A 144,179-nucleotide genomic window follows, 5' to 3' on the forward strand; every position below is an offset into this window, starting at 1 on the left:
AGTTTAGCACTGTTTACAAGGCACACCGTAACGGTCCCAGGAGTTGGGGCGTTACAAGAATGCTGCGGAGACAATGGCATTGCAACAAAGAGAAATAGAACGCCAGTGCCAGGAGCTGAGTGAGCAGCAGGCGAAAATGGATCGTCGGTAGAGGGATGCCATGGCCGCACTTGAAGCAGCCATCCAACTGGCTAGAAGTCAGGTTGTGCCAACCTCCCAGCCAGATCAGCCATCGAATGCGCCACCTCAAAGAGGTCCCAATCCAAGCCCTCCGCTCTAGCCAGCAAGTCCTCAAAGGTCAAAGCAGCCGCCTGTGGCTCATGATGATGTCGCACCTAGGGATCCTGAGCAGTAGCCTCCGTCCCAGGCTGGTCGAGGCAATCCTCAGCGCCCGAAGCATAATAGGGTCGGGCAACCGCCCCGCAACCCTAGACGCCCAAGGGATGAAGAGCCGAATCTACCGAGCAGGGGGCAACGTCCTTCTGCCAACAGAAGGAACACTGAGTCAGGTTCTGCGGTCAGGGGCCCCCCACGGCATAAAAATGCACGGGGACCCAACGACCAGCGCATGCCTCCCCCTGACACTCGAGAAATGCCAGCCCGAGGAGGAAATAGCGTGAACAGCCAGTCACGCCATAGTCAACCACAATTTAGAGATGGCCATGACTATAATGAAGCCAATTCTGGCAGAAGAAATGCGGGTCGGAGAAACGAGGAAAAAGGTGGTGGCAGAAGCCCCCCACCTAGAGAAAACAGGCCAGCTAGCCACAACGCTGGGGGGCAACCCAAGCAACAGAACGTCTTTAGTCGGCTAGGAGCTAGCGAGCAGAGACGATGATTTAAGGGACGTACTTAACGACCGCCGTGAGAGGCACGACGAGTATGCTCCCCCGGCACCGGTGGCCCCAGCAGTCCCAGAAGCTGTTCAGGCTCAAATTGATGCTCTGAACCAGGCGGTACAACAACTAGTCGGGGACGAACGTCCTATATTGAGTACAATAGGAGGAGGGGCACCCCCTTTGTACAGAGGATTGCTGCGGCTGAAACCCCCAGTAAGTTCAAGATGCCAACATTGTCGAACTTTGACGGGTACGGAGACCCGGTATCCCACGTTAATAAGTTTGCGATACAAATGGATATACAAAAAGTGTCAAAAGATGCCCGCTGTCGGATCTTCCCCGCGACACTGTCTGGCACTGCCCAGGAGTGGTTCTTCAAGTTCCCTCCTACTAGTATAGTATCTTGGGAGATGTTCGTAAAAGAATTTTATGGACAATTCTACGCGGGTCGCGTACACCCCACAGAGGCCAACTAGCTGGTCGAGATACGCCAGAAGGAGGGAGAGCCCTTAAAGGAATATGTCCAACGCTTCATGCGAGCAGCAGCTGGAGCCAAGACAGTGGGCGATGAAGGTAAGATGATGGCTCTAACTACTGGGGTTAGGCCCCATTCACCCCTCTGGAGTAGCCTCAGAAAGAATGGAGTAAGAAGTACCCATGAGTTTTTGGATCGGGCTGATCAATATATCAAGCTCGAAGATGTAATGACCCAACTTATTCTAGACTTTGGACCATTAATAACTACTAATCATAAATACTATCTTAAGAAAACTTACATACAAAACAATCGTAACTTTATTAAAAACTGTAAAACCAAAGTTAAAATACATAAAAATTCATAAGTAGGATATGGGATCCCATTGTTTTGAAAATAAAATAAAACATGATCTAAATCTTAAAATTCGTTACAACTCAGATGCGGAAAAATATACAGAAAATATGATTTAAAGACTTAAACAACTTCATCCTCGAATCGTTCGCGCAGTCCACCGATTTCCATTCTCCCTCAATACACATTCCCAAGTTGCCAAGAACCTTTCCGCCGCCATACTATTTTCCTGCACATATAAAGCATAAAGGAATGAGCCTAATTCCCAGCAAGGAAAATCTACTACAAGCATGAACATAATCATACACATTATGAACATATATCATATACTATAACACATATATCACAATTCTAACTGTTGACTGTGTTTTTAGCCAACGACGTGAGAACGTCAAAAACGATGAACCTTCAAGAGAAGTTAAACGACACAGACAGTTTAATCAAGAAAAGTAAAAAACACAAGAGATTTTATAGTGGTTCAGCCCCGATCATTCGGTAATAGCCTAATCCACTTAGAGATTTTATTATTTTATCCACACTCAAGATCATATGAACCAATGTCAACTGAGTTTCTTCAGTGTAAATAGGAATACAAAAAGGGTTCTCTCTCAAGAAAAACGCACTTTCTCTCTCTAGAATTCAGACCAAATCTCAATTTGCCAAAAGTCCTTCTTTGATCCCATTAACCCTTTATTTATAGGCTTGGGATCCTAAACTGATATCCCTCTAGAATCGGGATATTCGATTATTTATATTATATTTAAATTACACAAAATATTCAAAATACAACAGATTCCTCAATTTGAGTGAGGAATGAGAGATTCCTGCGGTGCCCAGACCGATTCTTGCTGAAGTCATTTATGGGAATTTGACGTAGTCTGGTCCATTTGTTTGATGAATATCTTCTTCTGGTCGAACACATGCATGCAGGACACACACAAGTGCTGGTCGGACATATGCATGCTGGACACATGCATATGGGCCATACTCCTTGGACTTCTCCTCGGACCAAGGTCCGAGCCACATGCCTTGGGGCTCCTCGGACAAGGGTCTGAGCCATGCTCTCCCTTGGCCTCCTCGGATCGAGGTCCGAGCCATGCTCTCCCTTGTCCTCCTTGGATCAAGGTCCGAGCCATGCACTCCCTTGGCCTCCTCGGATCAAGATCTGAGCCATGCACTCCCTTGGCCTCCTCGGATCAAGGTCCGAGCCATGCATGGGGCCTCTCCTCGGGCTTGGGTCCGAGCCAATGACTTGGCCTCTCCTCGGTCCATGGTCCCGACCCAATGACTCGTGGCCTCTCCTCGGACTAGGGTCCGAGCCAATTACTTGGGCATCACCTCGGACTAGGGTCCGAGCCAAGGACTTGGGCATCACCTCGGACTAGGGTCCGAGCCTATGACTTGGGCATCACCTCGGACTAGGGTCCGAGCCTATGACTTGGGCATCACCTCGGACTAGGGTCCGAGCCAAGAACTTGGGCTCCTCCTCGGACTAGGGTCCGAGCCAAGCACACCTTAGCCCAAGTATTCTCCTCGGGTGCATTTGGCTTGATTATGACATCTCTCAAGCAGTCCAAACTCTTCACTGATGCATTGGGCTATTGCTAAGCCAGATCACCCAACTAATCCATGCCACATGTCAATTTTATTGCCACATCATCATTTTCAAATTTTTGGGATAACATTTGCCCCCCAAGTTTATTATATTATACATTCACATAATAAACTTTTTCTCCACAGTTGACGGCATTATACAAAAAATAACTGTTCATCTTCCTGCCATGCAGCACAACTTACAAGTCACGATCACTGCGAAAAACTGTCCATGATCGTGGGGAGAAAAAATAGCCCCGGAATGCCAAAGGTCCAAAAATAAACAATGAACCCCACTTTTTTCCCTTTAAATAACCCCACTTTTACACATTTTTCTTCACACAAGAAAATCATATTTTAAAAAAAAACCTTTCTTCTTCTTTCGTCTTTCTTGGCCGAAAACCCCAAAGTTCCTCTTCTCTTTGCCGAATCTTCAAGGACTTCAAGGGAAGCTCTCCATCTTCAAGCAATCTCCAAGCAAGCCAAAGGTTCTCCATGCTTGTTTTTTTTTTCAAAAATTTCCATTAAAACCCATGCCATGGCCGAAACCCAATGATAGTTTTTTTTGTTGAGTTTGTTCTTGAATCTCATATGAATGCTTGTATAATGTGTTGGTTTATTGGGTTTTGAGGATGTTTGTGATATGGGTAACCCAAAATTACCTTTAATTTCATAGGAATTTCAAGAAAAATGGGTTAATTTGACATAAATCATGAGTATGGGTTTTGGGTTTTTGATAGTATATTGGGTTTTCAAGAACATGAAAAAACTTTCCCACTCCCATGTTTTGATCTTGTTTTTGCATGTATGGATGAAGAATTGTGTTTATGTTTGGGAATATAAAACTTTGCCTTTGGGTTTTACATTCGGTTCAAAGGGAATAGGGGAATTTTTTGGTGAGGCTTTGAGTATGAAAAATGGTGAGTTAAGGAAAGTGGCCAATCGGCCACTGAATTTTCTGGGCAAGCATGTGGTCCGATCTGACCACATTTACCCTCCTCGGATGCCCATGTCCGATCGGACATTTTGGAATGCCAGGTGCTAGGCTCCTCGATGGTGCAAGGCGTGCAAGCCGCTCGGACGCTCGGACGCCACTCGCTCGGACCGTGGGGCGTGCTTCTCCTCGGATGTCACTCGCTCGGACCGTGGGGCGTGCTTCTCCTCGGATGTCACCCGCTCGGACCAACACATTCTAGGCACTTAGGTGCACCACACCCACTTTAAGCATCCCTTGGCCTTTCCTTGGGCCTTTGTTGTCCGATCGGACATACACACCTGTTTTTCGCACTTAGGCTCAATTATGGCATTCTTCATGCTATATTTTTCAAATATTTCTTAGGCACCTTTAAGCATTAAAATCTTTTTTCCATGCATTCTATACTTTTCCCACTTAGATAAATTTTTCTAAGTGTGAAAATAAATTTTATTCTTGTTGAATTTTCTCTGTATGGTTACTCACCTCCCCATTTTTTATTTATTTTTGTAGATGAATCGCTCTGATTATAGGGGAGGTGACAACCATACGGACTCCGACACATCCATCCCGCAGTCAATCGAGACTCCTCTAAACAACGATTCCTCATCAAAATCGTCCACCAGTTGCACTCCCGAGGACCGCCTTCGTCGATTCAAGCAGATCCTTCCTCGCTTAGCCTTGTATCTTCTCCATGAGGAACAGTTTCTTCAACAAGTTTCTCAGTCGACGATGAGGGTGAAGAAATCCAACAGACTTCCCCAGGAACAAGATCCACAAGTTGCCCGCAGAGCGGTGCAAAAGGTGGTGAAAAGCAGTGATGCCCGCACTGCAACTCCTCCAGGATCACCTTCTCAGGAGTTCTCCACCGTGATCCAGAACTTGGCCGTTCAAAAGCCACGGAAGGGGGGAGGAGAAGAACCTTCCTGGTTCATTGCCGAAGCTTCAAAGCTTAATCCCGCATCGTTCCACAAACACATCAAGGCTTTGGGTTTGAGCGGGGCGAACGTGATATGCCCGGGCTCTCACCAGAGAGCAATAGGCCTGGTAGAGCATACTGCGCCTGGTCCAGGCATCATGTCCACGCCGGAGTGACACTTCCATTACATCCCTACTTTCGATCTGTAGCGGACTATTTCAATGTCTCCCCATTCCAGATTTCACCGAATGGGATCCAGGCATTGTCTACATTATACATTCTCTACTTCCTGCATGGTTGGGACGAGCCTACCCCTCACGAGGTGCATTACTTATTTGACTTCAGGACCAATCCCACCCACAACTACACGGGCTTCTTCCACCTCTACCACAGGAAAAGGGGGACTACATACCTTAATGGTATCTCTCACAAATCGAACCCCGGGAAGTATTACCAAGAATATTTCCTTACATTGGACATTAAGGCCAACAACTTGGCTTTTACACATGCGGGTCCATTTCAGTGACCCTTGCCTACTGAGGGGATGTTTGATCGAGCAGAGAAGTTGGCTAGCATGAGTCCTGCGGAGAAAGATGTGAAAAAATTGGTCACTGTGGACCTCCTTCAGATGGTGGGCCTGGTACCATGTGACCAAGATATGGCGATGGAAAGTACCACCGGGGAGAACAATACAACTGATCAGTCCAATGCGGGCACAGAGATAGTGACTGACCAGTTTTCTCCTGGACCCTCTTCGCTTTCTCATAGGCCCGGTGACCTTGTCATTAGGGAGCCTCAGCCTCAGCCTCAGCGCAGATCTGCTATTTCTGCTCAGTCTGGGAAAGGAAAGGCCATCTAGATTGAGAGAGAACTCAGCTTGTCTTCGGACGATGAGGATGGGTTCATTAACCAGATGCTCAACTCAGGTCCAGTAACCATAGGAATATGTTTAATAACTTGGTGATTTGAGACTAACAAAATTGTAGTAGTAATATACTCATCTACATTTTATTATGTTTATATTTCTAACAACTTTGTGTTTTCCTCTATTACAGATCGAGATATGTTTAGGCAGTGCATTGCTTCTGTTCCAAAGAGGAAAGCTGGCGATGGAAGTGGCTCCATGCCCCCGAGGAAGATTCCAAAGGAAGTGCCGCCCAGCCGAGGGAGACAACCCGAGGGGTCGACTACACTCCCACCGTTAACTCCTTCGTCACTTCCTCTATCAGCGAGCCTAACTCCTCCAGGCCCGCCTGGCCCGAGCGAGGCACTCCGGGCTGCTGATACCAAGCTCAGGGGGTCAGCTGATCAGACCCTCCGCGATGCATCAACGATTCAAAGCTTTGAATCTCTTCCTTGGCTTAGTGTCGATGCGGTCCTAGATAGTGGGATTGCTCAGCTGACACACGTAAGTACTCCACCATAAGATAGATTATTACTTACGTTATTGCTTTGTAGTAACTTTTTGTTTTTCATGCAGATGCTTATGACCTTCTGTCACACCCAGCAGCGGTCAGTTGATTACAAGGAGTTGATCAAGGTGCTGAATGATCAACTGGTGGAGGCCCAAGCTAAAGTAGAGACTCTAATTGCCTCAGAAAAAGACTCCAAATCCAAGTTGGAGCAGGCGGAGAAGACCGTGGCTGAACGGGATGAGTCTTTTAGGAGACTATCTGATGAGAATCAGCAGCAAGCTCAAACCAACCAATCCTTGACCGCTCAATTGGAGAAACCGACCCTTGAGAATAAGGAGTTAGCTCGTGAGAATGAAGGACTAATCAGCGAGAATGAAGAGTTGAAACAAGAGAAGGAGTTTGATTTAACTCGCTTCGAGGAGGCTAGCTTCGACTGCTTTTACCAAGTCTGGAAACTGAATAAACCTCTCAAGCTCGATTTTTTCACCAAGGAGGTCCAGGCAGAGGAACTTGCTAGATGTGAAGCAAGGGCTGCTGAGGAAGCTGCCAATCCTCATGGCCCTACACCAACCTTCTCTACATTATCATTCCGAGCAAGAGGAGCAGCTGAGGCCGAGGAGGGGGTTGATCAACCCACCAGAGAAGCACGCCAGTGACTCCCCAACCTGCTAGAGCACACCTGCTTGACTAGTTGTAGTCTTACTAGTTTTTATCATAGTTTGTTTTATTTTGTAAACTTTTGCTCGGATGATTGAGCTATTTTGACACTTAGCACTTTACTTTTTTTTTTCTTGACTTAGCTATAAACTTTTAAGTCTTTATTGTGAATAGTAAAGTTCCTACATGCCTTAAATTTCACATGAGTACTTAGTTTTCTAACTTAGAAATTCTAAACATTTCATAAGTCCATACCAAATATACTTCCTCATGCTCTTATTGCTCTAACTTTTTATGAGCATAACTTATATTATTACACGAATATCTATTTCTAACTTAATTTTTTTTTAAAAATTCTAAGTTACTTAAGCTTTGTCAAACAAGTTAGCTTAATGGCCTTTTTAGACTTCCAAATTTACAAGTCAGCCCAAAAATAGATATCTTTGCTCGTGCTCTTATTTCCTGTGTTGAAGTACAAACCAGTATACCCTATGTGCCCCCCAAGTGATTGAGGGTTGAAAAATCCTTGATCACTTGATACTTGACCGAATTTTTCCAAGCAGTAACTACTCGTGAAACACATAAAATATACAAACATATTTCAGTAGTTGACCACTACAAAAACATTATTTAAACATTGGTCATTCATATCATGATACCGACCAGTTGAACACTGTCCGGTACATATTTACACTTAGTTTTTAGAAGACCTGTTTTGTTCAAATCATAATGACAGTTGAACACTGCCAAGCAAGAATAATCAACACATATGCAAAATTTGTAGCAAGATTCGACCACGTTGCACGTGATCTCTTTTATTACTCGTAATAATAAATGACAAAACATGTCTAACAACGAGTTCCAAACAAAATAACATTGTTCAAAATAATGTGACTGGGTAGCAAATAACCAGTTCACAAACAAAAAACTTAAATAACAAGTTAAGCACTTGATACAAAGCTACTACTCTGCAAGTAGTATTTATTGATAATATTTTCTCAAGTGCTCGCCATTCCAGTAGTTCCTGATCAGCTCTCCATTTAACTGAGCAAGCTTGTAGGTGCCGGGTGGCAAGACTTGCTCAACTTGATATGGTCCTTCCCAGTTTGGTCCTAGCACACCAGCTGCTGGGTCTCTAACAAACACCTTTCTTAGGACCAAATCTCCGACCTGGAACTTTCGATCTCGCACTTTGGAATTGAAGTAGCGCGCCACTTTTTGTTGGTGAGCATCAACTCTAAGGTTTGCCTCATCTCTCTCCTCGAGGAAGTCCAATGATTCTGCTAACAACTGATGATTCTCCTCTTGATCGTACATAGTCCTTCTGTGAGATGGTGGGTCTATCTCCACAGGTAACATGGCCTCATACCCATATGCCAAAGAAAATGGGGTATGTCCAGTTGCTGTCCGAGCAGTAGTCCTATATGACCAAAAGACTTCTGGTAATTCCTCCGCCCAAGCACCCTTAGCTCGCTCCAGACACTTTTTCAGAGTGTTCTTCAGTGTCTTGTTTACCACTTCAACCTGCCCATTAGCTTGAGGATGGGCTACCGAGGAGAAACTTTTTGTGATGCCATGCCGAGAGCAAAAATCGGTAAATATGTCGCTGTTAAATTGGGTGCCATTGTCAGACACTATCTTCTTAGGCAGACCATAGCGACATATTATGTTCTTAACCACAAAGTCCAATACTTTCTTCGATGTGATTGTGGTTAATGGTTCGGCCTCAGTCCACTTAGTAAAATAATCTATCGCGACCACTGCAAACTGCACTCCTCCTTTTCCTTTGGGAAACTTCCCAATCAGATCAATACCCCACACTGCAAAAGGCCATGGGCTTTGCATTTGCTTCAAGATATTTGGGGGCGCTCTGGGCACTTTAGAAAATCTTTGGCATTTGTCACACCTCCTCATGTATTCCATAGAGTCCTCGTTCATGGTAGGCCAGAAAAATCCTTGCCTCAAGATCTTTTTAGATAGACTCTGCCCCCCAGCATGATCTCCACAAAACCCTTCATGCACCTTAACTAATAAACTTTTTGACTGGTCGGGCGTTATGCACCTGAGTAGAGGTAAGGAATACCCTCTTCTATACAACACCCCATCCACCATGGTGTACCTAGCAGCTTGCCTCATAATCTTCCTTGCTTCATTACGTTCCACTGGGAGGGTCCCTTGCTCAAGGTAAGCAATGATGGGAGTCATCCAGGTGTCGGCTATCGTGATCGGCATGGCCTCTTGTTTATCAATGCTCGACTCTGCCAAGTATTCTACCGGTACTATATTCAGAGTTTCGACATCTTTTGCACTAGCAAGCTTTGCTAGAGCATCTGCATTAGAGTTCTGCTCCCGTGGTACTAGCTTGATGGTATACTCCTCGAACTGTGCTAGTAGATCTTTGGTCTTGTTTAAGTATGCCACCTTGCGTAGGCCTCTTGCCTGGTATTCCCCCAATACTTGGTAGACCACCAACTGGGAATCGCTATTTATTTCCACCGGCCGGGCACGTACATCTCTAGCCAGTCGCAAGCCTGCTTTGAGGGCCTCATACTCTGCCTCATTGTTAGAAGTATTAAATCTGAATCTCAGGGCACAATGAATTCGGTGCTTCTCTGGTGTGACTAATATAATCCCAGCTCCTGAATGATGCTCATTTGACGACCCATCAACAAACAGTTGCCACGTAGGAATTTCTTCTTTCTACCCAGTTACACTCTCTTGCCGGTCGGGAACATCAGCGATTCCGGTACACTCAGCGATGAAATCTTCCAAAGCTTGGCCTTTAATAGCAGTCCTCGGCTGGTACTTGATTTCAAATTGGCCTAGCTCAACCGCCCATTTAAGTAGCCGACCAGACGACTCCGGCTTCTGTAGGACTTGGCGTAGAGGCTGGTCAGTAAGGACCTTAATGGGGTGTGCTTGGAAGTATGGCCGCAATTTTCGTGATGCAAGTACCAAGCAGTAAGCCAACTTCTCGATCACGGGATACCGGGACTCCGCTCCTATCAACCGTTTGCTAACATAATACACTGGGTGCTGCACTTTATCTTCCTCTCGTACTAAGGCAACACTAACAACGTGCTCCGTGACTGCTAGGTACAGAAATAGGTCTTCTCCATCAACTGGCTTGGAAAGAACAGGAGGTTGGGCCAAATGCTCCTTTATGGCCTGGAAAGCTTGTTCACACTCTGCGGTCCACTCAAACTTCTTGCCTCCTCTAAGCAGGTTAAAAAACGGGACGCACTTGTCCGTTGATTTCGAAACGAACCTGCTTAGAGCTGCAATCTGCCCAGTCAAGCTTTGCACATCCTTTATTTTAGCTGGAGACTTCATTTCAACGAGGGCCTTGATATTTTCTGGGTTTGCCTCTATTCCTCGGGAGTTTACAATAAACCCAAGGAATTTTCTAGAACCCACTCCAAATGAACACTTGAGGGGGTTTAACTTCATGCTATTCCTCCTCAGTATTGCGAAGCATTCCTCTAAGTCTCGCACGTGCCCTTCAGCTTCCTTTGACTTCACCAGCATATCGTCTACGTACACCTCCATGCTCTTGCCGATTAAGTAACGAAACATACCATTCACCAAGCGTTGGTAGGTAGCTCCTGCATTCTTAAATCCGAAGGGCATAACCTTATAGCAGTATAGCCCTATATCTGTTCGGAAGCTGGTATGCTCTTCATCAGGAGGATGCATGCTAATCTGGTTGTACCCCGAATATGCATCCATGAAGGACAATGTTTCATGACCAGAGGTTGCATCTACCAGCTGGTCTATTCTTGGTAAAGGAAAGCAATCCTTCGGGCATGCCTTATTTAGATCAGTAAAATCTACACAAGTCCTCCACTTTCCATTGGGTTTGGGCACCAACACTGGGTTTGAAACCCAAGCTGGGTAGTATGCCTCTCTGATAAACCCATTCTCCTTCAATCGTTCTACCTCCTCCTTAAGAGCTTTTGCTCGATCCTTGTCAAGCAATCTCCTCTTCTGCTGCATTGTTGGATAGCTTTCATCCACGTTGAGCACGTGGATGATCACAGTTGGTGAGATACCCACCATATCCTTGTGAGACCAAGTGAAGACATCTTGATTCCTTCGCAAGAATTCTATTAGCTGTGCTCTCACCTCAGCCTTCAACTTTTTTCCAATCTTGACCCCTCTCGTCGGGTCATTCTTATCTATAAGGACCTCCTCTAACTCCTCGGACGGTCCCACATCACACTCATAATTCCCAAAGTGAGGATCAAAATCCCTTCACTCGCTTTGGGCAACGCCCTATTTGGTGACTTCATCACCGGATGGGGTCTGCTGCTCTTTCAAACTAAGAGTGCTCTCCTGGCCACACTTCTCTAACATCTCTTCATCGGTCACTACTGCAAGACTCTGGTCTACATCCATCTTGTCCACCTCCTCTCTCTCAACACATACAATCATGTTGTTCTCCTTGGCCCCTTTCTTCGCCTTGGTTTCCGAGGCATTATAGCACTCCCTAGCCTCCCTTTGATCTCCTTGGACACAACCTATGCTAGAACTGGTCGGGAATTTCATGGAAAGGTGCCAGATTGAAACTACTACATGCAAGTTGGTGAGTAGTGGCCGACCAATAACCACATTGTAGGCGGCCGGGCAGTCAACAATCAAAAACTCCGTCATTAAGGTTTCATGCTTGGGAGCCTCCCCCGTCGTGACTGGTAACTTGATTGTCCCAGCTGGTGACAATCCTTCTCCAGTAAAACCATAAATGACTTGAGAGCACGACTTCAAGTCATTGATAGATAGCTTCATTTTCTCGAAGGAGGACTTATAGATAATGTTTACAGAGTTTCCCGTATCAACCAGACACCTATTCACCTTCATATTAGCAATTTGGACTGTCACAGCAAGAGGGTCATTGTGAGGATACCTCACGTGTTTAGCATCTTCTTCGGTGAAAGTGAGGGACTCACTTTCATTTCTTGGGTTCTTTGCTGGTCGTTCCTCCACCGTCATAACTTCGGAGGTGGATGCCGCACCCAACTCATGACGAAGGGTGCGAGCATACCTCTCCCTCTCCTTGTTGCTGTCTCTAGCAAGATGTGGTCCTCCACATATAGTATCTAGTGTGAAGTCCATAGGTTCGGGTTGCAAAGGTGGGGACCGTTGCCGCTTGAACCCAGGATTATTGTTGCTCCCCTCTCCTTGGGGCTTCTCTGCTCGATACTTTTTTAGCTTCCCCGACCGGAGGAGAAACTCTATCTCATCTTTAAGGTGATTACACTCATTCGTGTCGTGACCATAGTCTCCATGGAAATGACAGAACTTGTTCATATCCTTCTTACTCATCTCCTTCTTGATTGGTGGGGGTTTCCGGTAAGGGACCTCCTGATGACTGGCTAAATAGATCTCCGCCCGGGTTGCCGAAAGAGTGGTGTAGTTGGTGAATCAAGGTTCATACTTCGTTGGCTTGTCGTTTGATCCCGACTTAGCTTTTTTCTCATTGCGGCGGTCAGACCCGTTATTCCCGCTATCATTTCTTACCACCACCTTGATCATTTCCACTATCCTTGGGAGTATCACCTGATCCACTTGGATTGTTCAATCCATTTTCTCCCTTCTCAATTGCATCGTCCAACTTCATATACTTATCTGCCCGGTCCAAAAACTGCTGTAAAGTTGAAATTGGATGGCGATGGATGCTGTCCCACAAAGGACTTCGGTAGATAATACCGGAAGAGATTGCCACCATCTTCCCCTCATCTCCAACCGCAGTAGCTCGGTTAGCTTCTCTCATGAACCTTTGAATGTAGTTCTTGAGGGACTCATCTTTACCCTGTCTAATATCCACCAAGTGGTTGGCATAAACAGGAGGGGTTCGGGCAGTACTAAACTTCCTACAAAACTCCTTCCTAAAACTCTCCCAAGAGGTGATGGAGTCTGGTTTGAACTTCCAGTACCATTCCTGGGCAGTGTCTGATAACGTGGTGGGGAAGACTCTGCAGCGGTAGTCATCACTCACCCCGAGTAGCTCCATTTAATCTTCAAACTTCCCAACGTGTCTTACCAGATCTGCCTTTTTTGTATAAACTGGCAGTACCGGTGCTTTATATTTCTTTGGTGGTTAAGCTGCTCTAATTCGAGCACAAAAAGGGCTACCACTCCTGTGGTCTACCGGATCAATCGCAGCTGGTTGTTTTGACAAACTCTGGACTGCTGTTGCTAAAGCATCAAGTTGGGCTTGGATGCCTGGGGCCACCGCTGGGGACTCACTTTCAGGACCGCCTGGTCGGGCACTCCTATCCGGCAAACCATCATCGAGTATTTCTACTCGACTGGTAGGACGGATTGGCTCTTGCCCTTCGACCGGGCCGGTCCTCCTCCTATCATCAATGACGTCCCTCAGGTCCTTCTGAGCAGTGTTCTTTCCCAACCGGTCGAACACCGTACTCCTAGTCTTCTCGGAAGGTCTGCTGGGTGGAGCGTGCTCCTTGCCATTGCGCTGGTTGGGATGCCGTGGTGGCTTTCCTGTTTGAGCTGGTCGATCCTCTCCTCCTCGTTGGTTATTATTCTTCTCCTTCGACTGGTTGGTGTGATGACTGTCAGCCTCATCACGTCCATGCCCATCTTTGAAGTGGGAAGTCTCATTGCCACGAGGAGCTCTATTGTGCTCCTGCTCAGAAGGTATTTTCTTACTGCCTGACTTATGACTCCCTAACCTGGAAGTCTCTGATCGGTGACTCTTTGAGGGGGTTTTGGAATTCCCCCTTTGAGTTGAGGCAGTGCGTGATTGGACTCCATCCTCCTCATGACCAGCTGGGTTATTACCACCCCTGCCTGGTCTATCAGTTTTCTTATGACCAGCTTCTGTGGTCCTTGCCTCTGGGGTGGCTGCCACCCCAGGCGCAGCCTGAGCATTGGCTCGGGTCAGTTGCGTAGCTGCCTCCAGAGCGAGTGCAGCTTCGCGATGTCGCCTGTCGGCCTCCTCCTGCTGTCGATGGATCTCCTCACCCCTAGCGTCCATCTCCCGTTTCTGCTGCTCAAATGCGGCATCTTGCCTAGCCATTTCCTCAGGAAACGCCTCTTGCCTGGCGTTGAACTGAGCCATCTCCTCCTGGAATGCGCTCATGGCCTCCTGGAGCTCTTCAACTTCTGGAGCTACGTCCTCGAGCACAACTCTAGGCTCAGTTTCACGATCTTGAACGCTAGGACCCTCTGATCTAGCATGCTCCTTAAAGGTGCTAGTCTTCTTGGAGGCTGCATTGGTGTTCTTAGGCACCATATTGCTTCATGACTGTCTGTTCTTCTCTTCAGGCTCTCAATGAAAGCACCAAAATGTTGACTGTGTTTTTAGCCAACGACGTGAGAACGTCAAAAACGATGAACCTTCAAGAGAAGTTAAACGACACAGACAGTTTAATCAAGAAAAGTAAATAACACAAGAGATTTTATAGTGGTTCAGCCCCGATCAGTCGGTAATAGCCTAATCCACTTAGAGATTTTATTATTTTATCCACACTCAAGATCAGATGAACCAGTGTTAACTGAGTTTCTTCAGTGTAAATAGGAATACAAAAAGGGTTCTCTCTCAAGAAAAACGCACTTTCTCTCTCTAGAATTCAGACCAAATCTCAATTTGCCAAAAGTCCTTCTTTGATCCCATTAACCCTTTATTTATAGGCTTGGGATCCTAAACTGATATCCCTCTAGAATCGGGATATTCGATTATTTATATTATATTTAAATTACACAAAATATTCAAAATACAACAGATTCCTCAATTTGAGTGAGGAATGAGAGATTCCTGCGGTGCCTAGACCGATTCTTGCTGAAGTCGTTTATGGGAATTTGACGTAGTCTCTAGTCTGGTCCATTTGTTTGATGAATATCTTCTTCTGGTCGAACACATGCATGCAGGACACACACAAGTGCTGGTCGGACATATGCATGCTGGACACATGCATATGGGCCATACTCCTTGGACTTCTCCTCGGACCAAGGTCCGAGCCACATGCCTTGGGGCTCCTCGGACTAGGGTCTGAGCCATGCTCTCCCTTGGCCTCCTCGAATCAAGGTCCGAACCATGCTCTCCCTTGGCCTCCTTGGATCAAGGTCCGAGCCATGCACTCCCTTGGCCTCCTCAGATCAAGATCCGAGCCATGCACTCCCTTGGCCTCCTCGGATCAAGGTCCGAGCCATGCATGGGGCCTCTCCTCGGACTTGGGTCCGAGCCAATGACTTGGCCTCTCCTTGGTCCATGGTCCGACCCAATGACTCGTGGCCTCTCCTCGAACTAGGGTCCGAGCCAATGACTTGAGCATCACCTCGGACTAGGGTCCGAGCCAATGACTTGGGCATCACCTCGGACTAGGGTCCGAGCCAAGGACTTGGGCATCACCTCGGACTAGGGTCCAAGCCTATGACTTGGGCATCACCTCGGACTAGGGTCCGAGCCAAGCACTTGGGCTCCTCCTCGGACTAGGGTCCGAGCCAAGCACACCTTAGCCCAAGTATTCTCCTCGGGTGCATTTGGCTTGATTATGACATCTCTCAAGCAGTCCAAACTCTTCACTGATGCATTGGGCTATTGCTAAGCCAGATCACCCAACTAATCCATGCCACATGTCAATTTTATTGCCACATCATCATTTTCAAATTTTTGGGATAACACTAACCCATGTACATGGTGACTATTGGGGTTTGCTAACTAAGCAACTATAAGCCTCGAACTATAATGAGGTTTGCTAGTTAAGCAACTATAAGCCCCAAAATATAACTATTGGGGTTTGCTATATAGCAAATATAAGCCCCAAAACATAAATGTGATAGGGTTTGCTATATAACAACTATAAGCCCCAAGCATACATATATCATAACACATAGAAACATACTATAGCATAATCATAACATATATCACGTAAGAACTACCATATTTTCCTTACCAAAAAAATACCGGGATGAAGAGAACAAGGTCGAGATTTTGGAACACTCCTAAAACCATAATTGAGAAAGGTGAGTATTCTAAAAGAAAAAGATGAAAAGAATGAACTACACCATCGAAAAGATACTTACCAATAAGAAATCTCAAGTTTGAAGAACTTAGATGCCTAACCAAGAATAGAGAAGATGAGTTAGGAATTGAGTAGAGAAAACTATAAGAACTTAATGAAACAATACTGAAAGGAACTAAGAATAGGAATACCTTGAATGCTTCTATGACCGAACTACACCTCGAAACCAAAATATACTATAAACCTTACTTCCCAAGTGTTTAGTAAGCTTATAATGAAAAAGCTTATAACCCCAACCCAAATGTTTAACACTCTAAAGTAATCCTAGCAGCTTGTAGGCTCTGAACTCAGCTTGATGAATGAAGAAATGGCTGGGTACTAGGTCCTATTTATAGAGTTCAAGAATGAAAAGATCTTCATTTAGCTTGAATAAAATAATGGCTTTTTAATTGAAAAACATTTGAATAATCGTTTAGCAGAGGCTGAAGACTCGGTTAAAAAGATTCTGGACTTATCAAGAGGTTAAGGATTAAAATGAGCTTGGTTTCAAAATCATTCCAAAACCATACAGCACAGCCGATATATCGCCCATACTAGGCAATATATCACCTGGACTGATGCTCCCGAGGCTCGTTGAGGTTGTCGTGCGAAGCTACGTGTTTTTCGTATCCCTGTATGGCGATATATCGCCCCCTAGAGCTGCGATATATCGACATACGCTGAAAATTTATACACATAATTACACTTTTTCAGCCTATTTTGAATTGAGTAAACAGCCTTGACTAAGTCCTTTAACGATTTCAAAGCTGCTGGCAGACTCTGGGATTTTCAAATATTACTCTTAATAAACTAATCCTAAAAAATACTTAATTTCTCATTAAACATACACATGACAAGTGTTAATATCTTATTGGGTCTATCTAAACCTTATAGTATAATAATTATCATCTTCATAATTAGTCGTATTAATCAAACCTTAGGTTATAATTAATATTCTTAAACTATAGGTTAAACTTATAAAATCTACAAGTGTTACTACGAGTGTCCAACTAAGTCCCGGCTTGAACCAAAATCCACAGTAATAAACATACTACAACTACTACTAGCTATTACTATTACTACTACTATCTAATTAGCTAAGTAAAATTCTTGGACTTTACAGAAGATGCGATTGCCAATGAAGGGAAATCACCAACAAAAGACAAGGGGCCCAAGGAAGAACCCGCCAAAGCTGCCAACGGGTTGGAAAAGCCCAATGGCAACGACAAGGGAAACGGGAATGGCAATGGTAGGAACGGTGGAAAACGGACGAACAACGAACCCTCAGTTTCTGAGAGTAAATGCCCCAAAGGAAATCGATACGAGCCGAGATTCACCAACTACACGACCCTTGTCGAAAGCCGAACTGAAGTCTACCAGGCGACCAGCTCAAGCGTGCCTTACAAACGACCCCCAACTATAAGGAAATATATCTCCAAGAGAGATACGACGAATTTCTGTCATTTTCACAACGACTACGGGCACGACACCAATGAATGTAACCAGTTGAAAGACGAGATTGAGTTCCTGATCAGGCAGGGACATTTAAGAAGATATGTACGCGCTGTAGGAGGGTCTTAGCGAGAGGCTCAAGGTGGCAACGAGCAGGCGCCTGCATGCCAACGCTCGCCACCTCTACAGCCAAATCCTGTGGCAGTCACTTTACTCACCATCTGCGGAGGCCCACATCTTGCAGGAGACAGTGGGAAGGCAAGGGAACGATACACTTGAACCCTACGCCACGACCAGGACATCGAGATGATGAGTGTGGAGGATCGAGCGCCAAAAAAGGCTCGAACAGAGGAGGAATTGATTACCTTCTCTGAAGACGATGCCCAGCATGTGCGATTCCCACACTCTGATCCGCTGGTCATAGATGTACAAATTGCCAACATGATGGTGAAGAGGGTGTTGGTCGACACAGGAAGTTCGGTCAACATCCTGTACAAGTCTTCGCTAGAAGGAATGAAGCTGTCCGTCAAGGACCTGGAGCCATGCAACCAAACCATCTATGGTTTTTTCGGTGAAGGGCTCACCCCAACAGGGTCGATTAGGCTTCCAGTTACAGCAGGTAATGCACCTGCTTATAGGACATTACTCACTACTTTCATAGTAGTTGATTGTCCTTCAGCATACAATGCTGTAATTGGGAGACCAATTCTGGTCGACCTACGGGCCGTCACTTCAATATGGCACCTTGCCATGAAATTCCCAAAAGACGCAGGGGTAGGATGCATATTGGGAAATCAGCAGGAAGCAAGGGAGTGCTACAACGCCTCGATCTCCAAGGCAAAGAAGGGGGTATCGAGAGATGTTCCCGGAAAGGAGTTGCAAGTGGCAATTGATGCTCAGGCCCACTCAGGTGATAATGTCACCAAATAGGGCATTGCCCAATGTGAGGATAAAGACTTGGATCCTCGCTTTGGGGATTTTGAGGAAGAAATAGGACCCATCGAGGACCTTGAAGAGGTCCAACTCGATGAAGAAAATCCGACTAGGGTTGTGAAAGTCGGTAAAAACTTAGCGACAACAACAAAACAAGCACTGGTGGAGTCAAAGGAGGAACCAGGAAGTCTTCGCCTGGTCCCACAAAGACATGGTTGGGATAGACCCTGTAGTCATCAGCCATGTCTTGAACATCTACAAGAGTTATCCACTGATGCAACAGAAAAGAAGGCTGCTCGACAAAGATAGATCAAAGGCCTTAAAAGAGGAAGTCGAAAAGCTGAAGGAGAATGGGTTCATCAGGGTGGTGTTTTATCCATCGTGGGTCTCTAATCCCGTGCTAGTTCCCAAGCCAAATGGAAAATGGCGAACATGCGTGGATTTTACAGACCTCATTAAAGCCTGCCCCAAAGATTGTTTCCCACTCCCTAGGATCGACCAACTGGTCGATGCCACTGCAGGGCATGGGATTCTCTCATTCATGGATGCATACTCTGGGTATAATCAGATTAGTATGCATCCCCCTGATGAGGATCACACTAGCTTTCAGACTGATACAGGGTTTTACTGTTACAAAGTAATGCCCTTCGGTTTGAAAAACGATGGTGCAACTTACCAGCAACTAGTCAACCACATGTTTAAGGAAATGATTGGCACCAACATGGAGGTCTACGTTGACGACATGCTGGTCAAGTCGAAGAAGGCAGAAGGGCATATAAAGGATTTGCAGGAGTGCTTCAACGTCTTGAACAAATATCAAATGAAGCTGAATCCCCTAAAATGCTCCTTTGGAGTAGGATCAGGGAAGTTCTTGGGATTTATAGTTAACTCGAGAGGAATTGAAGCCAATCCCAAGAAAATCAGAGCCCTGATCGTTATGAAATCGCCAGCGAAGATTAAGGATGTTCAAAGTTTAACCGAAAGAATTGCTGCTCTTAGTAGATTTATTTCAAAATCAACAGACAAGTGCGTCCCATTTTTTAATCTACTTAGAGGGAACCAGAAATTTGAATGGACGGAGGAGTGCGAGCAGGCTTTTCAAGCATTGAAGACTCACATGGCGCAACCACCCATTCTGTCAAAGCCGGTCGATAAGGAAACTTTGTTCATCTACCTGGCGATCACGGAATATGTTGCTAGTGTCGTTTTAGTAAGGGAGGAAGAAGGCGTGCAGAAGGCTGTTTACTATGTAAGCAAAAGGCTAATTGGAGCAGAGCAGCGGTACCCGCCCATTGAGAAGCTAGCCTATTAGGGGTGTACACAGTTTGGTTTGGTGCAGTTTAGAAGAATTTTGAAACCAAACAGCTCATGCGATTTTTTCAAAATGAAAAACCAAACCAAACCATTAAAATTAAAAAACCAAACCATAAATAAATGGTTTGGTGCGGTTTGGTTTGGTTTTAACCATATAACCAAATTATTAAAGTTTTAAACTTTTTTTATTATAAAATAATTAAGTAAATAATTGTATTTAAATAATAATAATAATAATTTTAGCTTTACTTTTAAGACCATAAAAGTCTACAAGAAGCTTATTGCCATTGTTGTTGTAAGTGTAAGTATTTTGAATCATTTTATAGTAGTGAGAAAAAGAAATGTTTACTTTCTAAACAATGTGGGACTTTACATTTCTCTTTTTTTAGTTTTGGAAACTTGTGCATGTATTAAATACTACTAAAAACATACCCTAAACAATTAAATTGTTTGGCTTGGATGGTTTGGTATATTTTATATTAACTTAAGTGTAAGGGTTCAAACCTTTGAACCATCATTTCTAAAAGCTATTTTTTTAGAAAAATTCACGGTCCGGCCTGGTTTAATTGGTTTTAAAAAATTAAAAACCGTGACCAAACCATTAAAGTTGAGCGGTCCGGTTAAACTGAACCATCGAAAATGGTTTCACCGGTTACAGTTTTTGGCGGTTTGGTGCAGTGTGGTTTGGTTCCAAACCATGGTTTGCAGTTTATATGAACACCCCTATAGCCTATTGCTTAATTTTGGCCTCAAGGAAACTGCAGCCTTACTTTCAAGCACACCCAATCACCGTTTTGACCGACCAGCCTCTACGGCAAGTTTTGCAAAAACCAGAGGCTGCGGGTAGATTGTTAAAATGGGCAGTCGAACTTGGGCTGTTCGATATCTTTTACTTGCCGAGAGCAGTGATAAAAGGGAAAGCCCTGGCTGACTTCATTACAGAGTTCACCAAACTTACAGATGGCGAGCAGAACGAAGAGCCGGAGTCGCAAAACCAACCTCCCTCATGGAAGTTATTTACAGATGGCTCTTCCAATGAGCATCATGCAGGGGCAGGGGTGATCCTGATTACGCCTGAAGGGCATCGTTTTCATTGTGCAATCAGGTTTGACTTCACTGCTTCCAATAATGAGGCTAAGTATGAAGCATTACTCGCTGGATTACGATTAGCCAGGGATATGAATATAAAGGTGCTCGACATCTACAGTGATTCTCAGCTGGTGGTAAATCAAGTCATGGGAGAGTACCATGCACGAGGTTTAAAGATGGTTGCCTATTTAAACAAAACAAAAGATCTACTGGCTCAGTTCGACAAGTACACTCTGCAAGTACCTCGCAACTAGAATTCCAACGCTGATGCTTTGGCCAAGTTAGCAAGTGCGAAAGATGTTGATACTCTGAACATAGTACCAGTTGAACGGCTATCTGTGCCAAGCATCCAAGCAGAGGAGACCACTTTGGTGATCCAGGTGGCGGATACATGGATGGCACCATACGTAGAGTATCTGACGCAAGGTGTGTTGCCGACGGACAGAAACAGAGCTAGGACCCTTCAGCGACAAGCTGCTAGGTATGTCCTGGTAGATGGAGTCTTGTACCGGAGGGGATACTCAATTCCACTCCTTAGATGTGTTTCGAAAGAGAAAGCCAAAGAATTGATGAAAGAGGTACACGAAGGCTTTTGTGGGACCACGCTCGAGGCAAAGTTTGTCGAAAAAGATCCTAAGGCAAGGATACTTCTGGCCCACGATGAATGAAGACTCGATGGAGTTCGTACAGAGGTGCAACAAGTGCCAGAGGTTCTCTAAAATCCCACGAGCAGCCCTTAATGAGCTTAAATAGATGCAAAGTCCGTGGTCGTTTGCAGTTTGGGGTATAGATGTAATCGGATCTTTGCCCACAGGAAAGGGCGACGTCAAGTATGCTGTGGTTGCCGTCGATTACTTCACTAAATGGGCCGAAGGCAAGCCACTCGCAACCATAACGACCAAAAAGGTGCTGGATTTTGTGATAAAAAACATCGTTTGTCGCTATGGATTGCCAAGGAAAATCGTCTCGGATAACAACACCCAGTTTGATAGTGATTTATTCACAGACTTTTGCGAACGGCTTGGAATTATCTAAAGATTTTCTTTAGTTTCTCATCCCCAAGCAAATGGACAAGTAGAAGCAGTCAATAAAATGCTAAAGGATACTCTAAAGAAAAGACTGGAAGAAGCTAAGAGGGCATGTCCAGAGCAATTGCCTGAAGTCCTTTGGTCGTACATAACTTCTCATTGAACAACAACATGCCATACTCCATTCTCTTTGGCTTATGGATATGAGGCTATGTGGCCCATGGAGTTAGATCCGCCTTCACATCGCAGAATAACGTACGATCAAGGCTCGAACTTCCAGTTATTGATGGAATCCTTGGACTTGATCGATGAGAAACGTGAACAAGCCCAACTCCGAGTAGCTGCGTACCAGCAAAAAGTCGCCCGGTATTTCAACTCTAAAGTACGCGAGAGAAAATTCAGCGTTGGGGATTTAGTACTTCGAAGAGTTTTCCTAAACACCTGCAACTAGGCTGCTGGAGTGCTCGGACCTAATTGGGAAGGGCCTTACTAGATTGAAGAAGTCCTTCATCCAGGCACCTATAAAATTGCCCTCTTAAACGGAGATCTCATTCCTCGCTATTGGAATGGAGAACACCTGCGCAAGTACTATCAATGAACAATTCTTCCTAAAGGATTGGCTTGTATTAATTTTACTTTTTACAAGTTATGAAAAAGGGTTGGTCATTTTATGTGACTAATCGCTTATAAGTGTAAGATCTTATTGATCACTCGTACAGACACGTTTTGTCCATTTATTACGAGAAATATAAAGGCATCTGCGCAGCCAGTCATTCTTGCCAATTATTGTATTTATTACAAGTATTTGCTCATTATGTGTGTTGATTTGCTATATTATTATGTTAATTCTTTTGCTCCGAGCAGTAATGTTCGAACAGGTTTTGGTCAAGGCAAGTGACCAAGGACCTAGAGCTCCTCGATCACTTGGGGGCATATAAGGTATCCAGTAGGCAAAGCATATCGAAAGGTATGTAAACACATGAGCAAAATAAGTGAAAGCATGCTAGGGTACTTAGAGTATTTTTCAAAATTTTGTATTTTGTTAAATCAAACCAAAGTACTATGCTAAGTTCGGTCATGCGAACAAATATTATAATAAAAGGCAAATATTATAATATCAAAAGGAATCTTTTTACACTACGAGCAATCACTGCTCGGATGTAATTGTTCAATTAAAAGTAAAAGCTGCTCGCGCAGCAATAATAATTATATAGTCTTTACAACACGGCCGTAGGCCGTGTACTTAAAAGATTAAAGAGTAAAAGAAAAAAAAAAGCAGACTACAAGGCTGGAGGATCTTGAGGGGTGTCCTGGTCGACAACAGTTGTATCGTCATTGTCCACCCCTTCTACGCCAGTAGCCAAGGAGATTTCGGGCGAGGCAGGTACCCTTGCTCTCTCTTCTTCTGCCAAGCGAGCAACGCAACGGGCTATCTCAGCATGCCTTGTGCGCTCGGGAAGATAGCTAAAATTAGCCTCCTGGTTGTGTTTCCAGAAGTCATAGAAACACTTAACCGTGGCGTTCTTGTTCCTTTCCAAATTGCTGGCGTTAGCTTTTTCAAGCTTCTTAATCCGGCCCTCTAATGTTGTAGTCTCTTGTCTGCTCGCAACCAAGTCCTCCTCGAGCTTTTTAGCCTCGCGGTAGTTGATGCGGTTGGACTCCTTGAACTGGTCTCTTTGCTCGACGGCCTTGTCCAGCGCAGTCTGCTTCTCCCTTAACTCCTCAGCCAACTTGCTCTTCTCCTCGAACAGCGCTGCATTTGTCTTCTAGGCCACCTCATGCTACTCAGCGTATTTCACTTCGACAGCTTTGAGTTCTTCAACGTGCCATTGCTCGGAGGTCCTAGACTGCTCGGTGATAGCACCCGAGCGGAGCTGGCCGGCAGTAACAGTCAGCATTGCCTGCGATCAGAGCGAAAGTTAAACTGACTGTAATGTATAAAAGGGCTATCTCCACTTTTAAAAGATGACTTACACTGGCAAGCTCGTTTAGTGCGCGGGTTAATATTTGGTCGACGTCCATCATCTCTGTCCCCGCCATCGCTTCTTAGAAACGTTCGTGCTTCAAAATCTTTGCCATCCTGTCCTTGGCTGATCTTAAGGCATGGCTCGATATGTCGCCCCCTGTGGAAGCAGGAGCAGCCTGCTGAGTCTGGTCGGTTGGAGCCGGTGGAGAAGGTGTCGACCCGATCGGAGCAGGAGGAGTTTGTTTCTCGAGAGGAGAATAAGGTGGTGTTGCATTTGTTGACGGTCTGTCTGCCGGATGGTCTGTAGTTCAGGATTTCTTGGCCGGAGGCACTTTACTGCTTTCCCCTTGATGCTGCCTGCTCGCTATTTTCTTGCTCGCAGGAGCTTCAGGAACCTCAGGAGCACAGTACATGTCGAACACATTCTCGGAGTCCATGTCTGTAAGAAAAGCAAATATACGAACAGTGAGATAATACAAATGATTGAGTATGTTATGTCAGGAAAAGAAACAAAGAAAATTGTAAGTAAAATACCCGAGCTATCATTACTGGTCGGTACATTATATAATCTACTAGTGTTACACTCACTCTCTGGCATGAAGAAATCTGAATTTAAAGCAGGAGGATATTTAAAATTGCCATCCCCGTCGAAGAGGTGACAGGGAATAGGCAGGCTATCTAAGAGCGAAAAATCAGTACCATTCTTGTCCGATGACTCAAGAATAGGCTCTGTGGCCTTCTTCTTTCCCTTCCCTGGAGAGGCCGGTGCGGCAGCAGGTCGGGGGGCACCAGTTGGCTCATTGATGGTCACCTCAGTTGCCCTCCTTGGAGGAGGTTGTGACACATCTGGCTGCTGTTTAGGGATTTCGGTGTCGGTAGCACTCCCCGCAGCAGATTCCCTCACATCCTGGTGAGGAGCCAAAAGGCCGACCAGTCTCAGATTGGCCTCTGTGACCAGGTGTTTGACACTTTTCTCTATGTCGTTCATGCTGGCCAGAAGGGCTGATCGGATCACCATGTCTGGAGTAGTCTCTGGTCGCAACCATGGGCCTGAAACGCACTAAATTTCTAAGGGAAATGCAGCAAAAAATTAAAGAAAAATAAACGACCAGCAGTGCAAAGACTTTACCTCCTTGTGTGAAGGCCAAGTTGTTTGCGACCATGTCAGTCGTTAGAAAGTACTCCAGATGGTACCTCCCCATGTTCGAGATAAAAGTGGTGTCAGTTAGGAAAATGTGGCCTATTTCCTAGTGACAGAAGTGGGAAAACCCCGTGTTTTCGTGGTTGGGGTTGGATTTTAGGTCAAACAAGTAGTTGACCTCATGTGGTGTGGGGACAGGCCATTTTTTACGGCTATAGAGGATATAGAGTGCAGAGAACATTCTATATCTGTTGGGGGTTATTTGAAAATGCGTGACCTCAAAATAATTGGCCACCCCCTGGAAAAAAGGATGAAGAGGCAGGATGCTCCTGCCTTGATGTGATACCTCGACCAGGCGCTGAAAGCGCCTCCAGGCAAGTTCGCTCGTTGGTCTTGGGTGGGTTGGACTAGAGTCACCCCAGGAAGTCCATATTTTTTAATGTAATTAGCAATCATCTGGTTGAACGACGTTTTGAAGCTGAGCACGAGTTTGAATGTTAGGGTCAGGGATATTTCTTTCCCAACCATTGGTCGAGGGAATTCCAGCTTGAGGAGCAGGCTGATTTGAAGGGTTAGAAGGTTTCTTTTTCTGGGCAGTGGATTTTACTCTACCCATGGCTGGAAGGTTTGACTGAGGTCTATTGGGTGGGGTTCGAGAAAAAGGAATTTCGGGGGAGATGAGAACGTAAAGCCTAAAAATCTGTGTTGAGAGTTAGAATAACGTTGCTCGCGTATAAAAGTTAAGCTTTTATACGGCTAGCATCATTCTAGCAAAAACACTAAGTTTTATACGAGCAGTTTGAAAAATAGATTGAAAAGCGGAAGTAAAATTTTTTTCAGAAAAAAGCTTTTTCGACTCCGAAGGGGCGAAAAAAACCCAGTTTTTCAACTAGCCTAAAAATCAAATTATTACTTCGATTTTACGCCCTTAAATCTACAATCTCGACTACCAAACTGGCTCCTAACTCCTACGAAATGTTACTTCACTACCCTATCAAGCATCTATTGATATACACACAATCCCCATAACAGTTTCAGCCAAGAACGTTCAAAGGTTCAGAGATAAAAATAAGCATAAAAAACTATTTTGCATGGTATCTCAAACGTCAAAGGGGTTAGCAAAACTTACTTGAATGAAAAGAGAAGTCTGAATATGAAGTCTGAACACGAAAGCTTTTGAATGTCCGGATGTGAGTTCCTGGGATTTCTGGGCTCTGAAGATAGAATTTCTTCACAGTTCTTGGAGAGGAGATGGCAAGTGAAAAGTAAAAGGTAAAAATGAAGATTTGAGATATTGTTTATAGTGACTACGACACGATAAAAGAGTTAATCATGAATTAATTTTTCTGAGCATGGGGAAATGTGATAGCCGTCAGACAAGTTTTTGGGAAACCAAAAAGGCTTGATTATATATTATTGCTTGCTTTTTCCTAGAGGGCATGGGCAGTTCTGACAGGTTTGGTGGAGTAAGCGAAGGGTCAGTTTCCTAAGTTTACTTATTGCTGGTCACAATAAATAAACTTGGGGGGGCAAATGTTTACCCAAAAAACGGCTGCTGATGACGTGGCAATGATTTCTCACACGTGATTGACACGTGGCGGAAGTGTTGTTTGATTATCGACCAGAGGCACATCGCTTTGTCAGGGCCTAACTTTTAGATATGACCAGGCTGGTCGTATAATTTGATTTATTTATGTAATGCCCTGGTTACCCCATAATAGTTATGGTGAACGGTGAACTGGAAATTTAACTCGCTACCCGAGTCCTTTGATTAAAAACGTGCTTCTAGTGTTATTAATAGACTAAGGTGGAAAACCAATCAAAAGGAAAGGATATATTTTATTTAACGCATAAAACTATTTATGGGCCCATAAAAAATATTTACAAGTTATTTACAACTCAAAATGGTCATTATTGTTTCAAATTTACAACCCGCCGACCTAAGCGGCAAAAATAGGGTAAACCCCCTAGTTCCTCTGAGAACTCCTTGGCCGTGGTGGTCAAGCGACCGCATATGTACACATCACCACCTAAGTTCTCCACTCAAGGCTAGGTGAGCTTTTCTTTCCCTTTACCTACACCACATAGCACCCATGAGCCAAAGCCCAGCAATAAAACACAATATAGCAAAAATATAATATCAAATGATGATCATAATAATCATACAGAACTTATAGCTCTGAGCAGATGAGTGAATATCACTTTGTGGTTACGTGAACCATGAAGGAGCTTATAGCTCTAATCAGAGCAGATGAGTGATTTAACACTTGAGGTTCTGGTAAACCATAATGAGTAACTGACGAGCAAGTCACTAGTTTAAACAAATGAGAGACTGATGGGTAAGTCTCTAACTTAACAGATGAGTGACTGATGAGTAAGTCACTAGCTTAACAAATGAGAGACTAATGGATAAGTCTCATGGGCTCAACACCCATAGCCATGTGACTAAATAGTCACTCTGGCTCTAAGTGACTAAATAGTCACTCTGTCTCTAAGTGACTAGCCTTTGGCTAGACAAGCGCTTATAGTATTTATCAAACTTGAGGTTGGTTCAGCATTAATGCTCTTTTGAGTCATTCAATGTAGCTATCGATCAGATCTAATCTTTATTGGCTTGCGTTGAACACGCTAAGGCCGCTCTTGACTTATGATTTAGCATTGTGTGACCAGTGCCCAGTACCACTGCCGAACTTGACTAATGAGTCACAACTTCACAGTTGATACTGACACCTTTGCTGATTCTGACTAATTAGTCAGTACCATGCACAAGTGAGCAAGATTTGCTAAGCATTCAATAGTCAATCCATGTCCACATACATGCCTCATGAATAACCATTCATGTCACATATGGGGTGCAATTTTCTTACCTCTGGTTCGAGCGAGAAATAAAACAAGAACGACTCCTGAGAACGATCAACCTTTTGATTCCTTAGCGGTTACCTAATCATAACTGTAACGCCCTAAACTCCAGGGACTGTTACGGTGCACATTGCAAACAGTGCTAAACTCGCTAATCGAGTTATTTGGCCATAAGCATGTAACTAAGTATGATTAGCGGTTTAGGGATTAAAAATTTCGGTTAAGATACAACGTTTCACTAAAACGTTTACCGTATACATTGGGATCCCAAAAATATAATTTAAAGGTTTATTACAACAAAATATTTACAACCAGCCGATCTAAGCGGCAAAACAGGGTTTAACCCTAGTTCCTCTCCTTCAAACCGTGGCGGTCGAGCAGCTGCATATGTACACATCGTCACCTAAGCTGTAACGACCCAAAATCACTAATATGGCTTAAGGGCCTTGATTAGTGTGCTGGGAAGGCATAATTGGTTTATGTGTGAATTTATTGATTTAATGCATGATTATATGATAAGCATGCTTGTGTGATTATATGAATTTAAATGTGGTTAAATGTTATATCTGTGAGAACCACATTATTATGTGGGTAGATCTGCAGCATGCAACTTGAGGCAACCCTAGGGAGCCAGTTAGCGGGAAGTCACAACGAGGCTTACTATTTGACTTTGGACAAGTCAAGGGTAATTCAAGTATCAGGTGGTTATTTAGACTATCGGGTTATGGAAATAAATATATATATTTGAGGTCAGGAAGCTTAGGCAGGAATATTGAGGAAATTTACCATTTTGCCATCGGGGACGCTTCCGTTACCCCGAGCCTCGGGATTGATCTAATTAGCTAAGATTAGACTAAGTAATCAGAAATTAGTAGAGCAAAAGACCCAAACTGACCCATGTTCTCCCTTCTCCTCTTCTCACTCTTTTCTCTCTTAAGGAAACTATAAAAAACCTAAGGAAAACTCAATTGGGAATTCTGTGTTTGAGCTGAATTTATGAAGGATTAGCCTAGTTCTGACTAAGGGACACTCAATCAAGATCAAGGTCAGAATTGAGTTTTGTTTTTGGGTGTTAGAACTCTGAGTTTTTGGCTGAATATTAAGGTGCTTATGGTTTTGATGTTTAAGGGCTGAATTGAAGCTGAGAGCTTGGGTTTGTGCTCAGAAGTTGTCAAGGAAGTGGTTCAGCCAAGAAGGTAAGCTTCAATTCATAACTTAGAGGTTAAAGTTTGAGTTTTGCATGACTGGTTTTTGGTGTTTTGAGTTGCTGGGTTTCAGAAATCAAAATGGAATTTTAGTAGGATTTTAAGCTGAATTTCTGTTGGATTATGTTGTTAGAATCATGTTAAAAGTTTTGTGATTAATGGGTTTTTAGTTGGGGTGATTTTTGGATGGTTTTAGATGAGGTTAGGATGCTAGAAATGGTGGATTTTCTGGGCACGAAGGGTAGGGTCGCGACTCTGTTCTAGAGCGCTGCGGCCCTACGAAGCAAGGAAGCCTGGGAGGCCAGGCGAAAAGGGAGCGCCGCGGCGCATTTCTATCCACTGGGGAGCTTGGGTTCTGTTTAAGGGGTGGGCCACGGCTAGGTTTCAAGGGTCGCAACCCTTGGGTGCATTCTTGATCTTTTGGGGATTTTAAGCATGAGAATCTAACCTAGGGTGCTCGGGATCGATTTCACCACCGTGTTTGGTGGAATTCGATGTCTCGAAAGCTAGCATTGTTCCTAGAAACCTTTATTTGATTATTAATGGAATCCATTACCTTGGTTGTGACTAGGTGTTAAAGCTAGGGCTCAGGAAACAGATCGTGCTCGAGGGACGTCGCTCGTAGTCACTGAACGTAGAAATTAAAGGTATGAAAACTAAACCCAGTTGTGTATTTGTAGTGGGACTAAGGGTTCCCTAATATGTATAATTTGAAAGGATGGTATTATGCCATGTAAATAGTAAGCCACGGCCTAAGAGTGCCCCAGGTTACACTAGCGCACAGGGCGCGGCTCGGCCACTGGTAGCCGAGGACAACTTATTATGCACTGAGCTCGGTTTAAGCGGGCTGGAGTCAGTGGGGTAAACAGAGGCTGCGACCTAAGTTGTCGGCCCTGATAGTCATGTAACTTAATTGTTATTAATGCTTGGTTGTATCTTTGATTCTGAATACATGCTATGTGATTAGTATGAGTGTTAAGTGTTTGTTCATGCTTAAAGGATTATTCATCTGTTATTGTTGTTTGTGATGTATATTATGTTTTCTTGTTGGGCCTTGGCTCACGGGTGCTACGTGGTAGGTTGTACAGTCTGGGGAGGTTGGGAACAGGTGGGAGCTGTTATATGAGCGGTTCAGGAAGCAGCAACCCCCAATCTTTGAGGGAGGACCTGATCCATTAAAGGCCAAGCAATGGCTGACCATGATTACCACTATTTTGGATTTCACGAGAATAGAGGGACATGACAGAGTGGCCTGTGCCACGTATATGTTGAGAGAGGATGCCCGCATCTAGTGGGAAGTGGCATCGCAGACCAGGTATGTGACCGCTTTGAGTTGGGAAGGCTTCAGAGACTTGTTTAGCCAGAAATACTATAATGTTGCTGTCAGGGCAGCAAAAGTCAATGAGTTTGTGGGTTTGGTGCAGGGCAATATGACTGCTACATAGTATGCCCTAAAATTTGATAGACTTGCGAAGTTTGCACTAGATCTTGTGCCTACTGATGCTGCTAGACAAGATAGGATTATCAGGGGGCTTAATGCTATGAGAGCCCAGGATGTTAGAATTACAACGGTACATGGAGGAACAACTTATGCCCAGGCCGTCGAGAAGGCTCTTACCGCTGAGGAAGCGGAGAACAAGATTTGCAGGGAAAGTGCGGTGAGGCGTGAAGGCCGCAGAGTGGTGCCTCCTTATTCAGGGACAGGTAGGGGCGGAGGCCCCAGTGACTTCAAGAGAAAGACTCCTGACACTTCAACCGCTGCTGGTCCTGATAGGAGGGGTCGGGGTGGTCAGGGTGGCCGTCAGGGTGGCGGCGATGCATGGTGGACTTATCTAGAATGCCTGAGGTGTAGAAGGCGTCACCTGGGCGAATGTCGGGCCAAAGATTGTTTTGTGTGTAGAACAGTGGGGCATCTCAGAAAAGACTGCCCAACAGTGAAGAAAGGTGAAGCAAGAAAGGTGGATAGCTTGACTCCAGCTCAAGTATTCACTTTGACACAGGCAGAAGCCGAGGCTAGTCCCTCAGTAGTGACAGGTCAGCTTTCTAGCGCTGGCTCTCCTTTTACTGTATTGATTGATTCTAGTGCTACACATTCCTTTGTTTTCAGTAAAGTGATTGATAGATTGTGTAGACCTAGTGAATATCGGACTGCAGGGTTTGGGACTTTATTGCCTATAGGGGAACTAGTAATTTCTAGGAGATGGATTAGGGCACTACCAGTGATGGTTGATAGTAGAGAACTTTCGATAGATCTGATTGAGTTAGACATGGAGGATTTTGATATGATCTTAGGGATGGACTGGTTGGTCAGATATGGGGCTACTATTGATTGCAGGAAGAAGATGGTGACTTTTGAGCCTGAGGGCGAGGATCCTTTTGTCTTTGTGGGTGTGTTATGTGGACCCCGCGTACCCATGATTTCAGCATTGAGAGCCAGAGATTTGTTGTAGGAGGGAGGATGCATAGGTTTTTTGGCCAGTGTAGTGGATACCACTAGGGTTATGCCAGTAGGGCCGGGAGAGACCAGATTGGTGTGTGAGTTTTTAGACATATTCCCTGAGGATCTACCAGAGTTGCCGCCACGCAGGGAGATTCAGTTTGAGATTGAGTTAGCACTGGGGACAAAGCCAGTATTAAGGACACCATATAGAATGGCACCAGCTGAGTTGAAGGAACGAAAGATACAGTTGCAGGAGCTTCTGGATTTGGGATTCATCAGACCTAGTTACTCACCATGGGGCACTCCGGTGTTATTTGTAAAGAAGAAGGGCGGGACGTTGAGGATGTGTATAGACTACAGAGAATTAAACAAGTTGACCATCAAGAATAAGTACCCTCTACCAAGGATTGATGACCTGTTCGATCAGCTGCAGGGAAAGACGGTGTTCTCAAAGATTGACCTACGATCTGGTTATCACCAGCTGAGGATCAAAGATGGGGATATACCGAAGACGGCCTTCCAGACGCGATATGGGCACTATGAGTTCTTGGTCATGTCTTTTGGTTTAACCAATGCCCTGGAAACTTTTATGGGTTTGATGAATAGGGTATTCAAGGACTTCTTAGATCAGTTCGTCATTGTCTTCATCGACGACATTCTAGTATACTCCAGTTTAAAGGCAGAGCATGAGCAGCATCTTCGACAGGTTTTACAGAGGTTAAGGGAGCATCAGCTGTACGCCAAGTTTAAGAAGTGTGAGTTTTGGTTACCAGAGGTGACTTTTCTTAGACATATAGTTGGCGTAGAAGGGATTAAGATGGATCCGTCCAAGGTAGAAGTGGTGAGAGATTGGCCGGGGCCGAGGAACGCCTCGGAGGTGCGGAGTTTCCTTGGGTTAGCAGGTTATTACAGGTGATTTGTGGAGGGATTTTCAAAGATTGCTTCACCGATGACAGAGTTGACAAGAAAGAATTAGAGGTTTGTTTGGTCAGAGAAGTGTGAAAACTGTTTCCAAGAATTGAAGCGACGTCTTATTTTTGCACCTGTGCTGAGTCTTCGGAGGAAGGAAAGTTTGTGGTTTACTGTGATGCATCGAGGATGGGTTTAGGTTGCGTGCTGATGTAGAATGAGAAAGTTATAGCCTATGCATCATGGCAGCTGAAGGAGTATGAGCAGCGGTATCCTACTCATGATTTGGAGCTTACAGCAGTGGTATTCGAACTGAAGGTTTGGCAGCATTACTTGTATGGGGAGAAGTGCGAGATATACACTGACCACAAGAGTTTGAAATACTTCTTCACTCAGAAGGATCTAAACATGAGATAGAGACGCTGGTTGGAGCTGATTAAGGATTACGACTGCGATATCCTTTACCACCCAAGGAAGGCCAATGTGGTGGCAGATGCGTTGAGTAGGAGGGGCCCAGGAAAATTGTATAGTTCCACCCAGGTCTCGAGGGAGTTAGCTGATGAGATGACCAGGGCAAAGATAGAATTGGTGGTGGGCCAGTTAGCTAATATTACCTTGCAGTCGACCCTGCTAGAGAGGATTAAGGAGGGATAATTGGTGGATGCGCAGTTGCAGGAAGTTAGGTAACATGTTTTAGCGGGGACAGCCAAGGATTATTCTGTTTCTTAGACTGGTATGCTTCGATATCAGGGACGGATTTGTGTTCCGAAAGATGAAAGGATCCGATGAGAGATACTGGATGAGTCTCGCACTACTCCATACTCGCTTCATCCGGGTACCACGAAGATGTATCAGGATCTACGAACATTATACTGGTGGCCCGGGATGAAGAAGGATGTGGTAGAGTATGTGTCTAGATGTTTGACATGTCAGCAAGTAAAGGCTGAGCATCAGCGACTAGCGGGGTTGCTTCAGCCTTTGGGTATCCCAGCATGGAGGTAGGAGGACATCACGATGGATTTTGTGGAAGGACTACCCAGGACAGTGGGACTTTGTGACTCGGTGCGGGTAATAGTAGATAGATACACCAAGTCAGCTCATTTTCTGCCAGTGAAGTCGACCTATACAGTGGAACAATATGCAGAGTTGTATGTGAGGGAGATAGTTCGTCTCCATGGGGTTCCAAAGTCTATTGTATTTGATCGAGATCCTATCTTTACCTCTAAGTTTTGGGGAGCTCTGCAGAGAGCTATGGGGACCCAGTTGAAGTTTAGCACAGTTTTTCATCCTCAGACTGATGGGCAGTCTGAGAGAACGATTTAGGTGTTGGAGGACATGCTTAGGGCGTGTGTGATTGATTTCGAGGGATCTTGGAGTAATTATCTACCATTGATTGAGTTCTCATATAACAACAGTTATCAATCCATGATTGGAGTGGCTCCTTATGAAATGTTATATGGGAGAAAGTGTAGATCACCCATTCATTGGGATGAGATGGGTGAGAGGAGGTACTTAGGGCCAGATATGGTTCAGAAGACTAATGAGGCTATTGAGAAGATTTGAGCCAGAATGCTTGCTTCGCAGAGTAGACAGAAAAGCTACACTGATCCTAAGTGTAGGAATGTGGAGTTCCAGGTTGGGGACCACGTGTTTCTGCGAGTCTCCCCATTGAGAGGGGTAAGGAGATTTGGAGTAAAGGGCAAGCTGAGCCCTCGGTTCGTTGGACCTTTCGAGATCCTAGAGAGGGGTGGACAGGTGGCTTACAGGTTGGCCTTACCATCGTCATTGTCAGGAGTTCATGATGTATTCCATGTCTCCATGTTGCGGAAGTATGTTTCAGATACGATGCATGTGCTAAAATATGAGGACTTGGAGTTACAGACAAATTTTTCCTATGAAGAGCGACCAGTTCAGATTTTGGATCGGAAGGACAAAGTTTTACGGAATAAGACAATTCCGTTAGTTAAAGTGTTGTGGAGAAATAACCAGGTCGAGGAAGCGACCTGGGAGTTAGAGACAGCGATGCGGTACAGTATCCCGAGCTATTCAGGTAAAATTTCGAGGACAAAATTCTCAGTAGGAGGGGATAGTTGTAACGACCCAAAATCACTAATATGGCTTAAGGGCCTTGATTAGTGCACTGGGAAGGCATAATTGGTTTATGTGTGAATTTATTGATTTAATGCATGATTATGTGATAAGCATGCTTGTGTGATTATATGAATGTAAATGTGGTTAAATGTTATATCTGTGAGAACCACATTATTATGTGGGTAGATCTGCAGTGTGCGACTTGAGGTGACCTTAGGGAGCCAGTTAGCGGGAAGTCTGTAACGCCCTGGTTACCCCAGAACCGTTACGGTGAACAGGAAATTTGACCCACTACCTGAGTCCTTTGGTTAAAACGTGTTCTAAGTGTTATTAACAGGCTAAGGTAGAAAATTCAATAAAAAGGAAAGTATATATTTTATTAAATTCATAAAACTGTTCAACAAGAATATTTACAAGTTATTTACAACTCAAAAAGGTCATTACTGTTTCAAAATTACAAACCCGCCGACCTAAGCGGAAAAAATAGGGTACCCCCTATTTCCTCTGAGAACTCCTTGGCCGTGGTGGTCAAGCGGCCGCATATGTACACATCACCACCTAAGCTCTCCACTCAAGGTTGGGTGAGCTTTTCTTTCCCTTTACCTGCACCACATAGCACCCATGAGACAAAGCCCAGCAAGAAAACACAGTATTGTGTATAAGCATTATCAAATGATTATCATTATAATCACACAGAGCTTATAGCTCTTAAACAGATGAATGAATATCACTTGAGGTTCTAGTAAACCATACTGAGTGACTGACAAGCAAGTCACTAATTTATCCAGAAGAGTGGCTGCTGGGTAAGCCACTAGCCTTAAACAGATGAGAGACTGATGGGTAAGTCTCTAACTTAACAGATGAGTGACTGATGGGTAAGCCACACAAGCGCTTATAGTATTCATCGAACTTGAGGTCGGTCCGACATTAATGCTCTTTGAGTCATCAAATGTAGATATCGATTAGATCTAATCTTTATTGGCTTGCGCTGAACACGCTAAGGCCATCCTGACTTATGAGTCAGCACTGTGTGACCAGTGCCCAGTACCACTGCTGAACCTGACTAATGAGTCACAGCTTCACAGTTGATACTGACACCTTTGCCAATTATGACTAATGAGCCAATACCATGCACAAGTGAGCAAGATTTGCTAAACATTCAATAATCAATTCATGTCCACATTTACACAATCAATATGCTTCATGAACAACCATGCATGTCACATATGGGGTGCAGTTTTCTTACCTCTGATTCAAGCAAGAATTAATGTAAGAACGACCCTTGAGAACGACCTGTCTTTTGTCCCCTTAGCGGTTACCTGGTCATAACGAATTATGGGATTCCATCAATAAAATGAATAACAAAGGGTTCCCAAACTAAAACCTAGCCTCTGAGACATCGAATACTACTAAATCGGGCAGTAGGATCGATCCCGAGGCCTAAGGCTAGCATCCCCAAGCCAAAAAGCCCATTTCTGGCCAAAATGCCACTAAGGGTCGCGACCCTCCTTGGCCATGCCGCGGCCCGCCCCTCAAATAGAGGCGGCCTCCTTCAGCACCCCTCAAGAGTCGCGGTCCTCCTTGGCCATGCCGCGGCCCAACCCATAGTTCAGCCAACACTCTGATTTTTCTTCCCTTGCGATTTCCCTTGGAACCAACCTTTCAAACCAAGCTCAAACACCACTCAAACTTCCAATACAACCCCTAAACTTGATCTATATCACACCCTTATCAAAACCCAAGTTAAACCCCAACCAAAACTTCCATTAATTCCAACTATCCACAATAAAATCACAAGCTGAAACTAATAACCAAAACAGAGCATACCAGAAAACTAGTGGCTAGAAACTTACCCTAACCTCAGGTTGTGATGCTGTTCAATGGTGGAACACTCTCCCAAACTCCCAAGGTCTACTTCCCAAGCTAGAATCCTCAACAAGTGCTCAAAAATCACAAAGGAAATGGAGGAGAAGGAAGGTACGATAAGCTTCAAGAACTTGCTCTGTTTTCCCTCTATTTCACAGCCATAAAGGGTTTATATCTATCCTAGGGGTAAAAAGACCATTATACCCCTAGGTCAATTAAGGGTTTCTAAAGTCTCCCAAGGGCAAAATTGTCCTTTCCAACCTATCTCGTTAATCATAATTAACGCTCTCCAATTCCCGCTATTCTCGATACTCTCAAACACCAATAATTTATATCCCGTTACCCTTTAACTCCCGGTACCGCTCTAATCATTAAAATCACCCCGAGACTCATCCCGAGCCTCGAGCTTAAACCTATTATGACTTGACCGCTAATCAATATTCCAAGATCGTCTCATCCCGAATAGCTTGAACAAACCCACATTATAATGTGGTCTCAACAACATATCACCGACATGCATACAAATATACAATTATACCCTCAACGGGCCAAATTATCATCACACCCCTGTAATTAAAATGTGGACCCACATGCATGCATTTAACATCATATTATAATATAATTCACATAATCATGCATATACTCATTTAATGGCATAATTAAACAATTATGGCCCTCCCGGCCTACTAATCCCGCCATTAAACCACATCAGAGAATTCAGGGCATTCAGCATGCTTACTTAACAGTTGCTAGCACAATTATGATCATGCACAAACATAGAGACTCAAGCTCTGATCAGTCTCATAGTCAATATTCATGGCATGCCCTAATCACATGTTTCTCGTGCATCAAATGCATCACATTTAATCATCCAGCATGCCTTAATAATAACCATATGCAAATGAGAAAGATTGCTAAGCATTTAATATGCTATCAATGTTTACATTTAAACATCCAACATGCACCAAGAACAACCATGCATGTCACATATGGGGTGCAGTTTTCTTACCTTTGGTCCAAGCACAGGTTACAAATAAATGAGCCACAAGCACGATCCCGATTCCAAGCCTTTAGTGATAACCTAGTCATAACCACAAATGGTGATCCAATGAGTTCAAGTTCAAAACCAATCTCGGAACTAAGACCTAGCCTCCAAGACATCAAACCTCACCAATCCGGGTAGTAGGAATGATCACGAGGTCTAAAAACTAGTTCCCGAGGTCAAAACACTCAAACGGGCTCAAAACTACCCAAGATCCGCGGCCCTAACACCTTGATCCGCAGCCGCCAGCCACACCAGGAGCAAGGGTCGCGATGCCCCTCACTCAGGGCCGCAGTTCCCAGCAAGGCCAAAATGCCTCCACCTGCTTCTTCAAGCTAGGGCTGCAGCGCCCAAGAACAGGGTCGTGGCCCAACTTCGGGCCAGCAATTTTTCTCCGATTTCAACCTTTTAAAACCTCCCAAAAACATACCTAAACACCTCCAAATCCAAAAATCAAAGTTCCCAAACATCCCCATGATCCAAAACACATAAAACCCAAGCTTCAAATCTAACAAAAACTCATCAAAACACAAAGTTCAATTCAAGCTTAAAAACTTTAAAAACTTAATACTTGAATTACCTCCAATTGAGTTGTTCCAACTAAGTCCTTCGGATAATAAGCTTCTAATTTTCCCTAGGATCGCTATGCCTCGATCCTCGCTTGAATCCGAGTCCTAGAACTCAAGTTACCTTCGAAAATGCGATCGGGAGACGAAAATGGAACTCAGAGGGAAAGAAAACATATAGAACGTTCTTTTTATTCTTTTAAAAGGTTACTTCAAGCTTAAGTAGCCTCAACCGAATCCTAACGCTCGGGGTCTCGAAAACACTTCGAGGGACAAAATAGTCAAAACCTCAAGAATTTCCCCCTGATCTTACTAACTCCCAATTCACCACCAAATATTTATTCCCATTACCCAATAACCCGGTAATGCTCTAAATACCCCTTGACTCACTCCGAGTCAAGAATAAATCTCGTTGTGACTTTCCACTAGCTTACCTCCTAGGATCGTCTTGTGCTGAGTAACCCTAGCATATCCAAACAATAATAAAGCACCACACACATATCACATATATGCCAAGTATGCCCGAAATGGCCAAAATATGAAAATCACCCAATTACTCAGAAATGGGCTCACATGCATATTTAATACATCTAAACATGCATATAATCATTTAATAACACAATAAATCAATTATGGCCCTCCTGGCCTCCTAATCAAGGTCCTAAACCTTATTAGGAAATTTGGGGCATTACAATAACCAATTATAACCTCTGTTAATGAAAATCAACAATGAAAGGGTCTTAACCTAAACCCCACTCTCGGGACCTCGAAACGTGCCCACACGGTGAGTAGATTTGATCTTGGGCCTTAAGGATTGAAACCCCGAGCCAAAAACCCTTAAAAACACTCAAAACGGGATTCTGAAGGAACAGAGTAGCACTACAACGCTACTCACTAGCGCCCCAGTGCTATACTCAGATCCCCAAATTTCCCAACAGAGCACTGGGTAGCGCTATAGCGCCCCCTGGTGGGCGCTGTAGTGCTACACCCAGCCAAATCCTCCCCTGAAACCTCTTCCTTCGACTCCTTCCATTCCAACTTGATTCCAATGCTTCTAAACCTCATTTTTGGTGCCAAGTGAACCCAAAAACCATCCCCACATGCCCTAAGCATCACAACCACATGAACCCTAGCCAAAAACTCCCAACAAAACCAATCATCCAACCTAGAAATCTCAACTGAAAAACCAAAGCAAAAATGGAGCAAACCAGGAAATTTAATGGCTAGAAACTTACCTCAAGCTCAGATTATGATGCTCTTCAATGGTGGAACACACTCCCAAGTTCTCAAGACCTACTTCCCAAGCTTGAATCCCCAAGTTAGGCCCAAAAATCCAAAGAGAAAATAAGGAAAAACAGGTACGGGAGAAGCTTTGCTCTATGCTCTGTTTTCTCTTCCTTCTACAGCCTTCAATGGCTTAAAACTATCCTAGGGGTGAAAAGACCAAAATACCCCTAGGTCAAATAAGGGTTTCTAAAGGCTCCCAAGGGCAAAATTGACATTTCCCACCTATTTCGTTAATCATAATTAACGCTCTCCAATTCCTGCTATTCTCAATATTCTCAAACACCAAAAATTCATATCCTATTACCCTTTAATTTCTGGCAACACTCTAATCATTAAAATCACCCCGAGACTCACCTCGAGCCCCGAACTTAAACCTGTTATGACTAAACCGATAATTAATATTCAAAGATCGTCTCATGCCGTATAGCTTGAACAAATCCACATTATAATGTGGTTGCAAAAATATATCACCGACATGCATACAAATATAAAATTATGCCCTCAACGGGCCAAATTACCAAAACACCCCTGTAATAAAATGTGGACCCACATGCATGCATTTAACATCATATTATAATATAATTCACATAAACATGCATATAATCATTTAATGGCATAATTAAACAATTATGGCCCTCTCGACCTACTAATCCAGCCACTAAACCGCATTAGGGATTTCAGGGCATTACAATTTACTTCTAAGATTGTAATCTTGTAATAATTGCATTGAATATTTCCTCTTTATTACCTTGATACGCGGTTATAATGGAAAGATAAGGCCCATTGGCCCATGTAACCCTCCTTGAGCCTATAAATATGCATGAAATAGCTCAAGGAGAGGACTTTTGATCTCTGAATCTTTTTGCTAAGTATTGAGGAAAGAGAGCTATAGTGTGATTATTCATCGTTTTATTGTAATTCTTTCACGATTTGTGAAACTCAAGAACCCTAGTTCTTTGATCACGACTTTGAGATTCAATATTAATAATAACACCAAGTGGAGGTAGGTCATTACCATTCTTTGGGGTCGAACCACTATAAATCCTTGGTGTTTTCTCTTTTCCATTAGATTAAATTCTTAATTGTCATTTTATCTTTTGTCGTACATTTGACTCCGTGTCATTGGCCAAATCAAGGGTCAACAGGCACTATTCAATAATTTAGGCAGAAAATGCATGCATAATGGTCTAATGATTAATTTTGGGAATATGTATCTGCAGTCTTGAAATTAATGCTTGTATGTTTACCCCAATAAACTTGATTTCAGCTAGCTTCAATTAGTTAAATAGACCATCGCAATGCAAATATGCATGTGGCATGCGATCACATCAACAAATCATTCAAAAGATGAACACAAGGCAACTGGAGGGGCATGTTTCCAATGGTTTCTATAATTCAGAGAAATTTTTGCATTCAAAAAAGTTTAATGGGCGAAACTCTACAAGAACCATAGTTTAGGGGAGAAAATCCTATTTTTCCTTGAAGTTATTAAACCTGTTTAGAACCAATAACTTTTGCACCTGAGTAGGAGGAACAAATTGCCACACTTTAATTTTTGGAAGAGCCAAGTATTCACTTCCTATGGCCTAACATCAATCTTAGGACTTGGCAGCTTGAGAATAACCGTGTAGGTTTAATTAGAGAACATGCATACACGCTAAGAGACATATTTGGTTTGAAAACCTTGGCTTTAGAATCTATGATCATTGGATGGTTAATAATTGTAGGTGGTTTTGAAGCATCACTCTATCCATATAAACTTACATTTTATCTATCTTTGTTAGGGTGAAATGTGCAAAGGAGTGATGAGAAACATATGAATATAACAAAATGTACGGCTAAGAGGAACCATAATTAAAAAGGTCAGGAAGATGATGTAGAATGAGTAGATAAAGTGGAGGAAGAAAAATTATTAAAGGAACTATAAGAACTAGATGGAGAAGAAAAATATAAAATGGATGGATTGAAAAGGTCAAATGACGGAGAAAAGTGAATGGGAAGGAAAACAATACTCATTGAAAAAAAACATGTTAATAAATAAAAATTCGACCACTAGAATTTATCTAAACATAAATAATGATGCGTTGAGAGCTATAACCAATGAAGGTGCATTATTTGGAGCAAAATTATAATTTTTTATCATTAAATGGACATAAGAATGGATATATATATATATATGTAACGACCCAAAATCACTAATAAGGCTTAAGGGCCTTGATTAGTGTGTCGGGAGGGCACAATTGGTTTATGTGTGAATTTATTAAGTTTAATGCGTGATTATATGATAAAGCATGTCAGTATGTTTATATGAATACAAATGTGACTATATGTTATATATGTGAGAACCACATTATTATGTGGGTAAAACTGCAGCATGCGATTTGAGGCGATCTTAGGGAGCTAGTTAGCGGGAAAGTTACAATGGGGCTTAATATTTGACTTTGGGAAAGTCAAGGGGTATTTCGGGTATTGGATGGTTATTTAGGTTATCGGGTTATGGAAATAAGTAATTGGAGATATATTCGAGGTTAGGAAGTCTAGGTGGGAATACTGGGGAATTTTACCATTTTGCCCTTGGGGACGTTTCCGGCACCCCGAGCCTCGGGATTAACTTAATTGCCTAAGAATAGACTAGGTAAATCACAGAATTCGGTGGAACATTAGGAACCGTCCTTCTTCCCTTCTCTCTTTCTCTCTCAAAGAAAAACCATTGGAATCTAAGGGAAATTCAGCTGAAACTCTGTGATTTGATCTAGAGTTTTGAGGGATTAGCTCAGTTTTAGCAAAGGAATTCAACCAGGATTGAGGTAAGAATGGAATCACACTTTTTGTTGTTGAAATTCTGAGGTTTTGATTGAGTTCTAAGAGGTTTTTTGGGTTTTGAAATTGAAGACTGAATTGAAGCTAGGAACTTGGGAGTTAGCTCAGAAATTGCTTAGAGAATTGATTCTGCAGTGAAGGTAAGCTCGAATTTATGGTTTAATATTTGAATTATGATGTTTTCATGGTTGGTTTTAGTGTTCTTGGGATTTTGGGTTTCAGAGATTGAAGTGGGATTTTGATGAGTTTTTAAGCTAGGTTTTCATTGGATTATGTTGCTGGAATCATGTTAGAAGTTTTGTGATAATTGGGTTGTGGAATTGGGAGAGTTTTGGATGGTTTTGAGTGAGGTTTGAGAGTTAAAAATGGAGGTTTTTCTGGGTTCGAAGGGGGTGGGCCGCGGCATAGTTCTTGGTGAGCTGCGACCCTCTGAAGCTGATGCATGCTGAGGAAGAAGGGCGGGCCGCGGCATGGGGCTTGTAGGGCCGCGACCCGTGTCTGGTTTTGGGCGTGGGGGAGCCTCTGGTTGGGGCCATGCCGTGGCATGGGAGGCTTGAGCTGCGGCCCTTAAGGGAATTTGGGATTTTAAGCATGGGAATTTAACCTAGGGTGCTCAAGATCGAATCTACTATCGATGTTTGGTGGAATTCGATGTTCCGGAGACTAGAACCTTACTTAGAAGCCCTTTTACAATCATTAATGGTATCCCTTATCTTGGTTGTGACTAGGTACTAAGCTAGGGCTCAAGAATCGGATCGTGATCAAGAGGCATTGCTCGTAGTCAGTGCACTTGGAAATTAAAGGTAAGAAAACTGCACCCGGTCGTGGATTTATAATGGGACTAAGAGTTCCCTATCTTTTATGCTTTGTGAAGGATGGTATTAGGACATGTAAATAGTAAGCAAACAGCCTAAGAGTGCCGATGTTTACACCAACGCACAGGGCGCGGCTCAGCCACTGGTAGCTGAGGACAGCTTATTATGCACCGAGTTTGGCTTAAGCGGGCCAGAGTCAGTGGGATAAACAGAGGGTGCGACCTAAGGTGTCGACCCTGATTGTCATGTGATTTAATTGTCATTATTTATTGGTGGATTTGTCGTGCTGAATAACTGAGTGTTGATTGGCTGAATCTTTGATTGTATCTACGTGCTATGTGATTAATGTAATATGTTAAGTATATGGTCATGCTTTAAGGGTTATCCAACTGTTATCATTGCTTGTTATATAATGTTATGTTTTCTTGTTGGGCCTTGACTCACGGGTGCTTCGTGGTGCAGGTAAAGGCAAGGGCAAGATTGATCAGCCCTGACTCGGAGAGCTCTGAGAGCAGAATGTACATGATTAGCTGCTCAGCTACCACGGTTGAGGGGGAGACAGGAACAAGAGAACCGTAAACGTCTGTTTGCCCTTAGAGTGGGTGATGGTAGTTTAAACTCTGGAAGTTTTTTGTAAACCAACTTTTAAACGCTGTTTCTTTTGGGATCCCTGGTGTAAAATGTTTAATTATATGAAATGTATCTTTTGAGACCAAAACCCTTTTAACCCCAGCTCCCTAATGGTTTTAGCAACATGTTTTTAACTAAATGACTTGGTTAGCAAGTCCTGCACCTTTATAAGTACACAGTGTAGTAGTCTTGGCTATCCAGAGCGATACAATATATATATATTGAGAGAATGAAGAACTAGAATTTGGGTATGGTTAATGAGGCTTATTTCGAGGCCTTTGGAATCATGCAAGATTTACTTTAAAGGTTTAAACTTGATCGTAGATATTTTGGCATTGTAGGTGAAAATCTTAGCTTATTAAGAGACTACGAACTTCTTTCGAGTATAGGTTGTTGGATTTTATGCCCTTATAAAATCTTGTCGGACATGTAACACGATTTTATATTGTCAATAAATGAAGTAGAAATTATTTAGTTTGACAACTGTGTTGCTTGCTTGTTTTATTACATGATTATTTGAATAATACAAACATTTATAAAATTCCGAACATATAAATAATTACAATTATAGTGACTAGGTCACAGTGGATTATAATTATATGTTCAAAAGAACGAGTCCTAAGATTAAGTCAGTGCATTGGATATTCATTGATCTGGTAATCTATGATATGATCTACTTACACATTCGGGGTGTGATGTATTATCCAAGGCACTGACCAAGTAGATAAGATCGAATGTATTTTGTTACACTAGACTAGATCGGTATTGATTATTGATAAGATAAGTAAGTATTGTTATTATCTAATCTAATCTAATCTAATCATATCACAGCGTTGACTATAGGTCAATTCAATCTTAATACTGAATGATTAGTATTCTGCTAATTGTATTATACAAGTCTTTTGATTTGTTCGTTACCAGCTTACCCTACAGACTGCCTTATACTTACACGTTGAAGATTTTGTAATATAATTGAATGAGAGTATTTATTATAGACATGAAATCTACAGCTTCTGTTTAAGAAGTAAAACGATGATATCCTTATAGCTTGGTTCAAGTGTTAAATGATAGAGTACTCATTTGTGTAATTAAGTTTACAGAAATTCAACTTATTATGAGTATGTTGTATCATTGCTACATGGTGAAATCATGGTTTAGGATTTGTTAAAGGTGATCAAGGTAACAAGGATGACAAGCCCTTAAGTAATTAATCAAGGGATATTATTTTTGCACCTCAGTAATATATAAAGGCACCTCATTAATTAAAAAACAAATTAAATCATACCTACCACTTTTTCTCAATATTTTTTTAGCATCCTTTAATTTCATTTTTTTTGTTAATTTCAATAATCTTATTTTAATTACTTTAAAAAAAATAATATACAATTTTTTCTTTAGAAAAAAACACTTATTTTAATAAGTTTTTATATATATTTGTTTTAATTTTTTATTTAAATATTTTAAAATCTATATTATTTATATGTATTATTTAGAATATGAAAAAGAAAAAAAATAGAAAAATGTAAGCACAAGTTGAAAAAATATATAATATATATTAGTTTTAATAAAATGGGGTGTACTAATCAAATTTTGGGGTGCAAATATAATGTCCATTAATCTAATTCATGGGTAACAACTACACTGAGCAATTAGTTTTTCCAAATGAGACTATTAGATTAGTTAATTTTGACAATGAAAATTTGAATAACAAAGGGAAAGGTAAACAACAAAATGAATGATTGAAGCTAGAATAAAGAATAGATCAATTTAGAATTAGATAAGTCTTGGTAAATGGGGAATGGTTATTGGGAGTCAGGGTTGTATATTCGTGTTATCGTGTTGTGTTTCGGGTCAACACGATTTTGACACGACACAATTATACTCAACACGAACAAGACACGATTAAATAACATGTCCTAAAATGTAAATTCAAACACGACACGTTTATAAACAGGTTAACCTGTGATACGACACATTTAACATGATATTTAAACATGTCATATTCAGGTTGTGTTAATCTTACATGACATGTTTATATTTTGGACATATTTATAACTTATTTAACCCATATAAATAAAATAAAAATGATAAACGGGTTCAAACAAGTCATTTTAACCCATATAACACCTATTTATATGTTACATAAGGTAATTTAACTCAGGTAATCAACTCAAAATTAAAACATAAATCTATTATTAAAAATATAAGATATTATACACTAAAATACAACATTATATAGTCATAAAATCTCCAAAATAAAGTATTATTTTATTCTTTTAGTTTTTAATTTTTAAATAAATGTAGTAAACATATTATAAATATATGGGAAAAAGGTGACAAAAGTACCTTATGTTTAACTTTTCTTGCGATTTAGTACCTAATATTTTTTTTGTGTGGCAAAAGTATCCGAGTATCCGTTGGTACCCCTCCGTTAAATACTGATTAGGTATACACGTGACGTCATACAATTGGTCCAGTCTATAATCTTTTTTAAAAAATTAATTTAAATTGAATTGAAAATAGAAAAAAATTATGAAAATTAATTTTAATCATTTAAAAAATCTTTAAATTAAATATAAATAATTTAATTTTCAAACTAATTTGTCAAAAAAATAATGAATTTTAATGAAATTAAAAAAAATCTAAACTCATTTAAACTTTTGATTAAATCATATTAACAATTAAACTAAATTTGATTTAATTAAAATTATAATATAATCTTATTTATTTATTTTTTGCAAAAAAATTACCACAAAAAATCAATCCCAAAGCTCCAACCATAACCCACCACGATCAAACATAATTAATCCATTCATCAAAACAAAAGAATTAAATCATACAAACCCACCACAAACAGTGTTCATCACTATAGCAGCTCTGACCATAGCCCACCCCAACTTTTGCACAGTAGCCAACTGAAAGCTCTGCCTAATCTCTCACCATCCTCACCACTGAAAGCTCCGCCGCATTTCAACGATTGATGTTGTCCAAGTTGGTGCCTTTCTTGATGCCGTCATGGAGAAAATGTGGAGACCCATATCCACGGGATAACACAGTCCAACCATCGTCATGGGTCTTCCGTCGACGCCTACCCAAATCTAGAGACCCATTCTCGATGTCGGGAGTAGAGGTCTTGTTCTTCATAGTGAAACTCCCAAGCTTCGTTATTAGAGAAGATGAAGGTAGAGGCCACGCCTCCCCATTACAACCTGTCATCGCGGAGATTTGCCTTCAAGCATGCCCAGATCCGAAGCTTGCTTGTGACGAAGAAGAAGTTGAGGATAGGAGGTATAGATCTAGATCAGGTTGATTGGTCCGCGATTGGAAAGTTGCATTTTTAAAAAGTGTGTTTCTGAAATAAAAATCTGAATTTATAATCTAAAAAATGTTTTTGAAAATGTGATTGGTTCAGTATCTGAAAACTGTTTTTGAGTTTTAAAAAAATGAATATGTGATTGGTAGGGAATCTGAAAATATAAAATAGTGATAGATTTGTAGGATTTTAGGATACAATGATTTGGAATCAAAGAAAACATGATTTTCTTGTTTTTGATTTTAGAACACAAAATTAGAATACTGATGTATGCCCTGAATATCCGCACGCACATTGGCGAGCTAGAAAAGGGCCTAAATCTATCTGTCACATGTCAACCGTCCGCCCAGGGCTGTTTGTTACGGTCCCCTAGACAACTACCCGAGCTGATGTGTCATTTAGCTGCTCCTTGCTTGGAGCCATTGTGTCGACATAATAGAAACCACGGGCTAGCGCTACATTGAGCCCGTGGTGCATCATAGGTCTGATATACCCTCAGATCCTTATAAAGTCAACCACGCAATATAAACGTGCGAATACCAAACATCACGTGTCTGTTCTATTCCTGAATTCTCGGATACGCAGTATAAACATGCGTGTTCAGACATCCCACGTCTAATTTGGGCCATGCAGCCCATTGCTCATCTTTACCTATTGATTAGACCCCACTTCACTGTAATATAAAATGTAAATATAAATCATTGATGTAACATATATGATTTGAGGGATCAAAAGGGTCACGGGATGACCCTTTTCCCTTGCCCAGGGGTCAACCTCCTATAAATACCATAACCCTGGATAGTGCAAAGGGTTGGCTTCTCCTTGTAAAGTAAATACTTTGTAAGAAATAGTAAGGAGAGATCAATAATATTGACTGGTGGACTAGGGGGATTTTAACCTCCGAACCACCTAAAAAAGGAGTGACCATCTTTTCTTTGCAATAATCGTCCATATTCTCGATTATTATTAATTTTCATATTACGGTTTATCAATCAGTACTAATCCATCCTATTTATTCGTATAATTTACTGTTGGCGAAAAATCGCGTCGACAGTTTGGTGCTTTCATTGAGAGGGTTCAGATTAGTGCTATCGCGAAAACTTGACTATGGTGGTTACTCGTTCGAGGCATGGTAACGAGACGGATCAACATGATGGGCAGGAGGCCCACCATGCCGGCATATCCAAGGAACCAAACCCAGACATCCAGCAGCGATCTGGAAAGCAGCCGATGGGCCATGACGACACCGAAAGTTCGGCGCCCCTACCGCCAAATCCGAACCCGGGTTACCTGACGGCAATAGAAATGGAGAACATGCAATTGAGGAGTCATTTATCCAAAGCGAATAAGCAAATCGAGGAGGTCTTGACCCGACTACCCCCCTCTTGCAACTGACGTTAACGTCAGAAAGAGGCAAAGTTCGGTCGGTTAGAATCTCAACCCCGAGTTCTGCGCCCATATCGCACCATAACCAGGATACTATGTTTGAGGAGTTTCGCAGGGCCAATCAGCAAGTCAGCCGATCAGTCAAAACTTCAACACCAAGTTCGGCTCCACCATCGAACTCACCCAGAAGGGCTCATGGTAGCTCGCGGAGGAGGTCCGGGGAAAGCTCGCGCAGACAACCTGCCCCGGCCGGCCCTCTCGTGTCGCGGTCAGACCGTCGTGTACAAGAAGTTGGAGGCGGTAGGATAGAGCGACCGCGAGCTAGTTTGATCTGACCAGACGGGACTAGGATCACTTCACCAGTTAGGCATCCCCCTTCGCCGATAAGATACCCATCCCCTTCTCGTCATGTTCGAGATGTTCCTGCACACGAGAGCAGCAGAAGGAATCCTCCTCCTGCCGTTCCTTCCCATCGCCCGCGAGCACGCGAAAATGTCCCAGATCCTCACCCCCGGCAGCAGGCTCTAAGCTTTTCCAATGGGAGCTATTGGACCGAAAGCCACCGAAGTGGCAGATCCGGTGGAGACATGCGCATTCTTCTAAGTTCGGCGCAAAGCCCTCGGGCCGCCTCGAGAACCGACCTTCGAGATCGCCTCAACTCGCAGAGGGGGGATCCGACCAGAAATGAAAGTCATACTCGCCGAGGGGATGGTCCTTCCGAAATACGTGACAATGGGAATATCCCACCAAACCAAGCTCAAGCTTGGAGGGATAATAACCCTCCTAACACGTACAATGGAACGGGAGCTGTTGAACAACCCCCGAACAACCAGGGGATCAAGGACCAGACCCTCGAAAGGTTAGCTCAGATGGAGGAGCTAATGAAGAAACTCTTATAAGAAAATGGCAAAGACGAATATGACCCAACATCGCAGCCACGACATACGCGCCGGGTTTCCGGATGCCCCATCTATCCAAATTCGATGGGGACGGGGACCCGTCAGATCACTTGGGGATGTTCAATACCCTGATGATGGCCCATAATATCAGCCCCGAGCTAAGATGCTTGATTTTCCTTCGACTCTGATCGGGTGAGCTAGGCAGTGGTTCAAGCAATGTAAGAAACAGTCGATCAGCTCGTGGAAGAATTTCTTTGCCGATTTCAAGAGGGCATTCCGAGCCTCTCAAGTAGCTCACATCAAAGCGGACACCCTGGCGAACGTGAAGCAACAGCCCGGGGAACCCCTAAAAGCTTATCTGAGCATGTTCGCAAACGTTGTGGCCCGAGCTAGGGACACGAAAGATAGTTCCAAACTCATGGCTATGAGAACTGGAATCCTTGTTGGGGGCAGGTTTTGGAAAGAAATCAAGAGGAGAGGAGTCAGCACGGTGGATGAATTCTTGAACAAGGCCCAGGAATGGATAAACTTGGAAGAAGCGCGAGCTTCGGTCGCGGGGACCAGCCAAATCCCTGACCAACCCGTTGGAGTGGAAACAGATGTTGTAAAAATGACTCAGACCATTGCCCAGAATAATCAATGGGGTGGAAGCAAGAGAAAGGGGAACGGCGAGGGCAGCCAACATGGTCCAAAGAAGAACAAGCCTGTGGAAAAGTTCAAGCCAGTCTACGCGGTTTATACCGAACTCACAAACACTAGGGAGCATATTTTCCTAGCAAATTCTACCCGCCTTCCCTGGAAAAAGCCAGAACCCTTGAAAAATCAAAAGTCCAAGAGAGACCCTTCCAAATTCTGTCGATTCCACAACGACATCGCTCACAACATAGATGATTGTAGGCATTTGAAGGATGAAATCGAGACACTCATTAGAGCTGGACCTTTGGCTCAGTATGCGCGGAATCAAGTCCCTACCAGTCAACAAGCTCCGGAGGCTCCCATAAACCAACCCGGGGCCCGGGTGAAGCAGGATACCCCTCCTCCCATAATATGGGGAGAGATAACCACCATCTCTGGAGGCCCTCATCTGGCAGGCACGAGCAAAGGTGCCCAAAAGAGATACGTCAATGAGCTGAGGTCTCATAACGGAATTGAATTTATCCCAGAGCAACATCTACCTAAACAGCAGCGATTGGAAAGGCAACCAATCAGTTTTACCGAAGAGGACACTAGTCATGTCCAGTTCCCACATAACGATCCTCTAGTCATAACTGCCCAGCTCGCCAATCAGAGAGTTAGGAGAATACTAGTTGATAATGGGAGTTCGGTGAACCTACTGTTCCGATCCACGTTAGAAAAAATGGGGTTGTCAGTAGCCGAGCTGAAGGCCACCTCCGTGATGTTGTATGGGTTTTCTGGCGAAGGGTCGGCAGCGGTAGGGACGATCAAATTAGTAATAACCTTGGGAGAGGTACCCCGAACTATCTCCACACTCATCGAGTTCATAGTTATCGACTGTCCCACGGCGTAGAATGCAATTCTGGGCCGCCCTATGTTGCTGGCATTCGAAGCCATAACTTCTATCCGCTACCTTGCAGTCAAATTCCCCTCCTCTACGGGGGTATGTACGGTCCGAGGTGATTAGCTTGCTGCCAGTGAATACTATAGAATTTCCATGAAGGGAAAATCACAACCCGGGCAGCAGACGATGACCATTCAGGGTGGAAGCGAGGAATCTTAGGAAGTAAGATCTGATCCTGGGATAGGAAAACCTTAGAAAGTCGATGGCGTAGGTACCACCTTGAGTGATAATATCTTCCCAAGGGTAGGCAAAGATAGATCTAAGCTCCAGGCCATCGAAGAGCTCAAAGAGGTGAACATCGATCCTAAAGACCCTTCAAGGGTGGTTAGGCTCGGGAAAAACCTTAGTGATAAGAGAAAGGCGGAGCTGCTGAAATTTCTACAAGAAAATCTAGACGTGTTCGCCTGGTCTCATGACGACATGATAGGAATCAGCCCAAGCGTCGTCATGCATACCCTTAACTTGGACAAAAACATGCCCGCGAAGTCCCAGAAACAGAGGCGCTTGGGCACGACCCGAGCTAAGGCCCTAGAAGAGGAAGTAGCTCGACTTTTAAAATGCAGCTTTATCCGCGAGGCAAAATACCTGATCTGGGTCGCCAATCCTGTTCTGGTCCCGAAGCCCAACGGAAAATGGCGGACCTGTATCGACTTTTCTGACCTGAATAAAGCGTGCCCAAGGATTGTTTCCCTCTGCCAAGGATTGACCAATTGGTGGATGCCACTGCGGGGCACGAGCTCATGTCCTTCATGGATACATACTCGGTTTATAACCACTTCGCTATGAATCATGCGGACCAGGAGGATACTAGCTTCATGACCCCAACCAACGTCTATTGTTACAAGGTCATGCCCTTCAGGCTGAAGAATGCGGGAGCTACCTATTAGAGATTGGTCAACAGAATGTTCACTAATCAGATCGGGATAAACATGGAAGTGTATGTTGACAACATGTTGGTCAAGTCAAAAACGGCCGATAACCATGTTCCCGATCTGAAGGAATGTTTTAAGATCTTGAGGAAGTATGGTATGAGGCTGAATCCCCAAAAATGTACCTTCAGGGTTGCGTCAGGAAAATTTCTGGGTTTCATAGTCAACTCCAGAGGAATAGAGGCGAACCCCGATAAAATCAGATCGCTACTCGAAATGCCATCACCCCGGTCGCGAAAAGATGTTCAAAGTCTGACAGGAACGAAGGCACCCCTTAATCGATTCATTTCCAAATCAACCGACAAGTGCTTGCCATTCTATAACCTGCTCCGGGGAAATAAAAATTTTAAGTGGACTGATGAGTGCGAGTGTGCCTTCCTCGACCTAAAAGCACATTTAGCTGACCCGCCCGTGTTGTCTAAACCAACAGCAGGAGAGCCTCTTTTTCTTTACCTAGATGTCACGGAAGATGCGGCTAGCGCCGTGCTGGTCCGGGAATAGAACCAGTCTTAGAAGCCAGTCTATTACATTAGCAAAAGGCTCCTCGAAGCCGAATATTGATATCCGTTGATGGAAAAAATGGCGTTCTGCCTTATCACGACCTCCATAAAGCTTAGGCCGTATTTCCAGTCCCATTCCATTCACGTCATAACCGATCAACCTTTAAGGCAAGTACTACAGAAACCTGAGGCGTCAGGACGTCTTGTGAAGTGGGCTATCGAGCTCAGCCAATTCGAGATACTATACGTACCACGAACTTCAATCAAAAGCCAAGCTCTGGCTGATTTCGTGGCAGAGTGCACTGGATTCCAAGAGGAACTGGTGGAAGAACCGATGCAGGCCTTGTGGAAGGTCTTTGTGGACGGTTCATCTAATGAGAACGGGTCCGGAGCTGGAATCATTTTGATATCCCCTGAAGAGCATCGTTTCCACTCTGCATTACGATTCGAATTCGAAGCGTCCAACAATGAAGCCGAGTACGAAGCTTTATTGGCTGGGCTAAGGGTGGCCCGGGAGTTGAAGGCCAGTGCCATCCAGTGCTATAGAGATTCCCAGCTTGTGGTAAACCAGGTGTCAGGGGAATACCAAGTGCGAGGAACCAAGATGGCGGCCTACCTGGACATGGTAAAGAAGGAGCTATCCGCATTTGAGTTCAGCCTAGTCGAACAGATCCCTCGGGAGCAGAACGCCAATGCAGATGCTCTAGCAAAACTTGCCACCTCCAGGGAGGCCGAAACCTTGAGCCTGATACCGGTGGAATTCTTGGAAAGGCCAAGCATAGGGGAGACTACGAGAGAGGCCGAGATGATCAATGCCAGGCCAACCTGGATGATTCCATAGCCGAATACCTTACGACAGGAAAGTTACCTGAAGAGCGAAACGACGCGAGGAGGATACTTTACCAGGCTCCAAGGTATACAATCGTAGACGGGACGTTGTACCGACGTAATCTTTCTTTGCCTCTTCTGCGATGTGTTCTGCCAGATGAGGCCAAGACTATTCTGCAGGAGGTGCATGAAGGCTTTTGTGGGGATCACGCTTAGGGGCAAAGCCTGGCCTTGAAGATATTAAGGCAAGGATATTATTGTCACACTCTATCAAAGGACTCGATTTCTTACGTCCAAAGGTGTGACAAGTGCCAGCGGTTCGCCACGGTCGCCCGAGCTCCACCAGTCGAGCTGAAGATGATCTCGTCCCCGTGGCTGTTTGCAGTCTGGGGGATTGACTTAGTTGGTGCCCTACCCACGGGAAAGGGAGGAGTTCGCTATGCGGTAGTAGCTATTGACTACTTCACAAAGTGGGCATAAGCGGAGCCCCTGGCGACAATAACATCAAAGAAAGTCCTTGATTTTGTGGTGAGGAATATTGTCTGCCGGTTCAGGCTGCCGAGGAAGATCATGTTGGATAACAGAACTTAGTTCGATAGCGACCTTTTCACCAAATTCTGTGGAAGACACGACATAATTAAGAGTTTCTCTTTAGTGGCCTACCCACAGGCCAATGGACAGGTTGAGGCTGTAAATAAGACGCTCAAGGCGAGCCTTAAGAAGAGGCTGGACGAAGCTAAGGGAGTTTGGTCTGAACAGCTCCCTCGGGTGCTGTGGGCATACCGGACCTCACACCGAACTTCGATGGGGCGTACTCCTTTCTCCCTGACTTTTGGAAGTGAGGCCGTCCTTCCTGTCGAAACAAAAATGCTACGCACAGAGTCCGGGCGTTCAGCCAAGAGTAGAACGACGAATTACTTAGCGCGTCCCTCGACCTAATTGACGAAAAATGAGAAGCTTCACAACTGCAGCTCACGCACTATCAACAAAAAATCACTCGTTATTTTAACTCAAGGGTCAAGAGACGCATCTTTAACTTAGGTGACCTGGTGCTCTGAAGACTCTTTTTAGCCGGTAAGGATCCCAAGGACGGAGCTTTGGGACCAAACTGGGAAGGACCCTATCAAATAATAGAGGTTGTGAAGGAATGGACCTTTAAACTAGCTTGGCTTAATAGAGAAACAGTCCCACGGACATGGAACGCTGTGCACCTAAAGAAATATTATCAATAGTCGTACTTTTGTAAGGCTTAATTATAAAAGCCACCCTTTTTTATTAAAAAAATGAGAAGTATATTTCTTATATCGTTGTATGTTTCTGTGTGCGTGTAGATTTGAAAGAGCGTGTCCAAAGTAACCGAGAAAGCTCTCCTTCTGATTACTTGGGGGGCATATATCCCGAGAACCAGGTCCTAAAACTTAGAAGTTGGTTAAATTGATTAACCAGTGCTTTTTTCTAAAAAGCACGAGGTACCGATAAAACTAACGCGAACTAAGTTTTAAAATTAAATATCCTGGACACCAACCAGGTCCTAAAACTTAGAAGTTGGTTAAATTGATTAACCAATGTTTTTTCTAAAAAGCACGAGGTATCGATAAAACTAACACGAACTAAGTTTTAAAATTAAATATCCTGGACACCAACTAGGTCCTAAAACGTAGAAGTTGGTTAAATTGATTAACCAATGTTTTTTCTAAAAAGCACGATGTATCGATAAAACTAACGCGAACTAAGTTTTAAAATTAAATATCCTGGACACCAACCAGGTCCTAAAACTTAGAAGTTGTTTAAATTGATTAGCCAGTGTTTTTTCTAAAAAGCACGAGGTATCGATAAAACTAACGCGAACTAAGTTTTAAAATTAAATATCCTGGACACCAACCAGGTCCTAAAACTTAGAAGTTGGTTAAATTGATTAACCAGTGTTTTTTCTAAAAAGCATGAGGCATCAATCATACTAACGCGAACTAAGTTTTAAATTAAAACCCTAGATACAACCAGGTCTGGGGCCTGACGTTTAACAGGTAAGATGTAAATCAACATCAATTCTGGTCACGACAAATGTCTAAATGTCTACCTCGACCTAAAAGTCTCTTCCCTTAGTTGTGGATGAACGGGTTATAGGCATGTATATAAAATATATATATATATAAATATAGTCGAGATCAAGGACTAAGTGAAAAGTAGATATTTAAGAGTACAGACGAATGGTCTCGAGGAAAATAACCTCGTGTCAAGCCAAAAATGGCAGGTTACAAAAAAAAAAAAGAGAGAGAGAAAGGTTCATTAAACAAAAATAATAAATTAGGACCCCCCAGGACGCTCCGAAGAGGTCACCCCCTCGGTTTCTTGCTCGCTGGCAGCGGAGGTCTCCCCAGTCTCAGAAGGCGGCTCCTGTTGAAGACGGACCTTGAACTTCTCGAGGAATGGCTCCCACACCTCGGGGGCCAGAAAAGAGAAGTCGTCGTCCTGGTTGAAGGCCCATTAATGGTAGAGCATGGCCTCCATGGAGGAGCTGGAGGATGCCCTCTCTGCCATGGTGGTAGTCTCGGCCTCCAGCTGCTTAGCCCAGGCCTCCTCGAGCTTGGCCTTCGCAGCAGCCAAGGTGGCCTACGCAGCCTTTTCGCCTTCTTTGGCAGCCGTCAAGGCAACCTTGGCACTTTTCTCTTGTTGTTGAGCAAATGCGAGAGCGGCCTGAGCAGTTTGGAGCTCACCCCTGAGCTCGTCAGTCCTGGCCCTGGTCCGAGCTATGATGCGGTGTAGAGCCAAAGCCACCTGCAAAGAAATAACGAGAGTAAGGCACGTGCTAGGAAGAAACCAAAGGAATTTAACTAAGTAAGCTTACCGTGAGGTTCATCCCCAGCGCAGACTCTATGACATTCTCAGGGCTCCTCGCCTCGATCTCCCTCAAGTCTCTCGGGTTGGCCTTATAATAGTGCTCCACTGTGTAGCTCACGGTCTCATAAACCGTCCCTCGGAAGGTGTCTGGGATTTTCTCCAGGTCTTGGGCATTAACCGGGATGCACACGATGGGAGCGAGGACTGACGGAGTTCCAACTGGTGCCTACTGTTCCCGAGTTGAGGCTGGAGGTCGCGGGGGAGGTGGAGGCATATTCTCTGTGGATGTGGGGATCTGACTTCTCCCCTTGGCGGGGGACTTGGAGGTTGTCCCAGAGGCAGGAGTCTTCTGGGGTCTCTTGACCAATGGCCCAGATGGTCTGGAGGAAGGGTTCCCCCCCTGAAAGATGGATCACAGGGTGCTATCTCCGGGTTGTGCCATCTCCTCACCTGAAATAAAAAGAAAAGGACGTTAGTATACATGTAAGGTTGTTTTATTACAAGAGAAATCTAAAAGTGTATTGAAAAATTCATACCCTCCGAGCTAGAGGAGGAATCTATTGCCACGACCTCAGGCCTCAGAACTTCTATAGAGGAGTCTAAGTTTATTACTTCACGAACCATAGAGGGTTCTGGGTCCGGATCTACCTCAGGGCTGGACTCTTCTACGTATTGTCTAAGTCCTGGAGCGACTACACCCTCTAGAAGGGAGGGCCACGACCTAAGGTTGGTCCCATACTCCTAAAAAAAGGCCGACCTAAAGGACAAGGTGTTGTCTACTACTACGGTACCCCTAGGACGGCCCATATCATGGCATAATACTAGTTGATCTACACACTGGAGCAGGGTTATGTTACGGTCTGGGTCATCTCGGTGACGGTGTACGAGCTGGTTTGAGTTAAACCTAACAAGCCTAAGGTCTGCGACAGCCTTGTCTAGATCCCTAAACGGGTATGGGTTACCTTGGCCGGAGGGGCTGGCTGCCGCCCTCGATTGAGCCCGATCCACATCGGGGCCCCGAGCAGCCTCAGGAGCTCGCCTTCTTTGCACGAGCAGCACCTCATTTTCTTCGTCCTGCTCGTCGCCGTCGCCGTCTGCAGCATCCCCCTCGGGGATAGGCACCAGCTCACGAGCTACTGGGTAGTTAGCCCGAGTCCTCCTCAAGGCCAGAGTCTGGCCCGCAGAAAATAACTTACACGCCAGCATCGTCTCATCAGACACGAGCTGGCGGTAGTCCTTCTCTCTAGGCAGAAGCCCCGCCAAAGTATCGTATCTACCCCCAAGGGTCACTGATTTGGTCATCCTCGGAAAAATGGCTGCACGGTGATGCTCAAGTCAGTATACACGCGAAAAGAAGGAATAAAATAATATGATGATTTTGCTAGCTGAAAATAGAGAGAACTTACGAGGATGGTTGAAGTAATGGTGTTCCCAGTTGCGAAACTCATTCGACATAAAGAACTGGTCTTTGAAGTCGTTGGGATGGCTGGGCAGTTCGATGACTGGAGGAGAGTTCGGGAAGCGGGTCAGGTAATAGAACCCGTCGCCTCGTCCCCATTGATCCGGGCTGGCCTTGAGGCAGAAGAAATAGAGGATATCCGCAGGGGTGGGGACCTCCCACATCTGTTACAGGAAAAAATACCTCAGCCCGGCCTGCAGACGGTACGAGTTCAGAGGGAGTTGAAATGGCGCCAGCTTCACATAGTTGAGGAAGTCGGCGAAGTACTGGTCGAGGGGGAGGAAGGCCCCGGACCTCAGGTGCTCGTCACTCCAAGCCGTAAATTCCTCCTCAAGTGGTGCGCAACTCATCTCCCTCTCGAAGGGAGGTCGAGCGATAAGAGCGCCAGTCCCAATCTCGATGTTGTGGGACATCATAATCTTATTAACCCTCCCTTGGGTCGTGATCTTCGAGACTATCCGTTCTGCCTCGAAGTAAGTGTCAGGTCCCACCTAGACCTCCCTCTCCACCGTGGGATCGAACGGAGGGATGGGGGATTCAACCGCGACCTCTTTTCCCCTACTGGATTGCTGGGATGACGAGTTGGCCGCGTTTTTCTTAGGCACATTCTTCTTGGGCCCCATCTGATCTCCTAGCGAACAAGAACGAGAAAAAGAAAACTTAGTGGGTGACCTAAAAGCTAAGAAAAGATAAGCAGCGCGAGAAGAGGGGTTTTTCATACGTGAGCTAAGGTAATATCAGCCTGCGGGATGTGATACCATGCGCTGCCATAGCCACGCACCCGAGTTTCCAATGGATCCCTGATATCTAGGGATCCTCATGACAGGAGGATCAGGTTATTGCTTGCCTAGGAGGAGAATTTTGGAGGAGAAAACCACCTAGGAAGCGTGACCCCTAAGCTACCCGATTTTACGCCCAAAAAACCTCTCACCTTCGACTTTCAGAATAGGCATTTCCTAAATTTACCCAGAAAGTTGCCTAGAAGGTTACCCAGAAATTACCTAGTTGTGAAACATCGCATTCCTAAACATGTTTCTAGGTATACTCAATATGCTTAGAATCAGAGCTTATGCCTCAAAAACCAACCAAAAACAACCTATTATTTACGACTATGAGAAGTAGATTTGCATAACAAAAAAAAAAGGGAAATCAAAACATACAACGGATAGAGAACTTACAAAGTATATTCCGAATGAGAGTTACTGACAACGTAGGAATAGGAACCCTGGTGGAATCCTTGGGGCTGGACCTCTGAAAGATTCTTGTGGCAAGAACGTGGGGATTTCTGGGATTATGACCAGAAGAAGAAGAAGAGCTTCTGAAACTCAAAAAAGAGAAAATAAGGGAAAATTTTCAAATGAAGGGTGACTAGTACTGAAGACTGCCAACCTTATATTTATGTAAGAGGCATGAGGAAATGAGGACCATCCGATCACATTAATGCGAGATACGAGGGTAGCAACTTGAAAGACGAAACGACGACAAAAAGGTGGCTAGGACATTTAATACAATCCTCGAAATCCGAACAGACGCCAACCACGGCGTTCCACATGTCCGACACCCAAGTAGTGGGCAGGACATGGGAAGTCGAAAAGGAAGTTTAAAAGCCCCCATTGTGAAGATCAAAGATGATGTCATAGGTCATGAGCAGGGGCTTGGGGGGCAAATGTACGCCCTGAATATCCACATGCACTTTGGCGAGCTAGAAAAGGGCCTAAATCTATCTACCACGTGTCAATCGTCCACCCGGGGTTGTTTGTTACGGTCCCCTAGACAACTACCCAAGCTGATGGGTCATTTAGCTGCTCCTTGCTTGGAGCCATTGTGTCGACATAATAGAAACCACGGGCTAGCACCACATTGAGCTCGTGGTGCATCAGAGGTCGGATATACCCTCGGATCCTTATAAAGTCAACCACGTAATATAAATGTGTGAATACCAGACATCACGTGTCTGTTCTATTCCTGAATTCTCGGATACGCAGTATAAACGTGCGTGTTCAGACATCCCACGTCTGATTTGGGCCATGCGGCCCATTACTCATCTTTACCTATTGATTAGACCCCACTTCACTGTAATATAAAATGTAAATATAAATCATTTATGTAACATATATGATTTGAGGGATCAAAAGGGTCACAGGATGGCCCTTTTCCCTTGCCCAGGGGTCAACCTCCTATAAATACCAAAACCCTGGATAGTTCAAAGGGTTGGCTTCTCCTTGTAAAGTAAATACTTTGTAAGGAGAGATCAATAATATTGACTGGTGGACTAGGGAGATTTTAACCTCCGAACCACCTAAAAAAGGAGTGACCATCTTTTCTTTGCAATTATCATCCACATTCTCGATTATTATTAATTTTCATATTACGGTTTATCAATCAGTACTAATCCATCCTATTTATTCGTATAATTTACTGTTGGCGAAAAACCGCGTCGACAACTGATTTGAATTTTATTTTAAAAAACATCTTTATAATCACTTATTCTTGTAGGTTCCAATGTTTTCAAATTTCTAAAATTATAAAATTGGATTCAGATAGTATACCAATCAGACCGAGTTTGATTGGTTCGCGATTAGAAAATTGTATTTTTGAAAAGTGAGATTCTGAAATGAAAATATGAATTTAGTGACTAAAAACATGTTTCTGAAAATGTGATTGGTTCAATGTTTGTGAACTGTTTTTGAGATTTAAAAAACGGAATCTGTGATTGGTATTAAATTTGAATATGTGATTGGTGTTAGTTTAGCTTATATAGGATCTTTATTTATTTTCATGTATATCTAATATTAAACAAATTAATACGAGATAGCCTAAAACATGTTTCTAAAATTGAATTCAAAGAGAAACAATGAATATAATACTTACATTATACGCAAGGGAATTAAAGAGTCATTCCTTCAGTTTCTCTAACTCTCGTATCCTCTCTGTCGCAGAGTATTATCAAGAAACTGAACCGATCTTCTATTTTCTTCACAATCTTCCAATGTATCCTTAGAACCACCTAGACTAGTGTGGGAAATTCTCAACACATGAGATAGGTATAGAGAGAAGAAGAGAAAATAATAAAGAGGCTTAGAAAAGAACTTGTGTTTAGAGAGAATCTAAAACTATGAGAAAAATCTGACTTCTGACTTATCAAATTTTTTTGTTTTGACTTCTCTCTAAGCACTCCTTTTATAGGCTCAATTAGGTCACTTAATTTAATTAAAAAATCAATAAAATAATAGCCAATTTGAAGCCCTAGGTCGAAATTATCATGGGCTATAGGCCCGTGAAATTTCCCATTTGATTATAAGCCCATTGGACTTAAAAACAAGGCCTGTATTATTTTCTATTGATTTAATTAATTAAATAATTATTTAAATCCTTTATCAAATTAATTATTTATAATTTGAATTTTGATTTAAACTTATTTATTAATTTAGATACCAATTTATCTTAATTAATAAATCTGCCATAATTTCTCTTTTCTTCTCAAAATTACATAACTTTGTGAAACTATCCAAAATTGACCTAGTCAACTTTGATAATTCTAATTGATAATTAAATCAATTAATTGAGACTATCTAGATGATTTTATCCAAGGTACAATGGGGACCGTGGGCCTATGAAATCAAGCTCCAATAAGTTATCATAAATCTAACAAATAAATTTACTAACTTATTAATTCCTCGTGACTCCACTATAGACTCGAAATTGCACTCTTGAATTCATAGAACACTCTATAAAAAAATATAGATACGCTATTAATTATCCATTGTTACAACTATAATTGTCACTCAATCCTCTATAGACGGTCTACAATGAGATAGGACTAAAATACCGTTTTACCCCTCATTGTATTTTATCCTTAAAACACTTAGTTCCTTGTAAATGATATTTATGTAAACTAATTTAATTACTGAAATGAGATCTCTATCATTTAATGCCTTGAACCAAACTAAAAGGAAACCATCGTTTCACTTCTTCATCAGAAGCTATAGATGTTCATATCTATGATTAACACTCCCAAGATGTAAGTATGGGCTAGTCCGTAGGGTAAGCTGGTAACGAACAAGTCAAAGAACTCAAATAATACAACCAGTTAGAATACTAACCACTCAGAATTGAGATTGAATTGACCTATGGTCAACTATATGATATGACTAGAATAGATAATAACGGTATGTTTACTTATCTTATCAACTGTCAATATCGGTCCAGTCCGATGTAACAAATACATCTGATCTTATCTACTTTGCTAATGTTCTAGAAAGAACATAACACTGTAATGTGTAAGTAGATCATATCGTAGATTGGCAAGTCAGTGTAAATCCTGTGCACTGACTAATCTTAGGACTAACTTATTTTGAACATATAATCATATTTATATTCCACTGTGATTATGTCACTATAAATAAGATTAGCTATATGCTCGGGATTTAATAGAAGTTTATATTAAACAAATAATCATGAAAATAAAACATGTGAGCAAAGTGATTGACCAAGTCAAAAAATGATTTCTATTATTTTATTGATAATAAAATGAGATTACAAAGAATTTGAGTTTTAATTAGGGCATAAAACCCCAACAAACTCCCACTTGCACTAATTGAAACTAATGCCTTAATTCTACTAATCCCATCTCCTTGATATGCTTATCAAATGTAGCTTCTGGTAGTGTCTTTGTAAACGGATCCGCAAGATTGTCTTCAGTTGCAATCTTCATAACCTTCACATCTCCCCTGGCCACCTATTCTCGAATAATGTGATACTTCCTTTCTATATGCTTACTTCTCTTGTGACTTCAAGGTTCTTTTGAGTTGGCTATTTCTCCTGTATTGTCACAAAACAACACAAGCGGTTTATCCATTTTTGGAATAACACCAAGATCCGAATAGAACTTCTTTAGCCAGACTATTTCCTTAGCTGCTTCTGACGCGGCTATGTACTCAGCCTCCATGGTGGAATCTGAGATTGCAGACTGCTTTACGCTTCTCCAAATCACAGCTCCACTCCCAAGAGTAAACACCATTCCAAAAGTAGACTTTCTATCATCGACATCAGTCTGAAAATCTGAATCGGTGTAGCCTACAGGGTTCAGAACACCACCCTTGTAGACTAACATATAATCCTTAGTCCGTCTCAAATACTTCAGGATATGCTTGCTATCCAATGTTCCAGTCCTGGGTTTGACTGATACCTGCTTACTACTCCCACTGTATAACAGATATCTGGTCTAGTACACAACATGGAATACATCAGACTTCCAACTATAGATGCGTAAGGAATTTTTCTCATTGCATCTTCCTCTTCAGGAGTCTGGGGAAACTGCTTCTTTGAAAGATGAATTCTGTGACAGTCAGAATCTCGTGATCCGTAAGGGGAAAGACTGGGTAAAGCTGTGCAATCCCACACCGCCTGGGGAAGGTCAAGTGTGATGATTCTAAGACTGTGTAGATATGGGACTACACAGTTGAAGAGGGCTTAAATGGATTGATGGGTACTACCTATATCAACAAGATGCATCTTCTTTTCGGTAGCCCATCACTTGAGAACTTCAAAGTTAAGCATGGTTGACCTGGAGTAGTCTCAAGATTGGTGACCTCCTGGGAAGTTTTCCTAGGAAGCGTGCGAGTGAGGAAAAAGCACGCTGGAAAGACTCGTGTTGGTTTGTAGGGCCAGTCATCATTCCAGAAAGTAGCCATAGTGGCATGGGGCGTTGCAAATGGTATCAGAGCCTTGACCCAGCCAGAAGTGTGGCCGACGGGGACGTCGGGCCCGTAAGGGGGTGATTGTCACAGTCAGAATCCCGTGATCTGTAAGGGGAAAGACCGGGTAAAGCTACCTGGAGTAGTCTCAAGATGGGTGACCTTCTGGGAAGTTTTCCTAGGAAGCGTGCGAGTGAGGACAAAGCACGTTGGAAAGACTCGTGTTGGTTTGTAGGGCTAGTCATCATTCCAGAAAGCAGCCATAGTGACGTGGGGCGTTACAAATTCCATGGCGGGACGGTAGACGCCCTTTCTTGGAATTTGTCAGTGAGAAACGTTCAAGCACTTTATCAATGTAAGCTGCTTGAGATAAAGCTAAAAGTTTGTTCTTTCTATCATTGATGATCTGAATACCTAGAACATAACTTGCTTCACCCAAATCCTTCATCTGGAATTGAGTGCTCAGCCAATTCTTCACATCTGATAATTTCTTAACATTGTTTCCAATGAGTAAGATATCATCTACATAAAGAACCAGGAATACCACTATTTTTTTTTTATCAAGAAAAGGAATATTATATTGATCAACCAACTGATACAAGCAAAGGCCGGAGTAATTAACTCCCCCTCAATTACAAACTAGTGAAAAAATGGACCATCAATTTCTCCCTCAAGCTCAGTTTTTTAGCTCTAAGACTAAAGTTAAGGACTCTAACTTTAACCGATTCTTTAATAAGTAAATCAATATGGTACACAGAAAAGTAGCAATTTTCCAACCAGCATTTGTTTCTATTAATCCAAAGGTAATACACAGTAGCAGCCAATGTGGCTGAAACTACCTGAGACAAGCCATGATTCCTGGACTCATTCAGCCAAGTACGCAAGTTCTTGAAATTTCTAGGCCAAATTAGATTACCCAGCCAGGCAGCTACCGCTTGAAGAACTCTTTTAGACAGCAGACAATCAAAAAATAAGTGAGAGTGGCATTCCAGTTCAATCTCACAAACCGAGCAGTACAGAGAAAGAACAGGAATATGACAGTGCTGCATTAAGTCCCTAGTGAGGAGCTTCTGGTTAATAGCCTGCCAAAATATGAATCTATGTTTGGGCACTGAAAGTTTGCACCAGATAGCCTTCATACCAGTGATTGGGGAACTAGGAATAGACATTAGATACAGCTTACTCATCTGAAATTTCCCCTGACAAACAGCTTCATTCAAGGTCAAATTAGACAGAAATTTGCTCATCTTAATTAGTTTTTTCCAGTACCAACTAGCATCTTGCTGTAACACATAATCCCAAATCTGGACACCTTTTAAATAGATGCAATTCACCCATTTAACCCAAAGACTGTCCTGTTTTGAAGTGATAGCCCAGATGTATCTAGCAAGGTTAATTTTGTTCCAGAGAACTCCCTCTTTGAAACCTAAACCACCATAGGACTTAGGTCTGCAAACATGGTCCCAAGAGGCAAGGTGAAGTTTACTTCTAGAGCCATTACCACCCCATAAGAAGATCCTGCAAAGACAGTCAATTTCTTTGATGACCTTCTGAGGAAGAAGAAAAATGCTCATCCAATAATTCCTTATCCCCAATAAAACTAACTGAATGAGTTGCACATGCCCAGCATAAGACAAGTTACGACTAGCCTAATCATGTAATCTTTGCCTAATTTTTGAAACAATGAGGTCACAGTCCATAGCTTTCCATTTTGTAGGCCTCAAAGGCATGCCAAGATACACTAAAGGAAATTTCCCTTCTGTCATATTAGAAAGGCTCAGCAGGTTCTCCTTCTCAATACTAGATATACCCCCAAAGTATATGCGAGACTTAGTATGATTAATGCATAGACCAGAAGCTGCTGAAAAGGAACTAAAAATATGATGCATGATCTGAATAAAACTAGCATGAGCTTTACAAACAAGGAGCAAATCGTCCGCAAAGCAAAGATTAGTTATATTCAAAGCCTTACATAACGGATGGAACCTGAAATTCTTGTCCTTAGCAGCCCCATGAAGAGCTCGTGTAAGGTATTCCATAACTAGAACAAAGAGAAGGGGGGAGATGGGGTCACCTTGACGCAACCCCTTACCACCCTTAAAATTACCATGGAGCTGACCATTCATGAGAATGCAATATGAGGAACCTCTTAGACAAACCATAATCCATTTAATAAATTTGCCAGGAAACTTGTAAGCATTCAGCAGGTTCTCTAGAAAATCCCAATCAATAGAATCATAGGCTTTGCTGAGATCTATCTTCATTAAGCACTGAGGAGAAACTCGTTTACGATTATAGCCTTTAAGAAGATTTTGAAGAATAAGAACATTATGGGCAAGAGATCTATTCTTAACGAAAGCACCTTGATTTTGATTAACCAACTTAGGAAGGATAGATGTCAACCTGTTACAAAGCATTTTAGAAATGCATTTGTAAAGGGTATTACAGCAAGCAATTGGTAGGGGTGTACACGGTTTGGTTTGGTGCGGTTTAGAAGAATTTTTAAACCAAACCGCTCATGCAGTTTTTTCAAAATGAAAAACCAAACCATTAAAATTAAAAAAACCAAACCAAACCAAACCATAAATAAACGGTTTGGTGCGGTTTGGTTTGGTTTTAACCATATAACCAAATTATTAAAATTTAAAACTTTTTTATCATAAAATAATTAACTAAATAATTGTATTTAAATAATAATAATTTTAGCTTTACTTTTAAGACCATAAAAGTCTACAAGAAGCTTATTGTATTTGTTGTTGTAAGTTTAAGTATTTTGAATCATTTTATAGAAGTGAGAAAAAGAAATGTTTACTTTCTAAACAATGTGGGACTTTACATTTTTTTTACTTTTAGAAACTTGTGCATCTATTAAATACTATTAAAAACATATCATAAACAATTAAATTGTTTGGCTTGGATGGTTTGGTACACTTTATATTAACTTAAGTGTAGGGGTTCAATCCTTTGAACCATCGTTTCTAAAAATTATTTTTTTAGAAAAAATTACGGTCCGGTCCGGTTTAATTGGTTTTAAAAAATTAGAAACCGTGATCAAACCATTAAATTTGAGCGATCCGGTTAAATCGAACCATCAAAAAACGGTTTCATTGGTTACGGTTTTTGGCGGTTTGGTGCGGTGCGGTTTGGTTCCAAACCGCGGTTTGCGGTTTATCTGAACACCCCTAGCAATTGGTCTATACTCTGAGGCATTTGAAGGTTGGCTGACTTTAGGAATAAGAGTTAATATGGTATTGTTCAAAGCCTTCGGGATGCATCCTGTGTCAAAGAATTCAAGCACTGTAGTGGCCACCTCTTTCCCAATGACAGACCATAAACTCTTGAAAAAACCAGCACCAAATCCGTCTGGACCAGGGCTCTTAACTGCCTTAATACTAAACATGGCTATTTTGACGTCTTGAAAAGTGAACGGTTTAAGTAGCTCAGTTTGATCATCTAGGCTAAGGATTGGACCTAAATGCATGACTGAGGACTCAATAAGACCAGAAGCTACACTAGAACCGCCCAAGAATGACTGAAAGTGCTGAGTAAAATGACTGATTACCTTTCGATAATCTACTTCAACTCTGCCATTTTCAGCAACAAAAGACACAATTCTGCTAGTAGCTTTCCTTTTCTTCATACTGGCATAAAACATGGCTGAGTTTTCATCACCAAAGCGGATCCAATCAATTTTACTCTTCTGGTACAGATAGCTAGCATAAGCCGCCTCATGTTTTTTAAACTCTAGATGAGAAGCTCTCTCGATAACACTCAGGGTTTGATTATTCGGATCAGAGAACAGATTAATTTTAGCTTGCTGGTACATATTCTTGCTTTCCTCATAATTCTTGACTATGTCTCCAACGATCCTCTAATTGAACCTCTTCAATTCAAATTTAAGTCGATGCAATTTCCTTGAAATCTGCTGTAAACCACAACCCTCAGCATTTAATGGTTTATTCCAGCTAGACAAAACAGTAGTCTTGAATTTCATATGGCTAGTCCACATATTGAAGAAACGAAAAGGGCGCAAATCGTTCTTTTGAACTGAAATATACTTCAAAATTATAGCACAGTGATCAGAAACAACCTCCCAATTTTCTATGGCACTGACATTAGGAAAGGAGTCTAGCCAATCCTCCTTAAAAAACACTCTGTCTAACTTGGAAAAATGTGATTATTCCCATCTTGATTATTCGACCAAGTATAATAAGAACCCAGAAGCTTCATTTCTTCCACTATACCGATATCAAGCCATTTTCGAGCATCCTCTAGCTCTTTGGGAGATATAGCCTTACCCCCCATTTGGTTCGCTGAGTCAAAGACAGAATTGAAATCTCCAACTATTAACCAAGGTTTAACAGGGAAAGATAAAACATATATCTTGGACCAAAGAGCTCTCCTATTCTCCAACTGATTAGAGCCATAAAGCACAGTAAAACAAAATGACTGGCCTGTTGCCCAAATCTGAACTTTACAGTGAATAAATTGAGCATGATCTTTTATAACGTCTATTTTGACCCAGCTGGTCTTCCAAATTAAGAGGATTCTTCCTTCCAAGCTCCGACTACTATAAAAATCCCATCCCATAAAACTAGAGTTCATAACATCCTTTACTCGATCTCCTTTTATTTTGGTTTCTAAAAGAGCCCCAATGCCTATCTTATTTATCTTGCATATATCTACAACAGATAACTGCTTATTCCTCTTGTTTAAACCTCTAACATTCCAGCTCATTATATTGAAATTGTCCATTCAAGTTCAATAACAATGAAGGGTCATTAAGAAACTGCTTCTGTACTTGGAGAACACTAAAGGTATTTTTTGTATTCTGGCCTGTTACAGGAGATTTCGTTTTCTGAGTACCTGGTTTTTTTGGGGTGGCCCATCCTTGATCCTTTGAAAGTTCCACATGTTGGGATTTCGATTCCACTTTAGGTGAAGTCTGAGGTGAACTTTCCTGGACTTGTTTCAGATGACTACCAGATTCTTCATGAGTAACACATCCATCTGCAGGAGCTATTGGGACCTCCTTCTTTCTCCAAACCATTCCTTCCACAAATTTTCAAGATGAAGCTGTATGCCTTAGTTTCTTACACTGAGAGCACTTTGTAGGCAGCCACTCATAGTCAATCAGTTGTTCCAATACTTGGCCTCTCTCATTGATATAGCTAATGAATTTAGGAAGAGAATCTGATATTTCCATGTCAACTAGAATCTGAGCAAATTTAATCATCGACCTGTCTTTGGTGATCTTATCTATCATTATTGGTTTCCCAATAGTGCTAACCAATGCACTCAAACAGTTGGTACCCTAGTACTGTAACCCGAGATCAGGAAGACGAATCCAAACTGGCACTGATTTAATCGATTTCAGAGAGTCAATATCAGTTGTCCAAGGCCTTAAAATAACAGGCTTCTTATCGAAATGAACTACCCCTGATTCTAGGACCAAGTCACGAGTAGCCTCATCTCTGAATTTGACCATCGTAAAACCTAAATTCATCCTTGCCACTCGTTCAATCCCAAGTTTCCCCCAAATCCGATTGATAAAACCTTCAAAAACAGGTAATGGTGGGTTAGCTCCAATGACTACACAGATGAATGCCGATTTCCAGAATGAAGCTTCAACTTCAATTTCCTCAATGTCCAGCTGAGCAATTTTATGACCATCTTTCTGAAGAGGTTCTTTAAATTCAAGTTTTGTACCCCCCCCCCCCCCCCCCCCCTAAAGAGGAAGCGAATCCTTGAATCAAGACCAGGTTGCCTTCGCAGCTTCTTGAAACGACTGAGTCTCTACCTCCTCCGCCCACGAAGAGGATCTAATCTCAGGCGTTGACTGATTAATCGGAGAAGGATCAGACTCCTCTTTACCTAGATTCACAGGAACCTCTGAGGCCATATTCACATCTGCATCGTTCTCGCACACCAAATCAGACGGAGGCATGACTGACGGATTTTCAATGGATGAAGGGAGCTCTTGTCGGGAATCTGCCTGAATAAGCTTCTACACCACCTTACGTCGCCGCGCCATGGCAGAGAGAAGGAGGAGCGTCACACTTTTAGTGAAATATCTCTTAATATTGTTGCTAAGAAACTCTGAGAATGAAAGACAGAGTGCTGAGGTACATGACAGGGAGATATTTAATAGATTTGTTATTAGTTTTAGAAAGATCCCATAGGAATACCACTATTTGATTTGCCTTCAGTTGGTAAACACAAGGCTCATCAATATTTTGTTCAAAGCCATAGGTCTTGATTATTTCATCAAACCTAAGATTCCAGGAACGAGAAGCTTGCTTAAGTCCATAGATGGACCTATTCAACTTGCAAACTTTTCCTTCTTGTCCAGATACTTTAAATCCTTTTGGCTGATCCATATAAATGACTTCGTCAAGCTTTCCATTAAGAAAAGCTGTCTTGACGTCCATTTGCCAGATCTCATAATCGAGAGCGGTTGCTATGGATATGAGGATGCGAATGGATTTGAGCATGGTTACCAGACTAAAAGTTTCCTCATAGTCCACGCCTTCTCTTTGGGTATAACCCTTTGCCACTAATCGAGCTTTATAAGTCTCGATATTTCCATCAACACCTCGTTTCTTCTTGTAGATCCACTTGCACCCAATGGCCCTAAAGTCACTAAGTGCTTCCACAAGATCCCAGACGGAATTTGAGTACATGGACTCCATTTCCTATTTCATGGCTTCGAGCCATAGTTCCTTTTCAGGGCTATCCATTGCCTGTTTGAAAGACAACAGAGCATCATCACTAGTGTCACCAACAGCCATATTGGTTTCACCATCCAAACCATAGCGAACTGGGTTCCTAGAAACCCTCCCCCTACGACGAGGCTCCGTGACTGTTTGCTCAGGAACAGTGGTACTTTCTTCATTTAAATCGACTTGCGTTGGTTGGACGTGAAGAGTGGGAATTTCATCATCAACTCGCGTTGATGACGATGGAACATTAGTTGGAGTCAATTCTTATACCATCTCCTCTAAAACTACTTTGATGTGAGGTTTAAAGTTCTGGACATAGTCATTTTCCAGAAAAGTAGCATTTGTAGAAGTAAACACTTTCTTTTCTGAATGACTATAGAAAATTCCACTCCGAGTACCTTTAGGCTAGCCAACAAACATGCAAACTTCAATTCGCGGTTCTAGCATTCCCTCCTTTTTCCTCAGGACATGAACGGGACACCCCCAGATTCTATAATGGTGTAAACTAGGTCCACGACCATTCCAGTGTTCTAAAGGTGTTTTGGGGATTGATTTTGACGGCACGACATTGAGAATGTCATTCTTCAATTGCATGTCCCCAAAACGAAGTTGGTAGAGTTGAGTAACTAAGCATGCATCTAACCATTTCCAAAGTTCTATTTCGGCGTTCCGCTACACCGTTTTGTTGCGATGTACCTGGAGCAGTAAGTTGTGATAAAATCCCAAGTTCAGTTAAATGATCTTGGAACTGAATATCCAAATATTCTCCACCCCGATCAAATCGCAAGATCTTTAACGTTTTACCTAATTGGTTCTGAGCCATTGCTAGGAATTCTTGAAACTTTGAAAATGTTTCTGATTTCCTATGCATTAGGTAAAGACATGAGTATCTAGAGTAATCGTCAATGAAAGTGACGAAATACTCAAAACCACCCCTGACTTGTACATTCAAAGGTCCACAAACATCTGAATGCACAAGACCAAGTGGTTCTTTGGCCCTATCACCCTTTGCAGAGAATGGACGCTTAGTCAGTTTTCCTTCTAGACAAGATTCACAGACAGGTAATTCACCTAAGGTGAGTTCCCTCAAAGGTCCATCCTTTGTAAGTCTTTGAATCCTATCATAGCCAATGTGACCTAGTCTCAAGTGCCATAAATACGTCATATTATTGTTATCGGTCTTTCGACGTTTATTGGTCCTAGGTTTAGCTACTTTGAATAAATCATTATTAAGAGCGAGGGGTTCGTTAGGTCACAGAATATAAATCCTGTTTTCCAAACATGCAATACACAATTGTGATCCATTGAAATAAATAGATATATTAAAACTTGTGAAAGTCATAACAAATCATTCTAATTGCAACATGGAAACTGAAATTAAATTTCTACTAAAATCCGGAATAAAAAATACATCTTTTAAAATTAAAAATTTATTTCCGAACTTCAGACGAGCTCTTGCTCTAGCTTGGACCGCAACGAACGCTCCGTTCCCAACTCTAAGCTTTAAGCCGCCTTCGTTCACTTCCTCCCACGATTGAAGAAGCTGTAAAGAGTTACAGACATGGTTAGTAGATCCAAAATCAATAATCCAAACAGAGTTATCATTCTCTAAAACACATGTTTCCAAGATAAATGAACTATAATCATTACCTTTGTTTTTATCTACTAGAAACTTGGGGCAATCTTGTTTCCAATGCCCATTCTCTTTGCAGTGAAAACATTTACCTTTACCTTTCTTGTTTTTCCCCTTAGGCGTTTGTGCACTTGGTTGTGCACTCACCTTTGCAAGCTTGGGGTTGTTGTTTTGTCCACCTTTCCTCTTGTTTCTAGCTTTCGAAGACGAAGCTGGGCTAGCTTCAGCCTTATCTGGATCAGCAGCAACAACAGTAGTCTTATTTTCACCTCCTTTACTAGGTCCACCCATGACAGACTCAAAATTCTGAAGATCGTTCATGAGCTGCGTCAGACCATAGTTGAGTTGATCACGAACATGCAAACACGGCGCCATCCGAGAATTCACGGTGCCATCACGTACGTGTGGAGACGGTGTTATCCAAGCATTTATAGTACCATCACGAGCATTGGCGGTGCCATCACTAACATGTGGACACGGTGCTCGTTCTGAGGATTCCTCAATCATGATGAATTCAGAGTTGTCACCAATAAACTCTATGTTGATATTCTGCTTCCAATTAAGGAAGTTTTCTCTAGTGAGTTTCTCCATCGAAAGTTGAGAAAGGAAGGGAGTAGACACAAACACTACTTAGCTTAAAACTACAAATTATCAATAAAATAGAAATCAATCACATTTGCTCAATAAGACTTCTATTCACACAAATTTCAAGAAATAGCACAACATATACCAAAAATATGTAAGATATGAGAAAAAATACCAAAAACAATCATATCTTTATTTCTTTAGGTTTTTAACTAATCTATGATATCCTTATCCCGGTTGGCGAGAGTAAAAAATACCACTAGTTAAATAGAGTTGTAAATTCATTTAATAATGGACACCATTATTAACAACCTACTATTCGATCAAAATAAGAAAACAAAATATCTTATTTTATGAGCTAGACCCACGGTTTCAATAATCCTAGATTTAGTCCTAGTAGTCACCGTAGGGGTGAGTCTAGTAGAATTTGACCTATAATTATCTATCTTTCGAGATCTAACCTTGTCAAAATAGCTAATGAACACCTTCCGTAGGGGGATGAATCAAAGCGCCTCGAGGCCCCATTAGGCTATTGACTGTGTTAAATCAATGGTGGAGATCGAATAAAATTCCTAAAATAAGCTCATTATAAAATTAAAAATAGTATTTTTATTATTTATTTTTAGAAAATGAATGACTATGGTTTTCCAAAAAAAAAAAAATTAAACAGATTAAATTTTTAAAACCAAAGTCCTATAATTTCTTATTAATTCTAAAGTGTCACATTGAAACAAATTCAATTAATTTAGAATTAATTTGTTGCTAATCAATATTTAGGTTTAACTAATATAATGAACCTATACAATTAAGTCCAACTCAGGTAAATGGGCCTTAACAATTGGGCTTGTATGGAGGAGGGTTGGGTCTAGTATGTCGTTCTCACTACAAAGGCCCCCTATCTTCCATACAAGGTCCAAAAGACAGGAATTTAAACATTTGTTTTATTAATTGTTATTAATTGATTAGGCCCACTATAGTCATGCAAAACAAATGGGCATTCACAAGTGGAATCACCTACAAGAGAGGAATTTAAACTTTACATTTTCTAATGGGCCCAAATAAAACCTATCATTTTATAAATATTTTATTTGGCAAAATACCATATATCTAACAAACATATGGGCCACTATATGGCATCGAAGCCCAATTACAAAAATACCACATATAGTGCAAACAGACATGTTATAATTGGATGGGCCTAATCATGTTACTATATGAGCAATTCTATGAATTTATGCAAAAATACCACAATTAATTATCTTGAATTTATCAAAAAATTCAAATTAATTAAATTTTTACAAAAAAATAAGTCAATTTAAATGAAATTTATCAATAATTAACAATAGTTAATTTAAATTTCATTTATCAACAATTAACTTGGTTTTAGGTTAATTTGAAAAAAAAATATTAATTTAATTTAAATAAGATTTATCAACAATTAACCAAAGTTAATTTAAATCTCATTTATTAAAAAATATATTTTATTAATTGGCTGAAAAAAATGATATTTTTCAAAATTTAACCAATTTTAAATTTTAAAATCAATATCTTAACTATTTTCCAAAAATATCTTGTGTTCTTACAACTATTAGCTAATAATTTAACCATTTAAAAAATATATAAATAGTTATAACAACCCTAAAATATTTCAAAATAGTTAAACAAATTCAAATATCCATAAAAATATCTAACTAACAATATTCAAATTTCAAATAATTTAAATATTAAAAACTATAGAATAAAAAGATATTTATATCTTCAAATAAAGATTTAATAAAAATCTCAAGAATTTAAATGAAAATATCTTAAATATCTGATATCATAATTCTAATATTTTAATATATTAAAAGATTTAAAATTAAGTTGTTAGTCTATTTTTAAATTTGAATTTGAATCTTTGTAGAAAATATCTAATCATTTATATCTCAACTAACAAAAGTATCTTATTTAAAAAATAATAATTTTAAATGATAAAACAAAAAAGATATTGATTATAAATAACAAATTTCAACAATTTTTAATTTTCTTTTAAAAAAAATTTGATGAACAGTACCGTACGGGTACTGTTCACTGGCTGGGCTACTGGTGGCGCGCGTGGGGCTGGGGTGCGTGCGCGCATGGGAGCCAGTGCAAAAAAAAATTATTTTGAGCAATTTTTCAAACCAAAACTATTTTCTAATTAATTTTTAACATGTTTTACACAAAATAAAACATATATAAAAATTAATAGTATAGAAAACACAACAAAATAACCTAAAAATTGCTAAAATTAACATAAAATCAATATGCTTCATAAAAACATGAAAACCATCCAATTATTCAAACATATCAAATAATTCAATTTTAAACATGTTCATGCATGAAAATAAAGATTACCAAAGGCTCTGGGGCCAGTTGTTAGGAAAAATTTATACAGGATCTTTATTTATTTTCATGTATATCTAATATTAAACAAATTAATACAAGATAGCCTAAAACATGTTTCTAAAATTGAATTCAAAGAGAAACAATGAATATAATACTTACATTATACGCAGCGGAATTAAAGAGTCATTCCTTCAGTTTCTCTAACTCTTGTATCCTAAAACATGTCTCAGTGTAAATCATGTGCACTCACTAATCTTAGGACTAACTTATTTTGAACATATAATCATATTTATATTCCACTGTGATTACGTCACTATAAATAAGATTAACTATATGCTCGGGATTTAATAGAAGTTTATATTAAACAAATAATCATGAAAATAAAATATGTGAACAAAGTGATTAGCCAAGTCAAAAAATAATTTCTATTCTTTTATTGATAATAAAATGAGATTACAAAGAATTTGAGTTTTAATTAGGGCATAAAACCCCAACAATTGGTTCAACTGAATCTAAATATTATTTTAATTTTATATATTCTATATGTATGATATTAAATTTTGATTTATTAATACATTTAATTAACTAAAATTTAATAATATTGAGAAATTAAAATTTAATAATAGTGCATTGATTAAATTCATAAATTTGCTGATCAAATTCAACGCCCACGCTGAGTATAATCACTGTGGCTTATCAAAGATCCGCCTAAAAAAGTGCACGTTTACCCAATCACGATGTTCACCTGCAACAGAAATGTCATCAGCACCAACCAATCGCCTCAACATTATGCCAAATCACTCACGCAACACTTAACTGGACATTCTCTCCCACCATCTGTACGAGTTCTTACTTTATCTCACGCGCAATGGCCTAAAGGGTCTATGAAGCCTCTTGTAAGAATACGTCAACTGACCCTCACCTGCTACAATGTTTTAATTCATAAGTGACCTTTTCATATCAATTTCTATTTTTTTTACCAACTGGGTTTTGCTGCAAAGACTTAAAAATGCAGTATTTTGATCAGATTTGTTTGTTTTACAAGTGGTTATTATATATTTTGCAGGTCCATTTAATTTTGAGGCAGCAAAATCCGATGGAAGCCTTCCCCAACTGCACCTTAATCCATACAGCTGGTCAAAGGTTTAAGACTTTTTGAAATTTAATGTTAATTTATGTATCAAGAGCAAGTTTTTATACTACTGATTGTGTAAGTCTCGAGTTTAATGTAGTTGAAACATCACACTATTTGCACTTTTTTTGTCACTTTCAGGTTTCCAATATTATATATTTGGATTCTCCTGCTGGTGTTGGGTTATCTTACTCAAAAAACAGTAGCGACTATATAACTGGTGATAAAAAGACTGCATTGGATAGCCACATATTTCTTCTCAAGGTACGAAATTACTTTAAAAAATTGGCTAATGAGATGAATTGCCAAAAATACTAATTCATATCAGTAAATTCTTATGTTGCAACCAGTGGTTTGAACTCTATCCGGAGTACCAAAAAAATCCTTTCTTCATTGCTGGAGAGTCATATGCTGGAGTTTATGTGCCTACTCTTGCTTTTGAAGTAGTGAAAGGTATTTTAGTTAAAAATACTAACAACAAAAGTTTTTTTCTTTGATTTCACATCAAAGCTAGAACTCTGACTTTGGATGTGGATTTGGATTTGTTACAGGACTTGATGCTGGTGCAACACCCAAGATTAACTTAAAGGTATATGCTTCTTCAGATTGACTAAGTTAAACTTATTCACATACATTGTCTTAACCTAAATTCACTTGGCACAGGGTTATCTGGTGGGAAATGGAGTAACTGATGAAGTGTTTGATGGTAATGCTTTGGTTCCATTTGTCCATGGAATGGGACTGATATCAGATGACCTGTTTCAGGTGGGTTATTCATTTGATATTGAGCGTTCTATAGCTGACATCACAATAATTAAGGAAATAAGTACATGTATCTCAAAACTCTTGCTCTCTTTCTTGGGATATTTTCACCCCAAATCTTGTGATAAACAAACCATGCTGCTTATTACAGGAGGTAACAACCGAGTGTAAAGGGAACTTTTATATTCCTCTCAATGTTAATTGTTACCGCAAGCTTTTAAAAGTTCATGAGGTAACATAAAACTATTCCTATGTACAGAAACTTTGGGAAAAAATGTCATTTGTCGAATTTTTCTTTAAAGATTCAAATTAATTTCAGGTCATAGCTGGATTGAACATATACAACATTCTTGAACCATGTTATCACGAACCAGAATTAAGAGAGGTTACAGCTACTAAATCTAAACTGCCATCCAGCTTCAGACAGTTAGGTGAGACTGAAAGGCCTCTTGCTGTAAGAACGAGGATGTTTGGTCGTGCGTGGCCATTTAGAGCTCCTGTTAGAGAAGGAAGAGTCCCAACTTGGCCTGAGCTTCTTAATGGCCCCAAAGTTCCATGCACTGTGAGTTGCTTCAATAATAGATCTCTGAATAGGCCGAGAGAAATCATGCTCCAGTCTCATACTACAATGTTTCATTCCTCTCTTTTCACTTGTATTTGCGTCCCAACTAAAAACCAATGGCATGAAAATGTCCTTTCTAAAACCGCTGATCAGTTTCGCCTGTTCTTGTTATGTTCTGCAAAAAAAAAAAGAGTTTTGTTCTGCCATATGTCCTTATTCTCTAGTTTTCATCTGAAGTAGATAATAGATGATATTTTCCAGTCCTTTCCTGCTTCTTTGTGTTGGAATTCAACTTCGTAATATGCTCCCTTAATTTGACTCCTACAGAGTGATGAGATTGCAACGACATGGTTGAACAACAAAACAGTCAGAGAAGCACTTCATGTAGCACAGGTAATTTGATTTTCCTACTGGATAATCACCTTTATCAGAATCTTAAAACTGTTCAGGCATTGAAATCAGTACTACCCATTGTTGGACAAGCAGGAGAGCTTGGTGGTTAGCTGGGAATTGTGTACAAGCAATATCTCATATCGCCAAGATGCTGGAAGCATGATTCCGTTCCACAAAATCCTCACCTCTAGGGGATACCGAGCACTTATCTTCAGGTACTATTCCAAGCCTAATGCCTCTTCTAAACTAGAGCCTTTTCACAGTTTGTGCTTGCTTGGTGCTAGTATTATGGATTTGCTATCTTTTATGTACACTGATCGAATTTGTCTGGCAGTGGCGATCATGATATGTGTGTCCCATACACTGGGAGTGAAGCTTGGACAAGATCAGTGGGTTATGAGATTGTGGATGAATGGAGGCCTTGGGTCTCCAATAAACAAATCGCTGGGTACATCTTTTTTTTAATTAAAAATATATATAATTAAGTTGATTTATGAACAAATTTGTCAACAATGGAAAACCCATGAATCTAAAGTGATTACCTTTCTCATTGAGGTTGCAGATATACCCAGGGTTACGCAAATGACCTCATCTTTGCAACCGTAAAGGTCCATACTTGAAACCACAACTATGATAATACAGATTCTGTTTTTCCATTCCTTTTACCAGTGTTGAATTTTGAAGTTCTTTTCGATAGTTAAATGGTTTCAGGGATCTGGACATACTGTTCCTGAATACAAGCCACGAGAGGCATTGGATCTATACAGCCGTTTCTTGGCTGGACAGAAACTATGAAAAATCAATGAGAATAATATAGGAGAGAAAACGAAGAAAGACTGCTATTCTTATCATTTAAAATGTTACCACGTGTAAGATGTAAAGGGCTGGCTTGGGTAGTGAAGAAACAATACCAAATAAATAAAATCTCCCTCTTCCAAATTAGCTGTATAACCGGAAGGCATTAAGAAAAATAAAAAAGTATATCTATAATCTTCAAGAGTTATTTTCCATTAAGAAAAATAATTATAAAGAAATGGGTTATTATAAGTTGAAAATGAGGCTATCTTTTCAGTTATTGGATGGAGATTTTATCCAATTATTTTAGATTGAATATCTTATATTTGGATTAAAGAAAACATGTTAATTGATCATGGTACACACACACATATATATATATAGTATCCTTAGTTGGTGAAACATTGTCTCCACGTACGTGACTTCATATGGGATATTTTAACAAAATGATTAAAGTCCAAACAAAAAGACCACAACAAATGACAAGTTTTGATCGAACAATTATTTCTTATTTAATTTCAAACTCAATCATGAAGAGTTCACAAAAAACATGGGTTATTTCACTATTCAGTAGGGGTGGTAATACTAATAATTGTCAGAATATAAAGATTAAATTATAACGATCTTGCTACTTTGTCTATATCAAGGATTAGGATTACATGTAATCTTTTTAGACATATGGTTCAATAGTAAAAAATTAGTTGACTTGAGATGAGGTGGTCCTCATATTAAGCAACTTAATTCGGCTTTATGTACTTATAATATAATTTTATATTTTTTGTGATAAAATTACATAAATATTAAAAGTATGCTACTGATATAAATATGTCTTTTTTAAGTCTTTCATTTTTTTTTATAAAAAAAGTATACTTTATTATATTATTTTTGTTAATATGGAAAAACATGTTCTTATACCAAGAAGAACATTAAGGTTATGCTAAGATTGTCTCCAAAGGGGAATGAGGAGAGGAGGATCCCTAATTTGATTTTCCTCTCTACTCAAAGCAATATTCTCAAACTATTACTATTATTTAGTGTACTCGTTTTTATTTTTATTTTTTTACATATCTTTTTGTAGTTTGGTTAGAAAAATCCAAAGTTGTTTCTTTTATTAATGTGTTATTTATAAGATGGTTGCAGGGTATTCCTGTGATCATTTTCAAAACAATCCTTACATCACTAATTTTTTCTTGGAGTTTTTTTGAGTTGAAGGGATGACTTAAGTAAAATTTTTAACACCCAATTCAATTAAGCATATTCTTAATTTCTTGTTCACTCACTATTACTTTATTTTTTGTAGATTGTTTTAGGTATTAAAGTAGTCTATTGTTGGAGACCTTGGACGAGACCAGTTTTGTAGCATTGATTTTAGGGTTTAGCTTTCTTCAACAATCCTTTTTTGGTGTAAAGTTTTTTATTTAATGTATTTTTTATAGTTTGTTATTCATCTCTAAGAGTGTCTCTAATCTATGTTGCTCATAAATTAGTTGTCATATCTCTATAAGATACGAAACTTAAAACATATTTTTTTTGGAGGAATTTTTCCTTTTCGTTTTTTCATCCAGGTTGTGAGACTCACTTTTTTTTTTCTTCAATGAAATTCAGTTTCATTTAAAAAAAAAAAAAAAAAAAAGACTAGTCCCAAATAAAGATTAGTATCTAGGGTCTACATTGTAACCCCCAACTTCCCTAATATGGCTTAGTACCTAGATTATGGGGTCAAGAGGCAATAGTTGAGTTAATTAGGTTCTTATGTGTTATGAGCATGTTATTATGTTAATTGTATTATGATATGATTACGCTTGCATGTTTAAGTGTACTAAATATGCATGTGGACCTATTTCTTATTAGAATGACATTTTCGTAATTTTGACCCACTGAGGGTATATTTGTAAATATGTATGATTTATAATTGTGACCACATTATTATGTGGATATATTTGAGTTACCCGACATGAGGCGATCCTAGGGAGCATGTTAGCGGAAAAGTCACAATAGGGTAAAATACTAGGCTCGAGGTGAGCTTAGGGGTATTTTGGTAATTTTGTAAATTACCAAAAATTATTGAGTAGCAGGAATTAATTGACGAATATTTGGTTTGATAGATTATTTGGGATTATGTGAGATAATTTGAGATTAGCGGGAATTATGTCGAATGGCGATTATGCCCTTGGGAGTGACCCTTGGGGTTAGATGGGGCAAGGGGCATAGTGGTCATTTGGCCACATGGGTTAACTAACTAGGTAGCAACCTTTGAGAAGGGGCATTCACGTTTTCAACTCATCTCTTCCTCTCTTGGTGTGCACATAGAAGCTTGAGGAGGTTTTGTCTAGAATTCAAGTCAAGTGTAATTGTGGCGAAGATTGGAGAGTGCTTTGGGGATTAGGAGCTGCTAAGTTAAGGATCTCAGCAGGGTTTTCGATTTGGGCAGAGGGAATTTAGGTAATTCTCCAGTCCTTTCCTTTTCCAAATGGTGTTCTTGAGTTCTTTGGGTTGTGATTCCTAGTGGCTATCTTTTGGTCGTTTTGTGATGAGTAAGAGTATTGGGTTTTGTTGCCTAGGCTTAGTATTATGTTTTTGAGTTTGGATTCCTGCTGAAAAATACTGGTATTGGTCGAATTCTGGGTCTGAATTTGTAGGAATCGTAGAGTTGGAAATTAGGGAAGAACACTTTTGCTCTGGGCTCGATTTCCATTTCTGGCAACCTAGCGCGACCGCATTAGTGTCCCAAAAAGAGGGAAATTGAATTTCGATTTGGGTTCGAATTCAGGAGCGTGACCGTATTTTATTTTTGTTTTGTTCTTTATTTTGGCTCTTAATATAATTTTGTAAAATCACGAAGGTTCTTATGTCATTTAGATTCCAATTAATTGATTAGTCTATCTTTTGATCAATATTCGTTAACATTGTTTATCCTAAAACGATAACATCCATTTTTTAGTGTTAATTGATAAATTTCCAACTCCAAGAGTGTCAACCATCTCCCATAAAAATACTTTCAATACCTTTGTGAGGATTTGGAGTTGAGACTTTATTCTTTGGTGATTTTTCAATATTGTTTGTGTTGTAAATTTTGGAAAGAAGTATATGGTTTGGTCACACACACAAAACTCTTGAATCACAACTTTGATAGTTTTAAATAATATTTTCTAAATTCTCACTAAACATTTTGTTAAATGATTTTGCATAATTTAGCTCACTAATTCATCTTGGTAATAATTTTTATTTGCTTCAATTGCTAGGGACTAGCAATAAGCAAGTTGGGGTTGTGATTAGTGGTGAAAAATGCACATTTGTTGATTTTAATTGTCAAAATAAATTAAGTTTTAATTAATATTTTCATGGAATTAATGTGATATATTCTTACATTGGAAATATTTGATCTTAATTTAATTTATTTATATTTTGTAGAAAATAAAGTGTATTTTGGCATTTGGAAACAAAGAAAAAAAGAAAGCAAGAATGAAAGAATGAAAAAATTAGAACTGAAAATATAGTGGAAATTGTGGCAGTTTTGAAGAATATTGGCCCACAATTTCAGCCCAAATAGCCCAGGCCCAGCCTCCTCCTCCCACTCTCCCAGCGCCAGGTGGCGCGCCAGCATTGCACCACGCGTCCAAGCCAGCCTCCTTCAGCAGCCTTCGACCCACCTTCAACCTGCGTGCGACCCGGTTCAGCCCCCTCTCTTCCTCAGCCAGCGCCTACGTGGCGCGCTCCCATTGGCTCGGCTAGGTCAATGGACTAGCTGCCACCAGCCACCTTTGGCCTAATTGTTTGTGCACTTTGGGCCTTGCACCTTTACTCTTTGAGCTTTAAAGCTCATATTTTGTGGTATTTTAGAAAAATACATATTCACCATGCACCAAAATAACTAGGTTAATATTTATAATAAGATTTGATTTTTCAAAATCATATTTTATTATTAATATTTCAGATTTATTTTGTAAACCCAAAATTGTTGTTTAATTTCTTTTTAGTCATTTTCTCCCTCTATAAATAGGGACTCTTTTTTCACATTTACCATGTAATTTTTAGGTAGCAAAACTCTACCAAATTTTAGTCTCATTTATCATATTTTCTCTTTAGAATTTCATGAGAATGTCTAGCATAATAGGCTAACCTTCTTAGGAAGGTTAGGATGATCCTATATGCACTATGACTTTGTTTGGTATTTTTTATTCACCATGTGCTTAAAGTTTATATATTTGAGTAATTTACTTTCTTTCATCTCTATTTCTTCATCTTGTTATCTTTATTTATGTTTACTAATAGTATATAGATTTTGTCAAGCACTTTCTATGTATTATCAAATTAGTGAAGATAATATAGATACTATCTTTATCATGTTCTCCACCTCATTCATATATATATTTACTCTTGCTAAATCTATAAAGAATTAGTCATTCTCTTTCATGTTCTCCACCTCATTCATATATATTTACTCGGCTCAATGGAGAAGCAGTCCCACGAACCTGGAACACTATTCATTTGAAGAAATATTATCAGTAGCACCCTTGTAAGGCTTAAAGGCCACTTTTTTTTAAGCAATAAGAATTAAATCTTTGTTTATTATTGTGTATATTTGTGGATGTAGTCTCAAGTAACTACAAAAGACCTTTTCCTAGTTACTTGGGGGGCATATGGTGCCTGGATATAACCAGGTCGCCTTAAAGGCTTAGAAGTTGATTCAAATCAATTGATCGTTGTTTTTCTTAAAAAACACAAGATATTGATAAAAGATTAACACGAACTAAGTCCTATCCTGGATATAACCAGGTCCTAAAACTTAGAAGTTGATTCAAATTGATTAATCGGTGTTTTTCTTAAAAAGCACAAGATATTAGTCAAGAATTAACACGAACTAAGTTTTCAAAATTAACGCCCTGGATATAACCAGGTCCTAAAACTTAGAAGTTGATTCAAATTGATTGATCGGTGTTTTTCTTAAAAAGCACAAGATATTAGTCAAGAATTAACACGAACTAAATTTTCAAACTAACGTCCTGGACATAACCAGGTCCTAAAACTTAGAAGTTAATTCAAGTTGATTGATCGTTGTTTTTCCTAAAGAGCACGAGATATTATATCAAGAATTAACGCGAACTAAGTTTTCAAGGCAATGTCCGGGGAGCAACCAGGACTTGTCTTAAGAAAAAGATAAACAAACTAATACTATTACCGAAGTGCATAGAGGCAAAAGGATATAAACCAATTAAAAGCAAAAATTGATAAAGCCAATTGTCTCGATGTGAAAAATCCTCATACAAAAATTACAAAAAATAATAATAATAAAAGTGTTCGAAAAAGAAATGCCCTAGGCCCCACCGGGCTGCTCCGTTGAGGTCGCCGTCTCGCCCTCCTGCTCGGCCGTTGTGGAGGTCTCCCCGGTCTCAGAGGGCGCCTCTTGCTGAAGACGAGCATTAAACCCCTCCAGGAAGGGCTCCCAGACATCCGCTCCTAGGAAGGAGAAGTCACCGTCCGGGTTGAAGACCCAGCAGTGGTACAGCATGTCCTCCATGGCGGAGCTGGAAGCTGCCTTCTCCTTTTCCAAGGCGGCCTTAACCTCCTCAGCCTCGGTTTTTGCAGAATCTAGCGCGGCCCGGGCAGTCCTGGCCTCCTCGAGTTCGGCCATTATTGTGGCTAGGGCGGCCTTGTTAGCCTCGGCCTCTTCCAGCTTGGGGCGGGACGCGTCCAGCTCAGCCCGCGCGGCCGCCAAGGCATCCTTGGCCTCCTGTTCCTGCTTTTGGGCAGTTTTCAGGGCGGCCAAGGTATTCTTCTGGGCAGCCAAAACAGCCTGATGCTCGCCCCTTATGTCCTCAAGGCGAGCCTTGGACCTGGATATGCTCCGGTGAAGAGCCAAGGCACCCTACAATGCAAAGAGGCAACTGCCTTAGAAAAAAAAAAAGGAAAGAACGTGTGATGCATTGTAACCAAAGAGTACAAAATGTCAAGCCAGCTTACTGTTAGAGCCATTCCCAGTGAAGACTCCATCACGCTCTCCGGGCTCCTTGTTTTGATCGCCCGCAGGTCCCTTTCGGTGGTGCCTTAGTAGTGGTCGACGGTGTAGGCCGCCGTCTCGTACACCGTCCCCCGAAAGACGTCAGGGATGAAGTCTATTGGTGGCCAGGGATGAAGAAGGACATAGCGGAGTATGTATCTAAGTGTCTGGTATGCCAGCAAGTGAAGGCGAAGCATCAGCGGCCTGCAGGATTATTGCAACCGCTTAGCATACCAGAATGGAAGTGGGACGATATAGCCATGGACTTCGTGACGGGTCTGCCAAAGACAAATAAGCAGCATGATTCTGCTTGGATAGTCATAGATAGACTAACCAAGTCGGCTCATTTTCTGCCTGTTAAGACTTCTTATACGGCAGACCAATATGCAGACATCTACATCCAAGAGATTGTACGATTGCATGGAATCCCCAAGACGATAGTGTCAGATAGAGGATCGGTGTTTACGTCAAGATTTTGGAGAAGCTTACAGCAAGCCATGGGTACTAAGTTAAGTCTTAGTACAGCTTTCCATCCTCAGACAGATGGGCAGTCCGAGCGTACGATTCAGATTTTAGAGGATATGCTACGCGCATGTGTACTTGACTTTGGAGGATCGTGGAACAAGTACTTACCGCTGATCGAGTTCTCGTACAACAACAGCTACCAGTCGACGATCGAGATGGCACCTTATGAGTTGCTATATGGACGAAGTTGTTAGGCAAGCTCAAGAAGCAGTAACGCTTATTAGACAGCGTATGCTTGCTGCTCAAAGCCGACAGAAAAGCTATGCGGATACCAAGCGACGCGATGTGGAGTTCCAAGTTGGAGATCAAGTCTTCCTGAAGATATCTCCTATGAAGGGTGTCAAGCGGTTCGGGAAGAAAGGCAAGCTCAGTCCCCGATTCATAGGTCCTTTTGAAATATTGGACAAAGTGGGACCAGTTGCATGTAAACTAGCCCTACCGCCAGTACTAGCCGATAGTCACAACGTCTTCCACATTTCGATGCTACGCAAGTATGTGTCAGACCCATCTCACGTCCTCAAGTATGATACCATAGCGCTCCAGAAAGACTTAAGTTACGAGGAACGACCGGTTAGCATCCTAGATAGAGGGATGAAGCAGCTGCGGTCCAAGAGCTTTCCTATAGTCAAAGTCTTATGGAGTAATAGTTCTGAACGCGAGGCCACGTGGGAGTTGGAAGAGGACATGCAAGGCCGGTATCCGGAGTTATTTGGTAAGTAAATTTCGAGGACGAAATTCTTTTTAGTAGGGGAGAATTGTAGAGTCCAAGAACTTTACTTAGCTAATTGTTAGTAGTATTATAGTATATTTAGTGTTATCCTTGTTACTTTGGATTTTTGGTTCAGACCGGGAGTTATTTGGACACTCATAGTAGTACTTATAGATTTTCTAAGTTTAACCTATAGTTTAAGAATATTAAGTATAACCTAAGGTTTGATTAATGTGACTGATATTAAGGATTATATTATTATATTATAAGGTTTAGACATCAACCAATAGGATTTTAAGCACATGTTTTGAATGGTAATTAAGGATTAAGTATTTTTGAGGATTAAATTAAATAAGGGTAAAGTTTGAATGTTATAGGGTCAGTCAGCAGCTTTGAGTACGTTGAGGGCTTAGTCAAGGCTGTTTACTCCATTCAAACTTAGCTAAAAATGTGTAAATTCGTGTTTAAATATTCAGCGTATGCCGATATATCGCAGCTATAGGGGGCGATATATCGCAGCACGTAGATACGGAAAACACGAATCGATGCACGGTCGCCTCGGGAACAAAGGTCCAGGCGATATATCGCCTATAGGGGGCGATATATCGCCTCCACCAGCATGTTTTCAAATACTTTTGAATTCTTTTCCTTTCAGCCATTCAAACTCCTTCAACAGTCCAGCATCTTCTGAACGAGTCTTCAGCCTCTGCTGAACGATTATTCAAATGATTTTCACCTAAAAAGCCATTATTTTTATTCAAGTAAAATCAAGATATTTTCATTCCCAAACTCTATAAATAGGACCTAGTACCCAGCCATTATTCACCATTTGCTCTAAGTTCAGAAGCTGCTAGTGTTAAGTGAGTGTGAGAGTGTAAACACTTGGTTTGGGGAAAAACTATAAGCTTAAACATCATAAGCTTATCAAACACTTTGGGAAGTGAGTTCTATAGTATTTCGGTGGAGGTTAGATTGATCTTGCAATCTTTGAGGTAAACCCAAAACTCTAGTTCCTTTCTGTATTTTATGTTATTTCCTTTCTCAAAACCTTCTACTCAGTCCCCTAACCTTATTCTTATTTTGGTTAGGGAATCCAAGCTCTTAAGCATATAAGTCGGTAAGTATGTTTTTATGGTTTAGTCTTTCCATCTCTTTCATTTCATCTCCTTTCTTAGACTCACTCTTTCTTATGGTTTTAGGAGTGTTCCAAAAGTCCCAACTCAGTCCATAATCCCAGTAACTTTGGTAAGGAAAATAGGCTAGAATCAACATGTTATGTGCTTATGTTATCTATATGTTTTATGTTATTAAAAGTGTTATGATATGTATATGTGTATGTTTGTAGGCTTGGGCATATGACCCATATGACTAACAAGACCCCAAATGGGTTATGGGCATATGACCTACTTAGCTAGTAGGACCCCACTAATCCCATGGGCATATGCTTGTTTAGTCTATGGGACCCCAAGTAATAATGGCCATTATAATAAGTGTATGTTATATGTGTTATGTTAAGTCTTTATGTTTTCTTATGAAATTATGTATATGACTTTGTGTTAGATTTTCCTTACTGGGCATTAGGCTCATTCCTTTCTGTTTTATGTGCAGGAAAATTAGCTTTAGAGGCGGTAAGATTCGTGACGCTTGGAGGATGTGTATCGATGATGAATGGAGTCAAGGGGCCGAGCGTTAATCGATTCGAGGATGTAGTTTCGGTTTTATGTCTTTTTATATGTATTTTCCGCACTAATTATGTAATGTTTTATTATTTTAAATTATGTTTTTGTTTTAAAGACAATGGGATCCCATATCCGTTTTGGTATTTACTTTGTAAATAACTCTTATTTTGCAAGTTATTCAATAAATTATGGTATTTTCGCAAATGTAAGTTCTTTTAAGGATTTTATGTATAGTTTCGTTAATGGTCCAAATAGTCTAGATTAGTGGGTCATTACATAACCCTAGCCGAAAACTCCCATCAATTTCCTTTAACCAACCTAGAGAACCAAACCAAAAATAGAGCAAAGCTAGAGTTTTAATGGCTAGAAACTTACCTCAAGCTCAGATTAGGATCCTCTTCAATGGTGGAACATAATCCTAAGCCCTCAAGATCCACTTCCCTAGCTTGAATCCGCAAGAACAACTCAAAATTTCAAAAGAAAAAGGAGAAGAAAATAGGTATGGGAGAGATGAGTTTATGCTCTGTTTGCCAACCTTCTACAGCCTTCAATGGCTTAAATATATCAATCTTAAGGTGAAATGACATTTTTGCCCCTAGGTCATTTAAAGTTTTCTAAAGGCTCCCAAGGGTAAAATCGTCATTTCCTGCCTATTTCGTTAATCATAATTAACACCCTCCAATTCCTGTTATTCTCAAAATTCTCAAATACCAATAATTCATATCCCGTTACCCTTTAATTCCTAGCAACGCTCTAATCACCAAATTACCCCAAGACTCACCCCGAGCCTCGAACTTAATCTCATTATGACTAAACCGCTAATCTGCACTCAAAGATCATCTCATGCCGAATGGCTCAAAAAAATCCACATTATAATGTGGCCTCAACAATAGATCACCGACATGCATACAAATATACAATTGCGCCCTCAACGGGCCAAATTACCAAAATACCCCTGTGATGAAATGTGGACCCACATGCATGCATTTAACATCATATTATAATATAATTCACATAAACATGCATATAATAGTTTAATGGCATAATAAAAAAATTATGGCCCTCCCGGCCTACTAATCCAACCATTAAACCACATTAGGGATTTTGGGGCATTACATTTTCCCAGGAAGCGTGCGAGTGAGGACAAAGCACGCTGAAAAGACTCGTGTTGGTTTGTAGGGCCAGTCGTCATTCTAGGAAGCAACCATAGTGACATGGGGCATTACAAATGGTATGAGAGCCTCTACCCAGCCGGAAGTGTGGCTGACGGGGACGTCAGGCCCGTAAGGGGGGTGATTGTGACAGTCAGAATCTCGTGATCCGTAAGGGGAAAGACCGGGTAAAGTTGTGCAATCCCACACCGCCTGGGGAAGGTCAAGTGTGATGATTCTAAGACTGTGTAGGTATGGGACTACACAATTGAAGAGGGCTTAAATGGATTGATGGGTACTACCTATATCAACAAGATGCATCTTCTTTTCGGTAGCCCATCACTTGAGAACTCCAAAGTTAAGCGTGCTTGACCTGTAGTAATCTCAAGATGGGTGACCTCTTGGGAAGTTTTCCCAGGAAGCGTGCGAGTGAGGACAAAGCACGCTGGAAAGACTCGTGTTGGTTGGTAGGGCCAGTCGTCATTCCAGGAAGCAGCCATAGTAACGTGGGGTGTTACAGGAACACATTAAGGCTATCTGATAGAGCTGGAGGTAGGGCTAATCTATATGCAACTGTTCCCACCTTGTTCAATATCAAAAAAGGACCTATAAATCGGGGACTAAGCTTGCCTTTCTTCCCAAACCGCTTCACACCTTTCTTAGGAGATATCTTTAAGAATACTTGATCTCCGACTTTGAATTCCACATCACGCTGCTTGGCATCTGCATAACTTTTTTGTCGGTTCTGAGCAGCGAGCATACGCTTTCTAATCAATTCTACTGCATCCTAAGCTTCTCTAACAGCTTCGGGTCCAAGAAGTTGCCTTTCTCCTACCTCGTCCCAATGTAATGACGATCGACACCTCCTTCCATAAAGTAGCTCATAGGGTGCCATCCCGATTGCTGACTGGTAGCTATTGTTGTAGGAGAATTCTATAAGCGGCAAATACTTACTCCATGATCCCCCGAAATCAAGTACACAAGCGCGCAACATATCCTCTAAAATCTGTATGGTACGCTCGGACTAACCATCGGTCTGAGGATGAAATGCCGTACTAAGACTTAACTTGATACCCATAGCTTGCTGCAAGCTTCCCCAAAATCTCGATGTAAACACCGATCCTCTATTAGATACTATAGTCTTAGGGATTCCATGCAGTCGTACTATTTCTTGAACATAAATGTCTACATACTGATCTGTTGTATACGTAGTCTTGACAGGCAGGAAGTGAGCTGACTTGGTTAGTCTATCTACCAAGTTGAGTCGTGCTGCTTATTTGTTCGTGGTAGTCCTGTCACAAATCCATGGCTATGTCGTCCCACTTCCATTCTAGAATACCAAGCAGTTGCAATAAGCCTGCAGGCCGCTGATGTTCTGCTTTCACTTGCTGGCATACTAAGCATTCAGACACATACTCTGCCACATCTTTCTTCATTCCTGGCCACCAATACAATGCCTTAAGGTCGTGGGTCATCTTGGTCGATCCTGGGTGAACTGATTATGGGGTATTGTGCGCTTCTTCTAAAATCTTCTTCTTAATTCCATGACCATTTGGCACGCATACCTGGTCCTTATATCTCAAGAACCCCTGTCATGGTATTGAGAAATTTGTGGCCTTGCCTTCTTTAACTGCAGCTATGTGAGATACTAATATGTCATCATGCCTTTGTCTGATCTGTATATCTTCTAAAAAACTTGACTGGATTGACAAGTTAGCTAGTTGACCAATGACTACTTCTATTCCGGCATTAATCAGCTCTTGCTGGAGCGACTTTTTTATTCCGACTAACGCTGCTAGATTTCCATAACTTTTCCTACTTAGCGCATCAGTAACTACGTTTTCTTTTCCCGGGTGGTATAATATTTCGCAGTCATAATCCTTCACTAGTTCTAACCACCTGCGCTGCCTCATGTTGAGCTCCTTTTGTGTGAAGAAATACTTTAAGCTTTTGTGCTCCGTATAAATCTCACACCGTTCTCCATAAAGATAATGGCGCTAGATTTTCAATGCAAAAACCACCGCTGGCAACTCCATATCGTGCGTTGGATAGCGTTAGTCGTACTCTTTTAGCTGCCTTGAGGCCTAGGCTATTACCTTGTCATTCTGCATCAGCACACAACCCAAACCTTGCTTCGACGCATCACAGTAGACTAAAAACTTGTCGTTGGGTATCAGTACACAAAGTATTGGTGCTGAACATAACTTATCCTTAAGCAACTGGAAGCTCTCTTCACACTTATCTGTCCAGTTGAACCTCTGCTGCTTCCAGATCAGGTTGCTAAGCGGAGTGGCTATCTTAGAAAAGCCCTCTACAAACCACCGATAATAACCTGCTAGACCAAGAAAACTTCTAACCTTTGACGCATTCTTAGGTTTTGGCCAATCCTTCACAACCTCTACCTTAGATGGGTCTACAACAACTCTGTCCTTGGATACTATGTGGCCGAGGAACGCTACTTGCGAAAGCCAAAATTTGCATTTCTTGAACTTGGAGTAAAGTTGATGCTCTTTCAATTGCAACATGGTCATTCTTAAATGTTCCTCGTGCTCAACTTCATCCTTTGAGACACCACAATATCGTCGATGAACACTACGACGAATTTGTCCAAGTAATCCTTGAAGACCCGATTCATTAAATCCATAAATGCGGTTGGAGCATTAGTAAGACCAAAAGACATAACTAGAAACTTGTACTGTCCATATCGATTTCTAAAAGCTGACTTGAGAATATCCTCTTCCCGCACCTTGAGCTGGTGATACCCGGACCGTAGATCAATCTTTGAAAACATGGTCGCTCCTCGAAGTTGATCAAACAAGTCATCAATTAGGGGTAGCGGGTACTTATTCTTAATTGTCACCTTATTTAGGTCATGGTAATCTATACACATTCACATGCTTCTGTCCTTCTTCTTCACAAATAGAACTAGTGCTCCCCATGGCAAATGGCTCGGTCTAATGAAACCCAAGTCCTGGAGTTCCTGTAGTTGTGTCTTTAACTCCTTGAGTTTGGTACGTGCCATCCGGTATGGTGCCTTTGAGATAGGCTCGGTGCCGGGTACTAGTTTGATTGTGAAGTCAATTTCCCGAGTCGGCAGCAACCCTGGTAAGTCGTCAGGAAATACCTCTAGGAATTCCTTTATAATGCGGACGTCTCCAACCTTTAGTGATGTTTCCTTTATCACATCTGTGACGCTGGCTAAGAATGCGTGACATCCTTTTTCTATCATCCTTTGAGCTTTGAGAGATGGAATAAGAGGTGTTCGTAGTCCTGAAGCTTTTCCCATAAAGCATAGTCTCTGACCGTCAGGAGTTTCAAATGTCACTTGCTTGTGTCTACAGTCGATGGTTGCGCCATGCCTTGCTAGCCAATCCATGCCCAGTATTACGTCGAAGTCTTTGATCTCAAGCTTTATCAGGTCGCCTTCTAGTTCTTCGTCCTCAATTTGGATTGGTACACCTTGTACTATCTGTGATGATAGGACTACTTTACCTGAAGGAAATTCTATTACAAACCTAGTTCTAAATCTTTCACAGGGTTTGTCTAATTTCTCTTCTTGCTTGAGTTGTGGACATTCTCTCTTTCGATGACCTTCCTGGCCACAATTGTAGCATCCCTTGGTGTTTGCACGACACTCACCAGGATGTTTCTTTTGGCACTTAGAGCACTACGGGTATTCTACATAACCCTACCTACTATGCTCTTTTATCGTTGTCGGATTGCTTGTTGCAGGATGCCTTCTCTTCTGACCATTATTGTTGCTAGGCTGATGGTTGTTGTGGTGGTTTTGACCATTCTGAGGGTGATTCTGCTGCTTAGGTTCAAGCTTATTGGCCTTGCCTGAAGCCTTTCCACTTCTATATTCGTTTCTAGAGCATCAGCGTAAGAAGTGGTTCCAGGAGTTGCTAGCTTGACTCCTAGCTCAATCTTTGGTCTGAGTCCTCTAACAAACTTGGTGACCCTCAAAAATTCAGTTGGAACCAACTCTGGTGCAAATTTGGCTAGTCGGTCGAACTGTCGAGCATACTCTGCTACCGTCAAGTTGCCCTGATTCAAATTGGTGAACTCTTCCACCCTTGTGGCGATGACTGCCGAGTTGTAGTACTTCTTGTGGAACAACTCCACGAATCTTGTCCATGTCATGGTGGCGACATCATGAGTCTGCTGAACTAAGTCCCACCATATTCTAGCATCCTTCTTTAAAAGAGACAAAACGTAGGGAATCTAGTACTCAACTTTCAGAATTGACCAACGCTATTATTTCACATAATTTAAGTCAATTCCCGTCCCAACCTGAGGCCAGAACACCATCCCCTACTCCCAGTTCTAAACCCGATGAGGATGATGCTATTACCATTTGGAGTGAAACTCTTTCCTATACCGAAATTCTTCCAACCACTCCAAAGAAAAATGGAAGCTATCATACTGATGTGATAGACTTAATTGTTGAGGAAATCATAAACATATTTGCAATGAAACATTCACCCAATTTCCTCCATGATTTTGAGCCCAAACATTTTCTTTATCCTGAAAATGTTACTAATGCTTTAATTTTTGAGACATAGGATAAAAGAAAATTCATTTTCGATACAGGATAGCACGCAAACATGCAGTTGGTAGACTTACCTGAGAGCGATGCTTTTGTCTACCAAAGATTGATCAAGTTTTATCTTTCTTTTTAGTGTGCTTTATTTTACTCCGTGTCTTTATTTTATGTTGCGAATTCTACTTTTGGGGTTTTTCTGGTTATCATATTCCATTTTTCTCCCACAATGGGATTCACGTTAGACATTGAGGACAATGTCTCAATTAAAGTTGGGGGGTAGTAGGCATATTCATGCGTTGAAATATATTTTGATTACCATTTTGAAATTTTGAGTTAACTGTTTGCAAAACTCATGACAACAAAATTTTAATGAGATAGTTTTTGCTATTTTTACTATTATGAAGTAATTTTTAGAGTAATTTCATTCACAACCGAACATTGAAAAACAAAAATTTGTTAACACATTTAATTGAGAAAAATCCTAAAGTTTAAAGCTTTTAATTTTTTTTTTTTTTTTTTTGTGAGTTGTGAGAATGAGAAAACAACTTTGAAAACTTCTATTGATCATTTGAGTTGGTAAAATTAATATTTGGGATTTTAAAACATGACATTTACTAGAGGGATCATTTTTGTTTTAAAGAGCCTATGTTGTATTTGTTGAGTCTAGTTTTGTGTTATGTTTAGGTTGTGTTTTAGGTAGCTTTTATTGATCTTTTTAGTTGTTTAGTGCAGTATTATGCTTTGTTTTTGCATGTTTTCAGGTTTTATCTTATAATAAAGGAAAAGAACAATTGGAGCAAATTGGCAGAAAAATGATGAAAAATTGGCTTTTTGGTGTTGATTCCGTAAAAAGATGAATCCTCAAGAAATTTTATGGCTTTAGTGAAATTTCGGGACCAAAAGCACAAAAATTTAAGAAATTGTTAAGCGTCGCACTGCTATGATGTTGGGCTGTGACGCAAGAATAGAGGGTCGTGGCGCGCCTAGTATTGTCTGCCCAAAAAATTGACACGGGTCGCGGCCCTTCTTACACCATGTCACAGCCCGCATTGCCTCTAAAGAAAAAAAAAGGTTTTAAACCTAATTTCGAGAGGGGAGATGGGGACTTTTGGGGAGGACGATTTTGGGAGCAAGGAATACATCGTGGAGCCTCTCCATTCACTCTCTAGAGTTCTTTTTCTTTTACCTTTGAATTCTATGTTATTTTTCATTGTTGTTTATGTTTAGAATTATGATTATGAACTAAATTTTGCTTCTAGGGTTCTTAATGTAATCACTTGGATCTTTGTTATTTTCTATGAGGATTTCATGATTCTTTCTTCACTTCTATTCTAAATTATTTGATCTATTCTTAATGCTTGTGAATGCTTGATCACCATTTGCATGATTTATGATTTTGATTCAAAATCTAAAAAGTGAGAATTGATTATGTTATGATTGAATAATCACAATTTTCATATTGGATGAAAATACATATGTGAATTGTGTAGTTTTAGGATTATTGTGTTCAATGCCTTTTATGTGTTGGAATTTATCACAGGAATGTAGAAAATTCACATGTAAATTGAGTTCTTGTTTCTTGAAAAAGGGTAAGAATCGTTTTTGTTAATCCGCTATTAGTTTAGGAAGAAGAATTGTGAAGTCTGATTAGCGAAATAATAAAGTGAATAGTTGATGAAATTAAAATCGCTAGTTCTTTACTTTTGAAGTTTTTACAATTATTTGCTTTCCTTCATAGTGTCATTTTATTTTTATTGCTTTTGTTATTTTAATATTTTTTAAACCAATTTATTGTTGACCAAATAGAAATAGAAAGTTAATTTGTTGGTAATTAGTAAATCAATCTCCGTGGGAACGATCTTTATTTATCATTGTATTACTTTTGTCGATTACGTATACTTGCGTATTAATTTTAGCGAACAAGTTTTTGGCGCCGTTGTCGGGGATTGATCTTTATTAATATCAATACGATTAATTTTTATTCTAATTTGGTTTTTATGTGTTAATTATCCCGCACTGTTGTGTTTGAGAATCTTAATTTCAGGTGCCAATTGGTATATGCGACGTCAAGGGACTGACAATATTTTGCCCATTAATACTGAAATTGAGAGGACTTGCAGACAGAATAGAAAGCAGAAACGGTTAGCAAAGATGGCCCAACATCAGGGCAATGGGTTAAATGGGGATCCTGTTGAGCCAACAGTTCTCCCGCTCAGAGACTATATACTTCCCGCTGTTAGTGGAGTACAATCATGCATCCAACCGCCGGCAGTTGCAGCAAATAATTTTGAAATTAAGCCGGTGATTCTGCAAATGGTCCAGTCTACTGTCTAGTTTGGTGGACTCCCTACTGAGGATCCTAATACACAAATAGCCAATTTCCTGGAGCTGTGTGGAACTTTTATATATAATGGGGTCACTGACGATGCTATTAGACTGAGATTGTTCCCGTTCTCACTGCGGGGTGGAACTAAAAGTTGGTTGAACTCTCTTCAAGCCAACTCAATCACTACATGGGAGGCATTAGCTCTTAAATTTCTTGCTAAATTTTTCCCTCCGTCCAAGGCTGCAAAGTTAAGAGGGGAAATTAATAACTTCTCTCAATTTGATGGAGAGTCTCTTTATGATGCATGGGAGAGGTTTAAGGAACTTTTGAGGAAGTGTCATAATCATGGGATTGAACAATGGATGATAGTCCAAAATTTTTACAACAGTTTGTGTGGGACGACTCGCGCCATTATTAATGTTGCGGCAGGTGGTGCTTTCATGAGCAAGAGTGCTAATGAGGCTTATGAATTGCTTGAAGAAATGGCCATGAATAACTATCAGTGGCCTAGTGAACGAGATAGAAATAAGAAGGTAGCTGGTATGCATGAGCTGGATGTTATTACTACTCTCACTGCTCAGGTTGCATTATTGACCAAGAAACTGCAACAAAATTCTATGGCCACTCAAGTCATGCAAATCCAAGCGGTATGTCATAATTATGGTGGTCCTCACCCATTTGAGCAGTTCATGGTAGTTGAGATGAACAACTCCATTCCCATGGAACAGTTAAATATGATGGGAAATTTCAAAAGGCAACTTAATAATCCATCCTCCAACCCGTTCAATCAAGGGTGGAGAAATCAGCCTAATTTTGTATGCAGAAATAATCAGGGCCCTCAACAAATTCAGCAGCATATGCTTCAAGCTCCACCTCAGGCACCATTATAACCACCAATACTACATGTTGCTCAAGAGAGGACAAATGAGTTACAAGCTGCATTGTTAATTCTGACCAACTCTCAATCTCAATTTATGACAGAAACTCGCTCATCCATCAGGAATCTTGAGATGCAAGTTGGTCAATTGGCCAATATGTTACAAAGTAGACCTCAAGGAAATTTGCCAAGTAATACAGAGGTGAATCCTAAAGAGCAGTGCAATGCGATCTCTTTGAGGAGTGGGAAGAAGTTGGAAGAGTCAGTCAAGAAGTCTATACCTGCACCAAAAGTTGATGTTGAGAATGAGGGTAAGGTAGAAGAAGAGGTTATTGAAGACCTTGAGAAGAAGCAATCACCAGTAAATTATGAGCATCACATCAAGATTTCATATCCTCAATGACTTCAAAAGAAGACACTTGACTAGCAATTTTCAAAGTTTCTAGACATTTTTCGAAAACTTCACATTAACATACCTTTTGCTGAGGCACTTACTGAGGAGTGTAGTGCTATTTTGCAGGAGAAACTACCTCCCAAGCTTAAAGATCTGGGTAGTTTCTCGATTCCTTGCTCAATAGGAGATTCTGTTATGACCAAGGCTCTATATGATTTAGGGGCGAGCATTAATCTAATGCCGCTTTCTGTTTTCAAAAGATTAAAGCTTGGGGAAGCAAGACCTACAACAGTGACTCTTCAGTTGGTAGACAGATCAATAGCACATCCTCGGGGAATTATTGAAGATGTTCTGGTAAAAGTGGACAAGTTCATCTTCCCAGCAGACTTTATTGTACTTGATATGGAGGAGGATGCCAACGTGCCAATTATTCTTGGAAGGCTATTTTTATCAACTAGTAGAGCCTCAATAGATGTGCAAAAAGGGGAGTTGAAGTTGCGAGTGCAAAAAGAAAAGGTAACATTTAATGTTTTTGCAGCAGCGGATGTTCCAACTTGTTGTAGAGTTGATGTGGTGGAAAGTAAGGGTAATAAGCTTGAAGTTACTAAGAAGAAATCTATGGTTGAAGGTGGAAAGCGAATAGTTCATCAGAAAGTGAAAAGGATGTTTGTGAGAAAGTTCGATTGATTCATGAGCGGTGGAAAGTTAAAAAAATGTGCAGTATCAAGAAATGAGTATCTTCTCATGACACTATGGCCCTCAAGGACATGAGGGGTGGTTTAGATCCGAGTTGAATTGAAGGAAGTGAGCGTCCAGCAGGAGACGTTAAATAAAGTGCTTTTGGGAGGCAACCCAATGTTATTTTTAATTCGAGATTTTAGGTGTTTGTAATTTTTATTTTCTATTAAACTCTTTTTAATTTTTGTTCTTAGATATAGATTTTATTTTCAATAATTTTTTAGAATACATGAAAAAAAAATCTAAATCTAAGAACAAAAATTAAAAAGAGTTTAACATAAAATAAAAATTAATTTTTGGGATTTTAAAACATGACATTTACTAGAGGGATAATTTTTGTTTTAAAAAGCCTATGTTGTATTTTATTGTAATTTTCCTTTTTATTTCTTGTAAAAAAAAATTTCTTTATTCTTATGTTGTCTCTTGTAAAAAAAATTATGTATAAAAAAAAGAAAGAAAAATTATATATAAAAAATGAATGAAAAAAAAGAACAAGAACAACATTTTTCATCTTCATCTTTTGTAGTTTTGTTGAAAGAAAATAAATTGTCAAATAAAAAAAACAAAATCAACAATACTACATTTGTTTTCAATTTATGTCATCAAAAAAAAAAAGTTTGTGTATTTTTTTTTTTTTTGTTCTTTATTTTGGCTCTTAATATCATTTTGTAAAATCCTGAATGTTCTTATGTCATTTAGATTCCAATTAATTGATTAGTCTATCTTTTGATCAATATTCGTTAACATTGTTTGTCCTAAAATGATAACATCCATTTTTTAGTATTAATTGATAAATTTCCAACTCCAAGAGTGTCAACCATCTCCCATAAAAATATTTTCAATACATTTGTGAGGATTTGGAGTTGAGACTTTATTCTTTGGTGATTTTTCAATATTGTTTGTGTTGTAAATTTTGCAAAGAACGATATGGTTTGGTGCACACACACAAAACTCTTGAATTACAACTTTGAGAGTTTTAAATAGCATTTTCTAAATTCTCACTAAACATTTTGTTAAATGATTTTGCATAATTTAGCTCACTAATTCATCTTGGTAATAAACTTCCAGTATCTGGATCGTCCTCTCAGATTGCCCATTTGTCTAAGGTTGATAAGCAGTACTGAACTTCAACTGTGTTCCCATGGCTTTCTGTAAACTCCCCCAGAACTTGGAAGTAAAAGTGGGGTCCCGATCTGACACGATCGACCTTGGCGCTCCATGGAGGCGCACAATCTCTTTCACATAGAGATCTGCATACTGATCAACTGTATATGTAGTCCTCACTGGCAAGAAGTGAGCTGACTTGGTATAACGATCCACTATCACCCAAATAGAGTCATGCTGACCAACAGTCTTGGGTAAGCCCACCACTAGATCCATCGTGATGTCCTCCCATTTCCACTCTGAGATATCCAGAGGATGTAGTAACCCTGTCGGCCTCTGATGCTCAGCCTTGACCTGTTGACATGTCAAGCACTTAGCCACATATTCCACTACATCCCTCTTCATCCCTGGCCACCAATACAACGATCTCACATCCTGATACATCTTCGTGGTGCCTGGATGCAAAGAGTAAGGTGTAGTATGAGATTCATCCAGAATCTCTCGCCTCATAGCAGTGTCTAACGGAACACAAATCCGCCCCTTGTATCACAACAAGCCCAAATCAAACACTGTATAATCTCTGGATGCTCCAGCCAAAACATCCTCTCTAATCTTGATCAGCTATGGATCACCCAACTGACCCTCCTTAATTTTTTCCAACAGCGTAGACTGTAGCGTAATATTGGCCAACTGGCCCACTAGCAACTCTATACCAGCTATGGTCATATCATCTGCTAACTCTCTGGCTATCAGCCTCGCACCATAAATCTGTCCCAGACCCTTCCGGCTTAAAGCATCAGCTACCACATTGTCCTTTCCTGGATGATACAAAACCTCACAATCATAATCTTTCACTAACTCCAGCCAACGTCTTTGTCTCATATTCAAATCATTCTGCCTGAAGAAGTATTTCAGGCTCTTGTGGTCTGTATAGATCTCACACTTCTCCCCATAAAGATAATGTCTCCATATCTTTAAAGCAAAGACCACAGCCGCCAACTCTAAATCATGAGTGGGATATCTCTTTTCATACTTCTTCAGCTGACGTGAGGCATAAGAAATTACCTTCTCTGACTGCATCAGAACACAACCCAAACCCTGATGTGAAGCATCGCAATAAAATCACAAACTTCTCCTGATCTGTTGGAAGACTCAGAATCAGAGCTGTAATCAACTTCTGCTTCACTTCTTGGAAGTTATTCTCACACTTGTCTGACCACACAAATTTCTGATTCTTGCGTGTCAGCTCAGTCAATGAAGTAGAAATCTTTGAGAACCCTTCCACAAAACGCCTATAATAACCTGCCAATCCAAAGAAACTTCTAACCTCAGAAGCATTCTTTGGCCTTGGCCAATCTCTGACTGCCTCAATCTTTGCTGGATCTACCTTAATCCCCTCCTTACAGACAATGTGCCCAAGAAAGGATACCTGAGAAAACCAGAATTTACATTTCTTGAATTTTGCAAACAGTATGTGTTCCCTCAGTCTCTGTAGAACCAACCTCAGATGTTGCTCATGCTCGGACTCTGACTGAGAATAAACCAGGATATCATCGATGAAGATGATCACAAACTGATCTAGATAATCCTTGAACACTCTGTTCATCACATCCATAAAAGCAGCAGGGGCATTAGTCAATCCAAAAGACATGACTAAGAACTCATAATGCTCATACCTGGTACAAAAAGCAGTCTTCGGTATATCTCCCTCCTTGACCCTCTACTGATGATAACCAGAACGAAGGTCGATCTTTGAGAATACCTTCTTACCTTGCAACTAATCAAGCAAATCATCTATCCTTGGCACAGGATACTTGTTCTTGATTGTTAACTTAATCAGTTCTTTGTAATTAATACACATCCTCAGAGAACCATCCTTCTTTTTCACAAACAGAACTGGCGCTCCCCAAGGTGAGAAACTAGGTCTGATAAAACCCAAATCCAACAACTCTTGCAACTATACTTTCAATTCTTTCAACTAAGCTGGGGCCATTCTGTAAGGTGCTCTAGACACTGGCTCCGTCCCTGGTGCCAGATCTATCACGAACTCTACCTCTCTGTGTGGTGGAAACCCTGACAAATCTTCTGGAAATACATCCAGGAATTCACAGACTAATCTGGTCTCTTCTGGTCTCACTGGCACGACCTAAGTGGTGTCAACCACACTGGCTAAGAATCCAATGCAACCCTCTTGCAGTAGATCTCTAGCCCTCAAAACAGAAATCATAGGTATGCGAGGTCCGTGCACAGTACCAACAAACACAAAAGGATCCTCACCTTCAGGCTCAAAGGTGACCATCTTCCTTCTGCAATCAATGGTTGCCCCATATTTCCCCAACCAATCCATACCAAGAATCATGTCGAAGTCAACCATAACTAACTCTATCAAATCCACTGACAACTCTCTGCCCTCCACTGTCACTGGCAAAGATCTGACCCATCTCCTGGATACCACTAATTCCCCAGCGGGTAATAAAGTTCCAAACCCCATAGCATAAAAATCACAAGGTCTACACAATCTATCAATAATTCTACTAGCAACAAAAGAATGAGTAACACTAGAGTCAATCAAAACATTATAAGGGGTTCCAGCACTAAGAAGCTGACATGTAACTACTGAGGGAGAAGCCTCAGTTTCTGCTTGTGTCAATGCGAACACTCGAGCTGGGGCCGAGTTGTCCGTTTTCCTGGGTTCTTCTCTTCTTGCCTTAGGGCAGTCCTTTCTAAGATGACCCACTGCTCCATATGAGAAGCAGGCCCTTGCCCTACACTCTCCCAAATGACGCCTCTTACATCTAGGGCATTCAGGATAAGACTTCTAGGCTTCATTACCACCTGGACTACCCGTTGGAATACCACGAGGTTGCCTATCAGGACCTAGATCCGGGAAGGTGTCAGGAACCTTCCTCTTCTGTCACTGGGGCCTCCACCCCTACCAAAACCCATAAATGGAGAACATGTTCTCCTGAACTCTTTCCTGGCTGCATTCTCTCGCCAGATCTTGTTCTCTGCACTCTCAGCTGTGAGTGCCTTCTCGACCACCTGTGCATAGGTAATAACCCCTGCCACAGTGGTAATGCGCACATCTTGGCCTAATCTAGTCTGTAGCCCCTGGAGAAATCTCTCCCTCCTAGTCCCGTCAGTGGGCACCAGCTCCATGGAAAACTTTGCCAATCGATCAAACTTTAGGGCATACTCCGTCACAGATAAACTCCCTTGAAGTAACCTCATAAACTCCTCAGCTTTTGCCGCCCTGATGGCATCATTGTAGTACTTTTCATTGAACAGAGTCTGAAACTCTTCCCAACTCAGGGCATTAATGTTTCTGGTCTGGGATATAACCTCCCACCAAATTCGAGCATCCTCCCGAAACATATACGTGGCACAAGCCACCCTCTCATTACCGGTCACCCTCATGAAGTCCAGGATGGTGGTAATCATGCCCATCCACTGCTCAGCTTTAGCAGGATCTGCACTGCCCTCAAATACTGGAGGTTGCTACTTTCTGAACCTCTCATAGAGAGGCTCCCACTTGTTACCAACCTCAGGCAGCTGCCCAGTTGCTGGCACCGATACAGGAGATGCCTCAGATACACTGGCCACTGTAGGAACCTGTTGTTGTCTCAGGAGGCGGAGTTCTTCTCCCTGTCTCAACATTGTAACCTGCAGCTCATTAAATAACTGCTGTCAGTTTGCAGGAGCTGGCTGTGGAATCTGTCCCTGGTCATTCTCCTGACCTGGATTATTATTACTCTGCCTTGATCACTTTGGCCAGCCGAAGTATCTATCTGTCCTGGATTCATTCTTATCAACTTATACATTGCTGAAATAATAGTCAATACAGCTAGTTAGGTAGTGATAACTAAACCTCTTTCCGCCTTACGGTCCAAGAATAAGCAGATAACTATCATATTCCACAGTCATACAAATATACAATAGATACATGTTTATAGCATTTAGCACTTAGCATGTATCACATAATAGTTCCCAAGCAACAATACTAATAAGTATGTTCCAGCAATTTCAGTACTATTTAGCACACAGTTGCTGAAGATGCAGTATTCAGGGTAGAGTCTTAACATGGTGTCTCATGCAAATAGGTAAAGCATTTATAATGTATTTAAGCAGTTATACATATAACTACATAAATAGTTACCAAACCATGAGTCGAGCTTGTCTTCAGTGACGAGTGTACATGCCCAGCCAGTCTACAGGAACCCTAGCCTTGGCATGCTCTGATACCAAGTTGTAATGCCCTGGTTACCCCAAGACCGTTACGGTGAACTTTGAACTGTGAATTTAACTCGCTAACCGAGTTCTTTGGTTAAAAACATGCTTCTAGGTGTTATTAACAGGTTAAGGTAAAACCAATCAAAAGGAAATGATATATTTTATTTAAAACATAAAATTTTTCATGGGCCCATAAAAACGTTTACAAGTCATTTACAGCGCAAAATGGTCATTACTGTGTAAAATTTACAACCCGCCGATCTAAGCGGAAAAAATAGGGTAAACCCCATAGTTCCCCTGAGAACTCCTTGGCTGTGGTGGTCAAGCTGCTGCATATGTACACATCACCACCTAAACTCTCCACTCAAGGTTGGGTGAGCTTTTCTTTCCCTTTACCTGCACCACATAGCACCCATGAGCCAAAGCCCAGCAAGAAAACACAATACTGCATGAATATAATATCAACAATGATCATAATAATCATTCAGGACTGTTAGTCCAAAATAAAGGAGTGACAGTTGTAAAAGTCACTAAGGTGGGTTCCGTTCCCTTTCAGATAAGTGATCATTTCACTAGCTTAAACAAGATAGGTATCTGATGAAATAGTCAGCAGCATAAACCTACCGAGTGACCATAGAGTCACAACTGTGGGATTTCGTTCCCTTAGCCATGTGACAAACAGTCACCTTGGCCTTTGGCCCTGGCTCTGAGTAACTAGTCATAGACTAGACAAGCGCTTATAATTTTCATCGACCTTAGGGTCGGTCCAGCATCAATGCTCCTAGAGTCATTCAACGTTGATATCGATTAGATCTAATCTTTTATCGGCTCTGCGTTCATGACGCTTATGCCGTTCCTGACTCTTAGGTCAGTAATACGCGACCAGTGCCGATCCTGAATAGTCAGTGCCATACACAAGTAAGCAAGATTTGCTAAGCATTTAATATGCAATCAATGTCCACATTTAACAATCAACATGCCTCAATAATAACCACGCATGTCACATATAGGGTGCAGTTTTCTTACCTCGGGTTCGAGCGAGAAATAATATAAGAACGACCCTTGAGAACGATCGACCTTTTAGTTCCTTAGCGGTCACCTAGTCATAACCAATTGGAATCCATTAATAAAGTAAATCAATAAGAGGTTCACAATCTAAAACCACACTTCCGGGATCAATCCTGCACTCTCGGGAATCTCAATCTACCTAAACGGGGTAAAATAACCCATCGCCGAGCCTCAAAAGTCATCCTGAGCCCTAAAATAGGCTTGCTGGAAAATGGACCAGCGCTGCAGCGTTATTAGGTGGCGCTAAGGCGCTATTTCAAGTCAGAGAGGCCCAGCTCTCTGCCCTGCCTAGCGCTGCTGCGTCAGGAATGGCGCTGAGGCGCCAACTGCAGACCAAAATCCTTCTGGTTTCCTTCCTTGCGACTTCCCCTGAAAAATGTTGTGTAAAATCAATACGCAAGTGCACGTAGTCTTAACAAGTAATAAAGAGTAAGTGAGATCGTTCCCACGAGGACTGTATATTAAGTACCAAAACTTAATTCCTATTTCTATTTGGCTAACGATAATTGAGTCACAAGAATTAACTAAAATTGTAAAACAAAAATCTAAAATTAACTTCAAGAACTGAAAATAAATAACGTTAAGAAAATTCAATGGATTAAAAACTAGGGCAATCAATTTCATCAACCATCCTCTTTAATTCTTATTAACACAAATCTTACTATTCAATTCTTCTCTTGTGATAGCAGGTCAACAATAATAACTTATATTCGTACTAGGATATATTAGTCTCAATCCTATGCAAATTTTCTACATCTCTGTGATAAATAAACATAAGATAGGCATTAAGATTAACAACCCTAAAACTACACATACCACACAGGTACTCTCGTCCTAATATGAAATCTATGTTTATTCAATTATAGCATATTCAATTCTCACTTCTCATATTTCGAATCAAAATCATATATTTCATGTCAATGGTGATCAATCATTCACACGCATTAGAATCAAATTGAATAAATCACAAGATAAAATTGAAATCATGAAACTTGCATTAATTTAAAATAAAGGTTCAGGAGAATCCATTAACACCCTAGAAAAAGAGTTTAGTTCATGATCCAATTCATAATAACCATAGAAGAAATAAAAAGCATCCAAAATACAGAAATTCAAAGTAGAAAAGAAAGAAAACTGTGATGAATTCTTTTAATCCACTTGCAATCCTCCACAATGTGCCTTTTTCCGTCTCCTAGGGTTAATCTCCTCTTAAAAACGTCCTTAAGAAAGCTTTTATAATCCCTAATTAATTATGTGCGAAAGGAAAAAATTGCCCTTGAAAAATGCCCTAACTTCGGCTTCCGTACGGACTGGCGTCGCGGCTCCATGTGATAGAGCCGCAGCTCTAGTGCATTTCGCGATCCGGATTTCCTCTCTGACTTCTTGTAGCGCCGCAGCTCTAATTCAGATTTTAATAGAGCCTCAGCTCTATCTGATAGAGCTGCAGCTCTAATGCTGACAGATTTGTTTTTCCTTCTCTGTAACTCTTAGGGCCGCGGCTCTACACCATAGAGCTGCGGCTCTAATTCCACTTTTTTGCCAAATCTTCAATTTGACCCCCGGTTTCGCCTAGCTTCCATCCCTTAGTCCGTTTAACATTGTTTCTTCAACAATTAAGCGCTTTTCCTCCAATTTCAAACTATCTCCTTCATAACCACACTTAATCCTGAAAACACAATAAACACCGGCATAATATCGCACAAAACCAAATAAAAGATTAAAATTGCCTCTTAAAACACGCCATAAAAACATACCAAAACTAGTCCTAACAAAAAACAACCCTTCAAACCAGCCCCAAACATCACCCAAACATGCCATTCAACCCCTAAACTTCATACATATCACATCCTCATCAAAACCCAATCAATCTTACTCAAGAACTTCCATTAATTCCCAACTAACCACATAAAAATCCTCAACTGAAAAACCATAAGGAAAAACAGAGTATAGCTTATATTCATGGATGAATTCTTACCTCAAGTGGGATTTTAGTCCTATTCAATGGATGACCCAAGTTTCTAAGCTCCAACCTTTGATTTCCTAGCTTGTATTTCCAAATTGGGGTTCAAAAATCAGAAGGAAGAAGAAGGAGAAATGGTGTACGGGAGAGGTGTTTGATACTCTATTTCTTGCAAGTTCTACAGCCTTCAATGGCATATATCAATCCTAGGGGTGAAAAGACTAAAATGCCCCTAGGTCAAATAAAGGTTTCTAAAGGCTCCCAAGGGTAAAATCGTCATTTCCCACCTATTTCGTTAATCATAATTAACACTCTCCAATTCTCGCTATTCTCGATATTCTCAAATACCAATAATTCATATCTCGTTACCCTTTAATTCTCGGCAACACTCTAATCATTAAATCACCCCGAGACTCACCACGAGCCTCGAACTTAATCCCGTTATGACCAAACCGCTAATTTGCATTCAAAGATCATCTCATGCCGAATAGCTCGAAAAAAATCCACATTATAATGTGGCCTCAACAATAAATCACAAACATGCACCAAAATATACAATTATGCCCTCAATGGGTCAAATTACCAAAATACCCCTGTAATGAAATGTGGACCCACATGCATGCATTTAACATCATATTATAATATAATTCACATAAACATGCATATAATAGTTTAATGGCATAATAAATCAATTATGGCCCTCCCGGCCACTAATCCGACCATTAAACCACATTAAAGATTCGGGGCATTACATCGGCTGGACCATTTTCCCGAGCCCTGTTCGAACATTCGTGAAAAGTCAACGTGTTTTCTGTATCTTCCGTAGGCGATATATCGGCCCCTATAGCTGCGATATATCGGCATACGTTGATATATCAAACACATATTTGCACTTTTTCAGCATATTTTGAATTGGATAAACAACTTTGACTGAGTCTAAACGTAATCCTAACAGCTGCTGGAAGGTTCTAGAGCTTCTAGATCTTTCTTTTATTAAAAATATTCATCAAAATACTTAAATCTTTAATAAACATGATTATGACAAGTGTCACACTCTTATTAACTCTATCTAAACCTTAGGTTATAATAACAATATATCTAGGACCGGCAATATTAATCAAACCTTATGTTATAATTAATATTTCTAAACTATAGGTTAAACTTGTAAAATCCATAATTGTTGCTTTGAGTTTCCAACTAAGTCCCGGCTTGTACCAAAATCCACGGAATCTAACATACTACAAACGAATTGTAACGACTCGAATTTGCTGCTTAGGGCATTGATTAGTGTGTCTGGAGGGCAATAAATGAACTATTATGTTAATATATGAATTAATGTGAATATATATGATAATGATGCATGTTTAGTTGAGTTAAATGTGCATGTGGGCCCCGCCTGGATATTAAGGGTATAAATGTGATAAATGCTATATATATGTGATATGTCTGTGCAGCACGATCCGAGACAGTCCTGGGGAGCGGTTAGCCAGAAAGTCACAACAGGGTTGAGAATCCGACTCGGGGCGAGTCGAGGGGTAATTTGGGCATTAGTTATTATATGGGGTTATCGGGTTATGAAAATAAATATTTGGAGATATATTTGAGGTTAGAATGTCTAGGAGGGAATATTGGGAAATTTACCATTTCTGCCCTCGGGGACGTTTGGGTACCCCGAGCCTTGAGGTAACCATATGGATTAAGTTAAATAAAACAAAAAGGAAGAATCATTTAGAAGCCTAAGAAACCGACACTTACTCTTTCCTTCTAGCTGAAGATAGTTCCTATCTTTCTCTCTCTTTCACTCTCTAAGACAAACTCAAGGAAAATTCTGGTGGAATTAATCAAGAATTGAGGATTTTGGGCTGTTAGAATTAAGGAGCTAAAGGTGGGCACTTGAGGAAGCAGTTCTGAGGTTCAATCCAGCAAAGGTGAATGCCTATCATGTTAAATTGTGTCAATTTATTAGCTGGTTTAAGGTTGAATATCTGTGTTTGCATGTTGGCTGAAGTTGTAGTTTGTTCTTGATGGTTTGGCTGAATTTGGAGCTAGACTCTGTTGGGTTTTGAAGCTGATTATGTGTTAGGAATTATTATGGTGATAAACTGGGACTGTTAGTTTAGTTTTGGGGAGGATTGGTTTGAAGAAAATGCAGGAAAAAGGGTGAGAAATATGGGTTTGGAGGTGAGGGCCACGGCCCTAGGATGGGCATGCCGCGGCCCGTGTGCGCACGCGGCCATGGGAGGCCGAAATGCTTGAGGCGCGCCGCGGCGCTTGGTGATGCGCGCCGTGGCCCGTGTGTGCTCCAGGGAGATGTTATCCTTTGTTTCGAGGCTAGCCGCGGGGCTTGAGGGTTGGGTCGCGGCTCTTAGTGCCAGCTTGTGTTTTTAAGGGTGTTTAGGCTTGGAAACTCAATGGTTAAGGCTCAAGATGGATTTTATCACCCGGATTGATAGAATTCAAGGTCCCGGAAGTTAGGGTTATGGCTCAAAATTATTTATTGGATTAGAACTTGATGGATGGATATTTTTAATGTGTTGTGACTAGGGTTTCGGCGAGGCTTAAGTTAGAGGACTGTGCTCGGGACATCGGTGCTCGGAGAGCTCGGGACTCAGGTAAGAAAACCCTTGTTCCCATAGAGCTTGTATGCAGGGCTGAGCCCAATGTGTTTGAATTGTAAGGCGTAGCCCTTTGATGGTATTTGTTAGTATTCTATACTTGTTTATTATGCTATGAGTGTTATTATGTGAATGATCGACAAGAGCCAGAAACGGTGTAGGCCGAGGTTGGTAGGGGTCGGAAATGGCGTTAGGCACGTTGAGCGCAAGGCCGAGTACGGCAAGGGGCCGGGAGCAGCATTGAGCACATGGAGTGCGAGTTGCCAAGGCGAGTCCCTAAAAGGATACCTGGGATATCCTCACGGTGTGTACCGTGAACCCAGGGCCTGGTAAGCGCCTGGGATGGCTAGGCCGTTGTGTTTAGCCTATTGATGGTCAGTTTGTATACTTGGTGTATGTTTTGCATATGTTATCTGTTATGGGTTTTCTTGCTGGGCTTAGGCTCACAGATGCTCTGTGGTGCAGGTAAGGGCAAGGAGAAAGCCAGCCAACCATGAGTGTAGCAGGCATGAAGCGGCGTGTACATGTTTGGCCAGCCTGGCTGCCACAACCAGTGGATTTTGGGAGATGTTTGTAAATAAACCTAGATTTTGTCGTTTAGTCGACTTAGTTCAGTTTATATGTTGTAAATATTTCTAAACTGTATTTTGGGATCCCAAGTGTTAAATTGTTATGATTTTCAATGAAAGGGAATTATTTCTAAAGTCTTTCCTCTGTTTATGGCTTAATTACACTATTTGACCTAAAACCTCGATTAGCGAGTTGGACGCACGTTTTTAAACTCACTTAGTAATGGCTCTAAGGAAGTAGGGCGTTACCCGAATACTAACTACTACTATTATCTAGATAACTAAGTAAATATTCTGGGACACTACATATGTGGTGCATGTAAGGGTAAGGAGAAGCTTGACCAGCCATGAGTTGGAGAGCGTTAGAGGCGATGTGTACATATGGAGTCTGCTCGACCGCCACGACCGATGTAATGCCCCAAATTTCCTAATAAGGTTTGGGACCTTGATTAGGAGGCCGGGAGGGCCATGATTGATTTATTATGCTATTAAATGATTATATGCATGTTTAGGTGTATTAAATATGTATGTGAACCCATTTCTGATTAATTGGGTGATTTTCATATTTTGGCCATTTCGAGCATATTTGGCATATATGTGTGTGGTGCTTCATTATTATTTGGTTATACTAGGGTTACTCAACACGAGACGATCCTAGGAGATAAGCTAGTGGGAAAGTCACAACGGGATTTAGACTTGACTCAGAGTAAGTCAAGGGGTATTTAGTGCATTACCGGGATATTGGGTAATGGAAATAAATATTTGATGATAAATTGGGAGTTAGTAAGATAAGGGGGAAATTCTGGAAGTTTTGACTATTTTACCCCCGGAGGCGTTTTTGGGACCCCGAGCATTAGGATTTGTTTGAGGTTACTTAATCTTGAAGTAACCTGTTAAGAAATAAAAAAGAACGTTCAAAACGTTCTCTCTCCCTCAAAGTTCCACTTTCATCTTCCGATCGCATTTTCGAAGGAAACTTGAGTTCTATGACTTGGATTTAAGCGAGGATTGAGGCATATCGATTCTAGGGAAGATTAGAAGCTTATTAGCCGGAGAATTTAGTTGGGAACGTCTTAATCAGAGGTAATCCAAGTTTTAAGTTCAAGTTTTTAAAGTTTTTAAGCTTGAATTGGATTTTGTGTTTTGATGAGTTTTTGGATGATTTGAGATTTGGGTTTTAATGGTTTTGGATGATTAGGATGTTTGAGAGCTTTGATTTTTGGATTTGGAGATGTTTGGGTACGTTTTTGGAGGTTTTAAAAAAGGGAAATCGAGGTTATGGCTGGGTTTCGAGGTGGGGGGTCGCGGCCCTGTTCTTGGGCGTCGCGACCCGAGCTTGTTGTAGGTGGGTGATGGTGCTGAAGGGCTTGAGGGCCGCGACGCTTAAGGGTATTTGTGGCCAAAGGGGTGTTTTGGTCATGGGAACTCAAACCTTAGGCCTCGGGATTGTTCCTACTACCCGGTTTAGTGGGATTCGACGTCTTGGAGGCTAGGTCTTGGTTCGGGAATCTTTTATTACTCATTTTATTGATGGGAGTTTATGTTTGGTTGTGACTAGGTTATCGCTAGGGGCTTGGAAATAGGACCGTGCTTGTGGCTCATTTATTGGTAACATGTGCTTGGACCTGTAGAGTCCAAGAACTTTACTTAGCTAGTTAGATAGTAGTATTATAGTATTTATAGCATTATCTCTGTAACTGTGGATTTTTGGTTCAGACCGGGAATTATTTGGACACTCATAGTAGTACTTGTAGATTTTCTAAGTTTAACCTATAGTTTAAGAATATTAATGTTAACCTAAGGTTTGATTATATGACTGATATTAAGGATAATATTTATTATACTATAAGGTTTAGATAAGGACTAATAGGATTTTAGGCACATGTTATGTATGGATGATTAAGGATTAAGTATTTTGAGGATTAAATTTAATAAGGGTAAAAGTTTGAATGCTATAAGGTCAGTCAGCAGCTTTGAATATGTTGAGGGCTTAGTCAAGGCTGTTTACTCCATTCAAACTTAGCTAAAAATGTGTAATTTCGTGTTTAATTAATCAGCGTGTGCCGATATATCGCAGCTATAGGGGGCGATATATCGCAGCACGTAGATACGGAAAACACGAGACGATGCACGACAGCCTCGGGCATACTGGCCCAGGCGATATATCGCCTACAGGGGGCGATATATCGCCTCCTTCAGTATATTTCAAAAGTTTTAGAATTCTTTTTCCTTTCAGCCATTCAACCTCTTGATAAGTCCAGCACCTTTTTGAACGAGTCTTCAGCCTCTGCTGAACGATTATTCAAATTATTTTCACCTAAAAAGCTACTATTTTTATTCAAGTAAAATTAAGATCCTTTCATTCCTAAACTCTATAAATAGGACCTAGTACCCAGCCATTATTCATCTTTTGCTCTAAGTTCAGAAGCTGCAAGTGCTAAGTGAGTGTGAGAGTGTAAACACCTGGGTTGGGGAATCATAAGCTTGATCATCATAAGCTTATCAAACACTTTGGGAAGTAAGGTTCTATAGTATTTCGGTTCGAGGTTTAGATTGGTCTACAAGTCTTCAAGGTATTTCCACACTCTAGTTCATTGGTTTTATGTTATTTTCTTTCTCATAGTCTTCTACTCAGTCTTCTAACCTCATTCTTATTTTGGTTAGGAAATCTAAGAACTTGCTCATAAGTTTTTGGTAAGTATGTTTCTCAAAGGTTTAGTCATTCCATTCCTTCCATTCTTTTCATTACTTTTTCTTCAATCTACTCACCCTGTTAATACATGGTTTTAGGAGTGTTCCAAAAGTCCCAACTCTGTCCTCACATCCCGGTAACTTTGGTAAGGAAAATAGGATAAAATCTATATGTTTTATGCTTATGTTATCTTATGTTATGAAATATGATTATAAAATATGTTATGAATATGTATGTTTGTAGGCTTGGGCATATGACCCATATGACTAACAAGACCCCAAATAGATTATGGGCATATGACCTACTTAGCTAGTAGGACCCCACTAATCTCATGGGCATATGACTTGTTTAGTCTATGGGACCCCAAGCAATAATGGCCATTATAGTATGTGTATGTAATAAGTGTTATGTTATGTCTTTATGTTTATTATGAAATTTATGTATATGAAGTATGTGTTAGATTTTCCTTGCTGGGCATTAGGCTCATTCCTTTTTGTTTAAATGTGCAAGAAAATAGCTATTAGTGGCGGTAAGGTTCGTGGATGCTTGGAGATTGTGTATCGATGGTGAATGGATTCAAGGAGTCGAGAGTTCGATTTCGAGGATGTAGTCTTTTATTTATGGGTTTATGTGTAATTTTTCCGCACTTTCTATGTAACTCCTTTATTTTAAATTATGTTTTGTTTTTAAGACAATGGGATCCCATATCCTTCTTGATATTTTTTGTAAGAAATTCTTATTTTTACAAGTTACCTAATAAAATTATGGTATTTTCGTAATGTAAGCTTTATTAAGGATTTGTATGCATAGTTTCATTAATGGTCTAAAAGTCTAGAGTAGTTGGGTCATTACAGACCAAAGGTAAGAAAACTGCACCCAGTATGTGATGCACGAGAAACATATGGTTAGGGCATGCCATGAATGTTGAATATGAGATTTATCAGAGCTTGAGTCTCTGTGTTTGTGCATGATCCTAATAATGCTAGCAATTGTTAAGTAAGCATGCTGAATGCCCTACATTCGAATATTTGACATATGATATATGCCTGGTAGCTTTGCTTACTTGTGAATGGCACTGACTTACCAGTCAGAATCAACAATTGTGTCAGAACTAGCTGTGAAGCTGTGACTTACTAGTCAAGTTCGACAGTAGTTTTGAGTACTGGTCGTATGTTACTAACCTATGAGTCAGGAGCGGCATAAGCGTCATGAACGCAGAACCAACAAAAGATTAGATATAATCGACATCTACATTGAATGACTCATCATGAGCATTAATGCCGGACCGACCTCAAGTTCGATGAAAACTAAAAGCGCTTGTCTAGTCTAAAGGCTAGTTATTTAGAGCCAGAGGCAAGCGGCTAAGGTGACCTACACGTCACATGGCTAGGAGGGTATGGGACCTCCGAGATAGATTTATTAGTCATCTGACCGAGATAGACTTACTAGTCATCTGACCGAGATAGACTTACTAGTCATCTGACCGAGATAGACTTACTAGTCTTCTAATCGAGATAGACTTACTAGTCATCTACCTCAGAGCGAGGGACTTATTAATCATCTACTCAGAGTGCAGGACTCAACAAACATTTATTTGAACTTATTTGCATGCGTGATTAAGCCTATTATTGCTAGGCATGCACATTATGATTTGATGACATGTTATTACTGTTCATGAGCATATTGAGTTTTCTTGCTGGGCTTCGGCTCACGGGTGCTATGTGATGCATGTAAAGGCAAAAGAAAGCTGGACCATCCTTGAGTTGGAGAGCTTAGGTGACGATGTGTACATATGCGGCTGCTCGACTGCCACGGCCAAGGGTTTAAAGAGGAACTAGGGTTAAATCATCTTTTGCCGCTTAGGTCGGCTGGTTGTAAATATTTTGTTGTAATAAACCTTTAAATTATATTTTTGAGATCCCAATGTATATGGTAAACGTTTTACTGAAACGTCATATCTGAAATTTTTAATCTCTAAACCACTAATCATACTTATTTACACGATTATGCCCAAATGACTCGATTAGCGAATTTAACACTGTTTAAAATGCACACCGTAACGGTCCCTAGAGTTTAGGGCGTTACAGTCGAGATATCGCAGGGAAACTATGGTTGGACCCTGTTTTGCCGCTTATGTCGGCTTATTTTGTAATCTCTGTGTTGTAAACAATTTTCAAATTTTTATTTTGGGATCTCATGTAAAGACTAAATTTTTTTTTAATGGAAATGTTTATTACTTGACCAAAAATTTTAATACCTAAACTATTAGTTACTTAATCACATGGTTTAGTCAAAATAACTCATTTAGCGAGTCTAGTACTAATTCAAACACACGTCGTAACGGTCCCTTATTAGTAAAGTGATACATTAATTCTACCACTAATAATAAGTTTATGTCTCTTTATAATTTGGTGTAAGTTTCTATTCATATCTAAGCTACCATTCTGCTTTCCCGTAAAGCTAAGCTACCACTTGTATTTTTCTTGAGCAAAAAGTCAAATTGGGATAAAATGATCATGAAAACGGTTACTAAACTCATACGCTTAACAGTTACTATTGGATCTTTTTCTAATATACCAAGAAACTGTCACACACCACAACACATAATTCTCATTCTTATTCTTCTGTTACGCAAAGGTTACTAATTCTAGAATTAGATGATAGAAACGGCATCATTAACTGATACTCTCTCTCTCTCTCTCTCCCTGTAGACGAGAAAAATGAGATGAAATAGAAGCCAAAACCAACTTGCACAAAGAACCCATCATTTTACTAAATCCCAAAAATATATTCACTTCACTCTATAGACCCCTCTCTGCAAGTGACTGACTCACAGTCACAGCCAGCACAGTCATCTTTTTAAAGACCTGACTTTACACGTGGCATGTCACTATTGGACCTTCTAACATCTTGAATGACAAGCCTGTTGCTTTATGGCACTTCAAGATCAGGCCGGTTCATTTTTGCTTTTGTGATATCTCCCACTCTTTCAGTTTATCTTGGCTTGAAAGGCTAATTCATATACGCAAAAAGTGGAGATGAGTCTTTTTTTTTACTATAAAAGCAAACACTTTCGTTGATTAAATTATGTTAACAGTTTCTTCTTAAGAACTATTAATAGAATTTATTTTCCTACATAGTATCTACTGGTTTGTTTCCAAAGTTCCTAACATATTGGAGTCACTAAATTTCGAAAGAGAGGAAGCAGCCATGGTTACAAAGATCAGTCTTGCGCTGTTATTATCTTTAAGTTGTCTTAGTATGAGACTTGGACTAACACATTCAGCTCCTGAAAACGCTCTAATCAGTCAAGTTCCTGGCTTTTCAGGCACTCTTCCTTCTAAACACTATTCTGGGTATTGTTTCTATTGCATTCATTGTTCTTATTTCTTCTGTACTTTTGAAAAATTATACCTTTTTCAATTACTGGGTTTTCTTCAGTTTTTGATGTTAACACCTTCTGATCTTTTTTTTCTTTTCTTTTTGTGTTGGGATCTGTTGAAGGTATGTGACCATTGACCAAGACCATGAGAAGAATCTGTTCTACTATTTCGTTGAATCAGAGAGAAAGCCATCGGAGGATCCTGTGGTTCTTTGGCTTAATGGTGGACCAGGGTGCTCCAGCTTTGATGGCTTCGTTTATGAACATGGTATATATCAATTGGATAATTCATAAGTGACCTTTTCATATCAATTTCTGTTTTTTTTACCAACTGGGTTTTGCTGCAAAGACTTAAAAATGCAGTATTTTGATCAGATTTGTTTGTTTTACAAGTGGTTATTATATATTTTGCAGGTCCATTTAATTTTGAGGCAGCAAAATCCGATGGAAGCCTTCCCCAACTGCACCTTAATCCATACAGCTGGTCAAAGGTTTAAGACTTTTTGAAATTTAATGTTAATTTATGTATCAAGAGCAAGTTTTTATACTACTGATTGTGTAAGTCTCGAGTTTAATGTAGTTGAAACATCACACTATTTGCACTTTTTTTGTCACTTTCAGGTTTCCAATATTATATATTTGGATTCTCCTGCTGGTGTTGGGTTATCTTACTCAAAAAACAGTAGCGACTATATAACTGGTGATAAAAAGACTGCATTGGATAGCCACATATTTCTTCTCAAGGTACGAAATTACTTTAAAAAATTGGCTAATGAGATGAATTGCCAAAAATACTAATTCATATCAGTAAATTCTTATGTTGCAACCAGTGGTTTGAACTCTATCCGGAGTACCAAAAAAATCCTTTCTTCATTGCTGGAGAGTCATATGCTGGAGTTTATGTGCCTACTCTTGCTTTTGAAGTAGTGAAAGGTATTTTAGTTAAAAATACTAACAACAAAAGTTTTTTTCTTTGATTTCACATCAAAGCTAGAACTCTGACTTTGGATGTGGATTTGGATTTGTTACAGGACTTGATGCTGGTGCAACACCCAAGATTAACTTAAAGGTATATGCTTCTTCAGATTGACTAAGTTAAACTTATTCACATACATTGTCTTAACCTAAATTCACTTGGCACAGGGTTATCTGGTGGGAAATGGAGTAACTGATGAAGTGTTTGATGGTAATGCTTTGGTTCCATTTGTCCATGGAATGGGACTGATATCAGATGACCTGTTTCAGGTGGGTTATTCATTTGATATTGAGCATTCTATAGCTGACATCACAATAATTAATGAAATAAGTACATGTATCTCAAAACTCTTGCTCTCTTTCTTGGGATTTTTTCACCCCAAATCTTGTGATAAACAAACCATGCTGCTTATTACAGGAGGTAACAACCGAGTGTAAAGGGAACTTTTATAATCCTCTCAATGATAGTTGTGACAGCAAGCTTTCAAAAGTTGATGAGGTAACATAAAACTATTCCCATGTACATAAACTTTTGGAAAATATGTCATTTGTCGAATTTTTCTTCAAAGATTCAAATTAATTTCAGGACATAGATGGATTGAACATATACGACATTCTTGAACCATGTTATCACGAACCAGAATTAAGAGAGGTTACAGCTACTAAATCTAAACTGCCATCCAGCTTCAGACAGTTAGGTGAGACTGAAAGGCCTCTTGCTGTAAGAACGAGGATGTTTGGTCGTGCGTGGCCCCTTAGAGCTCCTGTTAGAGAAGGAAGAGTCCCAACTTGGCCTGAGCTTCTTAATAGCGGCAATGTTCCATGCACTGTGAGTTGCTTCAATAATAGATCTCTGAATAGGCCGAGAGAAATCATGCTCCAGTCTCATACTACAATGTTTCATTCCTCTCTTTTCACTTGTATTTGCGTCCCAACTAAAAACCAATGGCATGAAAATGTCCTTTCTAAAACTGTTGATCAGTTATGTTTCTGAAAAAAAAATATGAGTTTTGTTCTGCCATATGTCCTCATTCTCTAGTTTTCATCTGAAGTACATAATAGATGATATTTTCCAGTCCTTTCCTGCTTCTTTGTGTTGGAATTCAACTTCGTAATATGCTCCCTTAATTTGACTCCTACAGAGTGATGAGATTGCAACGACATGGTTGAACAACAAAACAGTCAGAGAAGCACTTCATGTAGCACAGGTAATTTGATTTTTCTACTGGATAATCGCCTATATCAGAATCTTAAAACTGTTCAGGCATTGAAATCAGTACTAACCATTGTTGGACAAGCAGGAGAACTTGGTGGGTAGCTGGGAATTGTGTACAAACAAAATCTCATTTGACCATGATGCTGGAAGCATGATTCCGTTCCACAAAAACCTCACCTCTAGGGGATACCGAGCACTTATCTTCAGGTACTATTCCAAGCCTAATGTCTATTTTAAACTAGAGCCTTTTCACAGTTTGTGCTTGCTTGGTACTAGTACTATGGATTTGCTATCTGATGTAAACTTATTATGGATTTGCTATCTTTTATGTAAACTGATCGAATTTGTCTGGCAGTGGCGATCATGATATGTGTGTCCCATACACTGGGAGTGAAGCTTGGACAAGATCAGTGGGTTATGAGGTTGTGGATGAATGGAGGCCTTGGCTCTCCAATGAACAAATCGCTGGGTACATCTTTTTTTTATATATATAAAATATATATATATAATTAAGTTGATTTATGAACAAATTTATCAACAACGGAAAACCCATGAATCTAAAGTGATTATCTTTCTCATTGAGGTTGCAGATATACCCAGGGTTACGCAAATGACCTCATCTTTGCAACCGTAAAGGTCCATACTTGAAACCACAACTATGATAATACAGATTCTGTTTTTCCATTCCTTTTACCAGTGTTGAATTTTAAAGTTCTTTTCGATTGTTAAATGGTTTCAGGGATCTGGACATACTGTTCCTGAATACAAGCCACGAGAGGCATTGGATCTATACAGCCGTTTCTTGGCTGGACAGAAACTATGAAAAATCAATGAGAATAATATAGGAGAGAAAACGAAGAAAGACTGCTATTCTTATCATTTAAAACGTTACCACGTGTAAGAAGTAAAGGGCTGGCTTGGCTAGTCTTTTGATTGCTTTCTCTCATATCGTAATAAAATGCTAATTGTACTGGAATTTTCATGTATGAGAATTTTACTATTAGTCTTTGTTGAAGTTATGTATGAGTTGTATTTTGGGATATTTTAGAAAGAAAACCCACTCGTGTACATATATATGAGATAGCTCCATAATAAATGCTCATCAATAAAATCAGACATGGATTACAAAATGAAGAGCAACTCTGCCTAGGCCAGTAAGCATCAATTTGATTTCAACAAGGTCTCTCATTTCATAACGAACAATGACCATCATATCTCAGTACAATGCAATTAATCTAATATTACTGTAAAAAGTATAAAGCATAGTGAAGAAACAATACCAAATAAATAAAATCTCCCTCTTCCAAATTAGCTGTAAAACCGGCAAGGCATTACATCAAAATCCGGATGGCAGTAACCGGAGTCAAGAAGAACCCTCGAGCTAGGGGGAACATATTGTAGCCTGAACAATCCCCTAACTTGAAAGAATTTGAAATAATATTAGAATACCCGATGACAAAATTACTTTCGAGCCTTTTCTTGCAGCCGAAAAACTAACTAACTAGGCAGCAGTTTTCTTGCTTCTGAAGCGATCCTTCATTACAGCAAACTTCTTCTTGCATTGATTCACAGTCTTCCCTGGAACTGAAGCAGCAACTCTCTCCCATCGCTGGTTTGCGTCCTTCGGGAAGGTTTTCAGAGCTTGAACCAGAGCTCTTTCTTGCACTGCAGACCACACGTCTTGATCTGAACTAGATGTTACACCATTTACAGCACTGGAATCATTAGGACTCTGGGTATTTGCACCACCGTTTGGTAAATCTTGTGGAGCTTCTGTCGGTGCAGTACCATTTTCCGTCGCCTGTGGGATTGATACTCCTGCTTCCTCCCTTGTTGTAAGTGGCGACGCAATTGATGGTGCAGGCTTCCTCTTTTCCAGAAATGAATCAAAAGCTTTGGCAGAATCAGGCTTCTGTAGGAGCACTGTTTTGGTTGCCTTCAGAATCTCTTCTACGGTTCTCCCAGTGCCAATGTAATCAGAAATAACTTCCCACCTCCGAGATGTTCCTTTGGGGAATTTCTGCACTCCTTTTCTCAAGAGCTCAATCTCTTCTCTGCCCCAAGGTTTTTCTTTCTTCTCAGAGCTGCTAAATGGAATAGTTCCTGGAGTAGTTCCATTAGTATCCACAGAACCATTCTGCGTTTCAGCTTTCTTCTGGTCTTCTTTTCTAGTCTCCAAATTGCTACTATATCCAAGTGCATCTCTAAGAACTTCTGCCATCTCCAATGGTCCTTTCCCCTCCATCTTTTCACATAAATTCCTCAGCTGCTCCGTGTTAAGTGACATACAAAGACTTTCTACATCATCTGCAGAGATACTGAATGATTTCTGTGTTACAACAGATCCTGAGAGTGTGCGAAGTCGAGCCCGTTCTTTGCGCAAGAGTTTCTTCTCTTTTTCTTTCACCTTCCGCTGCTGTAAAGCTACTTCAGCAGCTCGTTTGTCTTCCTCTTCTTTTCGACGCTTCTCTTCTTCAGCAGCCCTCACTGCTTCTTCCTCCTGCAATTTCTTTGCTAGATATTTGGCCTCCTTTTTCCTCTGTTTCTCAGCTTTCTCCTCTTCCTTCCTCCTCTGGATCCTGGGGTCTTTTTTATAGGCATTGTCAACAAGAGTACGAATCCTTGCAGTTTCTTCCTTTCTAGCCTTTTCTGACAGTTTTGCATTCTGCCTCTCCATCCATCTCTTGTGATCACGAGACTCAGCTTGCTCAAGATCAAACTCATCAGCATGTGGAAACTCTCTCCAGCTTTTAAAGGTGTACCAAAAGTTGTAGAAACTATCCACTTCATTTATTGGGGTCTTGTCATCACCAAAAGATGGGATCGGTTGATTAACAGACCACCGCCCATTACGCATGAAAGCTGGACCAAACACCTTGAAGAAGTCCTGTGGGGCACAGTCTGTTGGAATCTCATCATCAAACTCATCTGTGGAATCATAAATTCTTCTTTTCACAGGATCAATCAAAACTTCATAAGCTTCTTGGATAGACTTGAAGTGGCTCTCAATCTCATCCTTCTTTGCTTGTTTGGCAGCTTCAGTTTCCTCAGCAAGAAGAAGAGCAGCCTGCTTGTCAGGGTGATACTTCAAGGCAGTCTCACGGTAGCTTTTTTTTATCTGATCCTCGGTGGCAAGGTATCTTAAATTGGCCAAACCCAACAATGCATAATGATCTTGTTGACTGTCTTCAGCACCAGATTTCTTTTTACCTTTGCTGCTGTAAGAATCAGATGGCAGGGAAGTTTGTTCCTTTTCATCAGCCACTTTCTTATCTCCATCATCCACAACTTTTTCCACATGACCACGAAGTTTAAGAGCCACGTGATGGAAGGAATGCCCAGCTGGTTCATACTTGGACGCCTGGATAGGAAGGCAATTTGAAGAAACTTGAATTGGTTTTCCATCTACAAGCTCTTGTGAGTATAAAATACGCCGCAAGTTTGATCGGACTTCCATTATAGTTGCAAAAATTTCAGTACCCTCTTAGTCAAGAACGTGTAGCAGGTCCTCTCCAAAATGCACCAACAAAGCACAATTCAATAAGAAAAGAACTCTGCACAGGAAATATAAACAAATCATTACAAATCAAAATTTTATAAAAATATTGTAATATGGCGGCACGTTTAAGAATATACAGCCACACAGATAGCATTGTACAAAAACACACAAGGCATGGGATTGTGGCAGCAGAAATACACCAAAAGGTGTCACCACATTGACCAGATTATAGGAATTTCGGATTTGGGATAGAAACCTAATAAATAAAATAAGTAACACTGGTAAAGCCACCAGTCCAATTCATAGGATCATTAACCGGGATATAATTTCACCAAATTAAAGATCAGGCTGACCTAATCTGAAAACTCCTATGCAATTCATCATTATTGCAATTACTCTACACTCAAACCACTTATATTAAATTAAATATATAATAAATAAAGACACTTACCAACAACAAAAAAGACTATATTTTAAATTCATAATATATATGTATAGAATGACCATTGTAAACTTTAAAAAAAATCATTAAACCCTGCATATACAACCAAAAAAAAAAAAAACTAGCAAAAGTGGGAAGACAGATACAAAACAAAAACCCATAGGTGAAGCAATCAGCATACTGTGTACCACACAAAACGACTCAAATCAGCCGAAAAAGCATATCTGATAAATATTGTTAAAGAATCAGCCCTAAAAATTAATTAATTTTATACTTTCTTGGTTTTCTTTAAGCTCATTGATGCGTTACCACATCCGGATAAAGCTACTCGACCACATCCAACCATGAAATTACTAATCAAAACAAAAAGATCCAACTTCACAAAAAATATATACATAATACAATCAAAACCTAACACTATCATTGTTTATCAGCGATAACTCAATTATTCAATAGCATAGTTAGTTCGCAACAAATTCTATACGAGTATACACACATACAAATACATAGATAGAGAATAGTAAAAATAAAATAGAACATAGACGAACCTTGCGATGGTGCAACTGAGCGGAAGAAGAATAAGATCAGAGAAAGAAAAAGGGTTCGGCCGGAGTTGGTAGGAGTAAGATGGTGCAGTTAGTTTGTATATATATGTATGTATAGGAATAGCAGTATAAGGAAAAGAAAGCTCAAATGCCCTAATTCGTGACTGGAGGCAAGCAAAAGAGCTGGGTGCTGACAACTAAAAGAAAAGTGAATATAATAAGTATATAACTACTTTTTTATGGGCTTCTTATTGGGCTTCATCTTTGCTACCCACCGACCTTGGTATTGTTTTGCCTCTCAATGGCCCAATAATAAAAAAGCCCAATAAATGAAATATGACAACAAAACGAGACGGGCACTTTTTTTTGGGAAACTTTTGATAAATACACACTTGATTATTAAGTTCTTCATAAACAGCTACATAACTAGTTTAATTAAACTTTTATCCAATTTTAAATATATATTGACTAAATTACTCTCATTTGTATTGATTATCATATAACTTTCTCTTCTTCTTTTTTTTTTCCAAAAATAAACTATTTGTTTTGCTTAACATATTTGTAGTAAATTTTGATATTTTTAGAGATTTTATATTGTAAATTAAAAGTAGAAGAAAAAATATAATTGATATTTTAATTATAATTTAGGGTATGTATTTAATGATATAAAAATGAGCTTATACTATTTTAGGTCTCTCATTTAGAAAGAAAAAAAATACTAACTTAGACCTTTAAACAATTACAAATACAACTTTTTATTTTGTATATTGTTATACAATCTAATTTGCACTTTTTTATTTTATTAATTTAGGATATCAAGTAACATTTATTAAATTATAATAAGTAGAATCTAATTTTAAATCATGCTTAAAATGTCGTTAAGCACCTTACTTAAATAAAGTGCCTTATAGCATTATTCCAACAAAAAGTTTCCTAACAATTTTCACTTACAACCAATCATGTCCTAGCTTGGTCAGATTATACAGCTCTTATGAAAATGATTATTTTATTTTATTTCATTATGTTTCTTGATTTTATACACATGTTTAAAATTACTAAACATAGTTTATCAATTTAAAAGATAATAACCATTTAGTCATATTAAGAATGTAATATTGTATGGCACAGTGCCGCGTGCTAGTTGTGCTTTGGCCAAGAGGCTCTGTGTCTATGGTATTGAAGTTGGTGCTTCCCTTGGCATGGTGTTTTTTGGCTGTGTCTTTAGACTTGGTGGGTGCTTCCGATCACTCCTTTGTTCTACCAGAGGTTAGCATTGGTCATCAATGGTGTTAGTTGTTGTTGCTTTGTCTATTTATTTGGCTCATGTTTGTTTGTTTTTTGGTATTGTTGTTATTTGTTTTTAGTTTGTTGAATAATGGTGCTTGTTGTAAGGAATTGAAATTGGGCATGAAATACTTCCCCGTCATCATCATCGCCCCCTATTTAAGTTCCCGTCCCCATTTTAGACTTGCTTAATTTCTTGGGGGCGGTGACAAGGGCTGGGGACCTCAACAAAGATTGATTTATGTATAAATAAAATGTAAACCTTAAAGAATGAAGAAATCAAGCACCAAATTTTATGTGGTTTAGGTTATTAATTAGCCCTAGTCCACGAGTCAATTGTATTGAAAATGAAGAACTTTCAAAGCTCAAGTTCTCTAAGAATTCAGACAGTGTCTTTGCATACACTGAAAGTTGGGATCATTTTTCAAGTGATACTCTAGCCCTATTTATAAGCACCTGAAGGGATTAAGTTAATTAATGAGAGTCAATTACAATAATGTTCCCATAATAGGATTAATTATATATAAATGAAGATTTCATTCCCATAAAATAGGTTTGTGGGCCCCATTAGATATTTGGCAGGCACAATATGAGGATGTCAAGCTCGCTGCTTTATTGGGAAATGTGCTTTTTGGTACTTGTTAAGGTAATAGCTACACATTTTCCATGTCAGGCGGCGTCGTGGGACATCCTCTTTGCTGCTTGTACGGAATCGAGGCGGCGTCGTGGGACATCCTCTTTGCTGCTTGTACGGAATCGAGAACACGATCTCTGCAGCCACTAGAGGTGTCATGCAGATGTCTGTGGTCCTGAGTGTCTCTCTGGTTGACACTTGGCAAAAGTGTTCTCCTTCCCCGAAGGAAGGGTTCTTGGGATTTTGATAAGTTGATCATGGCTTGAGAAGCTCTAGAAGACCATTCCCTGCCTAAGTTCTCGAGAGGTGGCTCTCATTGATAATCAACCAGGCATGTCTTCTGGCAATGATAGGAATGACACCCACATATTAGGTTCTAGCTTTCGAGAATGGTACACAATTCATTTAGACCACGTTGTCGTTTGTAGAAAATACGGACAACATCTAGAATTATTTGTAACGAAAAACAAAAACAACACAATAAATATATACATATTAATAAAAGAAAAACGTAAATTTAAATCATAATATATATCAATGTATGTATTGTATGAAAATAAATAGTTATATAAATATTTCTAAACTATATTATACTTTGAACTAAATTAAATTAAAATCTTTAATTTTTTTGTTGGATTGTTTTCTAAATGTGTTTGATTATCTATGTTGGAAATATAGATTTGGTTGAGTTTTTATTTTAATTTAGTTTAAAGATGTTAATTTAGTTTAGAAATATTGATTTTATTTTTCTTACAATTATATTTGGATTAAAAAAATTATGTTTATTGATTTTTTATTTTATAGGATTTTATATAATTTCATAAATTTAAAAATTAATTTTTTATTTTTAAAATGATTTTTATTTATTTTTATTTAAAATCAATTAATTATTTAAATATATTTTTTTAACTGCTACGTCAGCAACCTGTTATTATTTTGGACGAAATGAGCAAAAGTCTACAGATGCTATAATTCGAGGGGTATTTTTGCCAAGCAACAAAATTCGGAGGGCAAAAGTCTACAAGTGTTATAGTTCGGGGAGGAAAATAACATTTTGTCCTTTTTAAAAAGTATGATTCTGAAATGAAAATTTGAATTTAGTGTCTGAAAATATGTTTCTAAAAATGTGATTGGTTCACTGTATGTAAATTATTTTTTAGTTTTAAAAAATTGAATCAGTAATTGGTAGAAAATATAAAAATATAACTGATATAGAATATGTGATTGGTGAGTTAAATCTTAAAACTATTTTGATTTAAATTTTTTTTAAAAAAACAAATATTGTATGATATAAGTGTCCAATAAAATATGTGCATAATCACTATGTATGTATTGTATTTATTATTTCAATACACAAATGAACCATAAGCTCAACAAAACAAAGAAATTAACTTATAAAAAAGGACTAAAACTAATCAATCATTATAATTTATAATTGAATATCAACCCCTAAATCATTTACACGCCCTATGCCGGGTGAGTGCGAACTGCACCCCTATAGTGGCCCTGCCATCACGGCCTACATTCTGCATGATCATCGCTGAATACAGCCCATGTCGATCTTTCATAAACAAATATATGACAACAGATACAATCACATAGCAAGAACATATAACAAAAATCAAAACTAGTACATGGTTATAACCGCGTTCAAAAGTTAGGGCCAATGCCCTAAACCCAGTGCGTGTGTTAGTTTTCTTACCTCGAGTCCTGTGTAGAAAACGAAACGACCCTGAGCGTGATACTTTTTCTGAGTCTTGCGGAAACCCTAATCACAACATAAATGGTACGCTTCTTAAAAGCTATGTCTGATAACGGGTTCCAAGACTAAACTCTAGCTCTCCAGATCTCCAATTCCATCAAATCGGGTAATGGAATTGTCCCCCGAGCCTAATTCCCAAAACCTAGAAAAATTGTATCCTGAAAAATGCATTGACGCCGTGCACGAGCAGGGAAAAATATTACGCCCAAGCCCGTATATGCGCCGCGACGCCACTGTGATTAAACCAAAAAATATGGGTTTTCCCTATGATTTCTCAATCCCAATTCGACCCAAAACTCAACTCTCAGTATATTTGTGCAAAAATTCAACTCCAAACCAGCTATACATGTAACATGTAACATCAAGACACCAAATAAAAACTAAATCCCCAGCTATAAACACCAATTGGGAGTTTAGGGTTCTAAACCCATTTTCCCCAATCCAAAAATTTCAACTCAAATTCAAGTAAATCAATGGAATGGAAGCTACAATTCGATTACGTAAGTTTCTATCATCAACAAACATAACCAAACAACCTAGAACCATTAATTTTCAAAAATTAAAGTAAAGCCCCAAATTTCACCAAGAACAACATTGAATAACAATAAGGAAAGAGAAATTCATACATACTTGTTGGAAATTCGAATTCTCTATGGCAATACCATGTCCTAGCAGCTGCTAAACTTCTTCCTTGAAGCTCAATTTCCCTCTAGCAATCCTCAAAAATCAAGAAAAAGCTTGATCTTGGCTTTGGATGAACTTTGGTGAAGAAGAAGAGGAGAAAATACTAGAAAGAAAGGGAGAGAAGTAGAACGTGCAAGGGGAAAATGTTTCAGCACTTAACCAATTTCCTCTAATTACAAGGTCAAATGATCATTTTGCCCCTCCTTTTTTGCTTAATTATTTAATTAACATCAAGGGCAATTTGTTCATTTCGCTTAAAACTCTAATTACACAATTAATCTCCAATTTATTAACTAATACCCACCAAACATAATTATTCCACCAATTAATTTTACTTTAACAATATTCCCAAAATGTCAAAATTCCCAAAATACCCCTAGGCTCGACCCGAGCCGGGTATTTATTCCCGTTGTGACTTTCTGCTAAAACTGCTTGAAATGATCCACTCATGTAGAAAGTCGCAAATATATCCACATAATAATGGGGTCACAAGCACATAGCATATAAAATTACATATATACCCTCAACGATCAAAATTACAAAAATGCCATTTTTTAACAAAAGCGGCTCTTTAAACACATTTAATACACATAATCGTGCATGCTCAACCATATAATCATATAAATCACATAATCAATAAACTCACACATAATTACCCCACGTGCCATCTTGGCACGCAAATCAAAGCACTTAATTTTATTATAAGTTTCGTGACACTACACATAAATAAAATGCATTTAACAGATCCCTAAGAGACCTTACAAAGACCCAGAGAAAAACCATAGAACCATCGCCTCTTCTCTACACTTTCACAACTATCTCTTCTTCTCCATTGGAGAGAGGAGCAACATTCTTTCTTCTGCCAGAAGTTCGTCGACGACAAGCTCTGACCAACCTCAACGACGACGTCATAGTTCTTGGTATTTTTTTCTTCTTCTCATTTCCATTATAACTTTTAATTTGATTCATTCCTTTACTCCCTATAACTCTAAATTACTATCTTTGTTTTGAAGAAAAAAAATATAATGGAAGCAACAATGGATGACACAAGCACATTTTGTTAGCTCTCATCAAATGAACAAGTAAGATTATGATTATGAGTTTAATGGATTAGAATGATTTTGATTTTGTCTTTATTGATTTACAAATTAAAAAAGTAAAAATACTATAATTCTCAGCTTTTTTCGTTGATAGATTGCATTACTGATCTGAATATTATATGAACATTAATTTGAAAATTAAACTAAGAGACCCTGTGTAAACCACCAGGTCGCACAGTGCAATTAAGTGTCTCTTAGGGTCTTTTAGTGTAATTTTCCTCTTGATGTTAAAATACAATTAGTGACCTTTTGCGGCCCTTTGGGTCACATAGTGCAATTAAGGGTCTTTTAGTGTAATTTTCTTCTTGATGTTAAAATACTATAATGCTCAGTTTATTTTCATTGTTAGATTTCATCACTGATCTGAAAATTATAGGAACATTAATTTGAAAATCAAACTAAGAGACCCTATGTAACCTACAGGGTCGCATAGTGCAATCAAGGGTCTCTTAGGATCTTGTAGTGTAATTTTCTTCTTGATGTTAAAATATAGTAAATGACCTTTTGCGACCCTTTGGATCGCTTAAGGTGTAACATCCCAAATTCCCTAATATGACTTAGTGCCTAAATTACGGGGCCGGGAGGCAATAATTGTTTTAATTGTGTGCTAATGTACTATGAGCATGTCATTATGTGAATCATATTATAATATAATTATACTTGCATGTTTAGAAATATTAAATATGCATGTGGGCCCGTTTCTTATAAGAAGGGCATTTTAATAATTTTGACCCGTTGAAGGTATAATTGTAAATATGTGTGTGTATGGCTGAGACCACATTATTATGTGGATATATTTGGGTTACTCGACGCGAGGCGATCCTGGTGAGCAAGTTAGCGGAAAAGTCACAACGGAGTTAAGTACTCAGCTCGGGGTGAGCCTAGGGGTATTTTGGTACCTTAGCTCATTATCGAGGTTTATCGGGTAGTGAGAGATTAAACACTTATTATTTGGAGATAATTGGAGAATTTAGAGGAACACACGAGGATTTGGCGAGTAGTGGAAATTGAAAGAATTGCCCTTGATGTCACTAGAGGATTTAAGTTAGTTATAAGGGCATTTTGGACTTTTGGCAAAAAGGTTAAGTTGAGTCTTAGGCATCTGAGACTTTGGAAACACTTAGAAAGAAGTAGAAGATTTCAGCTCTCTCGCTCTATCTCTCGGTTCCCTCTCTCCCTCATTTGGTGCTTGGTGATTTGAGATAAATTTGGAGGATTCTAAACTAAGGACTTGAAGGTTTAAGATTGGCTGAGCTTGGGAATTAGCTCAGGGCAGAGTATATCTCAGAGGTAAGGACCTGAACTTAAACTCCTTATATCCATTCTGCTGAATTCTGTGGGAAGGTTAGAGCTTGCATGATAGAGGGTTCAAGGATTGATTTTGAGTGTTTGATGAGTTTTTAATCAAGTTTTTAGTTAGATTTTGTTTCTAGAAAAGTGTTAAGTCGGTTATGGGAATTGAATTGAGGTTTTAGGTTTGTTTTGGAGTGATTTAGGTTGGGTTTGGCTGATGAAAAACCCAAGAAGTCTGGGTTCGAAGGGGTCAAGCCGCGGCCCTGTTCTTGGGGTGCCGCGACCCTCTTGAACCCCGGGAGCTAGGTGAGGGCTCTGTCGCGAAGGTGCGTCGCGGTGCATGTTAGGCAGTGCCGCGACGTGTGTTTAGTTAAAAGGGAGGCTGAGCCTTTGTCTAGGGGCGGGCCGCGGCACAAGGGCTTAAGGCCGCAACACTTAAGGGGTTTTGAATCTCGAGAGGGTTTTTGAGTGCTGGAACTCAACCCTAAGGGCTTGGGATCGATCATACTACCCATTTTAGTGGAATTTGATGTCCCGGAGGCTAGGAATCAGTCTGGAAGCCTTTATTCGCTCATTATTGACGAGATTCATTATCATGGTTGTGACTAGGTCATCACTAGGGGCTCGAATCAAGGATCATACTCAAGGATCGTTCATTGGTAGCTTGTACTTGGACCAAAAGTAAGAAAATTGCACCCATAATATGATATACATGATTAAAGCTTGGCCCGAATATTGAACATAGTCTTGATTTGGCCGTTGGCCCTGTAAATGCGCATGATTATGATTATGCCTATGTATATATGTTTTAATGTATTGTAATGCATTGCATCTGTATGTATGATAAATGTATTATGTGATTGTCTATTATGACAAGGAAGCTCGGTATATAAGCCAAGGATTTGTTATTGTATCTGGTTAAAGATCGACTTACTAGTCGAGGGCATACTTGATTTAAGGGGCTCGACTTATAAGTCAGGGGTTTGCGAGGCTCGACTTATAAGTCGAGGGTTTGTGAGACTCGACTTATAAGTCAAGGATCTTCAAGACTCGACTTATGAGCCGAGACCGGCATTATGCGCATTGAGTGCAGACCGCTATGGCTGGGCCACCTTGGGAGTGCACCAAGCACTTGACTGGCTCGGATGCCATAAGAATAAAAAGGGTGTGCAACATGCACTTATGCAATCCTATGGTTTCTGGTCTGAATAGTGTTTATGCTTAGTTCCAGTTATTACTGCTAAGCCTGCTGTATTATTTTTGGAATTGTTTGAATATGTTTTCTTGCTGAGTCTTTTGGCTCACGAGTGCTTTGTGGTGCAGGTAAAGATAAGGAGAAGCTTGGCCAGCCATGAGTTGGAGAACGATAGCAGTGACGTCTGCATATGCAGTTCGCTCGACTGCCATGGTCGAGGAATTTCAGGGAAGCTAGGGTTGGACCCAGTTTTGCCGCCTAGGTCGGCTTATTTTGTAACCTTGGAATTGTAACCGACTTTTAAACTTGTATTTTGGGGATTCCATGTAAAGCACAAAGTTTTTGTTTAATGAAAATGTTTATGACTTGATCAAAATTTTAAATACTTGAACCCTTAGTGGCTTAATCACATGTTTAGTCCAAATGACTCGTTTAGCAAGCCCAGCACTAATTTTAAACACACATGGTAACGAACCCTAATTAGCAGGGCGTTACATAGGGTCTCTTAGTCCAATTTTCTAATTAATGTTTGTACTTATTATTTTCATTAATTTATATTGTTTACATTTGTTTGACAATTATTTCAAATTTCTAAAACTGTTTTAACAACAGAGCTTCCTTGTGTACCGAGTGTTATTATAAATGAAAATGTACAAATAAAATTTAAAGTTACCATCAGGTCTTCGTGCAATTGTTTAAAAAATGAATTCGTACTTATTCACATATAAAAATTTCTTATGAACTTTTTTAAAAGAAAATATATTTGGTTATGTTAACTAATCTTACTTTCCTTTCTTTGGTTTTTCAGTTCTTTGTGCGGCCTACTCTAGCTCCAAGGGCAGAAGAGAAGGTGCAATTATTTTGTGAAATGTTTCATAGCTATATAGACAATGTAGATGACATTATAGACTATATTTCTTCATTTTTAGTCGGCAATGTCATCCTGCATAATAAACCTCGTATTGTTGTTGGAGAAGAGGCCCAGATCCAACCAGAGTGTTCTAGTCCAGATTGTGAACCTACATCTCCCCGTCCACCATTGAAACATTTAGACTTCATGTATAAGAGACCCTAAAATTACACTAAGAGACCCGAGGGTCGCTTTGAAGCATTTCGACCTTACTTATAAAAGACCATAAATTACACTAAGAGACCTTGAAACTACACTAAGAGACCCAAAGAGTTGCATTAAAGCATTTATACTTCATGTATAAGAGACCCTAAAATTGCACTAAGAGACCCTGCAATTACACGAAGAGACCCTGAGGGTCGCATTGAAGCATTTCGACCTCACCTATAAGAGACCATAAATTGCACTAAGAGACTGTAACGCCCTAAACTCCAGGGACCGTTACGGTGTGCATTTTAAACAGTGCTAAACTTACTAATCGAGTCATTTGGCCATAATCATGTAACTAAGTATGATTAGCGGTTTAGGGTTAAAATTTTGTGTTAAGATACAACGTTTCACTAAAACGTTTACTATATAAATTGGGATCCCCAAAAATATAATTTAAAGGTTAATTACAACAAAAGATTTACAACCAGCCAACCTAAGCGGTAAAATAGGGTTTAACCCTAGTTCCTCTTTCAACCATAGGCCGTGGTGGTCGAGCAGCCGGATATGTACACATCATCACCTAAGCTCTCCAACTCAAGGATGGTCCAGCTTTCTTTTGTCTTTACCTGCACCACATAGCACCCGTGAGCCGAAACTCAACAAGAAAACTCAATATGCTCATGTACAGTAATAACATGTTACTAAATCATAATGTGCATGCCTAGCAATAATAGCCCTATTCATGCATGCAAATAAGTTCAGATAATGATGGGGGATTCTACCCTCCTGAATGGATGACTATCAAGTCAATCCTAATAAGATGAGTGATTAACACTTGAGGTTCTGATAACCATGTTGGAGCGTATAGCCCTAATCAGATGAGTGATTTAACACTTTGAGGTTCTGATAACCATACTGGGGCGTGTAGCCCTAATCAGATGAGTGATTCAACACTTTGAGGTTCTGATAACCAAACTGGGGACGTATAACCCTAATCAGATGAGTGATTTAACCATACTGGGGCGTATATCCCTAATAAGATGAGTGACTGATCAGTGAGTCACTAACGTGGGCTCAGCACCCATAGCCATGTGACGATGCAGTCACCTGGGCCTTCTGGCCCTGGCTCGAAGTGACTAGCCAATAAGCTAGACAAGCACTTTTAATTTTCATCGAACTTGAGGTCGGTTAGACATTAATGCTCACGACGAGTCATTCAATGCTTATGTCGATAAGATCTAATCATTTTGGCTTGTGTTGAACACATCAATGCCGTTATTGACTCTTAAGCCAATACCATACGGCTCGTGCCGATTTTTTACTCATGGGTTAGTGCCATACACAAGTAAGCAATGCACCAGGCATATATCATATGTCAAATATCCAAATGTAGGGCATTCAACATGCTTACTTAATAAACACTAGTGTATACCCTAAAACGGCTCAAGGTGATGTGGCAGGCACATGGAAACTTTAAGTGAATGAGTTCTGCTCGACTATCGACCAGAGAGTTATTGATTTATCAAGCCTCATGCTTAGGTGCGATCAGTCTGGTCGCATACTTTCATTTATTTCCTTTTGGATACGCAAACTTGTAATATTTGCATTGATTGTATTTTCCTTTATTGCCTTGATATGCAAATCTTAATTGTAATTAAGGCCTGTTGGCCCATGTAACCTTCTTAAGCCTATAAATAATAATCAAAGGGCTCAAGGAAGGGACTTTTGAACTTTCAACTTTTGGAGCTCTTTTCTTTGTACTCAGGGAGAAAGAACATAGTGTGATTATCCATCGAAATTGTAATCTTCTCAAGGCTTGTGAAACTCATGAACCCTAGTTCATTGATCACAGTGTTGGGATTCAATATCAATAAGAACACTAAGTGGACGTAGGTCATTACCATCCAATTGGGCCGAACCACTATAAATTGTTTGTGTCGTTTGCTTTCCATTTGATTTTTCTTCTTGTTTTCCTCTCATTTTCTATTGTTTATTTTGGTGCTTTCATTGAGAGCTTAATTCTAGACTTCAAGAAGATCAAATGGCTAAGACATCCAAGAAGACGAGACAAACTTCCGGCGCTGCAATCACCCAGCCTCCTCCACCAAATGTGGCCTAAGATGAACCACGGTTGGATTTTGAGGAGGAGGAGATGGATTCAGAAACCCTGAGGACAACACTGAGTGTGTTGCAAGAAGAGCTGGCCAATCAACAGAATGCGGTCGAAATGTTGGCGTTACAACAGAGGGAAATTGAACATCAACGCCAAGAGCTGAATGAGCGGCATGCAGACATGGACCGCCGGCAAAGGGATGCCACTGCCACCCTAGAAGCAGCCATTCAGTTGTTACGGGGGTAAGCTGCACCGGCTTCTCAACTGGATCAGCCACCAAATGCGCCACCACAACAGGCCCCAAATCCGAGTCCTCCGCTTCAGCTAGCAAGCCCTCAGAGGCTGGAGCAGCCGCCTGCTGCTCAACAGGATGTTCCGATTCAGGATCCTGAGCAACAGCCACCTTCTTGCGCTAGTCGAGATAATCCCCAGCACCAGAGGCAGAATAAGACCAGGCAGCCTCCCTGAAGCCCTAAATGCCCAGTAGCTGATGAGCCAAATCCATCGAGCAGGGGGCAACATCCTTCTGCCAAAATAAGGTACACCGAGTCAGCCTCTGCGGTCAGGGGACCCCCACGGCATGATAATGTCCGAGGACCTACCGACCAGCGCAGGCCTCCCTCTAACGCTCGAGGTGCCAGCTCGAGGAGGGAACAACGTGCAAGTCGGTTGCGCCATAGTCGGTCGCAGTTCAGGGACGGCCATGACTATAATGAAGCTGACTCTGGCAGAAGGAACGCTGGTCGAGGGCGAGATGAAAGAGGTGGAGAAAGAACTCCCTCACCAAGAGAAAATAGGCCCGCAAGCCAGAATGCTAGGGGGCAGCCTAGGCAGCCTAACGTCTTCGATCGGTTGGGCGCCAGTGAGCAACGGCGTAGAGATGATGACTTAAGGGACGTGCTCAACGATAGACGTGAGAGGCACGATGAGAACGCCCCTCCAGCTCCAGTTGCCCCCGTGATCCCAGACGCCGTGCAGGCCCAGATTGATGCACTAAACCAGGTTGTCCAGCAGCTGGTGGGAAGCAGGCCAGCCCACATCGAGTACGATCGAAGAATAGGTACTCCGTTCATACAGAGAATAGCTGTGGCGGAAAGCCCTAGCAAATTCAAGATGCCAGTATTACCAAACTTCGATGGGTACAGGGACCCAGTATCTCATGTCAATAAATTCGAGATACAAATGGACATCCAGAAGGTGTCGGATGATGCCTGTTGCAAGATTTTTCCGGTCACCATATCTGACACTGCTCAGGAGTGGTTTTTTAAGTTCCCTCATGCCAGCATAGTTTCATGGGAAATGTTCATGAGGGAATTCTATGGAAAATTCTACGCAGGTCGTGTGCATCCAACTGAAGCTAATTAGCTGGTCGAGATTTGATAGAAGGAGAGAGAATCCTTGAAAGAGTATGTCCAACGTTTCATGTGAGCCACTGTTGGGGCTAAACTATTGGAGATGAAGGGAAAATGATGGCCCTAACTGCTGGGGTAAGGCGCCATTCTCCCCTCTGGAACAACTTAAGAAAGAATGGGGTGAAGAGTACCTAGGAGTTTCTTGATCGAGCAAATTGATACATTAAGCTCGAGGACATGATCGCTAACGAGGGGAAATCACCTACGAAGGACAAGGGACCAAAAGAAGATCCTGCCAAAGCCGCCAATGGGTCAGATAAACCCAATGGCAACGACAAAGGCAACGTGAATGGTAAAAATGGTGGAAAAAGGGCAAACAATGAGCCATCAACGTCCGAAAATAAGCACCCCAAAGGAAACAGAAACGAGCCAAGATTCACCAACTACACGACCATTGTCGAGAGCAGAGTAGAGGATTTCTAGGCGACCAACGCCAATGTCCCTTACAAGCGACCATCACCAATAAGGAAGGATATCTCCAAGAGAGATACAATAAAGTTTTGTCATTTCCACAACGACTATGGCCATAACACTAATGAGTGTAACCAGCTGAAGGATGAGATTGAGTTCCTTATCATACAAGGACACCTAAGAAGATACGTGCGAGCCACAGGAGATTCTCAGCGAGAGGCTCAAGGGGGCAGCGAGTAGGCGCCTGTGCGCCAACGCTCGCCACCTTTACAACCAGCTCTTGTGGCAGGTACGTTACTCACCATCTGTGGCGACCCACACCTTGCAGGAGATAGTGGGAAGGCAAGGGAGCGATATGCTCGGACCTTACGCCACGACCAGGACATCGAGATGCTGAATATGGAGGAGCGAGCGCCCAAAAAAGCTCGAACAAAGGAAGAGTTAATAACTTTCTCTGAGCTTGATGCTCAGCATGTCTGATTCCCATATTCGGACCCACTGGTCGTGGACATCCAGATTGCCAACATGATTGTTAAGAGGGTGTTGGTTGACACAAGGAGCTCAGTCAACATCTTGTACAAATCTTCACTGGAAATGTTGAAATTGTCTGTAAAGGACTTGGAGCCGTGCAACCAAACCATATATGGTTTTTCTGGCGAAGGGCTCGCGCAAACAAGGTTGATTAGGCTCCCAGTTACAGCTGGAACTGCGCCTGCGAACAGGGCATTACTCACTACTTTTATAGTAGTTGATTGTCCTTTCGCGTACAATGTTGTAATTGGAATGCCTATTCTTGTCGACCTGCGAGCTGTAACCTCGGTTTGGCACCTTGCCATGAAATTCCCAACTGACGCGGGAGTAGGATGCGTATTGGGAAACCAGCGAGAAGCAAGGGAATGCTATAAATCCTCGATATCTAAGGCCAAGAGAGGTGGATCGAGGGAAGACGCCAGGAAAGAGTTGTAGTTGTCCAATGAAACACAAGCCCAATTAGGTGAGCTAGTCACCAAATAGGGTGTTGCCCAAAGGAGGATAGGGCTTTGTGTAATGCCCCGAATTCTCCGATGAGTTTAACGGCATGAATAGTAGGCCAGGAGGGCCATACTTGCTTAATTATGTTATTAATTGATTAAATGCATGTATATATTGATTATATTATAATATGATGTGAAATGCATGCATATGAGTCCATATTTACAATTACAAGGGTGTGATGATAATTTGGCCCGTTGAGGGTAATTTGTGTATATGGGTGCATGATATGATTTGTGAATGAGATTCTATTATTATGGAGATATATTCGAGCTAAGCAACATGAGACGGTTATTTTTAGTGGATTAGCGGTTTTACCATAATGGGGTCAATTTTGGGGTAATAGAAATGTTCATTTGATGATAGATTGGGAATATTTGAGATCAGGATGAAATTCTGGAGGTTTTGACTATAATGTCCCCGGGGGTGTTTTCGGGACCCCGAGCATTAGGTTTTATTTGAGGTTACTTAAGGTTGAAGTAGCTTATCAGATAGAACATACGATAGAAAACCTCTCGTTTCCCTTTGTTAGTTCGTTTTCGCCACCCGGAGCATATTTGACGAAATCTTGAGTTCTAGGAGTCGAAATTGAGTGAGGATCGAGGCATAGCGATCCTAGGGAAGATTAGAAGCTTCTTAACCGAAGGATTCGATGGAAAACAACCCAATTGAAGGTAATCGAAGTTTAAGTTTTGAGTTTTTCCGAGTTTCTAAGCTTTGAATTGATTTTTGTGAATTGTTGAGTTTTCGGTTCGTTCGAGCCTTGGGTTTTGAGGGTTTTGATGCATGGGGAAGCTTGGGAACTTTGTTTTGATGATTGGGTAATGTTTAGGTATGTTTTTGGAGGCTTTGGAGTGTTAGAAACGCGGTTGGGAATGGCCCAGGGTTGGGGGCCGCGGCCCTATTCTTGTGCGCCACGGCCCTAGTTCGAAGAAGCAGGTGTCAGGAAATTGGCCTTGCTGGGCGCCGCGGCCTAGGCCGCAGCCCTAGCCTCAGAGAACCCTGGGGGCCGCGGCCCAAGGTGCTAGGGCCGCAGCCCTTGCCCTGTTTTCGCCCCGTTTGCTCGTTTTGACCCCGGGAACCTAGTTTTAGGCCTCGGGAGTGTCCTTACTACTTGGATTAGTTTGGATTGATCTCTTGGAGGCTAGATAATGGTTTGAGACCCTTGATTATCATGATTATTGATGGTATCCCATATGTGTTGTGATTAGGTAACCGCTAAAGGACTAAAAGCTAAACCGTTCTCCAAGGTTGTTCTTTTGCTCATTCTAGCTCGAATCAAAGGTAAGAAAACTGCACCCAAAGTATGACATGCATGGATATTTGTGAGGCATGTTGATTGTATAAATATGGACATGGATTGAATACAGAATCGAAAAAAGTGTTAGTATCAGCTGTGAAGCTGTGACTTATTTGTCAGGTTCGGCAGTGATACTGGACACAGGTCAGGTAGCGCTGATTTATTTGTCAGAACGGCCTTAGCGTGAATCACGCAAGCCAACAGAGATTAGATCTAATCGACTTTTAGCATTGAATGGCTCAAGGAGCATTAATGCCTGACCGACCCTGAGGGTCGATGAATAAACAGAGCCTGGAGGCTAGTGGCTTACCTAGCAGCCACTCTCCCGCTAGAAAACAAGAGCTTGGAGGCTAGTGGCTTACCTAGCAGCCACTCTCACACTAGAAAACAGAGCTTGGAGGCTGGTGGCTTACCTAGCAGCCACTCTCCCGCTAGAAAACAGAGCTTGGAGGCTGGTGGCTTACCTAACAGCCACTCTCCCGCTAGAAAAGAGAGCTTGGAGGCTAGTGGCTTACTCAACAGCCACTCTCCCGCTAAAATCATGTGTTATTCATTTGTTTGAAAGATTTATGCTCAGTGTGATTATAATGATAATCATTTGATAATGTTTATGAAAAGTATTATGTTTTCTTGCTGGGCTATGGCTCATGGGTGCTATGTGGTGCAGGTAAAGGAAAAGAAAAGCTCACCTAGCCTTGAGTGGAGAGCTGAAGTGGTGTTGTGTACATATGCGGCCGCTTAACCACCACGTCCAAGGAGTTCTCAGAGGAACTAGGGGGTTTACCCTATTTTTTGCCGCTTAGGTCGGCGGGATTGTAACTTTAAAACAGTAGCGACCACTTTGTACTGAGAACTACTTGCAAATGTTTTGTTCTGCTCTGCAGAGCAGATTGTAATAAAATATCCATTTCCTTTTAATTGGTTTTACACCTTAACCTGTTAATTACACTTAGAGCACGTTTTTTACCAAAGGACTCAGGTAGTGAGTCAAATTTCCGGTCCACCGTTCACCGTAACTGTTCTGGGGTAGCCAGGGCGTTACACTTTGGATCCTCGCTTTGGGGATTTTGATAAAGAAGTAGGACCAATCGAGGACCTCAAAGAGGTCCAACTCGATGAAGCAGATCTAACCAGGGTTGTGAAAGTCGGTAAAAACTTAGAGACAACGATAAAGCAAAAGCTGGTGGAATTTCTGAAGAAAAAAAAACCAAGAAGTCTTTGCCTGGTCGCATAAAGACATGGTTGGAATTGACCCAGCAGTTATCAGGCATGTCCTGAACATAGATAAAAGCTTTCCACCAGAAAAGGAGGCTGCTCGACAAAGACAGATCAAAAGCTCTAAAGGAGAACAGATTCATCAGGGTAGCGCTTTATCCATCGTGGGTCTCTAATCCCGTATTAGTTCCAAAGCCAAATGGAAAATGGGGAACATGCGTGGATTTCACAGACCTTAATAAAGCCTGCCCTAAAGATTGTTTCCCACTCCCTAGAATCGACTAGCTGGTCGATGCCACTGCAGGACACGAGATCCTGTCATTCATGGATGCATACTCTGGGAACAATTAAATTAGTATGCATCCACCTAATGAGGATCACACTAGCTTCCGGACCGATACAAGACTTTACTGTTACAAGGTAATGCCTTACAGTTTGAAAAATGCTAGTGCGACTTACCAGCGATTGGTCAATCACATGTTTAAAGAGTTGATTGGTACAAGCATGGAAGTATATGTTGATGACATGCTGGTTAAGTTGAAAAAGGCAGAAGGACACATTGAGGATCTCCAAGAATGCTTCAACGTCTTGAACAAATATCAGATGAAGCTAAATCCCCTCAAATGTTCCTTCGGAGTTGGATAAGGGAATTTTTGGGATTTATAGTAAACTTGTGAGGAATCGAAGCTAATCCCAAAAAGATCAAAGATGTTCAAAGTTTGACCAGAAGAATCGCTGTTCTAAGTAGATTTATCTCAAAATCGATAGACAAGTGCGTCCCATTTTTCAATCTACTTAAGGGCAACAAGAAATTCGAGTGGGCAGAGGAATGCGAGCAGGCTTTCCAGGCTTTGAAGTCTCATATGTCGCAGCCACCGATTCTATCTAAACCGATTGAAAAGGAAACTTTGTTCATCTATTTGGTGGTCAGAGAATATGCTGCAAGTGTTGTCTTGGTAAGAGAAGATGAGAATGTGCAAAGGGTCATGTATTATGTAAGCAAAAGGCTAATAGGAGCAGAGCTGCAGTATCCACCCATTGAAAAATTAGCCTACTGCTTGATTCTAGCCTCCAGAAAGTTGCAACCATACTTTCAAGCTCACCACATCACTGTACTAACTGACCAGTCCCTACAGCAAGTTCTACAGAAGCCAGAAGCCGCTGGTCGATTGTTAAAATGGGCAGTTGAACTTGGGCAGTTTGAAATTTCTTACTTGCCACGAACAGTGATAAAAGGGCAAGCTCTGGCCGACTTTGTCGCAGAGCTCACTGGGCCTCCAGATGGTGAACAGACAGAAGAGCATAAGCCTCACAACCAAACTCCCACTTGGAAGTTGTTTACAGATGGTTCTTCTAATGAACATCACATTAGAGCTGGAGTGATTTTGATAACGCCTGAAAGGCATCGATTCCACTGCGCGATCAGATTTGACTTCACGGCGTCCAACAACAAAGCCGAGTATGAGCGTTGCTCGCAGGTTTACGATTAGCCAGGGACATGAACATAAAGTCACTTGAAGTCTATAGTGACTCCCAGTTGTTGGTTAATCAAATTACTGGAGAATATCAAGCCAGGGGTCTAAAGATGGTTGCTTACTTAGACAAAGCAAAAGATCTGTTGGCACAGTTTGAAAAATATACTCTCTAGAAAGTACCTCACGACCGAAACTCAAACGCTGATGCTTTGGCCAAATTAGCGAGTGCCAAGGATGTTGACACCCTGAATATAGTACCTGTTGAACGGCTGTCTGCACCAAGCATCAAAGCAGAAGAAACCTCTCTGGTGATTCAGACTGCGGATACGTGGATGATACCTTTCATTGAATTCTTGACACAAGGAGTATTGCCGACGAACAGAAACAAAGCCAGGGCTCTTCAACGGCAGGCTGCTCGGTTTATCCTGGTCAACAGAATTCTATACCGAAGAGGATACTCTATGCCACTCCTAAGGTGCGTCTCAAAAGAAAAGGCCAAAGAATTGATGCGAGAGGTCCATGAAGATTTTTGTGGGGACCACGCTGGGGGAAGAGTTTATAAAAAAAGATCCTAAGGCAAGGATACTTCTGGCCAACGATGAATGAAGACTCGATGGAATTTGTTCAAAAATGTGACAAGTGTTAGAGACTCTCTAAGATACCACGAGCAGCCCCCAACGAACTAAAGCAAATGCAAAGTCCATGGCCGTTTGCAGTATGGGGAATAGACTTAATCGGGTCTTTGCCCACAGGAAAGGGCGGCGTCAAACACGTTGTGGTGGCTGTCGATTACTTCAAAAAGTGGGCTGAAGCTGAGCCACTTGCAACCATAACAACCAAGAAAATGCTGGATTTTGTGGTCAAGAACATTGTATGTCGCTATGGATTGCCAAGAAAAATTGTCTCAGACAACGGCACGCAGTTTGATAGCGATATGTTCACGGACTTTTGCGAACGGCATGGAATTATCAAAAGTTTTTCTTCAGTAGCCCATCCGCAAGCAAATGGTCAAGTTGACGCTATCAACAAAACCTTAAAGGATACCCTAAAGAAAAGGCTTGAAGAAGCAAAGGGGGCCTGGCCAGAACAGTTGCCTGAAGTCCTCTGGTTGTATAGGACGTCACATCGAACAACTACAGGTCATACTCCATTTTCCTTGACTTATGGGTATAAGGCTATGTTGCCTGTTGAATTGGATCCACCATCACATCGGCGACTGGCATACGATCAAGACACTAACAGCCAGTTATTGATGGAATCTATGGACTCAATTGATGAAATGTGTGAACAAGCCCAACTCCGAGTAGCAACTTACCAGCAAAAAGTTGCCCGGTATTTCAACTCTAAAGTACGTGAAAGGAAATTTAATGTGGGAGATCTGGTACTTAGAGGAGTTTCCCTTAACACCCGCGACCAAGCTGCTGGAGTACTCGAACCTAATTGGGAAGGACCATACCAAATCGAAGAAGTCCTTCATCCATGCAGTTATAAACTTGCTCACTTAAATGGAGATCTCATTCCTCACTATTGGAATGGAGAACACCTGTGCAAGTACTATCAATAAACAATTTTTCTTGAAGAATTGGCTTGTATTAATTTTACTTTTTACAAGTTTGTGAACAAGGGTTAGTCAATCTTTTGACTGATCGCTTATAAGTGTAAGATCATATTTTTTATCACTCGTACAAACTCGATTGTCCATTTATTACGAGAAATAAAAGGGACTATGTGCAGCCAGTCAATCTTGCCAACTATTGTATTTATTACAAGTATTTGCTCATTACGTGTGTTGTTTTGCTATATTATCATTTTACGAGTTTCTATTCCGAGCAGTTATGTTCGAACAGGTCTTGGTCAAGGCAAGTGACCGAGGACCTAAAGCTCCTCAATCACTTGGGGGGCATATAAGGTATCTAGTAAGCAAAGCATATCAACACGTATGTAAACAAACGAGCAAAATAAGTGAAAGAATGCTACGGTGCTTAGAGTATTTTTCAAAAATTTTGTTAAATCAAACCAAAGTGCTATGCTAAGTTCAGTCATGCGAACATATGTTATAATAAAATGCAAATATTATAATATCAAGAGTGAAATCCTTTACACCGCGAGCAGTTACTACTCGGATGTAATTGTCTATTAAAAGAAAAGTTGCTCCTGCAACAATAAAAATATAAATTATTTTGACATTAGTTCGTGTGTCTTAAACTACAGGGTAAGATTAAAGAAAAACAAGTAAAATTATGAAGCGACAGGAGGGTCCTGAGGATTTTGGTGATCGATAGAGGCCCCGGCTTCCACTTCCGCGCCGCCAATGGCCGTAGCCAAGGAGATTTCAGGGGAGGCTGGGATTTTCACTTTCTCATTTTCCTCTAGGCGAGCAAGGCACCGAGCTATTTCAGTTCGCCTCATGCGCTCGAAAAGATAGTTTAAGTTGGCCTCATGGTTGTGTTTCCAGAATGCGTAGAAGCAATTGGAGGTGGCTCCCTTATGCCTCTCCAAGTTGCTGGCGTTGGCCTCCTCGAGCTCTTTAATACTCCCCTCCAGCTCTGCAATTTCCTTTCTGCTAGCGGCTAGCTCAACCACAAGCTATTTGGCTTTCTGGAAGTTAACTTTGGAAGCCTCCTTAAACTTCTCTTTTTCTTCAATGGCTTTGGTCAAAGCAGCCTAGAACTGCTTCAGCTCTTCGGCCAGCTTGGTGTTCTTCTCAGCCATCTGAGACTCCTTGACATGGCTGGCCTTGAATTCTTTGAGTTGGGTGATCAAGGCCACCGAGCGGCGCCAGCCAGCGGTCATAGTTAGCATTCCCTGCGATCAGACAAAAAGAAAAGGTGGTGGCAGCAAATGACAAAATAATTAAATAAAAACTCAGCAATGTATAGCAGCTTACGCTGGCTATTTCGTTCAGCGCTCGATTAATTATTTGGTCAGCCTCCACAGAGTCAGTGCTAACGATGGCCTATCAGCTGCATTTGTGCCTTGAGAGTTTGAATATTCTCTCTTTGGCCGAGCTAACCACGACATTTGTCAGGACATCTCCAGTTTGGTTGTGAGGTGTCTGGTCGGCAGGTGCTGGCGGAGGAGGGTTCTGGTCGACTGGGGCTGGGGGAGATGGCTGGTTGAGGGGAGACGGAGGGGGCGTTGTTTCCTTTGAAGGAACAGCTGCTGGAGGATCCCCAGTCCGAGCCTTTTTCGTCGAAGGGCCCTTGCTGTTCTCTCCACGGTGTCGCCTGCTATCCTTCTTCTTGCTCGAAGGAGCAGCAAGTGCGCTATAAAGCTCGAACATGTCTTCAGATGACATATCTACAAGTAAGAAAACATACAAGTAGTTAGACAATATGAATAGATGCATGTACTACGTCAATAAAATAAGATCAAGGAAATTGTAAGTAAAATACCCGAGCTACAATTACCGGTCGCTACATTATTTATTGAACTACTGCTACACTCACTCTCTGGCTTGAAGAAATCTGAATTTGAAATAGGGGTGTATTTAAAGTTGCCGTCCCTGTCAAATAAATGACAGAATTGGCAAATTATCTAAGAGCGAAAGGTCAGTATCGTTCTCATCTAAAGATTCATCAATGGGTGCAGGGTGTTCGGAAACCTTCTTTTTGCGCTTTCCCAAAAGAGCAAGGGGAGTGGCTGCTCGTGTGGTGCTGGGGGATTCTCTGATTGTCACCCCAGTTGTCCTCCTCCTCGGAGGTTGTGACACGTCATGGTGCTACTTGGGAACTTCTCCACCAGTAGCACTCCCCGCCATTGATTCCCTCACATCTTGGTGAGATGCCAGAAGACGGACTAGCCTTAGATTAACCTCTGTAACCAGCTCTTTGATGCTTTTTTCTACGTCGATCATGCTGGCCAAAGATGTTGCTCGTACTTCCATATCTGGAGTAGGAGCTGGTCGATGCCATGGACCTGAACAGCATAAAAGTTCTGGGACACGTGCGGGAAAGCTAAAGGAATTTAAGCGACCAGTAAATAAAGAATTTACCTCCTTCAGTGAAGGCCAAGTTGTTGGCAACTAGGTTGGTGGTTAAAAAGTACTCCCGGAAGTACTTTCCTACATTGGACTTGTAGGTGGTCTCACTCAAGAAGGTGCGAGCAGATTCCTAATGACAAAAATGAAAAACCCCGTGTTGTTTTGGTTGGGGTTGGACTTGAGATCAAACGGGTAATTAATCTCATGTGGCGTGGGAACATGCCATTTTTTATGATTATAAAGGATATAGAGAGCAGAAAGCACTCTATACCCGTTTGGAGTTATTTGGAAGGGAGCGACCCCGAAGTAGTTGCCACTCCCTGGAAAAAAAGGATGGAGAGGCAAGATTGCTCCTGCCTCAATGTGGTATCTCGACCAAGCGCTGAAGGCGCCGCCAGGCAGATTTGCCCGCTGGTCATTGATGGGTTTGGTTAAAGTTACCCCAGGAAGTCCATACTTCTTGAGGTAATTGGTTACCATCCTAGCAGTGATGTTGCTAGGAGGAGCGACGTACCATTCGACGTCTGGTCGAAGGACGTCCCGGGGTTGGGCCTTTGTTTGGATTTCTGGTTGAGTGTTTTCGGCTTGTCCGCTGGTTGAAGGAATTTCAGCCCGAGGAGTAGGCTGATTTGCAGGTGGGTTGTTTGGTTTCTTTTTATGGGCAGTGGATTTTACTCGACCCATATTTAGTGGACTAGTTGAAGGTCTGTTAAATGGGGTATGGGAAAAAGGGATCTCCGGGATAAGTAGCGACGACTGATCCTGATCTTCAAGCAACTGAGCGAGCAAGTCGTCGTCGATCGACCTCTCACCTCCCCACGGATCGTGCATGAAAGTCTGCGAACAGAGAAGGGGAGATGAGAATCTACGGCCAAAAGACCAAGAAGTGTAAAAAGTTGGAATAACGT

General features: G+C 40.8%; 5 protein-coding genes and 1 non-coding gene across 6 annotated transcripts; 3 read left to right on the forward strand and 3 right to left on the reverse strand.

Moving 5' to 3' along the window:
• Positions 1 to 24,338: 24,338 nt before the first annotated feature.
• Positions 24,339 to 66,954, reverse strand: LOC133784657 (uncharacterized). The gene is made up of 5 exons (XM_062223969.1): positions 66,284 to 66,954; positions 64,797 to 65,531; positions 63,845 to 64,646; positions 24,730 to 24,937; positions 24,339 to 24,469 (listed from the first exon to the last, which is right to left on the reverse strand). Exons 1-5 carry the CDS (start codon positions 66,952 to 66,954, stop codon positions 24,339 to 24,341), a joined length of 2,547 nt encoding a protein of 848 aa, XP_062079953.1.
• An 8,218-nt stretch (positions 66,955 to 75,172) lies between these two features.
• LOC133784737 (serine carboxypeptidase 1-like) lies at positions 75,173 to 78,142 on the forward strand. Its single transcript, XM_062224041.1, has 13 exons — positions 75,173 to 75,341; positions 75,463 to 75,578; positions 75,709 to 75,831; positions 75,918 to 76,020; positions 76,119 to 76,156; positions 76,231 to 76,332; positions 76,481 to 76,561; positions 76,649 to 76,891; positions 77,219 to 77,284; positions 77,378 to 77,499; positions 77,619 to 77,732; positions 77,847 to 77,892; positions 77,996 to 78,142. The coding sequence occupies exons 1-13, from the start codon at positions 75,173 to 75,175 to the stop codon at positions 78,077 to 78,079; spliced, it is 1,407 nt and encodes a 468-aa protein (XP_062080025.1). The 3' UTR covers positions 78,080 to 78,142.
• A 17,116-nt stretch (positions 78,143 to 95,258) lies between these two features.
• LOC133813282 (small nucleolar RNA R71) lies at positions 95,259 to 95,365 on the reverse strand. Its single transcript, XR_009884312.1, has one exon. It is a non-coding gene; the product is annotated as a small nucleolar RNA R71 (small nucleolar RNA).
• Positions 95,366 to 95,495: 130 nt separating this feature from the next.
• Positions 95,496 to 96,971, forward strand: LOC133784817 (uncharacterized). Its single transcript, XM_062224109.1, has 3 exons — positions 95,496 to 95,767; positions 96,014 to 96,251; positions 96,411 to 96,971. Exons 1-3 carry the CDS (start codon positions 95,496 to 95,498, stop codon positions 96,969 to 96,971), a joined length of 1,071 nt encoding a protein of 356 aa, XP_062080093.1.
• A 17,285-nt stretch (positions 96,972 to 114,256) lies between these two features.
• Positions 114,257 to 117,848, forward strand: LOC133785970 (serine carboxypeptidase 1-like). The gene is made up of 14 exons (XM_062225183.1): positions 114,257 to 114,616; positions 114,765 to 114,910; positions 115,057 to 115,133; positions 115,264 to 115,386; positions 115,473 to 115,575; positions 115,674 to 115,711; positions 115,786 to 115,887; positions 116,036 to 116,116; positions 116,204 to 116,446; positions 116,760 to 116,825; positions 116,919 to 117,040; positions 117,189 to 117,302; positions 117,424 to 117,469; positions 117,573 to 117,848. The coding sequence occupies exons 1-14, from the start codon at positions 114,471 to 114,473 to the stop codon at positions 117,654 to 117,656; spliced, it is 1,491 nt and encodes a 496-aa protein (XP_062081167.1). The 5' UTR covers positions 114,257 to 114,470; the 3' UTR covers positions 117,657 to 117,848.
• Positions 117,849 to 117,922: 74 nt separating this feature from the next.
• Positions 117,923 to 121,529, reverse strand: LOC133785962 (uncharacterized). Its single transcript, XM_062225175.1, has 2 exons — positions 121,323 to 121,529; positions 117,923 to 120,387 (listed from the first exon to the last, which is right to left on the reverse strand). Exon 2 carries the CDS (start codon positions 120,288 to 120,290, stop codon positions 118,335 to 118,337), a length of 1,956 nt encoding a protein of 651 aa, XP_062081159.1. The 5' UTR covers positions 120,291 to 120,387; positions 121,323 to 121,529; the 3' UTR covers positions 117,923 to 118,334.
• Positions 121,530 to 144,179: the final 22,650 nt, after the last annotated feature.

Source organism: Humulus lupulus, chromosome 1, assembly GCF_963169125.1.
Source record: "Humulus lupulus chromosome 1, drHumLupu1.1, whole genome shotgun sequence".
Lineage (NCBI taxonomy): Eukaryota > Viridiplantae > Streptophyta > Magnoliopsida > Rosales > Cannabaceae > Humulus > Humulus lupulus.

Coding starts and splice junctions, on each gene's coding strand:
- LOC133784737 (XM_062224041.1), top strand. CDS start 75,173: ATGTTCACCTGCAACAGAAATGTCATCAGCACCAACCAATCGCCTCAA. Junction 75,579..75,708: donor ATCCATACAGCTGGTCAAAG/GTTTAAGACTTT, acceptor TGTCACTTTCAG/GTTTCCAATATTATATATTT. Junction 77,893..77,995: donor TCATCTTTGCAACCGTAAAG/GTCCATACTTGA, acceptor AAATGGTTTCAG/GGATCTGGACATACTGTTCC.
- LOC133785970 (XM_062225183.1), top strand. CDS start 114,471: ATGGTTACAAAGATCAGTCTTGCGCTGTTATTATCTTTAAGTTGTCTT. Junction 115,387..115,472: donor GCCACATATTTCTTCTCAAG/GTACGAAATTAC, acceptor TGTTGCAACCAG/TGGTTTGAACTCTATCCGGA. Junction 116,117..116,203: donor AGCTTTCAAAAGTTGATGAG/GTAACATAAAAC, acceptor AATTAATTTCAG/GACATAGATGGATTGAACAT.
- LOC133785962 (XM_062225175.1), bottom strand. CDS start 120,290: ATGGAAGTCCGATCAAACTTGCGGCGTATTTTATACTCACAAGAGCTT.
- LOC133784817 (XM_062224109.1), top strand. CDS start 95,496: ATGGCCATGAATAACTATCAGTGGCCTAGTGAACGAGATAGAAATAAG. Junction 95,768..96,013: donor ATGATGGGAAATTTCAAAAG/GCAACTTAATAA, acceptor CTCATCCATCAG/GAATCTTGAGATGCAAGTTG. Junction 96,252..96,410: donor TTGAGAAGAAGCAATCACCA/GTAAATTATGAG, acceptor GCTATTTTGCAG/GAGAAACTACCTCCCAAGCT.
- LOC133784657 (XM_062223969.1), bottom strand. CDS start 66,954: ATGTACCAGCAAGCTAAAATTAATCTGTTCTCTGATCCGAATAATCAA. Junction 65,532..66,283: donor CAGATAAACCGCAAACCGCG/GTTTGGAACCAA, acceptor GCTTTGTAACAG/GTTGACATCTATCCTTCCTA. Junction 24,938..63,844: donor TTATTAAAGAATCGGTTAAA/GTTAGAGTCCTT, acceptor GCTCCTCACCAG/GATGTGAGGGAATCTGCTGC.